Raw genomic sequence first — 144,179 nt, forward strand, 5'->3', positions numbered from 1 at the left:
GCGAGGTTTTACTATTACTTAAATAAAAATAATTTAAATAACCTTAAATAACCTAAATTAAAATAAATGCATGAAAAAATAAGAAATATTTTATTTATTTTCTCCTCTCAACTACCACTCACTCTGAGTTTAACTATTAATCAATTCTATTTATCTCCATCACACTAATAGTTAACTTTGTCAAAATAATATTATAATAATAATATAAAGATATGATAATATAATAATAATAATAATTAGTCTTAATAGATTTTTAGAAATATTAAAATATTAAAATATAGTAATATATTAATAATAATATAATATTGATTACAATATCATAATATAATAATATAATTATTTTTTAAGTGGAATAATAAACAAATGTGATATCTTTCGGCATACTTTACCTATATTTCTCTAAAGATAGGTATACTAGTTTATTTTTATTGAAAGTAGGTCATCAACACTAAAATATAAGGTTGATTATCTTGTAAAGGAAATATACGAAAATTTTGAAAAAAAAATTGAAAAAAAAAATGCACTAGAGAAAAGAGTTTATTTCAAGATGATATAATTATTTCTAATTCAGATAAATAATTAAGAAAAAAGGTGACACCAAATGGAAAGAATTATATTTTAGTACACACAACTTTTCAAAATTATTTGTTGGTGTAAATAATTATTCATCATGGATATTATTACACTTACTTAAGTTTACTTAGGATAATGCATTACATAGTAGTTTGGATATGAGACACTTGGGTGTTTGTGCCTCATTGGGATAGTGTGTGTAGGAGAAATTCCACCTCTTATGGTGTTGATCTTGTTATTACACTATCATATCCACTTATTGTGGAGTGATAATTCCACCTTCGGTGGGTGATCCACCTCATGTGGAATATTATATTATTTCTCCTACCTACCCACACCTATTTCCTACCTACCCTTGTTTCTCATTGAGCCACTTGTCATATTTGTGTGCTCATACATCCATATGGCCTTGCCTATATAAGCAGGCCTCTATTCATTGTATTGGTTAATCCAGTTGATCATTTTTATATTGATGAGAATACAGTTTGTTCTTGTCATTCTATTGTCTCTTTTATGCTTTTCATTGTGCCCTTGATCTTGGCAAAATCCAACATGGTATCAGAGCTATTGGGGCTTCGTTGATCAGTTTTTGGAGACATCGTGGAAGGCTTCTATTTTCGGATTTGGGGATCTTCATTTTTTGGAGGCATCATACAGCGATTTGGACATCACCGTTGAATCCGGGAGGCCATTTCCATAAATTTTGACTATAAAGTCGACCTATTTTGGTGAGGAAAAATTTTTTCCCCAATTTTGCTTATCGTACGGATTTTTCGAATATTCATTATATTTTTCAAAAAAAAAAAATTTCTTTATTCTGAAAATTGTTTCAAAAAAATCCAACATGGTATCAGAGCAAAAAATCAAAAAAAAAAATTGAAAAATTGAAAAATTCGAGCAAAAAATTGAAAAGCAAAAAAAAAAATCAAAAAAAAAATACATTTTGGGGGGTCCGCAGACCCCCCCCCGTGCAGCGTGTCCCTGTAGGTGCGCAGAAACCGTACCTGTGCCGCAGACGCCGTGCTCCGTGCCTGACAGCGCCCGTACACGCCGTCGACCGTGCCGTGCGCCGTCTGTCCCCTCCTCCCGGCAGTGCCCTCCGCCCGTTCTGCGACGCCGGCCGACTGTACCAGACACCTCCCGCAGCACGCGCTACCGCCCTCGGCCGCCGCTCCGACTCCTGCGCCACCGACCGCCTCCCGGCCTGCGGCGCCGCCTCCCGTCCCGGCTCTGCTGCAGCGCCTCCTCGGCGCCCCCTCCCGGCCTACGGCGCCGCCTCCCGTGCAGCTCCCGGCTCGTCCAGCTGCTCCGCCACCCTCCGCTCCGGCGTCACCAGCGGCGCCCCCAGCCCGCCTCCCGGGTCTTCCTTCGGCGCCGCTCCGAGCCCGCGTCCGCTCCGGCCTCGGCTTAATTCCTCTCGCCGCTCCCCTGCTCTGCGCAGCCACGCGGACACCAGTCCCGAAGACCGGAGGACCACGCCCGCCACGTGGCAGGCGGCCAGTGGCCCGTGGATAAACACATCCGGACACGCAGGCAACCGTACGCACAGTCAGCAGTACGGACGCACACATCAGCCTGCACAGTCATCATTTCCGTACAGTACGGACTGCACAGTCAGCAGGCCGAGTCATCCGTCCGTACAGTACGGACGCCCAGTCAGCCAGGCAGCGAAGTTTTCGTGACGGTCATACGGCCGTCAAATTTAACACAGTGTTTTGCTGACGTCAGCGCCACATCAGCATTTTTTGAAAATTTTTAAACCCCTCTCCATTGGGCTTTTCAGTTTTGCAGTCCAACTTTGGAAGGCCATATCTTGCTCATTTTTGCTCCTTTTTTGGTGCAATTTTTTTTGAAATGGGCTAAAATTTCGTGATCTTCGCAGTGGTGTGGTTATTTTCTGATTTTGATGCACAGGTTTTTCGGAATTTTCGGATTCTCTCAGCTGTACCTGTCCAATCCTCAATTCTGCAACTTCAAAGGCCTCGTTTGAGCTCATACGACCTCCTTTTCAGGTGCCGTTTTTTTTGAAAGTACTTATTTTTTCGTCTACTTTCAGAATCTATGATCAGATTTCAGAGATTTTGAGTGAAAATTGTACTTTCAGATATTGGTCTTATTTGGCCTATTAGGTACTTGTAAATTGCTTGGATCTTAGCTAGATCTCTTGCATTTTCAGTTGAGTCTCTTTTGGCCTTCTTGAGGCAGTTGTAAAATTGTAAATCAGAAGTCCACTTTGCCATTTTTTGCAAGTGGCCCATTGTATACGCACTACTTATAAAGTGCCAAAATCATCACATTTGGGGGGGTTCTTTGATTGAGTGAATTTGGGGGGGTGTCTTGTGTGATTGCGCCTCTTTTGTGCTCTTTCCATTCTTGTTGCAATGAGTCCTAATAAGTTTCCACCATTAACTCCACATAATTATGCATCATGGAAAATTAAAGTATGGAGTAAACTAATGGAAAAGGGTCTCACACACTACATAGATGGAACAATAACAGCACCACCTGATCCTAAGGCTGATCCAAATGCTCACTTAGAATGGCTCACTAAGAATTGCATGGCTCTTGGAACCTTACGCAAGTATGTATCAGATGACCTCATTTTCCACATTGAGAAGTGTAAAACAATCAAAGAGGCTTGGGATATGTTTCAGAAATTGTATGGACAAGTTGATGAAATCAGAGGCTACCAGATTGATAATGAGCTCACCAACTTAGATCCCAAGAATTTTGATACAATCCAAGATTATGTAACCAAAGCAAATGAGCTAAGAGCAAAGCTAAAGGATTGTGGAATAGACAAAAAGGATGCTCAATTGATATTCAACTTGTTGGACAAGCTTGCACCAGAGTATGCAGCATTTGTATCAAGCTTCCAAACTCATCGTTTGACAGTGGGGAGTTCTTATGTTATGCCTTCTTTTGAAGCTTTCACAGAAATGTTGATATTAGAACAATCCAAGTTGTTGAACATGGGGCTTCTCAAGTCCTCAAAGTCCAAGGCTTTGGTGGCAAATCAAGGAAATCAAGGAAGTCAAGGCAAAAATTCCAACAAGAAGAAGAAGCAATCTAGGTCTCAACCACAACAAGAAAAGGGACAATCATCCTCTCCATCACAAGGCAATCAACAATCCTCTTCCAAGAAGGGGACAACACCTAAGAAGGATAAACCAACTTGTGCATATTGCAAAAAGTATGGTCATGATGAGCATCGATGCCACGCAAAGCAAGTTGATGAGTTAACCAATCTTCTCAGGAAAAACAACATCAACTTGCCATCCGCCTACACAAAGAAGGATTCATCTTCTTCCTCCTCACAGTCAAAAGGAAAAGGGCAAGCATTTGTGGCTAAAACAGGTTCTTCACAGCAATGGATACTTGACTCGGGTGCCTCCTATCACATGGGTTCTACAAAGGAGCAGTTTTCTTCATTAGAGCCATCTAAGGTACCTCACATTTACATAGGTGATGATACACAAGTAGAGGTTGAAGGGAAAGGTTCAGTTGACATGGATGATGGAACATTTGAGAATGTTCTCTATGTTCCTAACTTGTCTACCAACCTTCTCTCCATCTACCAAATCACTCACTATGGGAATGGGAAAAAGGTTGAGTTTACACCAGATTCAGTTGTGGTAAAAGAACTTGATGATGATGCCTTGGTAGCAGTGGGACAAGTCAATGACAACTCAAGGCTTTACTCATTTTCCCACTTTGTGCCACGTTCACCTTCTAGGGCCTTGCTTACTCATTCAAATTCAGAAAGTAAGCTATGGCATGAGCGGTTTGGTCACCTCAACTACCGCTATCTACAGCAGCTCAGCACTAAAGACATGGTCACAGGTCTTCCTCGAATCAGCTTTTCAGAGGGTGTATGTTCAGGTTGTTCCATGGGCAAGCATCCCGAAGAGAAATTTGATAAAGAGAAAACTTGGAGAGCTTTGGAAGTTCTTCAACTTGTTCACAGTGATGTAGCAGGTCCATTTCCAGCACCTTCATTTAGTAAGGCCCGCTATGTTCTTACCTTCATTGATGACTACTCCCGCTTCACTTGGGTCTACTTTCTCATTCATAAGAGTGAAGTATTTGACAGATTTCAGGACTTCAAGGCTCGTGTGGAAAAGCAATCAGGGAAAGTGATCAAGATTCTTCGTACAGATAATGGCAGGGAATATGTGAACAAGAGACTTGAGGACTTTTGTACATTTGAGGGGATTGATCTTCAGCATTCTGTTGCATACACTCCACAGCAGAATGGGGTTGCAGAACGCAAGAATCGAACTCTCAAAGAAATGGCTAGCTGTATGATTCATGCACGTTCTCTTGATCCCGCCTTTTGGGCAGAGGCTATCAGTTGTGCCACACACATCCAGAATCGGGTTCCTCACAAAGCTTTACAAGGTATTACTCCTTTTGAAGCTTGGGTTGGTAGGAAACCGATTGTTAGACATTTCAGAGTCTTTGGGTGTCCAGCATGGGCTCGCATTCCGCCACAGAAACGCAAGGCATTGGAACCACAGAGTCGGCCTTGCATATTTGTTGGATATCCTGAGGGTGTTAAGGCATACAGATTGATGGATCCAGAGACACATGAGGTATTCATTGAGAGGAGTGTTCACTTTGAGGAAAGCTCTCCTAGCTTAGCCTCTCTACCTCCTCCACCTTCCTCCATTGTGGATGGAGATGTTAGTGATTCAGATGATGAGACTCCCTCAACTCCGACTCGCAGGGTTACACCTCCGCAGGGTCCATTTGTAGTTGAGGTGCCTCATTCTCCACCTCCACCTAGACCTCGTTGGGCTCGACAGACACTTGAGTCCGCGGGTTCTCTTGTTGGGGATCCTTTGGATACACGGAGAACACGATCACAACATCAGGATCATCCACATGCATTTATTGCTACCGCTTCCGATCCACAGACATTCAGGGAAGCATCAGGGGTTCCTGAGTGGGACCAAGCTATGGAGGAAGAGTATAGTTCCTTAATGAGGAACAACACATGGGATCTAGTACATCTCCCTAAGGGGAGAAAGATGGTTCGATGTAAGTGGATCTATCGGACCAAGTTTGCAGCGGATGGAAGTGTGGATAAGTATAAGGCTCAGCTTGTTGCCAAAGGTTTCTCGCAGGTTGCAGGTGTTGACTATACTGAGACCTTTGCACCCGTAGCTAAGATGAACTCCATTCGTTTGACACTTGCTATAGCTGCAGCTCATGGATGGGCTGTACATCAGATGGATGTGAAGAGTGCCTTTCTTCATGGTGATCTAGATGAGGAGATTTATATGGAGCAGCCACAGGGTTTCATCCAGGATACTTCTTTGGTTTGCAGATTGAGGAAATCTATCTATGGCCTTAAGCAGGCCCCCAGGGCTTGGTATGCCAAGATGGATTCCTTTCTACTCTCTGCAGGTTTCACCAGATGTCATTCCGATCCGAATGTCTACATTTTGCGACAGGACGACTCTCACTTGATACTTGTGCTCTATGTTGATGACTTGATCATTACAGGGAGTACTTCATCCATCATTAGCAGGGTCAAATCTGCTTTGCATGACAGATTTTCTATGACTGACTTGGGTCTTTTGCACTACTTTCTCGGGATTGAGATTTCACAGTCATCTTCCGGGATTACTCTATCGCAGCCCAAGTATGCTCTTGATCTACTTGCACGCTTTCATATGGCTGATTGTAAGCCTGCCCCGACTCCCTTTCTTTCAGGAGTCAAGCTTGAGGCTCAGTGTTCTTCTCCACTAGTTGATGCCACTTTGTATCGTCAGCTTGTGGGTAGTCTCATCTACTTGACTCATACACGCCCTGATATTTCATTTGCAGTTGGCATGGTTTCCCGCTTCATGCAGGAACCACATGAGCTTCATTGGAAAGCCGCCAAACGCATTCTACATTACATCCAGGGTACACATCACTATGGGATTCACTATGCAGCAGGCACAGGACTTCGCTTGGTTGGTTACACAGACTCCGATTGGGCTGGCGATCTAGTTGATCGTAAGTCTACTTCTGGTTACAGTTTTCACCTTGGTTCGGGCCCCATTTGTTGGCAGAGCAAGAAGCAACATGCTATTGCTCTCTCTTCGACTGAGGCTGAGTATCGAGGCGCTGTTAACGCAGCGACTGAGACCATTTGGCTCCAGCAGATTCTCACAGAGTTTGGATTCACTACTCCACGGCCGACAGTCCTACATTGCGACAATCAGAGTGCCATTGCCATCTCGAAGAACCCGGTCCAGCACCAGCGGACCAAACACATCGAGATTCATATGCACTATATCCGAGAGCTCATCCAGGAGCAGGTCATTGATTTGCAGTATTGTTCTACAGCAGAACAGGTTGCTGACATATTCACCAAACCTTTCACCGAGAGTAAGTTCCAGCAGTTGCGAGCTCTCTTGGGGGTGCGGGATGTGTCATTAGGGGGGGTCAGCTGACTTCTCCTTCCTCTCTTATGGGGGGGACTTTTTCCTCTTTGAGGTTTTGTCCTTCCTCCTTGAGATTCTTTTGTACATTCATCTCTCTTTTGGGGGGGAGTTTTTTTCCCACTGGGTTTTCTCCTTTTCTCCGGTTGTGAGAGATTGCATTGCATTGTTTTGCTTGCATTTGCATGTTGTACATGGGTACCTATCATGGCCTTGTAGCCGGGACCCATCTTGCTTAGTTCCATTGTAGACTTAAGTGCATTCCCCTAAGTTGCACTTAAGGGGGGGTGTTGGTGTAAATAATTATTCATCATGGATATTATTACACTTACTTAAGTTTACTTAGGATAATGCATTACATAGTAGTTTGGATATGAGACACTTGGGTGTTTGTGCCTCATTGGGATAGTGTGTGTAGGAGAAATTCCACCTCTTATGGTGTTGATCTTGTTATTACACTATCATATCCACTTATTGTGGAGTGATAATTCCACCTTCGGTGGGTGATCCACCTCATGTGGAATATTATATTATTTCTCCTACCTACCCACACCTATTTCCTACCTACCCTTGTTTCTCATTGAGCCACTTGTCATATTTGTGTGCTCATACATCCATATGGCCTTGCCTATATAAGCAGGCCTCTATTCATTGTATTGGTTAATCCAGTTGATCATTTTTATATTGATGAGAATACAGTTTGTTCTTGTCATTCTATTGTCTCTTTTATGCTTTTCATTGTGCCCTTGATCTTGGCAAAATCCAACATTATTAATATATATATATATATACATAAAAAATAGTTTAAAATATATTTTTCCACTAAAGCTTCAAGTTATCAATATACACAAAAAAATTGAAGAAAAAAAAGGTAAAATTTACTATATAAAGTGTGACGTCTCGTGTAACTTCAATTTCAGTTTTTTATCAGCAACTAAATTATAGTATTTACTTTATAAGAAAGTATATTCAAATATTTTTAAATTTTTATGAAAAATTACAAACATAAAATACACAAAAAAAATATACATTTTATTAGTTTACATCATTTCAAAATTCAAAACATATATTTCACTTTCTATTGATTCAATTCAAAATGTTGAATCAACATTGGTCATTTCCTTTATAAAAGTGTGACACAACTTTGTGCTTTTACCCTAAGGTCAACAATTTATGAGAGCCAGTTTAAATCCAATGATGAAGGCTAGGGGAGCCTTTCAAAACCGCATTAGTCCAGATTGTGAGTATATGATGATCTATTGTAATCTGGTGTTGTTGAAGGTGATGGGTGCCTGGATACACCCATGGAAACATCTGTAGGTTAAGGGAGCCTTGTAAAACCCTTGCATATGTGTTAGGGAATATTTTATGTCCAGTTTGTGGTTTAGCTATTGGTATGTTGATGTTCTTTTCTTTTAGTAGTGTTCTACTGTGGGTTCCAGATCCTGGTAAAATCTGAGGGTTTTGGGCCCCTTCAAAACCTACGGGGTTTCGGGTCCCCTCAAAACCTGTTGTACGGGGTTTCTAGTCCCCTCAAATCCTATTTACCTTTAATCAAAAACAATTTATAATGCCACATTTATCCCCCATATTAGCAAGGGTAAGTACTTACATTTATACCCAAAATAAATTACAGAGAAGTCAAAGATCCTTTCTTCAAAACATTCAAGGGATAGGGCAACTCCAAGCTTAGAAAGGTGGTAGCCCCCAATACTTAAGGTCCTATCAATCCACAACACCAATATAAAAGGTCAAACATGCCAAACACAAAGTAAAAATGTATTCAAAGCACAAAGTTAGAGAAAAATCGATCTATATCAAAAATATACATTAAGCATGCACATCAAATGCATAAGGCATACATGGAGCATACCCGACAAACAAGGTATGGCATCAAATACTAGTAAGATTTTTAGACTCTTACTAGGAACCATATCCAAAAAGGCATGACCTTTATGACTAGCAAGATCCTTGTTTGAAGATAGTGAGTCTCCTCTACAAGTTTTGTATCTTACCTTGAGGTAGTACATCTTAGCTTGCAAGTCCCTTATATCTTGCCCTAGGGTAGTGCACCTCAGCCTACAATTCCTTTAAGGAGCAGTGTGCTTCCTTGGTAGTGAGCCTAAAACAATATTGTACTCTTATTCATATATTGTGAGTTGACTCTCACCATGGTTTTTCCCTGTTTGGGTTTTCCAACATAAATTTGGTGTTCTCTTGTGCATGGCGTTCATTGTTTTATCTTTCATAGCTACTGATAAGATTAAGGTTAAGTTGGTATTGAACTGTGGTATAATGTTCAAGTTTTTTATCAAGAATGGTTCACCCCCCCCCCCTCCTCTTAGCCTTGGGTTGTGTTCAATAGGCTGATTAGGACAGGTATGAAGAATGCTCTACATTGGTGTTTATGTTGTTTCATCTTAGAGGACATGCTTATAGTATTTGTGCAATGTCTCAGTTCAGATTTCAACTGATGAAGTGTCCTGCAAGTGTGTTTGTCAATGTCTTATATCATGATTGTGCTTCCTGACATTTTGATAATGAAAAAATTTGTATCAGTTTGGTTTTGACAACTTGTCTTTGCTTAATATTATGAAAGATGTATCTAGAAGTGTTGATGGATGTTCTAGGAATGTCTCTATGTGGTCAACATGATATTGGTTGATCTCTTGGGTGCCACATTGTCTCTAGAGTTGGTTTTCAGGGTAATTTATAGTTACCTGGCTGATGGGAATTATTCTTTTGCTTACAGTATATCCTTGGGGGGTCTGCGCCAGCATTGGAGTTTGTGTTGAGTTATTTTTGGGTCCTAATATGGCTTGTGGGGATCTGCATTGAGATAATTCATTTGGATGATGTGGTTTGGGTCAATTCATTATGTGCTACACAATTTTATCTACACATTACTTTGTTGCTAACTTGGGAGCATGTGTGCCAATGTGTGTGATGTTTGGGACTACATTGAAAGATTTAAAGAGATGTTGTAGGTCCACTCTATCTCCTATATTGGACCACTTTCACCACAATTATGTTTTATAGCTAACTTGGTGGTATCATTCCTTGTCCCCTGTTCTAGAAAACCTAATTAATATTTTAAAATTATGTGGATGGTATATATAGAAGATAAAATTAGTTACAACGTGTGTGGTTTTGTGTGGATTAAGGAAGATGTGAATTTGAGGTAGTCGAAGTGTGTGGTAGAAGTTCTGGAATCAAATTGTCAAATGGTTGCTTGAGGCAATCAGTCAAGAGCGGCTACATTTGAGGGAGATTGTTGGATGTAGTGATGTTGAAGGCTTGTTCATTGTAACTCATAATTTCATGTATCTTTCTCAGAGATAGTGGGTCTCCTCAACGAGTCCTTTGTATTTTTCTCAAAGGTAGTGAACCTCATCCTACAAGTTCTTCTAGGAGAAATGAGCTTCCATGGGAAGTGAACCCTAAAAAAAAATATTGTAACACTTGTTCATATAGTGTGAGTTCACTCTCACTGTGATTTTTCCCTTCTTGGGTTTTCCATGTAAATCCAGTGTTCTCTTGTGCATGTGTGTTCATTGATTTGTCTTTCATTGTCGATGATTAGATTAAGGATTTTAATTGTGCTATAAAGTTGTATAAAGTTTTAAGTTTTATCCAAGACTGATTCACCCCACCCCCTCTCTCAATCTTGGGGTGTGACATTATCTTTTTTTTTTGTTTTAGTTGAGCTCAAACAATTTCACTTTAATCTTTAATGTGTGCTAGTGTTTATATGGTGAATATCGTTAAGCATTGATTTTTATTTTCGATGGGTCTCATTGCATCAATAGCGAACATGATCTTTTATTTGAATTTAGGTACGTTGAATTCTCTAAGGCTATATAAGTGTGGCATGGTCAATTCTATTTGGTCACAACTCGTTGATCAAGTTATTAGCTTGCAACTTTTCACCATTATCATTATCATGTGACTCTAGATCTTAATACGATGCAATGAGAGTTGTTGATCATGAAAATAAATTAACATGTTGGTGTAATATGTTAGTCGAGTCTTATGTGAGTGCATGTGTCTTCACATTATGGAAGGGTTTAACCAAATGCCTCCATATGTCCCATTAAGTATGCCAATATGGTCGGCCCTACATGCTCAAATCTTAATGCACATCAACAATTGAAGATGGCATGGTGAAACTATACTGGACCACAACCCATTAGGTAGGCCCTAAGCAAACAACTTCAATCCTTCTTGTCAACCTAACACTTTGATCTTAGGTTTGATCAACCTTTATCATTGATTCTAGCTATTATTTAGTGCAAACAATAAACTTAATCTCACCACCTTTTTTTTGGAAATTGACACTCATCTGGTGGTTTCTGGTAGTTTATGGTGGCTAATTATTGGTTTAGGGTTGTCATTGATGGCAACTCTTCATAGAGATTCGATCTGGTGGTCGTAATTCTTCTTATCCAGAAGCATGTGTTAACTGGTAGCTAGTTAACCAGTATTCCAAGGTGAATAGAGCATTTCTGGTCCAGAAGCTTTCTGGTGATTGTGGTGCATTGAATCATGTTTGGGATTATTGGGTCGACATAGAGACATCATTCTATTATTATTTTGGTGATCCGCATTTATTTTTGTGATCCGGTCAAGCCGACATGGTAAAGGACCTATTTTGTGATTGGCGGTATATAAGTTTGGTGTGGATGATCTTTTTAGTGTTTGATGTGATTGTATGTGAGCGAGTGTTGATCGATAATCCCTTGTAGTGTAGTTTCATGTGTGTATTCTTTATCTTATAGCTAACTAAGACCGTGAACAGGGCAGAGAAGGTGATCTAGTCAGTATATTTAGAACTCAAACAAAACTCATCAGGCATTGCAGATGCTATTTCAGAGTTCATTCACTATAATTCATCACTGTAACTAATTTGTACGGCAGTGAGCCTTCCCTGAGGGTTCTAGCCTTTTGGGTTATTATAAATGAGCAGTGAGCTCTAGGCAGTGTGCCTGAATGCCTATGCATTCTCATATTGTAATATTGTTTTGCTACTAACCATAGTGGAATAATATTGTGGGTTCAAATCCCATTGTGGTTTTTCCCATTTGGGTTCCACATAAAAATCTGGTGTTATGCTTTTGTGGTTGTTTGTTCTATGTTTCTGCATTTCAGTTTCATTTATTTGCTTTTGATGGTTCAAAGATAAGCTTGAAATTTTTTTAATCGGTAGATCACTAATTCACTCCCCCCCCCCTCTCAGTGATCCCTGGTTCCAACAATTGGTATCAAAGCCTAGTTCCTCTAAGGAATCTTAACCGCTTGAGGAAGGTCTAGGAGATTGATTCAATGGATTCCAATTTTCAGAGAGAACTCAGTGTGGCACTTGAGGATCTTGATGCAGCAAGAAATGAGATCTGTACCTTGAAGAAAAACCTAAATGTTGTTGTTGATTTCATTAATGACTTGAAGGATCAAGTCAGAACTTCAAGAGACAAGAGGAAGGAATTGATGGACAAGGTGAAGGAGAAAGAAGATCAGATCATGGAAAATCAAGATAAAGCTGATGAATGTAACAAGACTGAGAGAGAGAATGTTGCCTTGAAGAATGAGATGCAACCCATTGTGATGAGGTTGACTAAGGATATTGAGGACCGGAAGAAGAATGAAGAAAATTTGGCACAATCATTGAAGGAAAGAGCTAACGAATGCTTTAGGCTTACCTATGAGAATGATCGGTTGAAACTTGAGTTGACACAGTCAAGGAATAATGATCAAGAACTTAAAAGACAGATTGCTACCTTAAGAGATGAACTTGCTACTACTAATGACTACAAAAACAAATTCAAAGCTAGCTCAGTAAGGCTTGATGAGATGATGGAGAGTCAGAGACATGGAAAGGACATGTGAGGACTTGGATTTGAGAAAGCTGAAACCTCCAAATCTAGACAAGGAAATGTAAAACCTGATCAGAAGAAGAGCAAGAATCCTTCGATAAGACAACCTAATGCTCATTAATTCAATGGTAGATGCTTTACTTGCAATAAATTTGGTCATATGGCAAATCAATGTACAAGTAGGATGAATAATAGAATGGACAACATGAATAATGTCCCTACCTTTACCGGTCAGTGTTTCATATGCAATAATTTTTGTCACAAGTCAAATATGTGTAGAGAAGTAATGAATAACTTCCAAAAGAAGAGGTTCTATGCTTGTGGGATGTTTGGACACATCTCTAACTAGTGCAGGATGAGACCAAATCAGATGAACTTCAAACCTATGCAAAGAAATGTTGTTTCTCGTGCATGCAACAAAACTGGTCACATTGCAAACTACTGCAAAAGCAAGAACAATGCTCTAGTAGACAAGAACAAATCAGATGAGAAGGGAAAGGCAAAGGTAGAAGAGATCAGAGACAAACATGAGAAGATGTGGGTTAGAAAAGATGAATCCAAAGCAAAAAATGGGTCTACACATGAATCCGGTGCAAGATCTTCATCCGGTAACTAGGGATTTATGCCTTAGGGGGAACTTTTCATGCAGATTCTAAGAACACCCTCTTTAGTGATCTGCAATCAATTTCAGAAGGTTACAGATGGCTTAGATCAGATGTGCAGGTGTTATCCGAAAGTTTCAAAAAAGATTCGGTGCTCCGATAAGTGACTCTGTGAAAATCATGGTAACCAGTTGTTGCATTTATTGCAATTAAGAATTAGGTTTTTGAAGGATAAAAAGGCATTTGACAACTTCATTTGTCACAATGCGATCAAGAAAATAGTGCAGAGAAGAGAGCAAAGCTATTTGGCGATTTATACAGCGATTTCAACGACTCTAAAGTGAATTTCAGCATAGGTTGCAAATCAAGGTATTTATCTGTTCGGGCTTTCAGTTTCTACAAACCCTAAATTTGAAATGGCTTCAGCTTCTGGTATTTCTACCTCATTGGTCATGGAGATTAAGGACGGGGCCAGACCTGTATTCAAGAAACACCATTTCAAGTCTGTTGAAGACGATCCGGAAGGTGAATTTTCTTCGATACCCTACGACGTGCTTCACAATGAAGATATTAGGGCATACATACATTGTGAGCTCGAGGAGATTGGTAATGTGGACATGTTGGACCTGTATAAAAAACACTTGGCGAATAATTTGGGAAATCTCAAACCAAAGTACAAGGTTCTTCAGGACAAGGGTTTTTCACAGTTTGTTCTTTTTCCATTGTTCAACGAAGCAGAGTGGATCCGGTACATTCTTAGTCAAGTTCATGATGAGTTTATATGGCTTGATAGGCCTCACAAGATTACCAAACAAGTGATCCAAGTCGTGACATGCCTCAATGAAATCGGTGAAGTACCTAGCCTGAGGAAAGTGTCGAATGGCACTGTGATAGTGACTACTGGTTAAAAATTTGATAGCAAAGCAATGACCATAAACAACATTCTAGAGAATGATGTGAAATTTGCATCGATGGTGGTCGGTTATAAGGTTTACCAGTCAAGCAGGTACAACTCCATCTCTAGAACTGCCATATACTCTACATATCATATGCTAAAAGAAGACAAGAGGTATGACCTGTGCATAGTCCTCCTGAATGAGTTATTAAACAATTTGAAGAAAATTAAGCAAGATAAAAAGCACACTTTCAAATATGGAACTCTTCTTATTTGCTTGGCCTTATATTTCCTGAATGAGATACCCGGTGTGAAAGGAAAGGTCCAATGGGCCTATGATAGACCGGTGGTGATGCAGATTAAAGAGGGATCATGGGGTATAGGTGATGCCACAATGTGAATATCTTCTCTCTAGGGATACTTTAAATATTTCCAAGCTGCAATGAAAAGCAGAGAGAGAATCCCTAAGGAAATTGTGGAGAAGTATAAGAAAACCATTTGCTTCATGGTTGATAAGGATCAATGTCGAATGGAAACAGTGGATCCCAGAATAGTATGGATCATACCCATGGGGTATGAAGTTGACTATGTCACTCTTGAGGCACATGCTTAACACTTATTGAGTCAACTGGTGGACCCTAAGGAAGGGAGATTTGGGACATTCAAGCAAAAAGACCTTGAATTGCACAGACAATTCACTACACCTGATAGAAAAAGGAAAGTTACAAAGATGGCTGAGGAGGTGGTAGCTCAGATGGGATTCACCTGGGAGGAGCTGAAGAAAGCAAGGGAAATACATGCACATAAAGAGGCCAAAGAGGAAACCAAGAAGCCTAAGGTTGATCCGGTTCCCTCCAAGGTTAAATGAAAAGAAACCAAGTCTGCTCCTGCTCTGGTGGCACCATCTTCAGGACCTAGCACCCCATCTGGGAAAGGTGTATTGAAGCAAAAGGAGAAGCCCAAGAGGACTTACATTGTGTCTCTAGTAGCTTCTGAAACAGAGTTTGAGGAGGAAGCAGGAAAGGCGAAGAAGAAAGGTGAGTTTGTCAAAGTGGTGGGGAAATCGCATTCCGGTGGAGCCCAACAAAGCAAGAAGGCAAAATTTGATCTTGTCCCTACCAGAAGATCTCTGAGAGAAAGAAAGGTTAAAACTCAACATGAGTCCGGTAATAAACAAGGTAAATTTGCATCTGTTCCTTCATTATCTGCAGATCAGTTGATTGATGAGATAATTATAGATGGTAATCTGAAGAATATTGGAGTGTGTTATGTAAATTTGAATGAGGTTGATCCAAGAAACAGTTGTATTTTATTTGCACAATTTTAGCAAAACATTAATTGAGTTGGAGAAGAGCATTCCCAAGGATTTGTACAATCTTATTGATGCAAGGAGAATGACAGCAAGCAAAACATACAAAAAGATGAAAGAGAGAGAACTAATAAATGTGTGCACCTGTATCACTCATGAAGAAGCGAAGAGGCTTATTGAGGAAGCGAATAAGAAAGAATTTAGAAGCAAAAATAGAGTGAACCGATTAATGATCGGTCAAGTGGAAGAAGTAAGAAAGGAGACAGAGGACATATGGAGAAAAATAATTGTAAATGATCCCTTATACAAAGATGCATTTAAGTCCTCTCATCTAGAAGAAGAGTAAGGTGTTCTGGTGGTCAGAAGGATGAAACTCAGATTGAGGGACATTCGGAAGGTCAAGGTAACACATCACTTGATGTTGAGACTGGTGATAATCTTCCGGTGGTAGACAGCTCAACAACCCCTGGGATCCAAAAGGATGATACTGCACCAACTGGCAACACCGGTGCAAAAGATAAAGGGGATGAGGTAGAGAAGAAGGATGTTGAGTATGCAGAGGCAAAGGTTGCAGAGTCTAATAAAGGCAAAGGAGTAGCTGATCTGACAATTGTCACTCCTTCGATTACAGGGACCCCACCTCAAATCCCTATCAATCTTGATGGTCCACTGAACCTTGGACAGATGTCTCATGTAGAAAAGCTCATGCTCGCAGTTGTTGTGCAAGCCCAAGCTAGCCAGGATCTGGTAAAGTCGGAGTTTGAAGATAGGAATATAATTTTGATGTCAATAGATGTTTTGCAGAAGGTGGCTCCAAATGTACAGTTGGACTCCAATAATAGCCCCTCCGGTAAATTGTTTAGGATGTTAGGATGCAGACATTTCAGAAGATGATTGAGGATGATAGAGTAGGACTAAATAAGAGACTGCAGATTATTTCTAATGCATTATCAGAAGCCGATAAACTGTACAAGTCTTGTCTAATTTTGCCTAAATTCACTGTAGATATAGACAAGTAGGTGGGTGTTTGCTAGGGCAATCTTGCTAGTATTTCATAGTCCTTTGACCCAAATGTAGCTCTAACTAGCAGTGTTGAAGGGCAGATTATAACTTTAAATGATCGAATATCAAGCCTCCAAGCGGACAAGGACAAAATTTTGAGAAAAGTTGATGAACTCCGAAACCTGATTGCCCCCCGATTGGACACCATGTTGAGTAATAAGGTAGATTGTATGAAGGAAATGGCACGGCCTGTGCCATCTGATCTAAAGGAATTAGAAATTCATGCCACTATATTTAGTGCATTCATCACAGTTTTGGATAACTTGAAGAGTGGGTGGGATACTCACCTAGGATTTTTTAAGACTATTTATGCTGACATCTTCAAGTATTTGTAAAACTTTTTCATAAATATCTTTGTATATAAGTTTTGGACAACACCCCATCTTTGGCATTGTTGTCAAAGGGGGAGAGGAATGGTGAAAAATGTAAAGTATTGAAGAGTCAAATTCTTTGTCTAAGGGGGAGCCTTAGAAATTCTTTTGATCCTGTGAACAGTATTCAACACTTAGCCATTTTTCACGAGTGTTGTCATCAATGCCAAAGGGGGAGATTGTTGGCAATTGACACCCATCAAGTGGTTTTTGGTAGTTTCTAGTGGCTGATTATTGGTTTAGGGTTGTCATTGATAGCAACTCTTCATAGAGATTTGATCCGGTGGTCGTAATTCTTCTTATCTGGAAGCATGTGTTAACTAGTAGCTAGTTAATCGGTATTCTAGGGTGGACAGAGCATTTTTGGTCTGGAAGCTTTCCTGTGATTGCGGTGCATTGAATCGTGTTTGGGATGATTGGGACAACATAGAGACATCATTCTATTATTGTTTTGGCGATCCGCATTTATTTTTGTGATCCAGCCAAGCCGACATATGACTACACGTTACATTCGCAAGCAGATATGGTAAAAGACATATTTTGTGATTAGCGGTATATAAGTTTGGTGTGGATGATCTTTTGGGTGTTTGATGCGATTGTATGCGAGCAAGTGGTGATTGAGAATCCCTTGTAGCGCAGTTTCACATGTGCATTCTTGATCTAGTAGCTAACTGAGACTGTGAACAGGGCAGAACAGAGAAGGTGATCCAGTTAGTATATTTAGCACTCAACTAGAACTCATCCAGGCATTGTAGATGCTATTTCAGAGTTCATTCACTGTAATTCATCACTATAACTAATTTGTAAGGCAGTGAGCCTTCCCTAAGGGTTGTAGCCTTCTGGATTATTGTAATTGAGTAGTGAGCTCTAGGCAGTGTGCCTGAATGCTTGTGCATTCCCATATTGTAATATTGTTTTGCTACTGGCCATAGTGGAATAATATTGTAGGTTCAAAACCCACCGTGGTTTTTCCCATTTGGGTTTCCACGTAAAAATCCGGTGTTATGCTTTTGTGGTTGTTTGTTCTATGTTTTTACATTTCAGTTTCATTTGTTTGCTTCCGGTGGTTCAAAGATAAGCTTGAAAATTTGCTAACCGGCAGATCACTGATTCACCACCCCCCCCTTCTCAGTGATCCCTGATTCCAACACTTTTCATTTCATGATGCATTGTCTTGCTATGAGAAGAACATTCAAGAGTTGAACTTGCCACCTATCCACTTTGCATAGGTGAAAGCATATAAATGTAAAATAAAATATCATTGAAGTTTGTGTATACTATTTTTTGTCAACCTAGGTGTTGAAATAATTAATTTCATTATGTTTTGAAATTAAGAAAATGATAAAGACTCAAATTTGAGAGCCCATCACAATCAAATAGAAAATATATGATTTTTCTTGGTTAAATTGTACACAATGTTGGAAATCTGTTGTATACTTTTCATGTTTTATAATTACATGAGGAGGAAAACTTGGGTGCTTTTATGGGTTTTTTAATTTTCACCTATAGTTATAAAACAACATTGAAATTGTAAACCACTTTTGATGTGTCTATCAATATTTGCACAAACATAAGGGTTGATTACGAACTTTATTATTGTATTGTAAGTTTTTATGCAACAATGAAGAAGAAATCAAAAATTTGTAAACAAGTACGTCATATCTTTTTTGTAGTGCAAATAATTTCATTAATGGACACCATTAAACTAATTTCATTTACATAGCAATATAAAATGATACCCAAGACTAAGCAAATAATCTCATTAATGGACACCATTAAACTAATTTCATTTACATAGCAATATAAAATGATACCCAAGACTAAGCTAATGACCGCATGCAGTTTGTGCCTTGAATCTCTTACAGATATACGCCATCATGGTATGGATGTTCACAAATTTTCAGCTAAAATTTCAAATTTCTCAGCATCATCAGATCCACTAATCTGCCCAATTCTCAAACACCCAATCAGTCCGGAAGCAGCGATTAAATTTTCACAGTTTTTTTTTTAATTCATATTTCATAATTTAGAAACAAAAACAGTATAAATTTTTCAGCATGGATTATGGAAATTTAATATCTTTAATCAGTCTGGAGCAGCTCACTGCATCTTAGAGATCAAATAATCAATAATAATTTTACATTTCAATCATATCAAAATTTGTAAAGATTAAAAATAACAAATCAGAAATATAAATCTAGATTAACTTCAATCATTATATAATACAAAACAATTCCAACGTTCCAAAAAAATATGTAATGCTCCTTTCAATTTCACAAACCATCTTCATTTTTTGAAGATCCTCCATCTCTATGCCATTGATTATCTCATATTATATAGAGACAGAGAATCTTCAAAAGATAAAGACATCTGAAAAAAATAAAAAATCTGCATATCTCTTCACAAAACAATTTCACATCCCAGAAAATCTGTAAAGCTCTCTGTCAGTTTCACCATCTTTGTCTTTTGAAGATTCTCCGTCTTCAGACCATCGATTATCTCATATTATTTGAAGACAGAGAATCCTCAAAAGATAAAGATGATCTTCGTACATTTTGCATGGAGAATCCTCACAAAACTGAGAGAGAGTTAACTGATTATTATGAGTGAACTCCTGCTCCTCATAACTCTGCAGCGCCCCTGCTTATATAGAAGAAACGAAGCAGACCCACAAGATCTGTTCACACAGACAAAGAGGGTAGTAAACGACCACAATTATTTCATTATAATGAGAAGGAAGAAGAAGTTAGAGCGCATGAGTATTGTTGTTGCTACGGAAAATAGATAACAGTGTTTATCACGCGTAAACTACCTTTGCTGGGATAGAATTTAATTGAACTGCCCCACCGAATGACGACCATCCAATTTGAAGGATGAATACGGTCAATGGCGCCTGCGCTTTCTCATGTGACCACCGCTTCTTTGTCCGCAGGTCCCATCAAGGGTTTCAATTTGACGGTCGACTCGTAAAATGTATAGTTTATAGTTTATGAGGATATTCATATTAGTGTGGAAATAGTTTGAAAGTTGGCAGACGAGTTATTTGAGGAAACAAAGATTAGCAAGACTATTAAGTTTCTATCCTAAAAAGATATGGTACTAAAAAGAATAGAATTAATGTCTACAAGACCAAACAGTCTAACAAATCAAGAGCTCAAACATGATGTTGAGTGTCAAACATCCTCATAAGTTGTGCACTCCATAAAAGAAAGAAAGAAAGAAAGAAAGAAAGAAAGATTCTTTTATAGTCCTCCATGATGTTGAGCATTCTGTATATGGGTCTACATATGGCTTATAGCAATATGGGACAACCATGTACTCGTTGCGAGAGACACTTAACTGTGCTACAAATGAGACACACATACCTTACCCCCTTGGGATTTGAACTTGTGACCTCTCTTTCAAGAGCACAAGTTATCTTAGGGTGATGAAATGCCATTTTGATTTGTCCACATGACTGTCCGGAATTTTTCTAGCACCCAATTTTTTATCTCCTTGTTAAAGTTAAGACAATCTTGCCAATCGTTAGAGTTTGAAGATAATATAAGATTTCTATTCTTGATTCCTTACACTATTTGATCTCATTGGACAAATTGTGTATTTTCAAAAAAAACTCATTTTAGAGTATGATGTCTTCAAAGACGTGGGGACAAGTATATTAATATCTTGACAGTTGGTTCCTAATATAATTTATTCAACAAGACGTCTGTTGAAAAATTTGAAACACTTATCATCATTTTGCGTGAGAAAAAGATTGAATTGAAGAAATCGGTTTGCTCAAAACGGATTGTTTCATAGACTAAACTATGTTTTAGCTACGCGAAAAAATATGATCATACAATCATCAAATTGAAGTCCATATGACTATTAGACTCGAACCAAACTATTTAGTGGGCCCCAACAATAGGGAATTACTGGTTATGTCGGACACGGTTTGATAATGTCTGATAAATAGCGTTGCTTGTATCCTACGACACTTTTGGTTACGTGTATTTGTCGCCCCTTCGACTTTTGCAGCAACCGTATAGATTCATTCCAAAATGTCTGGAACAATTCTGTACCGTTCAAGCCAAGTGGTCCCATTAGAGATTTCGAAATAAAAAGAAATGCCCCCTCTAAAGTTAATTTCAGTACGGTACGTCGTTCGTCCTTTTAATATTAAAAATATTTTGTCACTAAAATTGCAAGCAAATCTGATTTGCTACTTCCGGTTTGGATGCTCTACGCTAAATTTGACTGTTGACCCTCTAGGGTTATCTCTTCTTTTCATTTTGACTAACCTAAATATATGGATTCAAAACTCTTATAATTTTATAGTAGAAGCCCTTCAATTAATTATTATAGATTATGGAAATATCACTTTTTTAAATGAAGATTTTTTTTTAAGTTATTTTATTTTAATAATTTATATTATGGTGATGATTAGTTTTTAGTCTATCTTGGTAGAAACATTTTAATTCAAGAAGATATTGACAAAGGATTATCTCTTCTTAATTGAAAATATAGATTCAAAACTTTAAATTTTATGTATAGGTTTATATTGGAAGTTCTACAATTAATTATTATAGATTGTGGAAATAAAATGAGGATTATTTTTTCAAAGTTGTCCTTTAATTAATAATGTATATTGTCGTGATGAGGAAGTTAGCATACTTGAATATCTTGATGTAATAATATATTGACAAGGGATATGCTCTTGTATTGAGCTTCATTTACATCTTCACAACTATTCATCCTTATTTATTTATATTTTATTCTTAATTACCCTAGCTCTTAGATTTCATCCTGTAGACACCTTAAATTGACCATTGTCATTTGGTCAATTTACCCTTATTTTATCTAATTCCAATTATCTATATCAATTAAATAATATCTCATTATTTAATTAATATTATACATTTTCCTCTAGTCTTCCTAAGTCCTAACCTAAGGTAAATAATTACCTTTGATTATTTACCCATCCTTAGTCTCCTTCTTCCTAATAAATCAAATTATAAAAAAATTAATGTATCCACTCACATGTCACATTTTTCAACTTTTATCACTTGCCTCCTAATCTTAATCCTAATCTTCACCTAACCCACTCCACTAACCATGTGCACACTCAAATTAATCTTTGAGTAATTGAAGTCAACTCCTCCCATCACATCGAGCACATGGGCCCCTTACAGAAGCACACGAGTCTTGCTTCCTCAAGCACCCAAAGGAATTTCTCTCCTCCATTCCTTTATTCCTCTCCTCCATACTCCACCTTTGATCTTCATCCTCCAATCTCAACCATCCATTCAATATCATCCAAAATCCTATATATCCATAACTTAGCCATCTTTTGCCCCTCTCACACCTTTTGCATTTGAGAGTCATTATGCTGCCAAGTTTTCAAGTGAGCACACATCCAATCGACTATAATAGGTGAATCTATTCAACAAGATGTTTAACATAGTTTGATTTTGTTAACTTATGTGCTTGCTTGACCTCTTTTTAGCCTAATCTTGATTAATGTATTGTTTTGTAATTTCGGGTTGTTTTAATTCTATTTTAATCCATTTAGGAATCACACTTCATGCATACACATCCCCCCTCAAAATCAAGATCACAAACAAATGAAAACGATTGCATAGAATGAGTGAGTACATAGGAGAGGAGTGGAGGTATATATAGGAGAAATGTCCTACCTACCACCCTACCTAACTTGTCACATGGGCAAGATGCCACATGGATAAGCCACCTAAGCATGATTACACATGACATATGATTTATCCAAATTAACTCAAAGGAGCATAGGATTGACCTCCAAAGTTAAATTCAATTTTCACTTTTCCTCCCCACTTCCACTAGTTGTTATGAACAATCCTAGCATACATTTCATGCAACATGTTACTATGGCATGGTATTTTAAAACATTCATTTATACATGTAAACACATGTGATGTTGGAATCAAAAGGAGACTAATACATACACTTAAATTCTAAAGGGGCAATTAAGTAATCGCATTTGTACCATCGTCACATAGGTCATTTGCATGTTTGTGAATGTTGCATTTGATTTTCCTTATCACCATTAATTTGACTTGGGATAACTCCTTCACCTACCAAGTACAAATGCTCCTCAATCATGTCTCTAAGCATTGCCTTGACAAATTTAGATACATTGACAATGAAAATGAGCACATCTTCTAATACACTTTCAATCAAACTAGTTCCATGGGGATAAGACCAATTCCACATTTCAAATCAAGTTGCTGATAATTAGGATAAAATTTATAGGGATCAAGCTTCATTTGCATCATTTTGTGGTAATTCAAACCTTGAGACATTCATCAAACCAAGGCAAATTTGTTTTGTAATAGAAAATTGATTCAAAAAAGTATTACTTGTACATTATTCATCCTCAAGCCAGCTACACCAAATACACTCATTTAAATTTCATAAATTTATTTTAATATTATACCCTATCTCTGTTATCTAGGTAAATTTGTACTTAATTTGTTACATTTATTTAATTAGCCTAGATAGTTAATTTGTCACATTAATTTAATTAGCCTAAATAGTTTATGTAAACACATATTTATTTCTTAAAAAAAATTGATCGTATCCATTTGTACACCACCTTAGGATTTAGCCTTGGGGTTTTACCTTCTAAGGTAGGATTTTAGATCTATTTTTTTATTCCTTTATCCTAGTTTAATATTTTACTAGGGTTTAATTTCATTTTCCTATTTGTGCTTCATGTAGCTATATTTTTCTCTTGAGCTCAATATTCATTTGGTTTCCTTACTTTTACACATGTTACCCAACCTTGATTTGACATCTAGGGTTTGATAATACCCAAATTTTACTAAGTATAAAAAAAAAGTTAAAATCATGTTACCAATGATTACAACCTTAACAATTTGTTAAAATTTGAGAAACAGATTACAACCCAAGATTGAATTGAAAGAGATAGATCAAATAAACTGTAAATGCAAAATAAAATGAACAACGTAACAGTGATACTAAGAGAAAACTGATGTGAAGTGCTCCAAGGCAAAATAGCATCAGATTACTATCTCCAACTATATGAAAATACAAGCAAGGTAGCATGTTTATATAGGCTCAAGCGAGGGGTGGAGGTGGCAATACTGGCCAATAAGGAGAGACCACATGACGGTCTAAACATAGTAAATGCACCTCCTCATAGCATGGTGATACCTCAATACCCACTTGTCTTTAGTAAACATGCTTTATTAACCTTGGCAAGCTTAATTAAAGTGTAAAAAAAACCTAGGAAAAAGGAAAATAATAAACCCAACTAGGAAAATAAAAAACCTACACTAACACCCCCCCTTAAGCGTAGCTTAGGTGGGTGAAAATATGGGTCCCAACAAATGAAGCCTGATGAGGTACCCATGTACATAGTATTCCCCCCCAACAAAGAAGAAGCCTCCCTAAACAAGAGAGAGAGAGAGAGAGAGAAGAAACTAAGAAATCCCCCCAAAAGAGGACATCTATCATACCCCAAGCAAAGCTAGCAAATGAATGAACTTTCTCTCAGTGAAGGGTTTGGTGAAGATGTTTGCAGTCTGGTCTGATGTCTGACAGTACTAAAGATCAAGAACCTGCTCATGAATTAGCTCTCAAATATAGTGCATGTGAATCTCAATGTGCTTGGTCCGCTAATGATGGACCGAATTGCAAGAAATCTGAATATCACTCTGGTTGTCACAAAAGATGATTTTAGGCTTTCGAAAAGAAATGACAAACTCAATGAGAATGTTATGAAGCCAAATGGCCTCAGTAGCAACATTAACTGCTCCTCGATACTCAACCTCTATAGATGAAAGAGCAATAGCAGATTGCTCTTGCTCGACCAAGAAACTGGACTATAACCAAGAGAGAAGAAATACCCTGAAGTAGACTTGTGATCCTGAGAATCACCTTCCCAATCTGAATTTGTATATCCCACCAAGTCAATATCCACGCCCGTTGCATAGTGAATCCCATAACTGTGAGTGCCATGTACATAGTGAAGAATTTTCTTACCTGCCTTGCAATGTATCTCATGTGGCTCCTGCATGAACCTGGAGACCAAGCCCACAGCATAGGAAATATCAAGCCTCATGTGAGTCAAATATATGAGGCTTCCAACCAACTGGTGGTACAAGGTAGCATCCACCAAGGGTGAAGAAGGAGTTGATGTAGGCTTACAATTAGCCATGCAAAATTTGGAGAGCATATCAAGAGTGTACTTAGGTTTTCAAATGAAGATACCAAAAGGTGAATGACTGATCTCAACCCCTAAGAAGTAGTGGAGTAAGCCTAAGTCAAACATCGAGAAACTATCATGAAGGGCATTTTTGATTGCCTTGATGCGGGATGAGTGACTCCCCATGATCAACAAGTCATAAACATAGAGAATAAGGAAAGTGAGAGTATCATCCTGCTACAAAATATAGACATTCAGACCAGAATGGCATTGAGTGAACCCAACTAATAGAAGGAAGGAGTCCATCTTGGCAAACCAGGCTCAAGGGGCATGTTTAAGGCCATAGAGAGACTTCTGAAGGTGACAAACAAGTGAAGGATCCTGGACAAATCCCTGTGGCTGCTCCATATATATCTCCTCTTGAAGGTCACCATGAAGAAAAGCACTCTTCGCATCCATCTCATGAACTTCCCAGCGATGGGATGGAGCAATAGCAAGAACAAGTTGGATGGAATTCATCTTGGCAACTGGCGTAAAAGTCTCAGGGTAGTCAATCCCAGGAACCTAGGAGAATACTTTGGTGACCAGGCGAGCCTTATGCTTATCAATCGATCCTTCTGTAGCAAATTGTGTTCGATAGATCCACTTGCACTGAACAAGTTTCCTTCCCTTAGGAAGAGGGACTAAATCCCAAGTATGGTTCCTCTCCAAGGAATTGAACTCCTCTTGCATAACAACATCCCACTCGAGGACACCTGAAGCTTCTCAAAAGGACTATGGATCTGAAGTTGTAGTAAAGAATAGATGTGGAGCATGCTCAAATTTTGACCTTGTTCTTCTTGCATCTGAAGGATCACCGACCCAATCACTTGCTGACTCCAATGTCTAACAAACCCAAAGAGGCCTAGTAGCTAGAGAATGAGGAGAATTGGAGGAGAATCATCACCCTCTAAATGATGACTAAGAGAGGAGGAAGATGAAACCTCATCAGCATCATCTGAAGTGGAGGAAGAAGACTCCTTAAAGGGATCGGGAGGATTAAAATCCTCCAAAGAACTATCATCATGAAGTTGCAATGTCTCCATAGGAATGAAGGATGGAGAAGTGGTAAAATAATAAATGGAAGTATCCTCCTCAAAACAAACACTCCTCTTAATGAAAAGCTCATGTGTGGTACGATGGAGAAGCCTGTAGCCTTTGACACCATCTGGATACCCAACAAATATGCAAGTCTTTCTCTGTGGATCCATAGCCTTGCATTTCTCTATTGGAATGTGGGCCCATGTAGGAGACCCAAACACTCAAAAGTGTTTGATAGTGGGTTTCTGACCAATCCAAGCTTGAAAAGGAGTTAGCCCCTTCACATCTCTACGAGGAACCCGATTCTGGATATAACATGCACAATTGATGGCCTCTGCCCAATACTGAGGTGCTAATGATCTGGAGTGAATCATACAATTAGCCATTTCTTTCAAGGACCGATTCTTATGTTCTGTAACTTTATTTTGTTGTGGAGTGTAGGGAACTATGTGTTGAAGATCAATGCCTTCTGAGATACAGAACTGCTCAAATCTCTGGTTGACATATTCCCCCCATTATCAATGCATAGAACTTTGATGGTTTTCCCTGATTGTTTCTCTGCAAAGGCTTTGAATTCCTGAAAAGAATCAAAGACCTCAAACTTTTGTTTGAGAAAATATGCAAAGGTGTACCGGGAAAAATCATCAATGAATGTCAAGACATATTTGGCCCTAGTGAAAGAAGGATGTGGAAATAGTCCTGCCAACTCACTGTGAACTAGCTGCAAAAGTTGTGTGGCCCTCCATGCTTTGCCTTTATCAAAATTTTCTTCAAGATGCTTGCCAAGAATGCATCCTTGGCAAATTCTATCAGAAAATCTATTAGAAGGCAACACTATAACCATGTCATTTTGATTGAGCTGCTGCAAGTAGAAGTAGTTCAAGTGGCTAGACCATTGATGCCATAAACGACTCACCTCATCTGAGTGAGTAAGCAATGCAAGTATAGGAGAATCAGGAACAAAGTGAGAAAAGTGATGCAGTCTAGACTGATGATCTGCCTTTCCCACTACAAGTGTAGACCCATTGTCCATCTCACAGATTATGACTATGTCTGGAGTGAACTCAACCCGCTTGCCAGAGCCAATGTGAGTGATCTGATAGACAAATAGGAGATTAGTTGAAAAAGATGGAACATAAAGGACATCCCAAAATGTTCCTTCGCCCATGTCAACAAACCCTCTCCCATGCACTTCAATAGGAGTGTCATCACCCAATAGAATAGATGGCATAGAACATGACTCCAAGGAGGAAAAACTATCTTTTGATGAATCCATGTGGTGCAAATCACCCAAGTCAATAATCCAGGAATTAGGTTGTGAAGCAACAACAACAAGGGCCTTGCCCTTTTCTTTCCCCTTACTAGTGTCCTTTAAAGATTCATGAGATAAACTTCATTTGACAGAATCAAGCACCTTGTTGTTGTTCTTTTCAAGAAGATGGGACAAGTGATCAATTTGCCACTTTAGACATTTATGTTCATTGTGATCATTTTTCTTATAATAGGAACACTTAGTTTTTTTATTCTCCTTCTTGGGCTTATCACCTTTTGAAGAACATGCATCATTAGCTATTTTTGGTGCAGTTGGTTTATGTTCTTGCTTCTTTCTCCTTGGTTCTTTTCTTTCTTTTCTTTCTTAGAAGGCCCTTTTTGATCTTTTGTGGCCTGATTTGTAGCCAAGCCATGAGATTTAGAGGGATTAATTGTGCCCATTTGAATCAGCTTATCTTATTATTTTGTGAGTTCATTTGAAAAATCATCAAGAGAAGGCATTTTATAGCTGGTTCCTAAGGCACTTTTCTGGGCATAGAATGTAGAAACAAAAACTGAATGGTTTGGATGAAATTTGAAAATAATGCTTAGAATCAATTGTGAATCTTTCTTATCTATCTGACATGCCTTCAATTTCAATATTACAACCTTTAGTTTTGTGAACAAGTCTTGAATTATATCAAAATTACATGGATTTAACCCTATTAGCTCATTCTCCAATTGGTGTCCCCTTAATTCATCTTGTTGACCAAACGACCCTCCAGAGTTGTCCATACATCATTTGGAGTTGTAGCTGATTCGACATGGAAAAGAAGATCAAGGGATATAGACATGCATAAAGTACCAGAAGCTTCATCATATTTTTTAAACCATTTTGGCTTTTCTACAAGCAGTGATGGTTCAGTTTCAAGACCCGTAGTTACTCTAAACAACCCCAACTTCTTAAGATAGATTGTCATTTTTTACTTCCACTCATAGTAGTTATAGGGTGTGAGTATTGGTACTGTTGTTTGATCCATTTAATGAAGAAAGTAAGATTGTTTATTGTGTGTAAAGAAAAGAGTAAAGATCAATGCAACACACTAGACACCCCCTTGTGAGATTTTGCCAAGATCAAGAGGCAATGGAAAGCACAAATAAGAGAGAACAAAATAGATGATAGAAATAAACTGTATTCTATCAAGATGAAAAATATGATTAACTGGATCATTAAGCATTCATTACATACAATGAATATGAGCCTTCTTATATAGGCAAGGCTATATGGATATGTGAGCACACAAACATGACATGTGGCTCAATAAGAAACAAGGGTAGGTAGGAAATAGGTGTGGGTAGGTAGGAGAAACAATATAATATTCCACATGAGGTGGATCATCCACTAAATGTGGAGTGTAACAACAAGATCACACCATAAAAGGTGGAAATTCTCCTACACACACTATCCCAATGTGGTACAAACACCCAAGTGTCTCATAACCAAACTACTATGAAATGCATTTCCTAAGTAAACTTAAGTAAGGTGTAATAATATCCAAGATGAATAATTATTTACACCAACACCCCCCCTTGAGTGCAACTTAGGGGAATGCACTTAAGTCTACAATGCAACTAAGTAATGCAAGATGGGTCTCGGCTACGAGGCCATGTTAGGTACCCATGTACAAATGCAAATGCAATGAAATCTCTCACAAAGTGGGGAAAGAGAGAAAAACCCAATGGGAAAAAACCCTCCCCCAAAAGAGAGATGAAAACTAGATACAAAGAACTCTCATAGAAGTATGTGAAGGACAAAACCCCATGTGAGGAAAAAGTCCCCCCCATATGAGAGAAGAAGAGGAGCTAGGAAACCCCCCCTTGATGTGGATTCTGCACCAATGATAGAAGCTCAAAGATGAATGAAGAAACTGCTCCATGAACATCGAACAACATTCCTCCCCTTAGGAAGAAACAAAACCAAAGGTGTATCCATGAAGTCTCCCCAACCATGAAAGGAAGATGTAGGAAAAATACTCATAATGAAAGGAATCTCTGAAAACTGATCAAGTGTCCGCATGTCGATGCTGAAGGTTACCCCCTCCAAAGGTGGTAAACTGTGCCACACTGCTGAAAAAGGCACTCCAAGATCTAGTGGAGATGAATGTAGAACAATATCCAAAGACTCATATGTCCCCTCAAAAGATAAAGAGACCTCCTCCAAGTGTTGTACAAAAGTATCCACAATCATGTCAACCTCTAAATATTGATCATGTAGAGAATGCACAAGAGGGTCAGAGTTATCCCTCACAACAATCAAAGAAGGATCATCTTCATCAAAGAGAAGATGAATGTCATGAATGGTGTCTCCCAAATCTGCAATGTAGGAGTCCACAAACAAACCTGCAATGTCTGTCAAGTAGGCATCCCAATCAACTGAAGCTGGAAGACATGAAATATCTTGTTGCATTGAATCATAAGAAGGCAAAACTATCGCACTAGCTACATCATCGAGTGCAATAGGTGTTGTGATATCAATAAAAGGAGATGAAATGCAAGGCTCAACGACGGGGTCACATGTGAGAATCCCCAAGTTCAAATGCCCAAAGTTCTCCTCAAAATCTGAATCATCAACATAGGAAGAATCAACCTCATCAATAGGACCAAAATCTGAAAAAGAGTACAACCGAGATGCATGATCAACCACCCCAATCGCAATGATAGCTCCACTCTCCAAGTCTCTAATGATAATTGAATCAGGTGTGAACTCCACAATTTTCCTAGTTGCCCCATGTGTGATTTGATAGATGGAAAGAAGATTATTTGTCAAGTGGGGTACACACAGCACATCATTGAAGGAGTTATCCCCAATGGCAATAGATCCTTTCCCAATCACATCCATGTATGTATGATTGCCCATCAAAATCTACGACATGTGGCAAGGCTCAAATATAGAAAACATAGACTACGAAGATGCCATATGATGAGAAGACCCTGAATCTAGAAGCCATATCCCTGAATCATGACATGTAGTAGCACAAAGAGCTTGTCCCTTTCCTTTATCTGTCCCAAAAGAATGATCCTTTCCTTTATCCTTGGAAGAAGAAGCTGATGTAGACATTCTAGATGGTAGGTTGATTCTATTCTTCTCAAGAAGATTCTTCAACTCATCAATATCCTTCTTATAACAATGATGTTCATCATGTCCTGACTTCTTGCAATATCCACAAAACAAATTGTCCTTATATGATTTCCTCTTAGGTGAGAATGCTGAATCACATTGTTGTGGAGAGGAAGATTGTGCTCCATCTTGTTGTGGTTTAGACTTAGGTTGCTTTTGATTCTTGCCTTTTCCTTGATTACTTTGATTCCCTTTGTTAGCCACCAAAGCTTGTGACTTTGAAGATTTGATAACCCCCATTGTGGTCAACTTAGATTGCTCAAGTATCAACATCTCTGTGAATGAATCAAATGAGGGAGAAGTGTATGAGGAACCTTGAGCTAACCTATGGGTGTGAAAGCTAGATACAAAGGTTGCATACTCTAAAGGAAGCTTGTCCAACGAATTGAGCATCCTTTTTGTCAATTCCACAATCCTTTAGCTTTTCTCTTAGCTCAGTTTCTTTTGTGACATAATCTTGGATTGTATCAAAATCTTTGGAATCCAAAGTTGTGAGTTCACTATCAAGCTTGTAGCCCTTAATCTCATCAACTTGACCATACAATTTCTTAAAAATATCCCAAGCCTCTTTAATTGTTGTACACTTATCAATGTGAAAAATGAGGTCATCTAATACATACTTTCTAAGAGTTCCAAGTGCCATAGCATTCTTAGTAAGCCATTCAATTTGAGCATTAGGATCAGCCTTATGATCAGGTGGTGTTGTAATAGTTTCATTTACATAATGAATGAGTCATTTTTCCATTAGTTTACTCCATGCCTTAATTTTCCATGATGCATAATTATAAGGAGTTAAAAGTGGAAATTTTAGAGAACCCATAGCACCAAAATGAAAAAACACAAGATAGAGAGAGGCACAATCACACAAGACAACCCCCCAAAATACTCAATCAAGAAATCCCCCCAAAATGGTGATTTTGGCACTTTATACTTAGTGCGTATACAATGGGCCACTTGCAAAAGAAGGCAAAGTGGACTTCTAATTTCAATTTACAACTTCTCAAAATGAGATCTAAGAGACTTCAACAAATACTGATAGTGATCTAAACTGAGATCCAAGCAAAATGCAAGTACCAAATATGCCAAAAATGGCCAAATACTGAAAGTACAATTTCTACTTAAAATCACTACAAACAAATGGCAGATTATGAAAGTAGATGAAAAAATATGCACTTTCAAAAAAAATGGCACCTGAAAAGGAGTCCATATGAGCCCAAACGAAGCCTCCAAAGTTGTAAAAATCAGGATTTCGCTATTTCTGAAAAACCTATATCCAAAAATCAGAACAATCCTGCACCATTGTACAGATCACGAAATTATACCCTAAAACAAAAAAAAATTCTCAAAAAAATGAGTCCGAATGAGTGAGATATCGTTGTTTGAAAATTGCCTACAAAATTATAATTTCTGGAAAATTTCCGCCGCAACATCAAACTTCAAATGCCTCTAGATTTGGCGTCCGAAGTCCGATTTGGATGAAACAAAAGGCAAAACTGACTTTCTTGGACCTCCTAAATCCAATGGTAACCTCATATTTGACCCATCAAGCTTCAATAATAACCTGCAATAGAAAACTCCAAAATACACAACCCAAAATAACATCGAATCTCTCTCAATTAGCAAACCAATGACACCCTAGTGGCTCTAATACCATGTGAGATTTTGCCAAGATCAAGAGGCAATGGAAAGCACAAATAAGAGAGAACAAAATAGATGATAGAAATAAACTGTATTCTATCAAGACGAAAAATATGATCAACTGGATCATTAAGCATTCATTACATACAATGAATATGAGTCTTCTTATATAGGCAAGGCTATATGGATATGTGAGCACACAAACATGACATGTGGCTCAATAAGAAACAAGGGTAGGTAGGAAATAGGTGTGGGTAGGTAGGAGAAACAATATAATATTCCACATGAGGTGGATCATCCACTAAATGTGGAGTGTAACAACAAGATCACACCATAAAAGGTGGAAATTCTCCTACACACACTATCCCAATGTGGCACAAACACCCAAGTGTCTCATACCCAAACTACTATGAAATGCATTTCCTAAGTAAACTTAAGTAAGGTGTAATAATATCCAAGATGAATAATTATTTACACCAACACCCCCCCCCCCCCCCTTTTCACTCAATCAAAAAGACCCCCCCAAAATTGGCACTTTATAATTTAGTGTGTTGAAAATTAAAAGTAGGACCATTAGATGGGAAATGAAAAAATATGCACTTTTGCAAAAAATGACACTCAATTCTGAGCTATCGATCAAAAGTTACAGCTAAAACTAATTCCCGTTAAATGGCCTATTTTTATATATCAACACTTTAAATAATTAAAAAATGCACTTTGCCAATCACAAAGATGGACTTCCAGCCACTCATTGGAATCAATGTTGAATATAGAATTCAATGATGTGATTTTTGAGGAAAAATTGGCCTCCTGTCAGCCTGCGTATCACTCTTTGTCTTCGACAAGTAAAAAAAGACAAATAAAACATCCAATATTCACGCCTAGACAAAAAAAATCCAGATTTTAGTCTTATATCAGAAAAAAAAAATCTTAACAGGTTGGTTGGCCCCTAAGGGTACGGGTTTGAATCTCGTCTCATCTGTAGGTATAGATCAAACGCATTCATTTGCAGAGTACATCTCAAAAAAATGGGGGTGGCCCTATAAATTCTATGGCCATAGTTGTTTAGTGGATGGCTCCCAAGAACGTTGACTATTAGGCTATCTATTATAGAAGATGTCAGAATAATGAAAAAAAGTGATTTAGATTAACCCCCCTGGGGACCTTCATAGATTTCTAGACTGAAGTGCTCTGCTGGGGTTTGAGGTTGTGTGTTCTGTCCTGTGTGTTTCAAACCACATTTACTGCGGGATTTTTGTGTTTATTATGGCTCCAACCAACTTTAGCCAAGCAATTGATGCTAGTTCTGGAGTTGTAGCAATGGACCCTCATAGCACCATCGAGCAAATGCCCTCGCAAGTTTGTTTCGAAAGTATTTCACGAGGTATGTCCTCGCCTGATGTTGTACTTTTTGTTTAGGATTTTGACAATGCCTGTGACTGGCTTGAAAAATGTAATTTGATAGGATATTTTGTGGGTAGGATCCCTCTTGAAAGCATGCTTCATGATTGGGTTGTCCAAAGCCTCACGAAAGTTTTTTTTTTGTTTCACTTTTCAAACCCTTCCCATGTAGAGGCCATTGTCTCCCATGGTCTGTGGACTGTTAGGTCATCCCTTCTGGTCTTCCAGCGTTGGTCTCGCTATTTTTCTGTCTTAGATGACAAAAAAATGTGAGTTCCAGTCTGGGTTGATTTCCCTAGTCTTCCTCTGCCTTGTTGGCCTTTCATGCAAACCATTGCTCAGTCTGTTGGCAAAGTTGTCTACCTCGAGCTAGACCATTTTTTTAATGCTCACCCTCAAAAGAGGGTTTGTGTTGAGGTTGACCTTTCTCGAGACCTGAAAGAAATAGTTGATATTCAAGTGGGTGGTAACACCTTCACCGAGAAGGTGCTTTATTTGAACCTTCCCAACACTTGTTATCGATGCTAGTTGGTGGATCACATGATCAGGGATTGTCCCTTAGCAACTCCGAAATTGAAACCCCTTGTTAAGGAGTCTGGCTCTTGTCCAGTGGAGGGAGCCAAGAAGGATGAATGGACCACTACGGTTCGTAAAGGAAAAAACCCTGCCATTTCAGCCCAAAAGACTCCCGTCGGTTCTAGTTCTCAATCGACAATAGATCCTCTTGTGCAGTCTTCATCCTCCCAGGCGGCTCTCACTTCGGTTTCAAACCCTGCTCAATAGGGGAATGCTTCTTCTGAGGGTGTTGCTCACCCTCCTTGGGTGTGCACTCCTCAGGCTATGATTGCGATTTCTACTCCGCACTCTCTACGTCATTCTCGCAGCCCTTCAGGGCGTGCTGAGATTGTAGATGGTGGTTCAGAAAAACGATGAGTCATCTCCAGTGGGGACCCAGATTTTTTGTGCAATAGTTTCTCCTCTCTTGGGGATGAGGAAGATATGTTGGGTTTTTCATGAATTACATCTCATGGAATGTTTGAGGCCTCATAGACCTCACCAGAAAGTATTTTGTTCAAGATGTTTGTCAACATATTGTAGGCCTGGATGTTCTTTGCCTCCAGGAATTTAAAATTGCAGGTTTCATGTTGAATGCTACATGTCATTTTATTTGGCTCGATAGCCTTGTTTTTTCTTCCCAACATGAAGCTATTCAAGGGGGAGTTGTCACTCTCCTTTCACCTAGGTGGTGCACTACAGTTATTTCTCATTGGGTTAATCCCATGCAGCGCATCGTCTGGGTATCGCCTTCAATTGATGATCATTTCATTGGGATCGTTAATGTTTATGCTCACAATGATTCAGTTGAAAGATCATACCTCTAGCAATGGATCATGGATAATCTTCCACCTGCCACTTAGGTCATGTGTGGGGATTTCAATATGGTTGAAGTGGTTTTTGATAAGGACAGTTTTTTTCCTTTCCACTAGACAGCTAGAGAGCGGGAAGCCTGGTACTATATGCGTAATAAACTGGGTATTTTTGATCCCAACACCAACCACCACCGTCCTAGTGGGGTTTGGCACACTTGGTCAAATTTCAAAGCTAGCTCTGACAGAATTCCTTAAAGGCTTGATCATTCTATGATATCTATGCAATCTTTTTTCTCTTTATCTTAAGATCATGAACCGCCTATCACTCCTCTTGTTGATGTGACATTGTCAGACGACTTCCCCATAAAGTTCAGCATTGAATGGTAGACAACTAGGCAGTGTCCTTCCAAAACTCAATTCTACCGCAACACGTCTCTTCTGCACCACCAGTCCACGATGGGCCACATTCAAAGAGTGTGGAATCTTGAGCCAAGGCCCCGTCATCATACCAGTTGGATTGAGTGGTGTCATGACGCCATTTCCCACTCTGTGAGGTTTCTGCACATTTATGGTAGGCAATTTGCCATCTACCACAGGCGATCATATGATGTGATCACCAAAGCTCTATGTGCTACCATAGAAGCTTTGGCTTTGAATCCCTTTGATTCTACCCTACAACTCCATTTAGCCCAGCTTTGCCATCAAAAGCAAGTTGCTGATAGTCACTCTGCCAGAGGAGCTTAGATCAAAGCCAAATTGGACTGGCTTAAGGTGGGTGATAGGGCTTCTAAGGAATTCTTCATGGCTCTACGTGCCCATCATACCTCTGTTGGGATTAAGAAAATAAAAGAGGGACAGGCTCTTCTCACCGAGCTGCCTAACATATTGCAAGCCTTTGTTAGTCATTATGAGAAGGTGTTCACAGCGTAGGGATATTCTCCGGCTAGAACCCATGCCTTACAAGATTGCTTCGTTGTTGTTCCCAAATGGCTCTCTGATTCGCAGCAAGCCTTTTGTGATCTCTTCCTGACCATTGATGATCTCAAAGAAACCACTTTTTCTATGGCAGATGACAAAGCCCCAGCCTGTGATGGATTCCCCTGTGAATTAGTATTCCAAAAAATATTGTAATCAATCTTTTAAACAGTTTAGCAGATAACCGGTGCAACAGATTCACTAATAAACCGGTTAAGATAAATGCAAACTATGTGAGCTTGAATTTCATCCTCAGAATGTTACCTGTAATAAGTTAGTTTCACAAAATACAATGGAAATACATACAGGAAATCCAAAATCCACCAATGAAACTACATGAAATACATATTAAAACAAAATATTATTTTACCTTCATGACTTATGTCTCATTGTGTCCTAACTCCACTACTGCTGGTTGCAGATGGTGTGCTCTCAGACAATGCACTGTTGGCTTCCAAGATGGCATATGAAGAATGGACTGATAACTTGTAGTTAACTGATAGTATGATATGTAAAGCTACATGATTATGCTAAAATGATAATACTATATGATTATATTGCTAAAATGATATTTGCTATTTGCATCAAAAACTCGCGGATGCATGAGATTGGCTTGAAGACTTTTTTTTTTGAAGACTAACTCTCCCAACTGAAGCTCTTGATTTTATAGACCTTAAGAGGATTAGATGATGTGGCTTAGATCAACGGTCTTGATCAGATCTGCAATTTTGAATGGCTATGAGCAAAGGTGAAGGTTGAGAGAAAGGGGGAAGGAGAAGACAAGTGTCACTCATCTCACCTTGGCTGGGTTGCTGACTGAGGGAATCTAGGGATGGTTGGAGGAAATTTAGGCATGGTAGGACAAGTGGACTCAAGTCCTTCCCAAGATGTAGGGGGTGTTGGAGAGAATATAGGAAATGGTTATGAAATGTGTGTACGTGCACAATTTCATTAATTTTGGAAGTTGGAGATAAGTCATGAATTAATATTTAAGAAATATTAATTTCCTTAGCCACATGCTTGATGAGTTGGCAAAGGGAAGATGAAGTGGAGATGGAGGGTGAGTTGGATAAAGGATTAAATAATTTAGGAAATCATTTAATATTTGAGACTATAGGATAGGAGAATAACTATTAAATATTGGATATTTAATTGCTTGGAGGAGATAATTAAATGTTAGATATTTAATTAACTTGGTTAGAGGAATAATTAAATATTAGATATTTAATTAATTAGAGGAATAAGATAATTAAATATTAGATATTTAATTAATTTGGAAGAATAGGATAATGAATTATATAAATTAATCTTTTCAAATTAACTATTTAATAGAAGAATAATTATTAAATAAATATAAAATATTTATTTAATTGCTCATAGCCAATTTTTATGTGTATACATTTTGCCCCTCTTTAAAATAATGTCGAGACAACATTGTTTCAAAGATTAAATCAAGTCTCGATAATGTGCCTGCTGGAAATTGAAAATCCTGATTGTGTGCCCTAGATACTGATTTTTGGATATTGATTTGATGATAATGCCCCCTCGAGAGATCGTTTGTGAATTAAAGACATGGATGATCTCTCGATAGAAGATGAATTTTATATGAAAGATAGATGAGTGAATAGATTGCAGATTGATAAGTTTGATTAGATTGATAAGATTGATTGGATTGAGATCAAGTCTGGTTTCAGGAAGGACACATCTCGTATAAGACAAAAGATGATCAAAATGTCTGGTTTCAGGAAAGATACATCCTATATAAGACATGATAGATGATAAAAACGTCTGGTTTCAGGAAAGATACATCTTGTATAAGACATGATAAATGATCAAAACATCTGGTTTCAGGAAAGATACATCTTGTATAAGACTTAATAGATGGTAGTTGAATGAATGATGAAGATATTAAAGTGAAGAATGATTCCATTGGATGATGATGCTGGTGAAGGTGTTGCAGGTGATCAAGGTGTTAGACCCACATGCTCGAGAGGCAGTCATAATTCTTAACTTGATTTTTATTGATGGGACTTGTACTTTTGATCTGATATCATTGTATACTTGGAATTTTATTGTTTTTATTATGATTCTATATGCAGACATGGACTTCATATGATGATGATCTCTATTGTGCATGTTCTATTTGATGATCTATATGCCTTGATTACATGGATGATGATGATTTTTATTGTGCATGTTATTTTATGTGATGATGATATGGATGCAATGATTATATGTTTTTGTTTTGCTTTTTGATTTTGATGATCTTGGATGCAAATGAAAATTATTACTATCTTAAATGATGCAAAATGCAATGATTGATATGGAAATGCAAATGAATGATTGATTTTGATTTTGATGATGATGTAATGATCTATATGAAATGTTTTTGTATTTTATATGTAATGTTTATTAATCTAAGTGCAAAGATGCAACTAAATGATCGTTAATGGAATGATAATGAAAACTATAATGATGATACACTGTATGATGAATAAAATGCACTTATTTGAATGCAATTAATGCAATGATAAAATGCAACTAAAATGAAATGGATAATGATTAAAATGAATGCACCTACAATGATTAAATGTAAATTGTTTTTGTTTGTCCAAGTATACTCAATCTTTATTTATGACCGTTGATCTATTAATGAAATGATATGCTTATAATGCAATGAACAAATGAATGCTTATAATGCAACGAATAATAAGCTAATGAAATGATTTAATTTATACTGCCATTCTTCATATGCTATCAGGTAGCAGTGCTTGATTTCATCATTGAGCTTTAAAATGTTGTAAGAAAAATACAAGCAACTTGACATAATGATTCAAGATGACCTAAGTATTCCTTACATGGATTTTGATATAGCAAGTTAATACAAGCAACCTAATATAATGGATCAAGTTGACCTGAGTATTGCTTGCAGAACAGACAAGGATTATCTCCTTCCATGCATGACTTGGAATGTCCTCCTTGATCTTTTGTCGATCATATCCTGAGACAAGTTCATACCGTAGTAAGAGATAAACCACATACAACAATCAAAGAAAATAATCATGCCCCATCATAGCTTCTCTAGTCATGGACATCCTTGAGTCGCATAGAGTACATTATTAGCAATAAAATCAAGATATAAACACTGAATCTTGTATGTCATTCACATGTTCTAATGGTCATTAACTGATATAATCATTTTAATCAATGATCTTGGATAATCTCGTATTAGTTGTTGATTGATTCTTCAGTTTCTGAGTTTCATGTTTCAGTTGTTGATGAAATGCCTTGATTTTTGTTTCTTTGTTGCTCGTTATTTGTTTCAAAATCCTAGGTGTTTTGGGATTTTCTAAATTTTTCAAATGTTTTTGGATTTCCAAAGATTCAAAAGATCGCCTTAGCAAAAGAAATTTGGATTTTGCCCCCAGCGGAAACAAAATTTATTATGGATGTATGAATTTGATCAAGATCCAAACCATAGAGGGATACAAATGCAGATTGATAGATGTTGATAAAATCTAAGACAGTGACTACAACAAGTATGTCGAAGATTGATAACTGTTGGTAGGCTGCATATTTCTTGCTAAATGGTTCAGAGAAAAGGATAAGCTAGGATATATGGAAGTGATAGATGCGATAGGATGAAGAGGATAGGTGCGTAAAGCAATCTCATGGATGGAGGAACTCACTTTTTAGATAGTCCCTGTTTACTAGGTTTTCACCATCTAAATTTATTGCATTTTTGTTGGATTTTATATGCTTTTTATTGATTTTTTCAGGACTTTATATGCTTTTTATTGATTTTTTCAGGACTTTATATTTCAAGCATAGAATTTCTTGAGATGGATAGAATTGATAGGTTCATCAAGCCAATCACCTTCTGGGGTAAATAATTTGTATGCTTTTGATCCATATGTTGCTATTATGACAAAAGGTCCTAGCTAATTTGGTTCAAATTTGCCCTTCTTTTCCCGATCTTGCTGATTTCTTGGATTTTCCCTTAGAACCATGTCTCCAATCTAGAAAATGTGTGGCTTGACTCTGTGGTTATAGCTTCTTGCCATTCTTTGTTGATATACTTTCAAATGATCTGTTGCATTTTGGCGACGTTCCTGAATCAGTTCTAGTTCCTAGAGTCGAGAGACTCTTTGTTCTTCTTCTGGTATAAGACCATGCAAGGATACTCATAGAGAAGGTATCTCTACTTCTATAGGTAATATAGCTTCTGACCCATAGACCAAACAATATGGAGTTGCCCCTGTTGGAGTGCGGACACTAGTTCAATATGCCCAAAGAGCAAGATTTAGTTGAATGTGTCTGTCTTTTCCAGCTTCATTGATTGTTTTCTTCAAGTTTTTTAAAATAGTTTTGTTTGATGCCTCAGCTTCACCATTACCTTGTGGATAATATGGAGTAGAGAACCTATGTTGGATATGAAATTTTTCACATAGCTCTTTTACATCTTGATTTTTGAATGGTCTTCCATTATCAGTGATAATGGTCATAGGAACTCCATAGCAATAGATTATATAATTTAGAATAAATGATGATATTTGTTTTCCTGCCACTGTTGTTAAAGGTACTACTTCAATCCACTTAGTAAAATATTCAGTAGCAACCAAAATAAACTTATGTCCATTAGAAGATGAGGGATTGATCTTTCCTACCAAATCCAGGCCCCACTATGAAAATGGTCATGATCATGTTATAGGATATAACTCTTGTGCTGGTGCATGAATTAGATTTCCATGAATTTGACATTGTTTACACTTTCTAGCATAGGTGAATGAATCTCTTTCCATAGTAGGCCAAAAGTAACCCATACGAATAAGTTTCTTAGCCAATGTTAATCCACTTGAGTGTGTATCGCAAATACCCGCATGAATGTCATTAAGAACTCTCTCAGATTCATCTTTTTCAAGACATCTCAATAATGTACCATCTAGACCAGACCTATATAGGATATCAGCAATAATGGTATAGCAAGAGGACTGATGGATAAAGTTTCTTTGTTGATTACGAGATAATTCCAAAGGAAGGATATGATCTTTCAAATATTGGTAGGTTTGACCGTATAGGGATTGACTGGTTCCTAATATATGGAAAATTCGATAGGTATGTTGGGATTGAATGGTAGGGGTTAAGATATCTTCCACAAGAAATTTGTAACGTTGTTGATTCTCTTTATTTTGCAAGAGAGATGCTATTGTAGCCATTGCATCTACTGCTTTATTCTCATTTTTGGGAATCTGGGTGAATGAGATTTCTTTAAAATGTCCTTTAAATTCCTCCACTAGCTGTTTGTATGGCATAAGCTTATCATTCTTTGTTTGATATTCATCATTTATTTGATAAATGACAAGTTGTGAATCACCATAGACGTGTATTTCTTTAACATTCCATTCAATGGCCATTTTGAGCCCTATAACCAATGCTTCATACTCTGCAATATTATTGGTGCATGGAAATCGCAGTCTATATGATTTCAGAATTGTATGTCCTTGAGGTATGATAAAAAAGATTCCTACACCTGATCCATATTGAGTATAAGAACCATCAAAGTATAATTCCCAAAATTTTGTACTTACTGTCAAGATGTCTGCATCAGGAAATTCGATGTGCAAAGGCATGTTATTTTGTAAAGGTGCATCAGCCAATTGATCAGCAATGACTTGTCCCTTGATGGCTTTTCAGTCAACATATTCTATGTCAAATTCACTCAGTATCATAACCCATTTGGCTAGTCTCCCCGTTAATGTTGACTTGCTCAACAAATATTTGAGAGGATCTATCTTTGCTATTAGTTTTACAGAATGAATCAACATATAATGTCGTAGCTTCTGAGTTGCAAATACAACTGCTAGACATATCTTTTCAATTGATGAATAGTTTAACTCATATCCAACAAGTGTTATGCTGATATAATAAACTGCTCTTTCTTTTCCTTCATCATCATGTTGAGCTAGGAGAGCGCCTAATGATACACTTGTTGCTGAGACATAGAGTAACAATGGTTTCCCTTTGGTTGGTGATATCAGTACTGGAGGACTCGTAAGATATTCTTTTATTTGTAAAAAAGATTCTTCACATTTTAGATCCCATTTGAATGGAACATTTTTATGTAGAAGATGGGTAAATGGAAGACATCTATCAGCCAATTGGGACACAAATCTTCGGATTGATTGCAACCTTCCTTGTAAAGATCGCAATTGACTTATGTTCTTAGGTGACTCCATCTCCATGATAGCTTTAACTTTCCTAGGATCAACATCAATGCCATGAGCTGATATAATGTACCCAAGGAGCTTTCCAGAGGTTACCCCGAATGCACATTTCTTTGGATTTAATCTCAATTGATATCTTTCCAGCCTGTCAAAAATCTTGCTTAGAATGTTCAAATGTTCTTTTCTTGTGTGAGATTTTGCGAGTATGTCATCGACATAATCTTCCATGAATGTATGCATCATGTCATGAAAAATTGTTGTCATAGCTCTTTGATATGTCGCTCCTGCATTCTTCAGCCCAAATGGCATAACATTCCAGCAGTATGTTCCCCATGCACAGGTGAAAGCTATCTTCTCTTGATCTTCAAGTGTGATTCTTATTTGATTACATCCTGAGAAGCCATCCATTAATGAAAACATCTCATGCCCTGCTGACAAGTCTACTATGATATCAATGTTTGGTAGCGGGAAATCATCTTTTGGACATGCTTTATTCAGATCTCTGAAATCTGTGTAGATTCTTATGCTCTTATCTGGTTTTTATACTGGTACAATACTTGAAATCCATTCTGGATAAGAAACTGGTCTTATGAATCCCACTTCCAATAGTTTCTTGAGCTCAATTTTTACAAGGAGAGCAATATGTGGGTGCATCTTTCTTAGCTTCTACTTAACAGGTTTTGATTTTAAATCCATATTAAGATGATGCATGATAAGATTTGGGTTAAGCCCTGGCATATCTGCATAAGACCAAGCAAAATTTATTTGTCGTTGCTTAAAGAATTCCATGTATTCTTTCCTCTCTTTTTCTGATAATGAGGCAGCAAAATGAAGTATTTTAGGATCCTTTGATGTATCAATGTTTACTTCTTCTGTTGGTTCTATTAGGATAGTAGATCTTTCTTGAAAATATGCAGGAAAAATGTCAAATTTTCCATCTTCTAATGCCTCAAGGAGGTTTTCATCATCAGATACACCCTTTATTTTCTCTTTTGATTGATCTAATGTTGCCATGAAATGGTTTTCAACAATAGGTCTCTTTCCTTGTTTTATTTCACTTTTGCGACTGAAAAGTTTGGCATTCTCCTGACTATGAAAAACATTACTTGATTTTGCAGTAGAAGATATCTTAGGTGGGATGGGTTCAATAGCGTTAAGGTACACAGCTAAGTCATGATCATTGGAAAAGACATTTAGTTTGGGGTTGTCTAAATTATCCCAATCAATTAGTTCAGGATGAAGAAGGGGTAAATCATAATCACTATCATCATTAGGTGTTTCAATATTCATGACATAATGATCATAATTTAGCATATCATAGTTTAGATATTTTTGAGGATTGTCTTTCTCAAGCGTTCCTGAATTAGTCTCAACAAGATTAATATTAGCATTTTTTAGTTCACACTCAAGTGGTTCTTCAATTGATGTTTGTCCCTTAAATAAATGGATTATATCAACACACACGTCTTTGGTACTGCAATTTTCTTCTTGATTGACTTCATTTGCATTTTGGAGTTGATAGACTTGTGTACATGATAAAGAGGATTCATTTAATAGATTTTGTCTCCTTTCAAACTCAGCTTCTTCTGGACTAATAGTTAATCCAACTTGACTATCTCTTATTTCTTCTATGGTTCTTGCATATCTGATCCTTGTTTGTGCTTCTTGTGGCATTGTGTCGCTATTTTTGTCATTTGCTCTTCTTTTTGCATACACCTCTTTTCTTTGAATTCTGAGTTTCTCTTGTCTTCTTTCTAATTTTATCTTTTGTTCTGCAATAGACAAGTCTTCTTTTGTGTTAGCTGCTTGATCTTCATTGTGTTCTTTGCTTGATGTAGTGGATAAGGTATCTGGACTCCATTCATATTCATTGGAATCTATTTCTGAATCCTCATCTAAGATTACTCCACTATACCATACTAGAATGTCATGTGGTGCAAAAAGTTCCTTGATTTCTGTCATTTCTATTTTTACTGCCTTTGGAATATCTTGTTTAGATTTTGCCTTTGTTTGTATTTTCAGAACTTGTTGACAAGATTTTTCTTCACCTTTGATAGTAGTCTCTTCTTCTTTCTTTTCATGATCTTCTTGCTTCTTTTGCTTATTGGCTATTTTTTTGGCCACTTGATGTAGCTTTTCTTGCCAATTGTCTCCTTTAGAAACCAATTTATTTCTCCATTTTTGTTGTTGAGTATTGTGTTGCTTTTGATTAGACTTCAGGTATCCCAAACCGGATTTATCTTCTATGGATTGTGAGTGTGGACAAATAGGTTCTGAAATACCTTGATGTTGCTTACCAATTGGTCCTTTTCCTTCATATCCCATCTTTTGCATGATTTCATATCCTTTGCCATATTGTTTTATGGGAATATTGACTTATGTTGTTGTTGCTATAGTTTTATCTTCATCTTTGTATAACCAACCAAGAATGTCTTTGTCTTCATTTTCCTCTTCAAGGGTTCTAGCACTAACAAAGGTTCCTTTAAACATATGTTTTGATTTGCTTGATGTCTGTGACTGAATATCTACAGGTTTTCCATATGACTTAGGGGAAAGTGGAAATTTATTCAAAGAATACTTTCCCATTCCTTCATCATTTAACTTGAGCTTTTCTTCAAGAGTTTCCCATAACTTTTCTTGAATTTCTTTAGTAGGATATACTAATTCTCTATTATGTGGAACTGTTGTATCTTGTGTTGGCTTCAAATTATTGCAATATTGACTAGAATCTGCAATTATAGTGATCTCTTTCCCTTCGTGAGGAAATTTCACACATTGATGATATGTAGAAGGAACTGCTTGTATCTTGTGAATCCAGGGTCTTCCCAGAAGAATGTTGTAGGAGAGATTCAAGTCTAAAACTTGACACAATGTATCCTTGACCATGGGTCCTATCTTTATTGGTAGCACAACAGTTCCTTTAGAAGAACGTTCTGCTTCATCGTAAGCCTTGATGGTTATTTTCTTTTTCGGGTCCACTGCATTCTCTGAATATCCCAAAGCTTTTATCAAACTTAATGCACAAATATTTAAGCCAGCTCCTCCATCTATGAGTACACATTTGACATGAGTTTTATTAATGGAGACTTCAACATACAAAGGAGCATTGTGAGGATGTTGTAAAGATGCGTCATTATTTTCAGAAAATGATAAGCAATGAGGGGCTATAAGATGTCCTACCATGTTTTGGAACTGATCTATATCCAAATCTTTTGAAACAGTTGTTTCCACTAAAGCTTTCTCCAAAATTTCCTTATGCATAGGTAAAATCTTGTGAAGTTCCAGAATTGATATTTGAGCGGCTATTCATTGTAATTGCTCTACTAAATTGTATTGTTGTGATGTGGATGTTGAGTCTTTTGCTATACCTAGAAAGGTAACCTTTGCTTTGCTTCTTGTGATAATGTTGATTGGTTCTGAAGATTGATTTTCGTTAACAATTATCACATTTACTACATCATCGTATGTATAGGTGTAATTTACTTTGGTTTTTCCTTTTTCATTTTCCAATTGGGATGATTCACCTTTATCATAGTTTGAAGCAGAGTTTTAAAAGCCAAGTGTGATTCATTCGTCTTATGGCTATCCATCATGATGGTTCCATTATCAATTAGATCTTGGATAATGTGTTTCAATCTTTGGCAATCATTTGTTAGGTGTCCTTTATTCTGATGATAATTGCAAAAATGATTGTCATTCCACCAATTTGGCTTGACTGGTGGTTCATAAATTCTTGCTTCGAGTAAAATAATCAATTTATTAGCAAGCAAAGTTTTTAGAGATGATTCTAAAGATTCTCCAATATTTGTGAATTTTCTCTGAGGATTAGAGAAAAAGGATTTGGCTTTATTGCTTTCTAGATTGTTGTTGCTTGGGATTTGACTTGATAGATTGAAAATTGGTTGTTGTTGTTTTGCAGTATTGTTATCATCATTTCCTTCATTGCTGACATTCCTATTCTTTGACCAGAACTTGGGTTTGTCATTGTTGTTGTTGTTGTTGTATGAATTATTGTAAAGTTTTAGTTCTCCTTTCTTTACCATCGCGTTCTCTATTTTCAGACCATTTTCGATCATTTTGGCAAAAGAGGGAGGACATTGCATCCTTAGTCGATAACTCATTTCACTGATAAAATTATCAATGAATATGTCCATTTTTTATTGATCAGGTACATCTCGGGGATACATATTAAACATGTGTTTCCATCATTGTAGAAAGATCATAAAGGATTCTCCATTCTTTTGTTTAACATTGCAAAGATCTAGCATTGTTATTTCATTCCTTATATTGTAGGAATATTGTGAAATAAACCTATTCACAAGTTCTTCAAAGGATTTGATTCCAGATGGCAATCTTGAAAACCACTCCATTGATTGTTCATTTAAACTCCTAGGAAAAAGATGCATAAGGTAAGTTTCCTCGTGAGCAAATTTCATGCTCATAGTACAAAACTCCCTAATGTGATCTTGAGGATCAGATTTTCCATCCTATTTGTCATATTTAGGGATCTCGCAATGTTGCGGAAATGGCATCATATTCAAATTTTTATCAAAAGGATATGGGCATATATCTTGTAACGAATATTTCTTGGAGCTTGTCCCATTTTGCATGTCTTGTATTTGCTGTTGTAGAGCTTGTATTTGTTGAGTAAGGTTTGATAAGGGATTATCTGCAGTCTCTCCTTGTTTCGTCATGAGTCTTTTTGTCACTACACTCTTTTCTTTTATCATCCCTTTTTTTCCTTATTTCTTCGTTGTTGATATCTTGGTTATTTTGCCCATCTGTGTTTTGGGTGTTACTTGTCTCCGCGTCTTGTTTTAAGCTTTCTATGTTAAAGTCTTGTGGTAGTTTAGCTCCAAATTTTGCCAACATCAAGAGATATTTTTCTTTTTGTTTTGCCAACAATTTTTCCATTAGCCTATCAAATTTGAAATCTTGTTCAAGTTCTCTAATGGTGCTATTGATTGCTTCATCGTCAACAGTGATAAATCCAAAAGTGGTATCTTCTTCCTCCATTTGTTGTTATTTTCTAAGTTGTTTGTGTTGGGCTCTAGTCCAAACTGGCATGTGATTATTTCAAAGTTGTCAAAAGTTCCCAAGGATAAGGTCAATAGGTGATTATTGGTTTAAGAAGATATGCTTTATTGATCTTACCACTATTGTTTGTTCATTGGGATAAAGCGTCTCTTTGTTGAAAAGCACATCTTTGTAGAGTTTCACCGTCAAATTTTGTACCGCAGCCACGTAAGTAGTGACGAAAACAGTGTAGGAATGTCCTATGTTTCAGCAAGATCTTGCAATTGATATACAAGAATCTTATTCTCTTCTGAGTAGCTTTGTAACTGGGATTTCTTTTCTTAAGGTGATACTTAAAAGTCATATAAGCATTTGATAGTTTACAAGTTTGATTGATTCCAATGTTGGTGCAATTTTGGTTTTGGATGTAACCTAAGTTCAAAATAGGAAAGATATATCCAAGATTAGGAACTTAGCATAGATTGATCAAGCTTTGTGATAGAGGATTTGATTATCCTGATGAGAGGCTTGACAAGGATGTTGATTTTTTTCACTTAAGATGTTTGAATCAATAGCTTGTTGAATGTTGATGTTTATAGAACCTTTTGGGAATAACCTATAGGATTAGCAACCTAGTTGTTTGGGCTATTTTGAAAATACATGATGGTTTAGAGACAAACCTACTTCAAGAATTATTTTGATGTTTTGATACTTCGATTTTGAGTTGGTGTTTCAAGTGTTGGAATGCTTTTTGTTTTATCCTTTTGATCACACTTTTCAGAAATTTGTTGATTTTTTATCTCTTGTAGATGATAATTTTCTTCAATTTTTGACCATTTGGAACATGTTACAGACATAGAAGACACAATTTTTAATATATGAAAAGCACAAGCAAGTACAAATCCCTATGGCATGCTAAGACAATAGTTGTTGAATCTCACATGGAGTTTCCCCCGAGGATACGCTATTCAAAGCGGATATTTAGATGTTTGACCCCACTGGCTCCACCCTCGGCACTCACTTCTTTGGGGCAGCCAAGCACCAGTTTACATGAAATCTCCTCATGGCAAACTTTATATCTCTACTAGGAACCGTATGTGTGTGAGCCGCTTTAGAGGTCCGACCTCCTGCGCCAACAACTAGAAGGTTTTTGGCAACTAGTACAAATAGTTTTTAGTAAAGGCTTTCGGTCATGTGGCCATACATGTGGCACTTTCAGTTCTGTAAATACAGAAGGTTCCTAGCCTATAGAGGTTACGCTCCATAGGGTTTATGGAGAAACATAGTGTCGATATGAACTTATTAGCACATGTTGTATGAACTTTCATCACAAACACTATTTATTTATAGTGGATTGGAAGGACTCGGTATTAGCCCATTTCCACCTTAGGTCATTCCCCTCTCACTGGCCCCCTCAAGGCAGCTCGGGAAGGCAGGCCCTCTAAAGGATTTAATTGCTTGAAAGTAAAGAAAGCGTAAAAGAGTGGGTTTGGCTTTTTGATCACCCAATTAAGGGGAGAGCATATACCTACCACTTTTGAGACACAGAATACAAGTGTTCTTTTTAACTTTCCATAGCAATGTGATCTATCCTCTACTTGGAGATGTTGCTCCAACAAGCATGGTGTTTATTTTATCCCTTCATAGCAAATGATTTTCTAATCTAGGAATTGGAAATCCTGGTCAACAAAATGAAAATCGTTGCAAAAAGTAACTTTCTTCATAAGAATAGACAAGTTGATTGTTCTTTTTAACTTGCAAAATATAAGATTGATTGTGTTTTTTACCTTTGCAAGAAAATAAAAGATTGTTGTTCTTTTTAGAGCCCAAAATTTGAGGTGTGAATCCTAACTTTGCAAGAAAGTAAATGTTTGATTTGTTGTTCTTTATACCTTGCAAATGTGATTATTTTTAGAGCCCAAAAAACAAGTGAGGTACTTTTTAGAACACCAAATTTGAAAAATGAAGTTCTTTTTACCCAAAAGGAAATATGAATTCTGTTTAACCAACTTTGAAAAAGCTAGAAAACAAATCACTAAATCCTAATTTAACTCCTCCAAATCTGCAAGAAACTATTAGAAACCTGCAAAAAAAAAAGTAGTGAAAATCCAAAACCTTTAGGTATATATCAAAAGCGCTAACCTGTGTTACAAAAGGCTAACCTGCGTTACAAAAGTGCTACCCTATGATGCAAAAGCGCTAACCTATGATGCAAAAGCATTGATTTTCAGACAAAAGCGCTAACCTACATGACATATGTGCTAACCAATGATGCAAAAGTGCTAACCTATGATGCAAAAGCGCTGTCAAAATTCACACGTGCATGAATCTGCATTACAAATAATGTTAATTTTATTTTTGCGATATTTTTAAAGATATATGCAAGGTCCAACTACGGTGGGCACCAAAATGTGTGAGCTTGAATTTCATCCTCGGAATGTTATTTGTAATAAGTTAGTTTCACAAAATACAATGGAAATACATACAGGAAATCCAAAATCCACCAATGAAACTACATGAAATACATATTAAAATAAAATATTATTTTACCTTCATGACTTATGTCTCATTGTGTCCAAGCTCCACTGTTGTTGGTTGTAGATGGTGTGCTCTCAGACAATGCACTGTTGGCTTCCAAGATGGCATATGAAGAATGGACTGATAACTTGTAGTTAACTGATAGTATGATATGCAAAGCTACATGATTATGCTAAAATGATAATACTATATGATTATATTGCTAAAATGATATTTTCTATTTGCTTCAAAAACTCGCGGATGCATAAGATTGGCTTGAAGACTATTTTTTTTGAAGACTAACTCTCTCAACTGAAGATCTTGATTTTATAGACCTTGAGAGGATTAGATGATGTGGCTTAGATCAACAGTCTTGATTAGATCTGCAATTTTGAATGGCTATGAGCAAAGGTGAAGGTTGAGAGAAAGGGGGAAGGAGAAGACAAGTGTCACTCATCTCACCTTGACTGGGTTGCTGACTGAGGGAATCTAGGGATGGTTGGAGGAAATTTAGGCATGGTAGGACAAGTGGACTCAAGTCCTTCCCAAGATGTAGGGGGTGTTGGAGAGAATATAGGAAATGGTTATGAAATGTGTGTACGTACACAATTTCATTAATTTTGGAAGTTGGAGATAAATCATGAATTAATATTTAAGAAATATTAATTTCCTTAGCCACATGCTTGATGAGTTGGCAAAGGGAAGATGAAGTGGAGATGGAGGGTGAGTTGGATAAAGGATTAAATAATTTAGGAAATCATTTAATATTTGAGACTATAGGATAGGAGAATGACTATTAAATATTGGACATTTAATTGCTTGGAGGAGATAATTAAATGTTAGATATTTAATTAACTTGGTTAGAGGAATAATTAAATATTAGATATTTAATTAATTAGAGGAATAAGATAATTAAATATTAGATATTTAATTAATTTAGAAGAATAGGATAATGAATTAATTAATAGAAAGACATAAAATGAATTAAATAAATTAATCTTTTCAAATTAACTATATAATAGAAGAATAATTATTAAATAAATATAAAATATTTATTTAATTGTTCATAGCCAATTTTTATGTGTATACACAAACTAAATAGAAAACAAAGCATTCACCCACAAGAGCACAATCACCATAACACGAGATATTTGACTTGGAAACCCAAATGGGAAAAACCACGGTGAGTAGAAACTCACAAGTAACTATCTGCAGAATAGTAACCAGACCGGTTAAGGTCATACAATGTTCTTCACCAGAACAGGTCTTGTTAGGAATCTAGATCTCTGTTAGGAGATAAGTCCTATTAAAGACTACCTTGTTAAAGGATTTCAGATCCACAGTTGTGAACCACCTTGTTAGAGGATTTACAAAGGCTTAGCTGGGCCTACCCGGTTAAGGGTTTCAAACTTGTCAAAGATATTAGTAATCAACAAGTGAATGATCTATACAATAGCATAGTATGCTTAATTAGATCCTTGACAGCTCATTGTTAATGCATTTCAGCATTACTTCAGTCTTCAATATCTCCACACTCTATCTCTTCACACAGACCTAATCTTTTCTGCAATGATCACACATAACCTTTTATATTCTATCTCTCATACTCTATCTCATCCATGCAAACCCTAGACATGATGTCCTTATAAAGGAATTTGATTTCATGTCTGTCCAATAGAATTAGACTACAAGTTCCTAGGTACAGTGCATCTAGACGCATTTGGTAACATGGCACAAAATCACCGCCAAAGTGTCAGTGGATGATAACTCATCACACATTACAGTAATACCGGTTGGTAACTCATCACAGATATATACCGATTAATACAATATACCAATTACCGGTTGACAAAAATGAAGACTAGAAAATCGTAGTGTTTCGATCAAAAGTTAACTACCGCTTGGGTCCTTCGTACCACTTGAGATCCTTGAACTGCTTGAGGTCTTCATACTGCTTGGGATCTTCAATCAATCTGTGACCGGTAAACCATCTTCTGCAAAATACCGATAGTCTAAAGACTATACATTCTATAATACATAATACCTCTTGGAACAATTACCAGTTGTGCATAACTCATACATCAAGAAAGTGTGTGTCCATCGATGACAATCAAAACATCATCAAAATTCCAATAATCTCCCCCTTTGGCATTGATGGTAATGATAACTCAATGATGAACAATGAGTACCAAACCGGTACTGAGAGGGGGGGTGAATAAGTACAGACACAAAAACTTTTTCAGAACCGGTTTGACTACAAACAGTGCACTTGACAGACAAACACTAATACAGGTCTAAACCAAATTACTACCAGTTAAACATAATGAGAATGTGAAAGACATGAACCAAGAACACTTAACTTACATACAATCTACTCCCTCATTTCCACTTCATCCTTATGCATAAACAGATAATCTATCATCAGAGATACAATAATTTACTAGAACAACATGATTCACCACTAAACAGGAAATAACAAAACATCACATGAAAGAGGCATCACACATGACACACATATTTTTCACATGGAAACCCAACTAGGAAAAACCACGGTGGGGATGAATACCCACAAGCTATTTTTGAACTCTTTAGAAGTCCGCTCTGTTAAGAGCCTGGTTCAGTTAAAGTGTAGCGTCCTAAAATTGCGACACTTGCAATTTCGACTGCATTTGGGTCTTCACGACGGCGGCGCAATGTTGAACCTGAATGGAGACCCTGAAACCTACTTACAACACCAAAAACTGCATTTTTCTGCACCCTGGCCTGATCCCTCCTTGCACCCTACTGTCACGGGAGGTGGGACCATGGCGCCCGGCGCCCTGGTCCTTCAGGACTAGGGCACCCAGCGCCCTGGTGCCCCAGGACCATGGCGCCCAGTGCCCTGGTCCCTGGCCCTATTTTGGGCCCGGTCTCTTTTGGGCATCGGGTCTTTAAGTTTGCAAATTGGAAAATAATGTTTCCTAGTCGGCCTAAGGTCGAGAAAATCAGTCTATCAGCCCTAATTGACAAGTATATAAACTACATTTCCTCTCCCATTTGAGGAGGTCGAAAAGAGGAAGGACATATGTGAGCAAGACGCGGAAGCGATATTCGAACATTCAAGCATTCAAGCATTCAAGCATTCCTTCAAGCAATTGAGCATTCTAAGTCTCCATTCAAGGCTAAGTGTTGCATTCAAGACAAGGATTCAACCATTAAAGAGGAGATCACTTACAACATACAACATACTACATACATTACACCTTCGTATGTAAGAATACAAACATTCTTACAACAAGGTATCAGTACTTGTTTACATTACAAACATTTACATTTACAGCATTCTCATTTCTTGGTTAATTCCAAAACCAGGGTTTGACCTAAAGGCAAACCCCTCATCCCTAACCCCCCAATCATCCTCTCTTTTCTGTGTGTAGGTTGCAGGTACGCGGCTGTAATTGAAGATCTGGAATCCTTGTACAGAGACGAACAGATCCCCCTTTGTTTCGCGGATTTTTCGAAGGACCATGTGCACGTCGGGCGCCATTGTCCCGTCAACTTTCGCTCAAATTTGCAGAACAACACCATCTTGACATTTTACTACTAATTCCAGGTCCGCAGCTTCATCCCATATCCCTATCTCTGTTTATAAGCGAATCTTTCCTACTTTACATGCATTCCTAGTTCAATCTTTCTATCTACATTCTTTACAAAAGAGGGTATCCTTGATGTCTTAACCCTTGAAACTCATATAGAATCCAATCTTGCATTGCGTGGGATTGGATCTTGTGGGTTTCAACCCCTCTTTTGAATGTAAAGTCTCTCCTAAGTGAAAACCATCAACCCTAGTGACTCTCCCTTCTCTCTCCTCGGAGTTGGGGAGGGGAGAACAACTAGGGTTTGATTTTTCCGCTTTACATTTTGGTGAACCTGACGTGAAAATCCTCATTCTGATTATTCATGGTTAGATCTAAAAAATTTGCTTCCCTAATTACATTTCCATGTTTGATCTTTTGCAAATTTTAGAGGCTAATTGCATAAAAACCCTAAAATTTTCTTTTAAGTAATTAAACTTGTGAAATGTTTAATTGTTAATGCTTGTTTCAGATCTACCCTTCTATTGCAAATTGTCAATTCATATTTGTGCTTTAATTCTGAAAATTAAGTGGTTAAAAGTCAAAACCCTAATTTTTAAGACTTTCTTGATTCAACCTTTGACTGATAATTTCACTGATCAAAACACCTCCAAATCGGCTGTAACTTTGGATTCCGCAACAAAATCACAATATCTTTCATCCCTGAAAATTTGGAAAAAAGTTGCGAGGACCGTGTGCACCTCGAGTGCCATCATCCCCGACATTTTTTCTGAAATTTCGGGAGCTAGATCTTACTGTGTTTTTCTGCTAAAATCCAGAATTTTGGCTGATTTTATCAATTCTAACACTTTCAAAATTAAAGTCAAAGTTGGTCTAGCGATTGCTTGGATTGAGGCTTCTAATCATTCAAAAATTGTTGAAATTGAAATTCCTATCAAAATTATGTTTCTTACAGTCCTAAATCTGAAAAGTGTGTTGGCATTCATTCGAAATTTCAGTGTTTTATTCAAATTTTTGTAGTTTGTGACTTTTGAAATTAAGTGTTTAATTGCAACAACTTTGATTTCCACTTTCAAATTCAAATTTTGCATGAAATCGAGTCAACTTTTAAATTTCGAAGCCTGCATTGCTTTCAGTATTCCTTCTAAAATCATAAAATTCAAAATTTCAGTTTCCCCCTCTTTTTTAAAATTCAAATTTTACATTTTTCAACAATCTTGGTAGGGTTCAATTTTGAGATTGCAAGTTTGGCCTATCTACAGATCATAAAATCACTCAATTTTTTCAGGTTAGCTTTAAAATCATCATAACTTTCATCCCTGAAAATTTCAAAAAAAGTTGCGAGGACCGTGTGCACTCTGTTCGCCACGGTCCCGGACATTTTTTTTGAAATTTTGGGAGATTGTCCTGATTGCATTTAACAGCTCAAATCTAGGAGATTGGCTAATTTTATTGAAATTTGCTACCTCTAAAATTCAAACTCTTCTCTCTTTCTTTAGTGCATGAGTTTTACAACAATAAGCCCTACTTACACTATTCCCGTTAGACGAAGCCTTAGAATTAAGTCTTTCCAAGGTTTAATTACTGAGGAGATGGAACCTAATTTGAATGGCCTTTTTAACGAGGACATGGGTAATTCCTCTAATCCTCTTAATGATGAAGAAGCTCTCCATGAGGTTTCTGTAGAGCAACTTTCAAAATTGGATAACCAATTTGATGATTTTCGACAATGGATGTCTCAAGAATATCCTGATAGTGAAGCTCTTTCACTAATTGAGGGTCTAAAACATATGGTTCAAAGTGATAAGAATGGAATTGATATTTTGCATGGCATTGCACACATTGTGGATTTGAATGTGATGCCTATGAAGAGTTGTGCCGAAACTTTAGGTTATACACAACCTCCTACTCAAGTTAATCATTCTATTCCTTTGACAACTCCTATTGCTAGTGTAGCGTCGTAAATTGTACACACTTGCTAGGGTGGTACAACTTCACACCTAGTTTAGCACCCGCCTTAGTGCATTTTACATTCTGCATTGCATTTCTCCTTAAGCACTTAATTAATCAAATTAATTAGGTCTAAGGTCCTATTTCATCATTCTCTACATCATAAAATTGGGCCATTTTCACTAAAGCGCACCCTTCGCATTTTATTCTTCCAATACACCACTTAATCAAAAACCCTAATTAAGTCCTATTTCAAACTTGGGGGCTTGGTTTCGGGGTCAAAACATCTCGAAATCACCTGTAACTTCAGGATTCTCTCTAAAATCATCATATCCGACGGCCCTGAAAATTTGGTGAAAAGTTGTTGGGACCGTGGCGCCCGGAGTGCAACATGGTCCCGGACATTTTTCCCGAAATTTTAGGAGCGCGATCCAATCATAAAATAAAGCTTAACCCCAAGAAATTGGCGGGATATTCAATCTCTAGGTCGGCCAAAATACGAATTTATGACCTAGGGTTTCATACATAAGAGCTCTCTTTCTTCATTTGAAGAGATCCGATTTTTGTTTCCAGGAACTTCATATGCAGTGAAAGGCAGATCTTTTAAGACTTCAACATCTTACAACATCTTTCTATCAAGCATCTATCAAATTCATTCATCCACTTAGGGCTTGGAAGACATTGAAGAACAATAGGAGATTACCGACTGAAGATTGGCTTGTACTCCTCCCTTGAGGGTTGGGTATGATTTCATGTTGTTTTCATGTCTTTACATAAGCTTCAATACATCATTTATTCATGCTTTAGATCACTTTGCATCTTGATTTAGAACATTTACGTTATCATCTACAAGCAATTAGGGTTTACTTTCTAGGTTGCTCTAGTTTGCTTTCTTGCATTTTAGGACCTTGCACACACACTAGGTCTGCACACACAATACATTTTACAAAACAACTTGGCTATTCGTGGAGGTGAAAATCACCGAAGCGGGGGTTTGACTAAGGCAAAACCCTATATAGCCGCCCATACACCCCTTTTCAGATATCATTGTAGGTTTCGGGATTTGGACGACGCCGCGAGATACAGATCCGGAGAAAGAAGGTCGAGACAGCACTCTGTATCAAATTGCAGAGCAGAAGACTGGGACAGGAGCGCTGGGCACCCTGGTCCTGCCAGGATAGGGGCGCTGGGTGCCCTGGTCCTGCCAGGACAGGGGCGCTGGGCGCCCTGGTCCGTGGGACAGAGGCGCTGGGCGCCCTGGTCCTCCGGACAGACAGCTTCCCGACAGTGTTTCAGAGTGCAGAACAGCAGTTTCCGGTGCAGTTTTCAGGACAGTGGCGCCCGCGCCCCCGTCCCGAACATTTTCAGTCTGATTTTGACTCCGGGTACACATCTGCATTCTTATTTCATCCTTGTATTTACAGTTGTTCATTGTTTAATCTCAATTCTACAATCTTGTTATTAGTTCATACTTGCATTTTGGGATTAGGGTTTGAACTTGCATTACTTGATCTTACAATTTCAACAAGGGAATAGAAATCCTAATAGATATCCCGTGGCTCTCTCTTTCACAAAAAGAAGTAGCCAATTGTACAATATCTCTAGGCTCTTTCGTATTCCGTAATCTGTGTCAAAGGGTAGGATTAGGGCATGATTAACCTAGTCTCGCTTTTTTTCCCCTACACAGCTAGTATACCTACTTTTACATCAAACATAATGACTACTTCAATACAAGACATTCCTCCTATGATCACAAGTCATGGGGGTAATCCCTCTTCTTCAATCAACCCTCTTCCTTCATTCAATCCGACTTCTTCATTCATTCCTTCAATGAGTGTTCCTATTATATCTCCACAAATGAACATGACACAAGGGGGCAATTCATTTAACCCTTCCATTCCTCCTTGTAGTGTTCCTCCTTTCCAATCATCTCCTATGACTAACTATCATAGTGTCCCACCACCCTACTCTCTACCTTCTTTCAATAACATAACACCTCCATCACAATCTAACACGTCTAATATGAACTCTTCGACTGAAGCAACCATTAACAATCTTGCACAAAATGTCTCTTCTTTACAGCAACAAATTGCCTCTATGAATCAATCTAAGTTTAGTGTGCCCACATTTGATGTTGCGAGCCCACTTTCTCTTGACATTGTTCGAGCTATCCCCCCTAAACATGTTGAAATTCTGCATTTGGAGCTTTATAATGGTAAGGGTGATCCTCTAACACATGTTAAGACCTTTCAAACAATATGTACTGATTTTGCTTATGACCAAAGGTTGCTTGCAAAACTGTTTACTAGAACATTAAGAGATAAAGCCCTACAATGGTATTGCTCGTTGCCTTCTTATTCTATTACTTCTTTCAAACAACTTGCAAATGCTTTTATTCAACAATTTCAAAACAATATAAGTCCTAAAGTTACTTTGATTGATTTAATGCATTGTAAACAAGGTGTTAAAGAAAAAGTGACTGATTTCATTGGTAGATATAAGCATTTGTATGCTCAAATTTCTTTTCCAGTGCCTGACAATGATATTCAAAGAACCTTTATTTCTAATTTACAAAAAGATATTAGAGAAAAACTTATGTTTTCTGAGTTTACTTCTGTATGTGGGAAAAATGGATTAATAAAACTTAATATGTGAAAATATTACTAATACTAGTCCACACACACACACAGGACTTCTTGATGCAAGCTATGGAGTAACGATGCGTTACTCAGCTTCCCAAGGAGGGTCCCATGGTTCTCTATCTCACAATGTCCCTCAAACCAATGTTTTGCTCTCAGATTACTGAGCAAAATGGTTTAGGGATGGCAAATATGAGAACGAGAGAGATTTTTAACTGATCTTAGTATGAGATGTGTTATAAGCTATGTGTGATAGTAAAATGCAATAAACTAAATGATAAGATGACAAGGTTAGTATGAATACTATCCTAGCATATTATATTTAATCTATGATTGAACTAAAATGATAAATAAACTACTTTAGCATGCATGTTCATGATTAATTTATGATCTAAAAGAGAGGCTAAATGATGAGCATATATAAAATGAAAGCTTGAAACAATTTGAGCATAAGTGTGATGCTTCAAATTTGAAAGATGATTGTTAAGAATGGAGGAATGAGAGCTCTATTTATAGCAGAAACAGGGCAATGGATGGTTAGGATTGAAAGGTTTAATCAAGGGCCAAGTTTGAAAGTTGGGGATCCTTGTGCACAATTTGCACCAATGAAATAGTGACAAATGTCCACACCAGATTGGGTTGAAAGAAGAGGTTGGAGGCATTAAAGGCCTGAGGAGACCTCATGGTTATCTAAATGCTAAGGGTCAAGTCTAAGTTGGGTTTACCCACTGAATTAGGATCTAATCCAAGGATAAACCTTTGTGCAAATGATTAAGAGATAATCATGGTCAAAAGCATTAATAACCTGATGAGACCCTTGGGTTGGATAGAGGTTGAGTCAAAACAAATGTTTTAACCATGTGGGAGGGTTTGAAATAACCATTAATGGTTATTGGAGACTTTGTGGATTAAGTGGTTGAAGGTTGGAAGCCTTCAATGGTTTTCAAAGACTTTAGGGTTTTAGTGGTTGAAGGTTGAAAACCTTCAATGGTTATCCAAGACTTTGGGCCATTTGAGAAGTGACCTCCCTTTGCTTAGGGATGTGACAAAGTTTAGAGGAGGGTTAGGTTAATTAGAATCGATTAGAAGATTCTAGAAGGGGTTAGGAAGGGGTTTGGGATTTTGCAAGTGGATGAGGGGATAATAGGATTTAATTGAATAATTTGATTTTCATTCAATTTGGTTGTAATTTGGAGAAATTAAATAAATATGATTTATTCAATTTAGGATAACTATTTAATTAAATTTGAATTTAATTAAAAGTGGCTAGGGGGATTTAATTGAATAAAATGATTTATTCATTAAATGGTATAGTGAATTTAATCAAGTGATTTACTTAATTAAATAGAAGAATGAGAATAATTTAATTAAACTGGATTTAATTAAATAGAAAAATGAACATAAAATATTCATTTAGGAATGTGGTCATTTTTATACGTCTACAACTTCTTTCCAACAGTTGTGCGCAACTCTTCACAATTATCAACTGACTGTGAGTCAAATGGAACAAGCAAATCCTATGGCTCTGAGTGATAAGGGTGATAGTAGTCAACAACCATTTGGGAAGTTTAAACCAAACAGAGAGTCCATTAAATTTAATGAAAACATCATCAACAACAATGTGAATGCGGCATCAGGTGTGCCTCCTATTTCTAAGTTTTTCAAGAAAGAAAGAAAGTTTACTCCTTTGAATGAATCATTGCATAGTATTATGAATAAGTTATTGGAACAAAATGTGCTTACTCTTCCTCCTATAAAGCAGATAGATCCTACAAAGATTAATTCACCCTATTTTGATAACAAATCTTTTTGTCAATTTCATCGTCATCCTGGGCATGATACTGAAAAATGTTTTTCTTTAAAAGGTAAAATTCAAGATTTGATTGATAATAATACTATCTCTATTTCTGGTGTGAATGATAAAGGCAATACATCTGTAGCTCCTCCTAACCAAAATCTTCAGATTTTTACTGATCCATTACCTTCTCGTACCTCTAATGCGATTGATACTAATGATTCCTCTGTCTCACCTAATGATCTTGTGTCTATGACTCCGAATGTGATTAACTTTGTAGAGCAGCAGAAAATCCCTAAAGAACCTTCCATCACCTTTGATTCTAGTGAAACTATCAAGGCACCTGATGGTCCTTTATATATAGTTGCAAAAGTCAAGAATACACCTTGCCGTGGAGTGCTTATTGATCCTTCTTGTATGGTTAATATCATTACTGAAGAATTTCTTTTTACTTTGCAATTGAATCAAGTGATCTATGATGAAACAAATGTGGTTGTGAAACTATTTGATGCATTTTCTTCTCCTGCAATTGGTTCTATTACATTACCTATTGAGGTCCATAACAAATCCCTTGATGTGGACTTTGCTATTATTCCATCGTCCGAACAATTTCATGTGAAGCTAAGCTATCCTTGGCTGTCTTCCATGAAAGCTATTGCTTCTCCTATTCACAAGTGTTTGAAATTTCCCCATAATGGTGAAGTTGTTACTGTCAATCATAGTCTCTTTAAACCAGCTGAAAGAACTTCTAGCATTCCTATTGATTACTTTTGGCCTAAACAATTCCAATCTCTTCCTCCGCGAAGTGATCATCTTTTCAAATCTTATCAAAAGTGGAAAAAAGATATGATCCTATCTCTAAGTGAACCTAGAACACCCAAACTTGACATTCCTATCATTCTTGAGAAGGAAGTTCTTCCTTTGAAAGATAAAACTAATGTCTTTCCTCAAGAAGATTCCCAACCCATCCCTATGAATGTGAGTATGCCTATATCTAATAAACTTCCTAAAAGTAGACCTATACCTCCTCGTCATGATGGACTTGGTCTCCTTCCTAAATCAAATATTCCTCCCTTATATGGAGCAGTTCCTCCTCCTTCCTCTTATGGAAGAAGAGACCTTCCTCTTCTCCTATTATTCAACCTAAGAGACCATAACCTAAACACCCAAGTGATAAGGATGAGAACATTCCTCCTCCTCAATCTTCTCAACTCCCTACTAAGACTAGACGAAATCATTCTGCACGTGAACGCCGATGAAAGCGTCGTCTTAGAGCTCAGGCAGTTGCTTCTCAAACTTTGCAATCCCCAAAAACACCTTCAGCCAATATTATTCCATTTTCTCCTCAGCCGACGATTGAGCTGAAATCTCCTAAACATAAGATGCATGATGGTCTTGATCCTGTGCGAGTTAAAGATCCTATTTTTATAAATCTTGATGATGATATAGATGAAAATGTTATTCATAATGAAAATGTTACTCCTGTTCATTCTGATAGTGAATATGAATATGTTGATGTTGATAACCATTTATCTAACGAATTTTCTAAAGCACTTATCCTAGATCCTAGACAAGAACACCGTGGCTTGGGATATGAACATAGCCCTTGTTTGGATCTTGTGATAGCTCCATCTGTTGTGTTGGATGTTCCTCCTCTAGCGTGTTTCCTACCTTCCCGAAATATTGATCAGCAAGATCAGGGGGTAGATGACGTGCTAGACTAGTTCATTAGCATAGCAGACTCTCTCCTCCTCTCTTGATCTCTTTTGTTACTTCTTCTATGTGTTATTCCCATTCTTCTATTTGTTGTCCTTAGTGTTGTCTACTTGAGGACGATGCAAAACATTGAGATCTCTTTTGGTCTCTCTCATGTTCACTCAAAAGACACATGTGTTCCCTTCTTCTAGGTGACCTTCCTTGATTGGGGAATGAAGAACAATTATGCATACATACATATGATATACATGAATTATCATATAACATACTGACCCCGAGGAAAGCGAAGTCACCTTGTGCTTTGTGTTTTGTGTCTATTATCCTTGGGCTTATCTCACACTTGGGGCTAAATCCTTGTGATAACGTGCTCCTTTCTCATTTCTTATATGTATCACTACCTTAAAGCAATCACCCCTGGTGAGGGGTGTGCGATCGCTTTGACGTAGGGGGGCATACATCCTGTTCATATCTTTTCAAGATACATGAAAATTTCTTGACAAATTTAGCTTTGCCTTGAAAATTTTTGATATCTTTCTGCATGACTCATAGTGAGGGAACCTTACTACTGACAGTCATGGTTCTCCCTCGTGATCTTCCCTTTTACTTTGTCAATTGAAGTCGTAAGATCCTAAGTCCACTGGGGGCTTGGTGTATCTTGCCTCCTTGACGTGGTGAAAGTTTTTCAATGTTGTTTCCTTGTACTTTACCAGAAGTATGAGCGTACGCTTATACTCCCGCTAAAGTGGGGGCTAAATGTAGCATCCTAAAATTGCGACACTTGCAATTTCGACTGCATTTGGGTCTTCACGATGGCGGCGCAACGTTGAACCTAAATGGAGACCCCGAAACCTGCTTACAACACCAAAAACTACATTTTTCTGCACCCTGGCCTGATCCCTCCTTGCACCCTGCTGTCCCAGGAGGTGGGACCATGGTGCCCAGCGCCCTGGTCCCTGGCCCTATTTTGGGCCCGGTCTCTTTTGGGCATCGGGTCTTTAAGTTTGCAAATTGGAAAATAATGTTTCCTGGTCGGCCTAAGGTCGGGAAAATCAGTCTATCAGCCCTAATTGACAAGTATATAAACTACATTTCCTCTCCCATTTGAGGAGGTCGAAAAGAGGAAGGACATATGTGAGCAAGACGCGGAAGCGATATTCGAACATTCAAGCATTCAAGCATTCCTTCAAGCAATTGAGCATTCTAAGTCTCCATTCAAGGCTAAGTGTTGCATTCAAGACAAGGATTCAACCATTGAAGAGGAGATCACTTACAACATACAACATACTACATACATTACACCTTCGCATGTAAGAATACAAACATTCTTACAACAAGGTATCAGTACTTGTTTACATTACAAACATTTACATTTACAGCATTCTCATTTCTTGGTTAATTCCAAAACCGGGGTTTGACCTAAAGGCAAACCCCTCATCCCTAACCCCCCAATCATCCTCTCTTTTTTGTGTGTAGGTTGCAGGTACGCGACTGTAATTGATGATCTGGAATCCTTGTGCAGAGACCAACAAATCCCCCTTCGTTTCGCGGATTTTTCGGAGGACCGTGTGCATGTCGGGTGCCATCGTCCCGTCAACTTTCGCTCAAATTTGCAGAACAGCACCATCTCAACATTTTACTGCTAATTCCAGGTCCATAGCTTCATCCCATATCCCTATCTCTTTTTATAAGCGAATCTTTCCTACTTTACATGCATTCCTAGTTCAATCTTTCTATCTACATTCTTTACAAAAGAGGGTATCCTTGATGTCACAACCCTTGAAACTCATATAGAATCCAATCTTGCATTGCGTGGGATTGGATCTTGTGGGTTTCAACCCCTCTTTTGAATGTAAAGTCTCTCCTAAGTGAAAACCATCAACCCTAGTAACTCTCCCTTCTCTCTCCTTGGAGTTGGGGAGGGGAGAACAACTAGGGTTCGATTTTTCCGCTTTACATAAAGATTGTTACAATAGGTTATGTTAGGAACCAATCCTATTAGAGATCACCCGATTAAGGGATGGCTTGAATACCTAATTAAGGGTTAAACCATGTTAAAGGTTACCTTGTTAGAGGATTTTATGAACTCAATGGCTTTGAGTCACCCTGTTAAAGGATTTACAACAAGCTGGTTAAAGATACCCTATTAAGGGATTTTCCAACTGTTGAAGTGATTAGAGATCAACAGGTATTACAATGATCTGGTAATAGCACTCAACGCCAATGCAGATCCATTTTAGTTCCTTCCTTCTACACACACACTTTGCAAGTATCAATTCTCTTATTTGGTCTGGCAAGAATCATGTATCTTTGCACTTAGATACACACACAACATTTGCCAACAACTTCAACATGAAACACAACATCGACCTTATAGGAAATAGACAGGTCGGTAGCATAAACCCTAAACCCTAAACATTTAGGTTGAGCAAATCAATTGGTTCAATCTTGACCATTGAACACTTTGCATTTGAATACAACGGTCTTGAACAGATCTCAAGACATTCCCCATTGTTCGTTCTTCACCGCTTCTTGGAGGCCATAACCCATCAAACGATCTTCATTGTTTGCAGGGAGTTCACACATTCCCGAGGTAGATAGGATCAATCCCCTTCATGCAAGATCCTTCATGCACATGAGGTTGTCGTGGCAACATGATTTGATCTCCATTACAATGCTAACTCATCACACAATGCCATCGGTTGAATCACATAGGCTCAAAACACTTCAACCGAAAACCCTGAGGTTGGGACTACCAACCGGTAGTCATACCATATTAAACCTTGATAGAAAACATTCCATATACCGGTTCATTTGGACAAACGTACCGCTTCACCTTTTGCACATATACCGGTTCACAACATTATACCAGTTCACTTTACTAGTTGCTTAACTTCAATAAACCAATTCACTCTTCAACATATTACCGGTTCACTCTTCAACATATTACCGGTTCTCTCTTCAGTATATTGACATCAATGACAACACAATATCATCATGTCAACATACTCTGCACATATGCCAACAATCTCCCCCTTTGGCATTGATGGCAATATACAAAGATATCTCTCTTTCTGCATCACATCTTCTCCTTAATACTGTAGATATCTTCTCCGCTTCACATCTTCTCCCCCTTTGACAACAATGTCAAAGTAGAGACATGAGCTTCCCTATTCCACTATGCTATTCCCTCTGAGGAGTAGCATCCTTCAACACATCAATCCTGAAAAGATATAGCAAAGTAAGATTTGACTGGTGTGGAGCACAAACTTTTAGTTTACCTCTTGAAGGGCCAACACCCCTAATTCACCTCTCAGATAGGTAGAAGTAGCCTTGGGTAGAGGCTTGGTGAATATGTCTGCTAACTGCTCCTTACTGGAAACATGTTCCAATACCACCTCTTTGTTCTGAACCTTTTCCCTCAAGAAATGATACTTGAGTTCAAAGTGCTTGGTTCTAGAATGTAAAACCAGATTCTTGGAGATGTTAATTGCACTTGTATTGTCACAAAATATACTTACTGGTTCAGATACAGGAACTTTGAATCCATTCAATACATGCTTCATCCAAATAGTTTGGGTGCAATTCATAAAAGATGCAACATACTCTGCTTCTGTTGTAGACTGAGAGATGCAACTCTGCTTTTTACTCATCCATGAGACCAGTCTACCACCGAGAAAGAATGCACCACCGGTTGTGCTCTTCTGTTCATCCACATTACCAGCCCAATCAGTATCTGTGAACACTTTCAAGTAGAAATCATCATTGTATGGATACCATAATCCATAGTCAATAGTTCCCTTTAGATATCTAAGAATCTGTTTGACTTCTACCAAGTGGGATTCTCTTGGGCTTTTCTGAAACTGAGCGGTAATACCCACTGCATGTGCAATGCCTGGTCTGCTATGCACTACATAATGCAACTTATCAATCATTGATCGGTATTCCTTCTCATTTACCAATGTTGAGTCATCCTCTTTTGATAGTTTATAACCGGTCACCATTGGTGTACCTTGTTGTCTTCCATGCCAAAGGTCTTCAACACCTCTTTGACATACTTGGAGTGAGTAATAAAGATTCCATATTTCATTTGTTGAATCTGCAGTCCAATGAAGAGCTTAATCTCCCCTATGAGTGACATCTCCAATTCTTTCCTCATCTCATCTGTAAAGTCATGAATCATCTTTTCATCTCCACCAAAGATTATGTCATCAACAAATACTTTACAGATCAGAATCTAATCTCCTTCTGATTTCAAGTAGATATTGCTATCTTCACTTGTTCTTTCAAATCCAATCTTCACAAGATGGGAGTGCAAGTGTTCATACCATGTTCTAGGTACCTGCTTCAGTCCATACAAGGCTTTATGTAGCCTACACACCATGTCACTGTCTTCTGATAGGGAAAACCCATTTGGTTGTTCTATATACACCTCCTCTTCAAGTATTCCATTTAGAAATGCAGATTTTACATCCATTTGGTATACCTTGAATCTTTTAAAAGCTGCATATGCAAGAAGCATACGAACTCCTTCCAATCTTGCTACTGGAGAAAAGGTTTCTCCATAGTCTTCTCCTTCTTTTTGTGCATATCCTTTACATACTAGTCTGGCTTTGTTCCTTACCACTGTGCCATCCTCATTCAGTTTATTTCTGAAGACCCATTTGGTTCCAATGACATTTTTATACTCCATTCTGGATACCAAAGACCATGTACCATTCTTTTCTATCTGATCAAGTTCCTCTTCCATTGCCTTGATCCAGTCTTCATCTTTATGTGCCTCTTTGAATGATTTAGGCTCAAATTCAAAGATCATACATGAGTTTTCTCTGACCTTTCTTCTTGTAAGAATTCCTGCATCTTTGTCTCCTATGATCTGCTTTGGATCATGATTGAGTTTTACATACCTAGGTATATTCTTAACAGATTCCTCTTGCTTTTCTTCTTCATCCTCATCTTCATCGCCATCAGCATCCACCAGTGTAGGAGCATAATTACTAGTACTGCGTTGATTTGCAACCGGTTCCTAGAAGGTTACTACCAGTTCATCTCCTACATGCTCTCTGCCAGTTTCCTCAGGTTTCTCAAAGTTTTCATCAACCCTAACATTGATGCTTTCAACAATTCTCTGAGTCTTATTGTTGAAACATTTGAGAGCTTTACTCTTGGTGGAATATCCTAAGAATATTCCCTCATCATATTTTGCATCGAATTTGCTCTGATGTTCACTCATCTTGTTATAGCATTTGCTACCAAACACTCTGAAGTAGCTTACTACTGGTGTCTTACTGGTCTTGTACTCATAAGGAGTCGTATCCTTTTCTTTCTTGATGAGTACCCGGTTCATTGTGTAGACTGTAGTGCTCACTGCTTCTCTCCAAAAGGTGTGAGCAACCTTTCCTTGGATCAACATGGTTCTAGCTGCTTCAACCATAGTCTGGTTGTTTCTTTTTGCTAGGTCATTCTATTATTGAGTCCAGGAGGCAGACAGTTGCCTCTTGATGCCATTCTCTTTAAAATATTTGTTGAATTCACTAGAAGTGAATTCCCCTCCTTGATCAGTTCTAAGGCATTTGATTCTTCTACCACTTTCCTTTTCTACCAGTTCTCTGAAAGCTTTGAACTTTCCAAAGGCTTTAGACTTGTCCTTCAAGAATGTGACCCACATCATTCTTGAGCAACCATCTGTAAGAATCATAAAATACCTATCTCCCTGCACACTCCTAGTTTTCATAGGACCACACAAATCAGTATGCACAAGATCAAGTAAATTGTCTGCAGTGAAAGATTTACCTTTGAAATTTGAGGAAGACATTTTCCCCAGTTGACACTCTCTGCACAAAGGATTTTCCGGTTTGCTCAGCACAGGCAATCTTCTAATTGCCTTGATCTTACTGGCCTTCACAATGTTATCAAAGTTTACATGGCAAAGTCTCCTATGCCATATCTAGTTGTCCTCAAACTTAGCCATAAGACATGTACTGACATTAGCATTTAGCTGAAATAGGTTACCTTTGGTCTGCATACCGATAGCCATCAGTTCACCAGTCTTTCCTTTGATTTTGCACACTCCATTTTTGAATTCCAGAGTGAGTCCATTATTATTTAGTTGAGCAACACTCAAAAGGTTGTGCCTTAGACCTTCTACCCAATACACATTGTTAGCACTGCTTCTTCCATTCAGAGAGATGGACCCTCTACCTTTTACCATACATGGTGCATCATTACCAAAATGAACCACACCACCATCATACTCTTCCAGAGATAGAAACTTACTCCGGTCACCAGTCATATGGTGAGAATAGCCACTGTCAATAATCCACTCATTGGAATTATCAAAGAGGGAGACAAGAGCCTTCTTGTCTAACACATCTTCCTTGACTGCTACAAACACAATACCTTCATTTTCTTCATCTTCTGATTCATCATCAATGACACCTTCATCAACTACTACAAAACAATTTCTCTGGTTTCTTCCTTTGAACTTCTTGAATTTTTTTGGTTTGTCCTTGCTATCACCATTAGGACAGTTTACAGCAATGTGTCCTATCTGGTTACAAGAAAAGCATTTCAAAAGGAGCTTACCTCTGTATTTATTGGTTCCCTTAGGAAGTCTCTTGGCAAGAAGAGCTTCAAATTCCATCAGGATCTCCTCATCATCCATTTCTCTGCTCTGTCTTGGTTCACCACTGGTACTAGCTTCTTTGCCTTTTCTGGATGGTGCAGCAGATGCTCTGAAGGCTAATTTAGTCTTTTGAATACTGCCATCATAATTATTTAGCTCATAAGTTGTTAGCTTTGCAATGATGGAGTCTAGGGATACCTTTTTCTTGTCTACAGACCTCAACTCCTGAATAGCTGCAACCCTTATTGCATAGACCGATAATAAGGATCTCAAAACTTTGCTAACAACAGTGGAATCTTCCATTTTACCACCTGCACTCTTGATATCTCCAACAATAGTTTTGATTCTTATTCCATATTGTTGAATGGTCTCTCCTTCAACCATCTGCATGTCTTCAAACTTTCCCCTAAGGCTTTCTTCCTTAGCTTGTTTCACATGCTCATCGCGGCCATAGATATTCTCAAGGGCGTCCCATACTTCTTTGGGATTCTCTTTGTCCTGGACATCAATAAACTCAATGTCAGATAAACTACTAATTAGGGCTTCCATGACTTGCCCATTCTCATGAATCTCTCTCTTTTGGTCATCGGTGAGAGTACCGGTAGGGATAACATAAGCATTCTCAACATAGCTCCAATGTTGAGCACCCATGCTTCTGATGTATATCTTCATTCCGTCCTTCCATATTTTAAAGTTATCTCTGTTGAACTTTGGACCTTCCCTCTTCATCATTACAATAGGATCTTTCCCTCAAGTGGTTAAGCTTACAACACAGAGGACTTGGAGGATGCTCTGATACCAATTGATAATTCAATGATGAACAGTGAGTACCAAACTGATACTGAGAGGGGGGATGAATTAGTACAGACACAAAAACTTTTCTAGAATCGGTTTAATTGCAAACAGTGCACTTGATAGACAAACACTAATACCAGTCTAAACCATATTACTATCGGTTAAACATAATGAGACTGTGAAAGACATAAACTAGGAACACTTAGCTTTCATACAATCTACTCCCTCATTTCCACTTCATCCTTATGCATAAACAGATAATCTATCATCAGAGATACAATAATTTACTAGAACAACATGATTCACCACTAAATAGGAAATAACAAAACATCACATGAAAGAGGAATCACACATGACACACATATTTTTCACGTGGAAACCCAACTGGGAAAAACCACGGTGGGGATGAATACCCACAAGCTGTTTTTGAACTCTTTAGAAGTCTGCTCTGTTAGGAGCCTGGTCCGGTTAAAGACTATTACAATAGGTTCTGTTAGGAACCGATCCTGTTAGGGATCACCCGGTTAAAGGATGGCTAGAATACCCGGTTAAGGGTTAAACCCTGTTAAAGGTTACCTTGTTAGAGGCTTTTATGAACTCAATGGCTTTGAGTCACCCTGTTAAAGGGTTTACAGCAAGCTGGTTAAAACTACCATGTTAAGAGATTTTCCAACTTTTGAAGTGATTAGAGATCAACAAGTATTACAATGATCCGGTAATAGTACTCAATGCCAATGCAGATTCGTTTTAGTTCCTTCCTTCTACACACACACTTTGTGGGTATCAATTCTCTTATTTGGTTTGGCAAGAATCACATATCTCTGCACTTAGATACACACACAACATTTGCCAACAACTTCAACATGAAACACAACATCAACCTTATAGGAAATAGACAGGTCGGTAGCATAAACCCTAAACCCTAAACATTTAGGTTGAGCAAATCAATTGGTTCAATCCTGACCATTGAACACTTTGCATTTGAATACAACGATCTTGAACAGATCTCAAGACATTCCCCATTGTTCATTGTTCACCGCTTCTTGGAGGCGATAACCCATCAAATGATCTTCACTGTTTGCAGGGACTTCACACATTCCCGAGGTAGATAGGATCAATCCCCTTCATGCAAGATCCTTCATGCACACGAGGCTATCATGGCAATATGATCTGATCTCCATTACAATGCTAACTCATCACACAATGCCATCGGTTGAATCACAAAGGCTCAAAACACTTCAATCGAAAACCCTGAGGCTGGGACTACCAACCGGTAGTCATACCATATTAAACCTTGATAGAAAACATTCCATATATCGGTTCATTTGGACAAACATACCACTTCACCTTTTGCACATATACCAGTTCACTTTACTAGTTGCTTAACTTCAATAAACTGGTTCACTCTTCGAAATATTACCGGTTCACTCTTCAGCATATTACCGGTTCTCTCTTCAGTATATTGACATCAATGACAACACAATATCATCATGTCAACATACTCTACACATATGCCAATAGGTAACACTTAGGAAAATTTTGTCATCTAAGTGTTTTTTTTTTTAAAATGCCATAATCAAAATTACTCCCCCTAAGCATATACACTGCCCCTTTTTCCAAAATTACAAGTGCATAAACATTCATCAAAATTTTAATGTATGTACACTACTCCCCCTTTGCCAATAATGACAAAGTAATGCAAAATAACCCCTTTTTCTTTATATAAAAAAAATAGAGTAGATGTTCATGACAATAAGGAATGAAATTTCTCAAAAAAAAAATTAAGTTCTGCACAAAAGTTTTCATGTCCAATGTCCATGACTCAAGTAATGAGGTAGCCACCTCACTTTCAATCTTCATCTGGAATGCTAGTTCTTCCATTGCATCAATGGTACTCAGCTCTTGAGTAACTGTGATGGCTTCCAAGTTGAGAAAACATCTCTGAAGAACCTCCAGTTTTGGCAATAGGAGCAGTTGAAGCTCCTTCAAATCTTGAGTCCACTTGTTGATTTCTAAGTCCATCTTGGTCGTCTGATGCTGATAATGATGCACAGTTTTTCCATAGGCACTAAATAAATCATAGGACATTTTGAAATTGTTGATGTATGCATGTAACTCCGATTGGAGTTGAGCTTTCTGTTTGAGCACATCTTCACAAAACAGATGGGGTTGGCAGATTTTACTTAGAAGTAATTTACCTTCACCCATAGAAACACTAATATAATTTTGTTGTTTCAGTAGTTGTGTCCCGAGTTCATTCATTTTCTTGACTAAGGCAATATTAAGTGCCTTTTCTTGGTTCTTACTTGCAGTTGCTTGAGCAATGTCTTCCAAGCATTGTACCTGGTCCTCCACTATGGTACAAAGAAGTTTGAGCTTGGATAGAGAGGAGTAGGTACTAGGGAGGTTAGTACCGAGAATCTGACTAGTAAGGGTGTCAACAGCAATTTGTGTGACATCCTGTTCTTTCTTCCTCCATAATTCTTCCAATCTCTCTTGTGCAAGTTTAATGTCTTGATGTAGCTCAGACTCATATGTTGATTGAGTCAGACATGCAAGAGTTAGATAAATAGGACTAGTGGAATCAACCTACTTGGTTTGATCACCGGTTGCCTTAGGATTCTGCCCTCCTTCTTTAGTCTTGATCTTCACTTGTTTTCTCTTCTCTTCTTCCTTCTCCTCTTCCACTCTTTTCTTTTCTTCTTCTTTCTTCTTCTCCTCTTCTTGTTTCTTCTCCATTTCTTCCTTCTTCTTATCCTCTTCCTGCTTTTTCTTCTCTTCCTCCTTCTTCCTTTCTTCTTCCTTCCTCTTCTCTTCTTCTTTTCTCTTATCTTCTTCTCTCTTCTTCTCTTCTCTTCTTCTCTCTTCTTCTCTTCTTCTTTTCTCTTATCTTCTTCTTTCTTTTTCTTTTCCACTTGTTCTTTCTCTGCTTTCTCTTTGTCCTATTTCTCTTTCTCAGCTTTTCTTTGTCCTATTTCTCTTTCTCAGTTAGTTATTTGTCCTATTTCTCTTTCTCTTTGTCAGGAGTGACATCCTCATTATCTAATGCATCAACATCAATTGTGTCAATTTGTTTTGTCACTCTTTCACCTTGACTGTCAAATACCTCATCTAGTTTGTCTGAGGATAGGTCTGGTGCTTGGTCAGCCTGCCTAGCAGCTTCAGATACTTGGTGCATATAGATAGAAGATTTCACATGTATGTGTGTATCCTTTTCTACTTCAGAAGTTTTACCTTCTAGTAACCCGAGTCTCCTCCTTCTCATAAAGAAGATGTCTTTGTTCTTATCCATAATTTCAAATAACTCAAAATTAGAAGCATCAGGAAAGTACTGTGCAAAAATTCTCTCCCTGATCTCTTGTTCTCTTTCAATGGCAATGCACCATTTATTATCCAAAGAATTGTACAAAGAATTTAGAGTTACAGATTTAATCTCAGAAGGTGACCGATCATTAACACATAAATATTTAATGACCTCCTGTTCTACCTCCTCTTTCTCACTATCATTAAAGTCATCAAACTATTCTTTTAAATCATCAAGCACTTTCCTCCTAATATTCTTTATTGTCCTTTGACAATGTGTCATTGGTTTATAAGAGGTAATATCAATATTTACTGGTGCAGACGTTGTTGGTACATTACTAGTAGACTTCACCTTTTTGCTAGATTGCCTTGTCTTCTTTGTTTGAATCTTTGGTTCAGTGTCCTCTGACTCCGGTGAGTGAGTCTTGGATTTCCACTTCCTCTCGAATACTTTTGTCGGAATGCTCTCGAGTTTCTTTTTGGCTGGTGATCGCTTGGTCACTTTCGAACTAGCAGATGTAACCAGTGCAAATACCGATGGCACTGCTTTGCCCTTTTTCTAATTTGGTTCCTCAATCAATGTAACCCTCTCCAAGTATGTACTAGTTCTTTTCTTCTTTGCATCTAGTGGTGAGGCAAGTAGGGTAGAGGCATACCCGATCAACATGTCATTCACCACTTCATACCCTATAGGGCCAACTACTTCCTTTCTCAGTTCCACCACTTCCATTATGCAGTCATCTATCCTTACTATGAAGCAGATGTCATCTTCATACTTCTTCACAATATCATCAGATATCCTCATTCTTTGGCTCATCTTTCATTTGAATTCATCAAAATACTTGTTTAGAACCTCAGGATATGTAGTTCCCACTACTTGTAGCCTCTCCTTAATCTGTCTGGAGACCAGTAGGTCAGTAGACCATTGAACATCACCTACTCTAGGGAAATAACCTTGAAAATAAAAGAATAAACTGACGAGAAGTTGTCCAAACTTGAACCTCAGAGATTTATCCTGTTTGATGGATTTCAAATTCACCAACAATTGCTTCTGTAAATAGGTACATAGGTCATATTTGGTGTCTTCCTTGATCATCCTGTAAGCGGCATTCACTGCAGCAGCAGGGACAAAGCTCATTCTATTAGCATAAAATATCCTGTAACCAATCACCATGCAGGCATATTTTACCAAATCATCAAAAATGGTGTTGACAGTCATTGCCCGTTGGTCACTCACAAAACCAGTGAGCTATGTCATTTGAGTTTTGGTGACCTTCTATAGAACTGGTACTTCACCAACATTGCAGAATCCGGTGACAGCATGAATCACTTCCGGTGTGATGTCATGGGTCCGCTCAAGATACATCTTGTCACCATGCACTTTGCTGAGGATAATGCAAATATGTTCTTCTGTAAATTCTTCTAGAAAGTATACCGCATTGTGCAGATTCATCTTCTCGAGGATGTTATACTCTAGTTTAATCTTCTTGTCATCTCCACATAACAGACTTAGTTGGGAATGAATTACTAGGGATCCTAGGTCTTCCAACTTACAGTTTATATACCCTGAAACATCTCCCTTGACAATGACTCTGGTAGGAATTTGAGATAGGGAATTGTATCTCATTTTCTTTTGAAGAAAATCAGGTGTATCTTCAGGTGCACTAGAACTAGAATGCAATGCAGAAGCCATAACCAAATGATAAGAAAGACTTTCAGAAAATACCTTCACAATCTAAAATTTAGGTTTTCCAATATCGCGCACAATACACCACTTCGGTTGCTAGTTCACCACTTTGTGTTCTTCATTGATCATTTGAAGATGATTGCAAGAATTCACACAAGATTTCTTCAACTGCTAAACAAATCTCTCTGGTTGCTCTGCTCTTGAAAATATTTCTTTCAAAAATAGATAAGTGAAAGTGACAACGAAAACCCTTTTAAACAAACTCTCACCTACCATAATAAATGCATCACTGCTAGGGCACAAACCCTAATTTTGCCTTTTACCACTTCAAATCTTCTGCCGACTGACAGGTAACATATACCGGTTAAGGTCTTTACTGATATAAACTGGGGGCTCGAAATATTTCACCGATATGTTCCCCCTAAGCTTTTCTGAAGCTTAGTTTGTCGGTTCAGAGACTTCCACACTAGGTGCATAAGCAAGTTCATTTTGTGACTCTTCTTCTGATTTATTTTTCCAAGTTTTATTCATTTTTGTTTGAATGGTTTCAACATCAATCTTCCCTTCTGGAGTCATCGGTATATCACCCGATAGGTTATTTTTCAGTCTGCAAGTTCTGGCAGTGTGTCCCGGTTTGTTGCAATGACAGCATACCATTCGAGGTGTTCTCCATGGTCCATTATTCATAATTCCATTCTTCCTTCTACATGTTGCAACAGTGTGACCACTACCACAATAGTTCAAACAAGTTTCTCTCCAACTAGTTGTCACTTGATAACCACCTGACCGATGGTCATAGGTATTGTACCGGTTGGGATTCTGGTTCACAGATAGTTCTGAGATAACTCCTTAAGTCCTTGGAGGATATCCCCTAGTGTTGTGCAAAACTGACTTGCATTCAAATGCTCTATACCCAAACTTGTTGCATGCATAACAGTTTCCATTGAATCTATTGAATCTAGGCATATTGTTTTGAAAATAAGGAAAAATTTTGTAGGCCTCGCTTCTACACACATTGGCAGTATGGCCTTCTTTGAGACAATTAAAGCAAATAGGTTTAAATTTTTGCTTACCTTTATCCTTGGATGTCGGTTGCTTCTTTGATGCTTTAGCTTTTGTTCCAGAGGTCTCACCTTCCTCATACCCAGAGAAACCAAGTCCAGTGGTATTCTTTACTGGCTTTGTCGATTCCAACTTTTGTTCTAGCTTAGCAGTACTCTGATTGAATTTGGCAAGTATTTCCTTTGACTCGATAAGTTCCTTGGAAATAGCAGCATTGGATTCCATCAAGGTTGCATTCTCTGAAATAGCCATGTTTAGTTCACCTTGCATTTCTTCTTTTTCCACTTTACTCTCCTGGAGATGAGCGGTAAGGGTACTGATTTCTTGCTTCAGCTTGGAGATCTCATGATCTTTGTCTTTTACCAAATCTTTAGCTTTCCTTCTGTTCTCAAACTCTTGACACATTCTGATAGTCAGTCCTTCAAACTCGTTTCTCAGATTGGCTTTAGATTCATTCAGTTTTTCAACTTCTTCAACTAGGGCATCCATGTTTGCTTCATCTAAAGAGCTATTTTCAGTAAGTTCCATCAGTTTTTCAATATGCTCTCTTCTTTTGGCCAAAGAGGCTTTATACTTGACTTTGAGTTCATCATAGGCTCTCTCAGTCTGAGTGAGATGATGAATAAGTTTCCGCACACTGTATTCCCCCATATCTCCTTCCAAGTGGTTAGACTTATAGAAAGGTTGGCTCTGATACCAATTGATGAATACTAACAGGGGGGATGAATTAGTATACCAAAAAATACTATAATCAATCTTTTAAATAGTTTAGCAGATAACTGGTGCAACAGATTCACTAATAAACCGGTTCAGATAAATCCAAACCAAATAGAAAACAAAGTATTCACCCACAAGACCACAATCACCATAACACAAGATATTTGATGTGGAAACCCAAATCGAAAAAACAACTGTGAGCAGAAACTCACAAGTAACTATCTGTAGAATAGTAACCAAACCGGTTAAAGTCATACAATGTTCTTCACCAGAACAGATCCTGTTAGGAATCTAGATCTTTGTTAGGAGATAAGTCTTGTTAAAGACTGCCTTGTTAAAGGATTTCATATCCACATTTGTGAACCACCTTGTTAGAGGATTTAGAAAGGCTTTGTTGGGCCTGCCCAGTTAAGGGTTTCAGACTTGTCGAAGATATTAGTAATCAATAAGTGAATGATCTAGACAATAGAACAATATGCTTAATTAGATCCTTGACAGCTCGTTGTTAATGCATTTCAGCATTACTTCAGTCTTCAATGTCTCCACACTTTATCTCTTCACATAGACCTAATCTTTTCTGTAATGATTACACATAACCTTTTCTATTCTATCTCTCGAACTCTATCTCATCCATGCAAACCCTAGACATGATGTCCTTATAAAGGAATCTAATTTCATGTCGGTCTAATAGAATTAGACTACAAGTTCCTAGGTACAGTGCATCTAGACATAGTTGGTAACATGACACAAAATCACCGCCAAAGTGTCGGTGGATGATAACTCATCACACATTATAGTAATACCAGTTGGTAACTCATCACATATATATATATATATATATATATATATATCGGTTAATACAATATACCGATTACTGATTGACAAAAATGAAGACTGGAAAATCATAGTGTTCCAATTAAAAGTTAACTACCGCTTGGGTCCTTCGTACCAGTTGAGATCCTCGAACCGCTTGAGGTCTTCATACCGCTTGGGATCTTCAGTCAATCTATGACCAATAAACCATCTTCTGCAAAATACCAATAGTGTAAAGACTATATATTCAATAATACATAATACCGGTTGGAACAATTACCGGTTGAGCATAGCTCATACATCAAGAAAGTGTGTGTCCATCAATGACAATCAAAACATCATCAAAATGCCAACAAATTATACAAAGCTCTTCGGCCTTGTGTTGGCCCTGACCTTCATAAGGTCTATCTAAAAGCTTTTCATTCCCACTCCTTGGGAAAAATGATTAATCAGGGAAACATCAAGTTTATCCCTAAGGCTGGGGATCCAAAGGATATTCTCCTTCCGCTTATTGTCCGCCCCAAACAGACTGGATTTATTAAATCCAGGTTCATTCTAGACAATATTATTGTTGTTTGGGAAGGAATGGATTGGGCTAGATGCTCTCAACTGTAGGCAATCTTTCTTAAGATTGACTTCGCTAAAGCGTATGATCATATTGAGTGACCCTTTATCTTGGCTTTGGTCCCCAGTTCATCTAGTCTGTTCAGATGTTATTCGAAGATGCCTCGGCTTGCATCACTATTAATGGTCGACAGTCTGAGGCTTTTGGACTTTTTAGATCCATTTGCTAGGGGTTCCCTCTGGCTCCTGCTTTATATGTTCTTGCAACAGAAGGTTTTGGTTACTTACTTGCTAATGCTATCACTGTTGGGCATGTCCGTGGTATCTCCCTGCCTGAGTGACCTTCCCAACTTGTCAATGGCCACTTTGTAAATGATTCCTTTCTCACTCTCATTGAGGATGAAGATAATGTGCAGTCCTCTCTTCAGTGTCTTAGCACTTTTTGCTTGGCTTCTGGTTCGACCATTCAGTGGCACAAGACGCAATGTTACATACAATCCTTTCTTCCTACTCTACCTTGGATCCTTCAGTATGACTGGAAATGGCTTCAGCATGGTGAAATATTTCACTTTCTGGGCATTCCTTTTGCCTTCCAAGCTTCACCTTCTGATCTTTGGTAGGCGGTCTTAGCTAGAATCGAGAAAAATCTTGCCTACTAGATCACCAAGCCTCTCTCTTTGGCTGGTAAATTCCAAGTTTGTTTCAAAGTGTTGGCCGCCACCCATGTTTACTATTCTTCATGTTGGGCTCCTTCAAAATCCCCCTACATGAAGTTGGAAAGACTTTTGCGGGCCTTTGGGTCTGACCAACATGGTTTTCACATGGTTGCTTGGGATTACTGTTGTCTCCCCAAGGAATCCAGAGGACTCGGCCTTATTTCTACCTAGAACCAAGGGCTAGCCTTATGTGCTAAATGGGTTATCAGAGCCTTATTTGGCGACGAGGCCTAGAAAATGCTTCTCCGAAATTGCATTTCTTCAAGCTTTCCTTCCAAAAGGCCATCCTGGAAGGGGATTTTCTTGCAAACCTTGCTCATCATGAAAGACCCTGTTCAGATACAAGGTAATGTTGTGGTCAAAAGTATCTGGCGTGCTTGGGAAGATATCAAGCCTTGGTTGCGATGGGTTGACGATGGCTTTCAGGATGACTTATCCATGAATCAGAACAACCTTTTGTGGTCCCCTCTTTTTCAGGTGCAAGGGTTACCTTTCGCCAAAATTTAGGGTGTTAGTGCTCTGCGCTTTCACAAGCGCGACATTCGTACCCCTAAGGATCTTTTTTCCAAATCCACTATGAGCCTCTGGTCTTGGGAGGACCTCTAGGTCTAGTTTCTCCTATCTTGGTGAAATCGACAGACTTGTGACCTTCTAGTCTCTACCCTTCCCTCAAATTTACTTCATAAGCTCGGTATTTGGTCTGTTAGTGATGGGATGGGGTTTGGGATAGACTAGCCTAGTCTATGCTCCTGGATCCTTCCTTGGGATCACCTGGTGTTCTCTCCACACCCTAGGGTCTCTAGGACTTCCCTTTTGCTTGATGAATCCCCTGACCTTGCCCAATCCACCCACCAATGAGTTGCTATGTTGCTCCTATGGTCTCACCTACTCCTGAGACTCAAAACCCCTTACTATGGCTAATAAGGGCTAACGCTTGTTCCACACTTTCCAAGGTCTTAGAAAGGTTAAATCAGGTCTTAAACCATGTTTTACATCCCTCCATGTGCCCCCAAGAAGTTTCTACCTTCATCCTTTCTACTGATTTCACTGTTTTGTATTTTTGCTTACAAAATAGGGCTACAAGGATAAGGACCAATTAGGCCTCCTAACCGGTCTTCTAGGGCTCCCTCTCATAAATGATGCATAAAAAACCCTAACTCCCGAAATGGACTACCATTCAATTGGTAAGGGCTCAAGGATTTTCTAGGTTTTGGGCCTCCAAGTGGCCGTACAAAGCCTAGGGAGAATTTTGGGGTTTTTTAAGGGTTTTGTGAGGGTTTTGTGGTCTGCCTGGGTCACAGTGAAGGTTTTGTGTGTTATCCACCTTGTTTGGATTGGTGGAGGCTCCTCCTTCACACCAATGATGATTCTAACACTCCTCTACACCTCCTCCAAAGGATGTACTCTCCTCTATCCAACCTTGCTCTCCAAGACCTCTACAATCTAACCTCTCCTAACTGGGCACTATCCAGTCTCGCCTAGGAGTGGGTCTTTGCTTGGCCTTCCTACATTTTCAAGGGCCCTAATTGTTTTGTAGTATCTTACAAGGTCTACACTCTCATTCCCCATGGTTTCATGGTGGTTCCACAATAGGGAATGGAGTTATGCAGCCATTTACACAATCCTATCCAAAACTAGACAATAAGAAGACAGTTTACAAACTATTTACAAACACACTCACTCTGCAAGTAAAAACCTAAACTAATTGCTTGAAATGAAAGTATTTACACCATGACAAACATTCCACATAGATTTGTATGTTTCTCAATCCATTAACTTGCTTGTTTTCTTCATTCAAACTGACTGGTAACAGTTTTACAATCTCAGTCTGATCTTTTTGCTAGGGTCGTACAAAGTCTGACATCCAACCCATGAATTTAGGGTTTGCAAGTACTTATACTACTTTTGCCTTGGTCTATGTGCCAAAATTAGGGCTCTCCACACTAACCTAAAGAACTTGACATCATGGTGGAAAAGTTGCTTGACAACTTTTAAAAGTTGTCATGCAACTTTTAAAAGTTGTCATGCAACTTTTAAAAGTTGTCATGCAACTTTTGCAACTTTTGAGCAACTTTCCCAGTGTTGCTTTTTATGACTCCTAGACCCACATTGGGCCAACCTATGGACACCACCATGTTATAAAGGACCTCTAAACACTTCAAGGACACACATACCCTCCATTTTCAAGAAAATCACAATCTTGACTCATGACCCCTAAGATCTCCACTAGGACCCTACCTAGGACTTATGAGCACATGGCCCATTATTTTATATACAATGGCTTCATAAGAAGCATAACATCAACAAAAAAAAGAAAGAGAAAGAGTTTGGAATGGTGTTCCTACACCAGTTAGACCTTGGTGGAAAGACTGGAAGTGGTATCCTTGGACTCTTTTTACCAACTACAAACCCAAAATGGGTTATCTCTGGTTGGTTCCTCACTTACCTATGGTTCATGCTCTCAATCAGCAGTGGCACTTACAATCTTCTCAGATTGCCTAGAGATTTAGGTTTTTGGTTGTCTGATCTACCATTACCAAACCTAAGATTGCACACTTTGCTTGGTGTGTTCTCTTTCAAGGTCTGCCTTTGGGTTCCAGACTCAAGCATTTGGGAGTGCCTGATCCTCGATGCCCTTTTTGTGGTCACCCAGAAACTTTTATGTACATCTTTTGGTTTTGTAGAAGAGCTCAACAGTATTGGAGTTGGATTTGTGACTTTTTTTGGCCTTTTCAGCCTAAACCATTTTCATGGCACATGGCTCTTCTGGGTGATTCGCCTAGAATCCCCTATAAGTTCTCCTAGATATGGCATGCTTTCAAAACGGAGATCATTTTCACTCTTTGGAAGGATAGAAATGTTGTTATTTTTTCTCACAACTACTTGGATATTAATGTTTCGCTTTATGCTAAAGCTTGCATTTACAACAATGTATTAATGCAGATTCAGGTACAAGATGACAAGGTGGCCCTTGAGGTGGCCCACCTTCAAGAGCTCCTTCAACACTGGGGCAATACCCCTTGTGCGATTGTCTGAGTACCATCGGACTCTGTCTTTGCCAACCATACTCCACCCCGTGGCCACCGCCGTGGTCACGGCTCCTCTGCTCGCCATTCTCAAACCTCGCGGTCCCAACCTCCCTGCTGCCCCTCGGGCAGGAGAGATGATGCTTGGCGTCGCTGTTTGGCTTCCTCACCACGGCATGGCCCTGGCTCGACGTAGCCCTCTGATGGTCCTATGGCCTTTACTCCTCCTGCTACTATTGATTCTGGGTGGCCCTCTGCCACCACCTCCAAGTTAACCTACTTGGCTTTGGTGATCTCGCCTCCCAGGCAGGACGAAGGAGAAATTGAAAGAGATCCTGAAGATGGGTGGTCTGTACCAGACCCGACTCCTGGCCCCGCTAATGTATGGGGCAAAAAAGATGACCCTGATCCTCCACCCTCAACTGCCTCTGCTTTGGCTGCTTGAGGAATTTTTTTGATGCATAGCTTGTTGTTTTTTTGTTTCCAGCTGTTGGCCGAGTGACTCTCGCAGGGTGATCTCATATCCCCTTTTTTTGTGAATATGTACTCCAATATTTCTAATTAATAGAGAAGGCCTATTCATCAAAAAATGGTCAATAATATTGACAAAAAGAGCCCTGGGTCATCGTAAGGATATGAGGCAACCATTTGAGAATGCAAACAACAAGAATACACCAAAAAATTGATGAAAAAAATATGCTATGAAGATAAAAACGCCCCTCCAAAAAATATTTTTTTGTCTGAGCCTCTAGTGTCCAAATATGGGCAATCTTTATATGAAAATGGTGGTTTTTGGGCCTTTTAGACACAATGGAAAGGTCTATTTGGCCTCAAAATGTCTCATTTGAAAGTTGTCTTCTAGATCTGAGCTTCAAAACCCTTGTATCGTGGCTGCAACAAATGATCTCCGATTTTGGTTTAACGAAAATCAAACTTGAATTTCTTGAGCCTCTTGGATGCAATGGAACAAAAAGAAATCTTCCCAGAATCCTCCAGAATGCTACAATCACCCAAATCAAGAGAAAGACAAACATGCAATAACAAAAGTTATCGGATCTTCATAAACCCTTGTTGTTCTCTAGATCGTATGCAATGCAAGAGAAAAAATGACATTTTTACAAGATCACTACAAAGATCTAATCTTCCAAAACAGGCTTTTATACCATGTTAAAATCTGATCTAAACGGATTACAACCCAAGATCGAATTGAAAGAGATAGATCAAATAAACTGTAAATGCAAAATAAAATAAACAGCATAACATTAATACTAAGAGAAAACTGATGTGAAGTGATCCAAGGTAAAATAGCATCAGATTAATATCTCCAACTATATGAAAATACAAGCAAGGTAGCATGTTTATATAGGCTCAAGCGAGGGGTGGAGGTGGCAATACCGACCAATGAGGAGAGACCACCATGATAGTCTAAACATAGTAAATGCACCCCCTCATAGCATGGTGACACATTAATACCCACTTGTCTTAGGCTGACATGTTTTATTAACCTAAGCAAGCTTAATTAAAGTGTAGGAAAAACCTAGGAAAAAGGAAAATAATAAACCCAACTAGGAAAATAAAAACCTACACTAACACAATGAAGTAACACATGTTCTCACTAGTGTTGTCATTGCACATGGTGTTGTACTACACACAAGTACCTATATATATATGAAAGACATGTGTAGATACACATAAGACAAATTTATCACCTCAATTCACAAAGGGTGGCACACATTCTAATGCAAAAGACTCACACACATAAGCGAACAACTTCAAGAAAGATTAACTCAACACAAGGGTATGTTACTATGTATAGGGATAGTGATATACATCACACTAAACCCTAAGGTAACAATATAGGTGGAGATAGGGTATCACCTAAACCCAATGCTAGGAATTTGTGCCTATCACAATGCTCCAAAATTAGTAAAGGTAAGTAAATAAAAATTGAAATAAAGAGAAAAGGGATTTGTAAGATTAATCAATGCAACCTAAAAATCCAAAATCCTTTTATAACATTTGGAACATGAATAGTCCTAGCTATTGTCCTTGAGGAAGAGGTAGGAGTTAGGATTTTGTTCCTTTGTTGTAAAAGATTGGGAGAGTGAAGTGTGTGTGATTAAACTAGGTTAACAATGGTGAAATGACTAAATTTGATAGAATGTAACATATAAAAATTCAAACATTAAACCAAATCTAATATGGAGACATGAAAAGGAACTTGATACTAAAATCTAGAGTTGAATGTGCTACAAATAAACACTAGGCACCCGTGTTTGAAGGTAGTGGAGGTTTGGGAGACATAAAAAAATGGAATCAAGAATCTCTACAGACTCTTGAAAATCTGGGTCAAATTAGCAAGAAAAGGGTGTTAGGAATCCTAGCCTAAGGGTTTTCATTCATTTGAAGTTTCGCAATGTCTATCACTATCTTCTCTACTTGTGTGTAATCTTCCCACTATTGGATCTTCACTTGCACACACAAAAAATAGGGAAAAATGGTTGTGTCATATAGGGGCTTGTGTAAGTCAAACCCCATGTTAGTGTACCCACTTTCACAATGGAAATAATGAGAAAGTGTGTGTCCTCACAAGGATAGAGGCTAAACAAATTAAAAATGCTAAAATGTTAAGATCTTACCTTAGGTATGCAACTCTCTCAAGGAATCTAACACAAGGATCAACATGATTCCCAAAAAGTCCTACAACATGTTAATGTATGCTTATAACATAAAATAACATACTTGATCATAAACTATTGTAGTGGAGTTGAATGCTTGAGGCAAGAGGTACTCTCTCCTACTCTGAACTCACAAAACTCACAAGAACATGATTGTAACAAAATAAAAACAATCTTATTCATCCATCAGATAGATTCAAACACTAACACTAATTTCTTCCATTACTATTTAAGAATCTTACAAATTTCATTTAACAGAATTAAATCTACAATACAAAAAAATAATTCATTCTCTTTTAATTAAGAGACTTTTCACCGCCCAAGAATTCTTTGTTCACAATTTTAAATCTACATTTTCTTCTCCAAACACTACCCACCCTCTCTCTATCTTTCCATTCACAAACTTCTCCTTCCACCTTACACAATTTCCCAAATTTTGGTTTGTGTTTAAAAAAAATTGAATTTGAACCTTTACACCTTAGACTCCACACTACTTCCTTTATTTCTTGCACACATACTCCTCCTCTATGCATTCTTCTCAAACTTTTTTTTCTTTATCTACAAATTCTAACTAATGCCTCATTTGTGCATTTTTTCATTACTTCTTTGTGACCTCTCTTGCCACATTGGTACTTCCCCTCAACTACGACATCATTTCCTTTTGTTATGCACCCCAAAACTCCTCTCTTTTGCTACATGATTTTTTCTCTCCTCACCTCCACACACCCCTTTGTTATCTCTTTCCTCTTGGTCACAACTCACCATGGTTTTCTTAGTCGATACCTCCTCCTCGTATCACTTTCTCTGCAGTTATTTGTCGATTCATATTTCTATTACCTTTTCACATTCTCTGGCTTCATCCTGAATTTTTTACTCGACCTTCACTCAATAGGAAGCTCTTCTTTGTCATTTTAGCTTATATCATTGGGCATATTTTAACTCATAAGTTGCTCTATCTTCACTAAATAGGAAGCATTTTATCTTCCCACAATGCCTCCACATCTTTCATTCATTGCATGACAAAGAGAAAATTGAATGGGTTTCATACATCTACCAACATTGCATTTGTGCTACAATTTCAAAGGTGTTTTCAATGCTTCATACCTTGCTTCAAGACTCCCATTACAAGCCATGAGGTGTTGGAAAATGTTGTGGAATTTGGCTTTACACCTACCAATTTATTTGCTTAAAAGTGCCTGAAGCCTTTTTGACAAATCCAATGTGTGCATATCCTCCAATCATTGTAGTCTACAAGACAACATTTCTTTGAGGTATTATGCCAAATAGTTCACATGCCCTACTTATGCTTCCACATTTCGCGGGCATGTTTACAAGGGAAGTTACAATTACAACATCTTACAAAATTCGTGTATCTCGTATGATTTGATAGATGTCCATGATTTGTTCTAATAGGCGATGATGATGCTAATCTGCAATAAATAAAAAATTGATATTTAAGAGGAGACATCACCCTCTTAAACTCAGTTTGTGGACTCTATAGATAACAAACAATAGGGAGATGTCCAAAAAACCCAAGGCAAACTAAAACAAAATTGAGAAAGAAAACTAACAAATGTCTTTAGTGTTGCCAATTGCTAGTTCACTTATGCGCCCATGCACCAAACATGCCAAGTAGGAAAATAATTTGTGAGTACAACTCACAATGGAATTAGGTAATAGGATTACCCTTTTAGATTGTAAACAAACTGCAATGAACTCTATGTCTATTTTAGGTACATATAATCACTTATTTTTCCTTCTCTTCTATTATCTTTCCAGAATAAATCATTCTCCTCTCGCAACTCTGCTCACTACTCTTCTCTCCTCTTGTGGATTTGCATCCACCATGTACTATCCTCCTCCACCAAAGACTCTTCTCTCCTCTTAGGATGCAAGAGCATCTAGAAACTTTAAAAATGTAACCTTTGGATTTTTATGAGCAAGTTCATGAAGAGGTCCATTTTGGTTTTCTAGCATGGATGCCCACTCAATGGGATCCTGGGATCCTTTTGAGTATGTAATAAGGTCTAGAGGAGTTTCCCTCCAAAAGATTGTTTCTAGGAGGTCAAAAGTTAGTAATGTCATTTAAGGAGGTTGCAAATATTGTAAAAGGGAAAATATATTATTATAATGAACCTCTTAAACCACCCAAGTGGGGTTGTAAGTGAGTTACCAACTGTAAAGTGGAAAAATCGAACCCTAGTTGTTCTCCCCTCCCCAACTCCAAAGAGAGAGAAGGGAGAGTCACTAGGGTTGATGGTTTTCACTTAGGGGAGACTTTGCATTCAAAAGAGGGGTTGAAACCTACAAGATCCAATCCCACGCAATGCAAGATTGGATTCTATATGAGTTTCAAGGGTTAAGAGATCAAGGATACCCTCTTTTGTAAAGAAATGTAGATAGAAAGATTGAACTAGGAATGCATGTAAAGTAGGAAAGATTCACTTATAAACAGAGATAGGGATATGGGATGAAGCTACGGACCTACAATTAGCAGTAAAATGTAGAGACAGTGTTGTTCTGCAAATTTGAGCAAAAGTTGACGGGATGATGGCGCCCGGCGTGCACACGGTCTTCCGAAAAATCCGCGAAACGAAGGGGGATCTGTTCATCTCTACACAAGGATTCCAAATCTTCAATTATAGCCGCGTACCTACAACCTACACACAGAAAAGAGAGGATGATTGGGGGATTAGGGATGAGGGGTTTGCCTTTAGGTCAAACCCCGGTTTTGGAATTAACCAAGAAATGAGAATGCTGTAAATGTAAATGTTTGTAATGTAAACAAGTACTGATACCTTGTTGTAAGAATGTTTGTATTCTTACATGCGAAGGTGTAATGTATGTAGTATGTTGTATGTTGTGTGAGATCTCCTCTTCAATGGTTGAATCCTTGCCTTGAATGCAACACTTAGCCTTGAATGGAGACTTAGAATACTCAATTGCTTGAAGGAATGCTTGAATGCTTGAATGCTTGAATGTTTGAATATCGTTTCCGCGTCTTGCTCTTGCTTATTTCCTTCCTCCCTTTCTAGGAGAGGAAAAGTATTTTATATACTTGTCAATTAGGGTTGATAGACTGATTTTCCCGACCTTAGGCCGACCAAGAAACAATATTTTCCAATTTGCAAACTTAAAGACCCGAAGCCCCATAAGAGACCGGGCTCAAAATAGGGCCAGGGACCAGGGCGCTGCGCGCCCTAGTCCTGAAGGACCAGAGCGCTAGGTGCCATGGTCCCACCTCCAGGGACAGCAGGGTGCAAGGAGGATCAGGCCAGGGTGTTGAAAAATGCAGTTTTTGGTGTCATAAGCAAGTTTCGGAGTCTCCATTCAGGTTCCATGTTGCATCGCCATCGTGAAGACCCAAATGCAGTCGAAATTGCAAGTGTCACAATTTTAGGATGCTACATTTAGCCCCCACTTTAGCGGGAGTATAAGCGTACACTCATACTTCCGGTAAAGTACAAGGAAACAACATTGAAAAACTTTCACCATGTCAAGGAGGCAAGATACACCAAGCCCCCAATGGACTAAGGATCTTATGACTTCGATTGACAAAGTAAAAGGGAAGATCACAAGGGAGAACCATGACTATCAGTAGTAAGGTTCCCTCACTATGAGTCATGCCAGAAAGATATCAAAATTTTTCAAGGCAAAGCTAAATTTGTCAAGAAATTTTCAAGTATCTTGAAAAGATATGAACGGGATGTATGCCCCCCTACGTTAAAGCGATCGCACATGCCTCACCGAGGGTGATTGCTTTAAGGTAGTGATACATATAAGAAATGAGAAAGGAGCACGTTATCGCAAGGATTTAGCCCCCAAGTGTGAGATAAGCCCAAGGATAATAGACACAAAACACAAAGCACAAGGTGACTTCGCTTTCCTCGGGATCAGTATGATGTATGATAATTCATGTATATCATATGTATGTATGCATAATTGTTCTTCATTCCCCAATCAAGGAAGGTCACCTAGAAGAAGGGAACACATGTGTCTTTTGAGTCAACATAAGAGAGACCAAAAGAGATCTCAATGTTTTGCATCGTCCTCAAGTAGACAACACTAAGGACAACGAATAGAAGAATGAGAATAACACATAGAAGAAGTAACAAAAGAGAGGAGGAGAGAGTCTTCTATGCTAATGAACTAGTCTAGCACGTCATCTACCCCCCGATCTTGCTGATCAATATTTCGGGAAGGTAGGAAACACGCTAGAGGAGGAACATCCAACACAGCAGATGGAGCTATCACAAGATCCAAACAAGGGCTATGTTCATGTTTCGAGCCACGTTGTTCTTGTCTAGGAGCTAGGATAAGTGCTTTAGAAAATTCGTTAGATAGATGGTTATCAACATATTCATATTCACTATCAGAATGAACAGGAGTAACATTTTCATCATGAATAACATTTTCATCTATATCATCATCAAGATTTATAAAAATAGGATCTTTAACTCGCATAGGATCAAGACCATCATGCATCTTATGTTTAGGAGATTTCGGCTCAATTGTCCGCTGAGGAGAAAATGGAATAATGTTGGCTGAAGGTGTTTTTGGGGATTGCAAAGTTTGAGAAGCAGCTGCCTGAGCTCTAAGATGATGCTTTCGTCGGCGTTCACGTGCAGAACGATTTCGTCTAGTCTTAGTAGGAAGTTGCGAAGATTGAGGAGGAGGAATGTTCTCATCCTGATCACTTGGGTGTTTAGGTTGTGGTCTCTTAGGTTGAATAATAGGAGAAGAGGAAGGTCTCTTCTCTCCATAAGAGGAAGGAGGAGGAACTGCTCCATATAAGGGAGGAATACTTGGTTTAGGAAGGAGACCAAGTCCATCATGACGAGGAGGTATAGGTCTACTTTTAGGAAGTTTATTAGTCATAGGCATAGTCACATCCATAGGGATGGGTTGGGAATCTTCTTGAGGAAAGACATTAGTTTTATCTTTCAAAGGAAGAACTTCCTTCTCAAGAACGATAGGAATATCAAGTTTGGGTGTTCTAGGTTCACTTAGAGATAGGATCATATCTTTTTTCCACTTTTGATAAGATTTGAAAAGATGATCACTTCGCGGAGGAAGGGATTGGAATTGTTTAGGCCAAAAGTAATCAATAGGAACGCTAGAAGTTCTTTCAGCTGGTTTAAAGAGACTATGATTGACAGTAACAACTTCACCATTATGGGGAAATTTCAAACACTTGTGAATAGGAGAAACAATAGCTTTCATGGAAGATAGCCAAGGATAGCCTAGCTTCACACGAAATTGTTCGGATGATGGAATAATAGCAAAGTCCACATCAAGGGATTTGTTATGGACCTCAATAGGTAATGTAATAGAACCAATTGCAGGAGAAGAAAATGTATCAAATAATTTCACAACCACATTTGTTTCATCATAGCTCACTTGATTCAATTGCAAAGTAAAAAGAAATTCTTCAGTAATGATATTAACCATACAAGAAGAATCAATAAGCACTCCACGGCAAGGTGTATTCTTGACTTTTGCAACTATATATAAAGGACCATTAGGTGCCCTGATAGTTTCACTAGAATCAAAGGTGATGGAAGGTTGTTTAGGGATTTTCTGCTGCTCTACAAAGTTAATCACATTTGGAGTCATGGACACAAGATCATCAGGTGAGACAGAGGAATCAGTAGTATCAATCACATTAGAGGTATGAGAAGGCAATGGATCAGTAAAAATCTGAATATTTTGGTTAGGAGGAGCTACAGATGTGTTGCCTTTATCATTCACACCAGAAACAGACATAGTATTATTATCAATCAAATCTTGAATTTTACCCTTTAAAGAAAAACATTTTTCAGTATCATGCCCAGGATGACGATGAAATTGACAAAAAGATTTGTTATCAAAATAGGGTGAGTTAATCTTTGCAGGATCTATTTGCCTTATAGGAGGAAGAGTAAGCACATTTTGTTCCAATAACTTATTCATAATACTATGCAATGATTCATTCAAAGGAGTAAACTTTCTTTCTTTCTTGAAAAACTTAGAAATAGGAGGCACACCTGATGCCACATTCACATTGTTGTTGATGATGTTTTCATTGAATTTAATGGACTCTCTGTTCGGTTTAAACTTCCCAAATGGTTGTTGACTACTATCACCCTTATCACTTGGAGCCATAGGATTTGCTTGTTCCATTTGACTCACAGTCAGTTGATAATTGTGAAGAGTTACGCACAACTGTTGGAAAGAAGTAAACTCAGAAAATAGAAGTTTTTCTCTAATATCTTTTTGTAAATTAGAAATAAAGATTCTTTGAATATCATTGTTAGGCACTGGAAAAGAGATTTGAGCATACAAATGCTTATATCTACCAATGAAATCAGTCACTTTTTTTTTAACACCTTGTTTACAATGCATTAAATCAACCAAAGTAACCTTAGGACTTATATTGTTTTGAAATTGTTGAATAAAAGCATTTGCAAGTTGTTTGAAAGAAGTAATAGAATAGGAAGGCAACGAGCAATACCATTGTAGGGCTTTATCTCTTAATGTTCTAGTAAACAGTTTTGCAAGCAAGCTTTGGTCATAAGCAAAATCAGTACATATTGTTTGAAAGGTCTTAACATGTGTTAGAGGATCACCCTTACTATTATAAAGCTCCAAATGCGGAATTTCAACATGTTTAGGGGGGATAGCTAGAACAATGTCAAGAGAAAGTGGGCTCGCAACATCAAATGTGGGCACACTAAACTTAGATTGATTCATAGAGGCAATTTGTTGCTGTAAAGAAGAGACAGTTTGTGCAAGATTGTTAATGGTCGCTTCAGTCGAAGAGTTCATATTAGACGTGTTAGATTGTGATGGAGGTGTTATGTTATTGAAAGAAGGTAGAGAGTAAGGTGGTGGGACACTATGATAGTTAGTCATAGGAGATGATTGGAAAGGAGGAACACTACAAGGAGGAATGGAAGGGTTAAATGAATTTCCCCCTTGTGTCATGTTCATTTGTGGAGATACAATAGGAACACTCATTGAAGGAATGAATGAAGAAGTCGGATTGAATGAAGGAAGAGGGTTGATTGAAAAAGAAGGATTGCCCCCATGACTAGTGATCATAGGAGGAATGTCTTGTATTGAAGTAGTCATTATGTTTGATGTAAAAGTAGGTATACTAGCAATAGGAGTTGTCAAAGGATTAGAATGATTAACTTGAGTAGGAGGTTGTGTATAACCCAAAGTTTCAGCACAACTCTTCATAGGCATCACATTCGAATCCACAATGTGTGCAATACCACGCAAAATATCAATTCCATTCTTATCACTTTGAACCATACGTTTTAGACCCTCAATTAATGAAAGAGCTTGACTGTCGGGGTATTCTTGAGACATCCATTGTTGAAAATCATCAAATTGGTTATCCAATTTTGAAAGTTGTTCTACAGAAACCTCATGGAGAGCTTCTTCATCATTAAGAGGATTAGAGGAATTACCCATGTCCTCGTTAAAAAGGCCATTCAAATTAGGTTCCATCTCCTCAGTAATTAAACCTTGGAAGGACTTAATTCTAAGGCTTCGTCTAACGGGAATAGTGTAAGTAGGGCTTATTGTTGTAAAACTCATGCACTAAAGAGAGAGAGAAGATTTTGAATTTTAGAGGTAGCAAATTTCAATAAAATCAGCCAATCTCCTAGATTTAAGCTGTTAAATGCAATCAGGACAACCTCCCGAAATTTCGGAAAAAATGTCCGGGACCGTGGCGAACGGAGTGCACACGGTCCTCGCAACTTTTTTCAAAATTTTCAGGGATGAAAGTTATGATGATTTTAAAGCTAATCTGAAAAAATTGAGTGATTTTATGATCTGTAGATAGGCCAAATTAAAGTTGCAATCTCAAAATTGAACCCTACCAAGGTTGTTGAAAAATGTAAAATTTGAATTTTGAAAAAGAGGGGGAAACTGAAATTTTGAATTTTATGATTTTAGAAGGAATACTGAAAGCAATGCAAGTGTTGAAATTTAAAAATTGACTCGATTTCATGCAAAATTCAAATTTGAAAGTGGAAATCAAGGTTGTTGCAATTAAACACTTAATTTCAAAAGTCACAAACTGCAAAAATTTGAATAAAACACTGAAATTTCGAATGAATGCCAACACACTTTTCAGATTTAGGACAGTAAGAAACACAATTTTGATATGAATTTTAATTTCAACAATTTTTGAATGATTAGAAGCCTCAATCCAAGCAATCACTAGACCAACTTTGACTTTAATTTTGAAAGTGTTAGAATTGATAAAATCTGCCAAAATTCTGAATTTTAGCAGAAAAATACAGTAAGATCTAGCTCCCGAAATTTCGGAAAAAATGTCGGGGACGATGGCGCTCGGGGTGCACACGGTCCTCGCAACTTTTTTCCAAATTTTCAGGGATGAAAGATATTGTGATTTTATTGCAGAATCCAAAGTTACAGCCGATTTGGAGGTGTTTTGATCAGTGAAATTATCAGTCAAAGGTTGAATCAAGAAGGTTTTAAAAATTAGGGTTTTGACACTTAACCACTTAATTTTCAGAATTAAAGCACAAATATGAATTGACAATTTGCAATAGAAGGGTAGATCTGAAACAAGCATTAACAATTAAACATTCCACAAGTTTAATTACTAAAAAGAAAATTTTAGGGTTTTTATGCAATTAGCCTCTAAAATTTGCAAAAGATCAAACATGGAAATGTAATTAGGGAAGCAAATTTTTCAGATCTAACCATGAATAATCAGAATGAGGATGTTCACGTCGGGTTCACCAAAATGTAAAGCGGAAAAATCGAACCCTAGTTGTTCTCCCCTCCCCAACTCCAAAGAGAGAGAAGGGAGAGTCACTAGGGTTGATGGTTTTCACTTAGGGGAGGCTTTACATTCAAAAGAGGGGTTGAAACCCACAAGATCCAATCCCACGCAATGCAAGATTGGATTCTATATGAGTTTCAAGGGTTAAGAGATCAAGGATACCCTCTTTTGTAAAGAAATGTAGATAGAAAGATTGAACTAGGAATGCATGTAAAGTAGGAAAGATTCGCTTATAAACAGAGATAGGGATATGGGATGAAGCTGCGGACTTGGAATTAGTAGTAAAATGTCGAGACGGTGCTGTTCTGCAAATTTGAGTGAAAGTTGATGGGACGATGGCGCCCGGCGTGCACACGGTCCTCCGAAAAATCCGTGAAACGAAGGGGGATCTGTTTGTCTCTGCACAAGGATTCCAGTTCTTCAATTACAGCCGTGTACCTGCAACCTACACACAGAAAAGAGAGGATGATTGGGGGATTAGGGATGAGGGGTTTGCCTTTAGGTCAAACCCCGATTTTGGAATTAACCAAGAAATGAGAATGCTGTAAATGTAAATGTTTGTAATGTAAACAAGTACTGATACCTTGTTGTAAGAATGTTTGTATTCTTACATGCGAAGGTGTAATGTATGTAGTATGTTGTATGTTGTGTGTGATCTCCTCTTCAATGGTTGAATCCTTGCCTTGAATGCAACACTTAGCCTTGAATGGAGACTTAGAATACTCAATTGCTTGAAGGAATGCTTGAATGCTTGAATGCTTGAATGTTTGAATATCGTTTCCGCGTCTTGCTCTTGCTTATTTCCTTCCTCCTTTTCTAGGAGAGGAAAATTAGTTTATATACTTTTCAATTAGGATTGATAGACTGATTTTCCCGACCTTAGGCCGACCAGGAAACAATATTTTCCAATTTGCAAACTTAAAGACCCGAAGCCCCATAAGAGACCGGGCCCAAAATAGGGCCAGGGACCAGGGCGCTGGGCACCATGGTCCTAGGGGACCAGGGTGCTGGGCACCCTAGTCTTGAAGGACCAGGGTGCTGGGCGCCATGGTCCCACCTCCAGGGACAGCAGGGTGCAAGGAGGATCAGGCTAGGGTGCTGAAAAATGCACTTTTTGGTGTCATAAGCAAGTTTCAGGGTCTCCATTCAGGTTCCGTGTTGCATCACCATCGTGAAGACCCAAATGAAATAGAAATTGCAAGTGTCACAATTTTAGGATGCTACACCAACTTAAGTTAGGTTTGAAGTCTTGGAAAAAGGCATATTTTGCACTTTTGTTATAAAAAAATGACATTATGTTTTTAGGTTTTTGGATGCAAAAAGAGACTAATATTTGAATTGTAATTGTTCTTGGTGTGCATTGACATGGAATGAATGAGAAACTGCATCCAAGAAACTGTAGAGGAGCTTTGATGAAAATTATTTGTTTCTTGATAATTTTCCATTTATAACAATATGAGTTTTTCTTTGTACAGTCTTGTATGTAAGCTGGAATTCCTAAAAATGGTTGTAAAAGTTGCTACTATGCCTTAATAATCAAATGCAATTGATTTGGAGTGTTTTTGTTTTGTTTTGTTCAAGTTATGGGAAAAATATCATTGGTTGCCTTGTCATAGAGCTAGGGTTTCCAACGAGCTTGAAAAAATCATACACCATTAAAAATTTATGAAAATTGGTATAATCCTTCCTTAGAATTCTTCCCAGATGTCTATGAAAGGAAAAGTCTTTATTTAATCACTTGTGCAAGATATGCAGGTCTAAGCATGTGTTTAGAAAGAAAGATTATCATAAAACCTAGTGAGATGAGGGTTTCATGAGAAAATTTGAATATTTTTTAGTTGTCACAGGAAGTGAGGGTTTAAAGAGGCCCTGTGGACTATGTTGAGGGTTAAGAAGCTTGAGAAGGTATAATACTGAGTGAATGTTCAATTGGGCCTTCCTAGGGTACTAAACCTAAAGTAAAAGTTTGTAAGAAATCTTGCAAAGGTAGGGTTGTAAGGTTTGAATCCTATTAGATTTTCAATTTCTTGTTTATCATATGCATCATTTTTTCCTTTGTGGGATCCATCGCACCACTACTTGACCTCCTCCACCAAACAATCCCTTTTCTCTCCTCTTTTGTGGTTTTTGACCCAAATAAATTGACCACCTCCACTAAGTCTCACTAGCAGTATCCTTTATTGCTTCCACATCAAACATACCATATCTCCATACAAATTTTTAGTTGGACATCTCTTTGTATCTACTAGCTTATGCAAATCAATTTCTTCATTATGCAATCTTAAAAAATCAAAATTTATCTGTAATAATGCAACGTCTTCTTCATCACCTCCCACTTCAACTTCTTCAAGTAGCTCTACTACATATTCTTTCTCATTTTGTTCACTTGAAGTGGTCTATGTTGCAAGAAAAGCTCCATCTTCATCAGGTTCTTCATAAACCTTTGTTGCAACCTCTACCTTCTGAACTTCTTCCTCTTCCACTACCTTAACATGTGAGGTACTTTCACCTCCAAAATGTTCTTTTCTTTCATTCACCAATTGATGGCCTATCATAACCAAATTTCTCCTTTCTTCTCCCTTCATCTCTCACCTCGTTTCTTTTCTTCTTTTCACTTGTGTGGGCTGCTACAACATTTTTCTCCTTCTGACTACAACTACCCTTTTTCAATATATTGTTTGACATCCCATAACTCTCTTCCCAACATCATTCCAATAGAGAAATCATCACAAATCTCCTCATGACCCACTTCATCTTCCTCTTCTCTCTCCTCATCTATTGCAATACTTTACTTGCATTCAATTTACTATGTGGCTTCAAGCTCTCAATCATTCAGGACTTTGTACACCTAAAACTATCCTCTTGAACTCTCCACAACTGCTTCACACTTTCAACTCCCTTATCATGGTTTGTCTCTCTCAGCTCTAAATTTTTCAAGAATCCTACAACAATTCTCTTGAACCTTTATAAAACTCTACCACTTCAAACTTCACCCTCAGGTCTTGATGTAGACTCTACTGTTGGAAAAATGGTCAGGGCTCCCCTCAATCCCTCAAGATTTGTGACAAGGGACTAACCACCTTGCGTCTGATCCATATCTCTACAGTTTGTATCGGTCATTGATATATCAGTCTCTTGATGCAATGACAAACTAGGCCAACAAATGGTATTAGAACGTTGGGTCATGGGTTCAAATCCCCTTGGGTAATGCTAAGGGGGAGATTGTTGGAAAAATGGTCAACGCTCCCCTCAAGATTTATGACAATGGACTAATTGCCTCCTATGCGATCCCTATCTCTATAGTTCGTATCAAACATTGATAGATCGGTCTTTTGATGCAATGGAAAACTGGACCAACATCTACATGCTTAAGACCTCTATCTCTGATACCAATTGATGCAAGTTCCTACTCTAAACTCACAAGCATGGGATTATAACAAAATGAAAATAGTCTTATTCATTCATGAAATAGATTCAAACACTAATACTGATTTATTTCATTACTAAACACTATTATAAATATTATTACAAATGCTCAAGGTTTCCAATATAGAAATCTCTTAGAAATTCTAGTCCATCATAGTTACTCTTCTCCTAGTGACTCTCTGCCAACGTCTCATGGCATGGCCTCACTGAGCTTAGTTTATTCTCTAGTGTAATTTGATTCTTGCATTAATGGTATTAATATTGATGGTGATATCCCTTAATTGGATAATGTTGTTCCTATAACCCAATAAAATGTTGATTGTTAGTCGTTCATGCCACATTTCTTATCAACCTACCCCCATTTTCCTTCTCTCATTTGGGCTTCCTTAGGTGAGCCATCTCCTCTCCCTCCAGCCAATGTATTCAATTTGTCACCTCTTGCCAACCCTCTCTCCTTGGATCTCCATGTCTCCTCCCATCCAATTTGTTCTCCTCCTTTACCTCTCACTAGGGCGAGACCCTTTTCTATGTTAGTCTCCACTTCTTCATATCTTGTTCCCCAATCTTTTACTAACTCACTCCAAATCCATGATGAGGAAAGTAATCTCATGGTCAACTTGTCTAATGTGGACATTGATCCCCTTGTTGTCAACTAATTAAAAAGAGGTTTCAATTTTGCATTGTCCCCCTGTTTCATCCCTTATGTGGATTTCCTCATAGATATCAAGAATATCATTTGTTCTCTTTGACCAAATTTAGCCAAGGAAGTGAGGCGGGATTGTGTTATCGACTTAAGGCATGCCAAACCTCCTAGGTGTAATTTCCCTAAATAAAAACATCTCTCTAAATAAATTACTACGCAACAATAATATTATTCTTTCCAAAGCTGAAAAATCCATGCCACAAGCAAGACTATATCTCAAAAATGCTCTCAGATTCTCATAGCTATAAAACCTTATCTCACAACCCATGTGCCAAAATTATGAGAAGAGACAAAGTTGTTGTGTCTTTCTCATATTTTGATGAAGATACCAAAAAGTGTCTAGTTCCTAACAAAGAAGTCACCACCCGCATATATGGTGTTCCTAAAACTCAAAAAAATGATTTTCCTTTGAGACCCATTGTCAACACAATAGGTTCCTCGACCTATCCTCTAGGTTCCTTCCTGGCCAATTTATTGACCCCCTAGTAGGTAATTCAAACTATTTTATCAATAATTGTAACCACTTTGTCTATTTTGTCAAGGACAAAACGTTAGAGAGCAATGACGCCTTGGTGAGTTTCGATGTTGTGTCTCTCTTTACCAAGGTTCCTATTTTGGACTCTATTGAGATATTAAGGCACAAATCCAACAATGAGGTGGGCACCTTGGCTGAATTATGCTTAAGATCCACATTTTTCTCTTTCCATTGTGTTATTTATGAACAAGTTGATGGTGTGTCCATGGGTTCTCCTATATCTCTAATCTTTTCCAACCTTTACATGGAGCATTTTGAGGAATTAGCTTTGCACATCTTTCCTCTTAAGGAAACGATATGTAGATGATACCAACATTTATTAGCCTCATGGCCTTAAAAAGATAGAAGATTTCCATTCTCACCTCATTAGATTAGCCCCTTGCATCTCTTTCATCAAGGAAATATAATCTAATAACCAACTTGTAGTGTCATAAATTTTCACTCATATAGTTTACACCTCATGTTTGTGCCCCTACTTTAGCATGTCCTATCCTCATCCCCTCTCTAGGTCCATTTGTGCCTATTTTCCAGCTTTGAGGCTATAAACAACCTTTTGTGGGTCCTACCATGGGATATCCACCTCATTTTATCTTTGTTTGGGCCCTGATTGTGGAGGGACTAGGGAATGGAGTGCCTTGGTCTAGACCATGGCGCCCCAAAACACCATAGTCCCTCTTGATCTAGCCCTAATTTAAAATGGGGTAGGTGCTCTATCTCCTCGATAATATTTGATCCTCGTGGCTCTACATGACCATTAGAGGTCATCCTAATTGATAATTTACCTATAAAACCCTATATAAAGACATTATATCAATTCATTTAAGATCTAAGTCTCCATCTACAAGCAATCTATTACTCCTACATCTATGAAGTATTCATAATTAGGCATTTTAGAGATCTTCAAGGCTGCATATTCCTCATTCAACCATTGTGGAGCAAAGTCATGTCAATTTTCATGCAAACATGTGTGTGTGATTAGGGTTTTGTCATGTTCATGCCATTTCATACAACACATGTGATTTCATTCAAAGAGAAAAGAATCATCAACAACAATTGCAAATCTAAGGTATATATTCAGTATTTATTTTAGTATTTGCATTATTTCATTCAAGATCAATTCCTAAATCAGTGTTTGACTTAGGCAAACCCCTATTCTCAACAATTTCCCCTTTCTTTCTATATATAGGAAACAAGTACAAAGTTGCTTTCGAGAGGATCAACAGGATTCATGGAGACAAATGGGTTCACCTTTTGACAATGAGAAATTCAAAGGACCATTGCAAATTGATGTGCCCTAGTCCCAACAAATCAGGCCAAACTTTTGGAAATAAATCTGCAACATCTTATTTTTCCCAAATCCAAGTTGGTGGCTCTATACAACATTTGTAGCGCACTATCTCTGCTAATTTACACCAGAAATTCCTTGTTTTATCCTAATTTCAACATTTCACAAATACACTCTTTAATATAGAAAGAGGAGCAAACAAACTAGGTGAACCTAATCATAATTTTAAACTTTTTCCCATTAGTATTAAGCCTAGATCTATTAGGTCCATCCCTCTTTCAATGTGATGGTCTCTCAAGTAAAATTAGTGGTTTTGTTACCTTGATTGGTGAGACCCTACCTTACACCATTACATTTTGGTGAACCCGACGTATTTCATGCTTAATTCTAATTTCTTCTCTCAGATCTGATTTTGTATACATTTTAAAATTCAAATTTTCACTCATAGATCTTATTTACAATTAAATTACATAAATTTAGAGGTTAATTTCATAAAAACCCCCCTAATTTATTTTATTAAATTTGACTTGTGAGCTGCACAATTTTTCAATTATGTTTTAAACTCTAATTGTTATGATATGTTATGTTCAAATTTAGATGCATTCAATCATTGTTTATGTACTTGCATTAGTAAAAAAATCCTAAAAAATTGCACATTGGTATTTCTTTTTATCATGCGTTTTGCATATGTTATCATTTGAAAAACCAAATTGTTGTCATTCTATTTTCATTTAGTTAGTTTCATGATGTATTTATTTCATAGATGATAATGGATTAGCCTCCCTTATTTCACTCTAACCCTCTCCTAAGGATATTCCTACCCATGAGGACATTTTGGTACAAAAAGAGACCATTAACACTTATTTCAAAACTCTCCCTCCTAAGGATGAAGTTTTGAAGAATGATGTTGATATTTCTCCTAAAATGTGCCTCTCCCATGAGAGTATCTTAAAGGAAGAGGATGATATCATGAAAACATTCCTTAATGTTACCTTACCTTCCATACATGGTACCTCTCCTAGAGAAAAATAATTGTTGATGGACATTGAATTATCCTCTCCCAAATTTGGTCCTATCAACGAGGGCACATTGGTGCAAAAAGAGGTTATGAACACTTTTTTCAAAACTCTTACTTCTAATGTTGAAGCCTTGAAGAATGATCTTCACTTTTCTCCTAAAATGTACCTCCCCCATGAAGATCATTTGGTGCAAGTGGATGATATTTTCACTACCTTTCCTAGCGATACCATACCCTCTTATCATTTCAATGAATTTTCCACTAGAGATGAAGCATTCATGAGTTATGTTTGTCCTTCTCCTAAATCTTGTCTTACCCATAAATATAACTTGGAGCAAAGGATGAAATCATTACTGATTTCCTTGATCTATCTTTGGAGAACAAACAACCTAATCAAGTCAATAGCATTCATGATTCTAGTTATGAGAGGCCTAAGCCCAAGAAACCACCCAATATCCTTAAAGTTGAAAAATACATATTTGAAAGAGGTGATATGGAAAGGAAACTAGAACAAAAATATAGTTCTTAAATACATCACACATTTTAATGCTTGTGCCAACAAGAAAGATCCCAATGTTCTTTTCACTCCCCTTCCTTCCCCCCCTCATCCTAAGAAACATGTTGATAGGGAACCTAATCTTGTTGAGAAACTCCATGATATCTTAGCTAAGATTTCCTTTTGGGATTTTATTCAAACTTCACCTTCACATAATAAGTTGATCCAAGAAGCCTTACAAAGGGTGGTTTTGTTGACATATTGGCATAATTGTTGATGATATTGATGAACTGGTATAAGGACTATTGGTGATGATATAGTTGAGGTATTGTTTGATGACTTGATGATCAGTTTGTGTTGTCATTGATGGAAACTATGGTTACATTATTTTATCATGTTATCTAAGTCGTCTATGATTGACCAGAAAGATATGGAATGGATTTGACAGTTAACTGGCAAATAGGACTTTAACTGGCTTTAGTAATTGGATCTTGATACTGATGAGGAATTTGGTGTTATGGTTTGGAATATGTGTTGGTAACATTGTAATGAGGTTATGACCGAAACTACATCATGTTTTAGCTACCAGAAGTCATGTTTGTGATTGACTGATGTATTTTATGTAGGGTTTAAGAACTAGTATTCAAATCTTATAACCAATAATGATTTTGAGTTCGGCGGTGTATTACATTATGTTTATAAGATGGTGATGACATGGTTGAATCCATGTGAAGTGATAAGATGTTGTTTTGGCACGATCAAAGAGAAAATTTCTTGGGAATGAGCGAAGTGCTTAGTAGAATGAGCTAAGGGTATGAAAGTTTATCAGATCGAAGTGCAGTGATCATTCAACGACTGTAATTGATTTTTAATTGATTGTAATGATCCATATGATGATCTGTAATGAGTTGTAAAGATCTGTGATGATATATGATGTAAAAATTAGTATGAGGTTAGGGTTTTGTAACTAACTAAGTTGTAAAGTCTATTTAGGGTATGTTTGTGATGATTTACTATGTCGATGATCAAAAGAAGAGTGTGTGTCCAAACCAGTGTCAGTGTCTGCAAGAGAGAATAATGTTGGAGCAAGAAAGGATCTATACAAGAAAGCAGAGAGTGCTATTTTCAGATCATACATCTGTTGTTCCCTAACAATTGTAGCAGACTCAAAACCCCTTAACTGGGTAGGTCCTAACAAGCCTGATTGTATAAATCCCTTCACCGGGTGACTCATTAGCTTGGGTTCTAAATCCTTTCACAAGGTTACTCCTAATAGAGTAAAAATCCTAACAAGGTTGAGGTAAATCCCTTAATCAAGGGACTCCTAATAGGGTTTGCTACTAATCGGGCATATTTGTAAGCTCCTAATTGGGCTAGGCTCCTAACAGGGTGCATTCCAAAAGAGTGCAAAAATCTTGTGGGTACTAACTCCCATCGTGGTTTTTCCCATTTGGGTTTCCACGTAAAAATCTTGGTGTTCATGTGTTGATTGATTTCTTATGTGTTAAGTTTATATCTTTCTATTGCATGCATGTTGATGAACACTTAGAAGAACAATTTGATGAATCAGATTAGCAGTATGATTTCATTTATTACCGGTACTGTTTATGAGTTGTTTTGAAAGAATTTTTTGGTGGTTGTTAAAGTTTTAAAGTTTATTGTTATTACCGATTCACCCCCCCCTCTCAGTAATAACCAGTTCCTCACAAATAACATTTGCTATCAGAGCATTGGTCCTCTGTGTGTAGAAGCTTAACCGTTTAAGGAAAATATCTGGAGAAAAATGATGAAGAATGAGGATCTGAAGTTTACTAAGGACAAGTACACAATATAGAAAGATAAAATGAAGATTTATATCAAAGGTATGGGTTCTCAGTTTTGGAAATATGTTACTACTAAATGTGTACCCCCTACCGATCCTCTAACTCCAAATCAGCTTAAGGAGCAACATGAAAACAATCAAGCACTAGAAGCTATTGTAAGTACATTGTCTGATATTGAATACATTGATGTACATGGATTAGAAACTCCATTTGAAGTTTGGGAGAAATTAGAACTAATCTATGGTGGTGACAAACATGTTCAAAAAGCTAAGGAAGAGAGTCTTAGAGGTAAATTTGATTATATGATAATCGTAGAAGGTGAAAATATAGCTCGGTATGGACAAAGGATTAAAGAGGTCGACAGTATTAAAAGTGTTGGAGGAAAGATTGAAGATGACACTGTTGTAAGTAAGATGTTAAGAACTCTTTTACCTTCCTATGCTATAAGAGATTCTGCTATTCAATAGTTAAGGTCAGTAAGTAGTGATAAAGTCATTGTTGATTCTCTTAGTGGTAAACTAACTGCATTTGAATTAAATAGTTTTGATAACAGTATTTCTAAGGCATCTGAATCAACTTTTAAAGCATCTGTAACCGGTACACCTGTGATAAAAGGGAAAGATGTATGTCATAGTTATGATTGCAGATCTAGTGATGGCGGTAGCAGAGAAGATAATGATGATGAAGATCATCTGATGGAGTTTGAAGCTCTTTTGGGTAAGAGACTTCCAAGAGGCACTGGTAAATATAAAGGTAAAATACCTCTTAAGTGTTTCTCTTGCAATAAGATTGGACATATTGCTACAAATTTCCCTAATAGTGATAGTAATAAGAAGTTTAGGAAATATAAAGGAAAATGGAAGAAACAATGCTATGTTGCAGTTGATGAAGGCGTGATAGATGAGGAATCTAAAGATGATGACAATGAGGAGATTGTCTTTGTTGCTGTGAAGGAAGATTTGACTGATGAAAAGGATTTCGTATCTCAGTTTGACTCTAGTGATGAGTGGATAATAGATAGTGGTTGTTCACATCACATGAACAATGATAAGAACAAATTCATATCCTTTGAAGAGTTTGATGGCGGTGTGGTAAGATTTGGTAATAACTCACCCTGCATGGTAAAAGGTAAAGGATCTGTTTCACTGAATGGTAAGAGTAATGCAGATGATGTTTATTTAGTTGAAGGCTTAAAACATAACTTATTGAGTGTTGGACAACTAAATGATAAAGGATATCACCTTGAGTTTAAAAAAGGAGTGTGCAGGATCATGGGATGCACTAGAGATTTGATTGCTACTGGTAAACAGACTAGATGTAATCTTTTTCATCTGAATGCTAATGTGAATAGTTGTTTGGTGGATAAAATTGAAGATAGTTGGTTGTGGCACAAAAGGTTTTGTCATGTCAACTTTGATAATTTGATAAAGGTCAGTAAATCAAGTAAGGTGAGAGGTATGCCCCAACTTGTTAAACCGGATAATGTGTTATGCAAAGATTTTCAGATGGGTAAGATAACTTTGACATCTTTTAAGAGTAATTTTTTTTCTTCAGAGCATATTTTTGATTTAGTGCATACTGATCTATGTGGTCCTATGAGGACTAGAAGTTTTTATGGTGATAAGTATTTTATGATTTTCACTGATGATTTTTCAAGGATGATATGGGTAACTTTCTTGAAGGACAAATTAGAGGAATTCAACAAATTCAAGATCTTTAAATCCCTAGTTGAAAAGGAAACCGACAAGAATCTGAAGTGCTTAAGATCTGACTAGGGTGGAGAATTTACTTTTGATGAGTTTACTATGTATTGTGAAGAACATGGAATAAAGAGACAGATGTCAGCACCTAGGACTCCATAGCTGAATGACATTGCAGAGAGAAGAAACAAAATAATAGTGGAAGCTGCTCGAACAATGTTGATACAAGGAGATGTTCCAAAAATATTTTGGAGAGAAGTAGTTAGCACTGTTGTTTATACTTTGAATCGGGTTCTTGTGAAGAAACGTAATGATAAAATACCTTATGAACTTTGGCATGGTAAGATTCCTAATGTTGGCTACTTTAAAAAAATTGGTAGTAGATGTTTTATTAAGAGAGATGATTTTGCTGGAAAGTTTGATGCGAAGAGTGATGAAGGGATATTTCTTGGATACTCTACCAAGAGTAAAGTATTCAAATATTATAATAAAAGGACAAAGAAAATAGTTGAGAGTGTGAATGTTAAAATTGATGAATTTTCGGACAAACCTGATGATTCCAGCAGATCTGAGCCTACTGATGATAAGGAAAAACTTGTGTATAATGAACCGAAAGTGCAGAAGGAAGATGAGCAAAACAATGCAGAAATAGGAGCTCAATTGGTAAGCAATGAAGAAGAGGATGAACATGAAGTAGAAAGAATTGCACCAGAAATGGTAATCCCAAGATATGTAAGGATAAATCATTTAGAAGACTAGATTATAGGTGACAAGAATGCTGGTGTGAAGACAAGAAGAAAATTCAGAGAGAATTCCTATTTGATTTCAACTATTGAGATGAAGACTGTTAGAGAATTTTTGAAAGATGAAGACCGGTTGAATGTGATGAATGAAGAACTTGACCAGATTGAGAAGAACAATACATGGTCTCTTATTCCTAGACCAAAAGACAAAAATGTTATTGGGACAAAATGGGTATTCAGAAACAAACTTAATGAGGATGGTGAAGTTGTTAGAAATAAGGTGAGGTTGGTTTGAAAAGGGTATGCACAAGAAGTAGGTGAAGACTATGGTGAAACCTTTGCACCGGTGGCAAGACTTGAAGGTGTTATATTTTTTCTTGCCTTTGTTGCTTTTAAAGGAATTAAGGTATATCAGATGGATGTTAAATCGGATTTTCTGAATGGTCTCTTGGAAGAAGAAGTATATATAGAATAATCAGATGGTTTTGCATTGAGTAAAGATGAAAATATGGTTTGCAAACTACACAAGGCAATATATGGATTAAAGCAAGCTCCCGGAGCATGGTTTGAAAGATTGCATGTACATCTAATCAAGATAGGATTTTGGAGAACGAATGAAGACACTAACATATATTTGAAGACTGATGGAGACAAAATGTTGTTGAAGTTTTTGTTGATGGTATAATATTTGGTGGAAATGATTACATGTGTATGTATTTTGTAGATGAAATGAAGAAATAATTTGAGATGTCTCTTATTAGTGAGATAAAATTCTTTATTGGTATACAAATTCAACAATTGGAGAATGGAATATTTATCTGTCAAACTAAGTATGTAAAAGAAGTCTTGAAAACTTTTGGATGTAAGATTGTAAACCGGTTGGTACTCCGATGGTGACAGGTTGTAAATTGTCAAAACAAGATGATTCACCGTATGTGGATGAGAAAGAATACAGGTTTATGATCAGAAAGTTGCATTATGTTGTTCATAGTAGACCAGATATTGCACATGTTGTTGGATTGGTTGCAAGATTTTAGAAAGATCCTAAGGAGACACACATGGTAGCGGTAAAAAGAATATTTAGGTATTTGAAAGGAACAGTTGATTATGGTTTGTGGTATCCTTACAATAATTTTTCTTTAAAAGTTTTCACAGATGCAGATTGGGCTGGAAATGTTGATGACCGAAAAAGCACAACCGATGGAGCTTTCATTTTAGGAGAAAGATTGGTGTCCTAGATAAGAAAGAAATAGTCTTGTATTTCACAATCTACAGCTGAAGCAGAATATGTGGCAGCATCAATGAATCGTACTCAGGCTATATGATGAGGCATATTTTGGAAGGTTTTAAGGAAGACATGTTTGAATCAGTGACTATTCATTGTGATAACACTAGTGCTATTAATATTTCAAAAAATCTTGTGTTACATGCAAAAACAAAGCACATTGAGTTGAAGTATCACTTTCTAAGGGAAAGAGTACATGAGAAGAAAGTAAAAATGGATTATGTGTCTAACAAAGAGCAGTTAGCAGATATATTCACTAAACCTTTGCCTAAGACAACCTTTGAATATCTTAGAGGTAGATTAGGGGTTGTACCCCTACACAAGATCAACTAAGATGCTGGTGATGCATCAATCCGATGAATTCATTGAATATCTTTTAGTTTTGGATTGATTTGAAGTGGGATACTCCTCAGGGGGAGCAGCTATGATGAGATAAATAGAGATGGCAGCGGCAGAGATGAAGACAACAGAGGTATTTGCACCTTTGGCATTGTTGTCAAAGGGGGAGAAGAATTAGTTGAAGATCAGTCATGAGAAGAAGAACTAGATAAGCAAGAGAAGAAATACAAAGGAGATGAGAGAAAGTACAAAACAAATCAGTTGAATTCAGCATGATGATATTTTTTAGTGTTTCCATCAATGCCAAAGGGGGAGAATGTTGGCATATTGGCATAACTATTGATGATATTGATGAACCGGTATAAGGACTGTTGGTAATGATATAGTTGAGGTATTTTTTTATTACTTGATGATCAGTTTGTGTTATCATTGATGTCAAATATGGTTACATTATTTTATCATGTTATTTAAGTCATCTATGATTGACCGGAAAGCTATGGAATGGATTTGACAGTTAACTGGCAAATAGGACTTTAACCGGTAAATGTGAAATTGTGTTATGCTTTAGTAATTGGATCTTGAGATTGATGAGTAATTTGGTGTTGTGGTTTGGAATATGTGTTGGTAACATTGTAATGAGGTTATGACTAGAACCACATCATGTTTTGGCTACCAGAAGTCATGTTTGTGATTGACTGATGTATTTTCTGTAGGGTTTTAGTAGGGTTTAAGAACCGATATTCAAATCTTATAATCGGTAGTGATTGTGAGTTTGGTGGTGTATTACATTATGTTTGTAAGATGGTGATGATGTGGTTGAATCTGCGTGAAATGATAAGATATTGTTTTGGCACGATCAAAGAGTGAATTTCTTGGGAATGAGTGAAGTGCTTAGTAGAATGAGCTAAGGGTTTGAAAGTGAATCAGATTGAAGTGCGGTGATCATTCAACGACTGTAATTAATTTTCAATTGATTGTAATGATCCATATGATGACTTGTAATGAGTTGTAAATATCTATGATGATCTATGATGTAAAACTTAGTATGAGGTTAGGGTTTTGTAACCAACTAAGATGTAAAGTCTATTTAGGGTAAGTCTATGATGATTTAATATGTTGGTGATCAAAAGAAGAGTGTGTGGCTGAACCAGTGTGAGTGTCTCCAAGAGAGAACCAGATTGGAGCAAGAAAGGTTCTATACAAGCAAGCAGAGAGTGTTATTTTCAGATCATACATCTATTGTTCACTAATAGTTGCAGTAGACTCAAAATCCCTTAACCGAGTAGGTCCTAATAGGCCTGATTGTATAAATCCCTTCACCGAGTGACTCATTAGCTTGGGTTCTAAATCCTTTCACAAGGTTACTCCTAACAGAGTAAAGTTCCTAACGGGGCTGAGGTAATTCCCTTAACCGGGGGACTCTTAACAGGGTCTACTCCTAATCAGGCATATTTGTAAGCTCATAACCGAGCTAGACTCCTAACAGGGCACATTCCGAAAGAGTGCAAAAATCTTGTGGGTACTAACTCCCACTGTGGTTTTCCCCATTTGGGTTTCCACATGAAAATCCTGGTGTTCATGTGTTGATTGATTTCTTATGTGTTAAGTTGATATCTTTCTATTGCATGCATGTTGCTTAGAAGAACAGTTTGACGAATCAGATCAGCAATATGATTTCATTTATTACTGATACTATTTATGAGTTGTTTTGAAAGAAGTTTTTGGTGGTTGTTAAAGTTTTAAAGTTTATTGTTATTACTGATTCACCCCCCCTCTCAAGAATAATCTGTTCCTCACAAATAACAGGTTCCTCATCCTTCTTCTAAATCAAATGATATTAAATTATCATAGGATGAATTTCCTTCTATAGAGGTTAAAAATAGAGATGATCCCCTTATGATTACTCCTTTCATTTATGAATAAGAGATAAGAGGTATTTTAATTGATAATGGGTCAACACTTAATATTTATTGTATTGACTTATTAGATAAGATAAATTGGGATTATTTTCCTATTCAACCTGATCCTCTTTATGTGTGTGGCTTTGATAATGTTCCTAGAGAGTCACTTGGTATAGTCATATTATCTATAAAATTAGGACATGTGACTTTACCTACTCCTATTCATATCATGCCCAACCATCTTAATAATAACCTTCTTCTAGATAGACTATGGATTCATGCTATGAAAGCAGTTCCTTCTATCCTTCATCGTATAATAAAATTCATATATATCAATGAACTTCACACCACAAAGGTTGATCCTAATCCTTATAATCTCATTCATGATGAAGTGGGATGCATCCCCTTTAATATTATTATTCCTTCAACAACACCATCTCCTATCAATGATGCTTCTCTAGAAAGGAATTGGGATACAATAGACTTTACACCCTCCTTCAATGGGTATAAGATCCCTCAATCTAAGAATGAAGCCTTGAAAGATAATTTTGTGTCTTTTATCCAAGCTTCTTCTAAACCAATTCCTACCTCACCTTCCAACACACATCTTGATAATGATGGGGGCTCTTTAGATTTCGATACTAAGAATGAACCCTCTCCTCTAGACATTTCAACATCTACACATGGATACAATATTGGACATGGTTTAGGATGTGTGCAACAAAGTTTTTATAATCATAAGAAATCTACATCACACTTTTCCAAAGAAGGTCTAGGTTTCCAACCTCTTCCTTTGTCAACATCCCCTCCTCCATTATCTAGTGAATCCATGTCTTCTCATTTGATATAGCATTATGTTGGTTAACATATTGGTCTTGTCTTAATTTTATGTTGATTGGCTCATGTTGCCCCTATTTGTTGAAAGACAAATTGAACCAACAATTGAGTAAATTTATGAATAATTTACCCTTTACATAAGGGTGCAGCTTCTCGTATGATATTCAATGAATTTTATTTAAAATTCTAAGTTCACTTTTAACCAGAAAGCGAGTAAAGGCATTCACATTCATAAGTCAACACCACACAAATGCTATAAAGATAAAAATTATGTATGCAAACTCGCAAGTTTACAACTAAAAATTTCCTCTTGACACAGAACTAATTGAGTCTCTCTCATGTCTCACAGGACAAGGGGGATCTAAACATCCATACAAAATCAACAAAAGACCTACTTATTAAATTCCTTCACAAACCTATGAAAGTGGAATAACCAAAGAAGCAACAAATACTGCATAAATGAATATATCTCAACAGAGATTTTCTATTCACATTCAAACACATAGATTTGAAAGCTACAAAGCAAGTATCATTCTATTCATTGATAAAATGTCTTCCTTAAAAATTCAACATATTTAATAAGAAAATTAAGTCTGCTAATCTATATCATCGCCAAAATTTCTCGAACCTTATCAAAGTCAAGCAAATCAGTTTATATAGCCACAACCTGGCTAATAGTTCATACGGGAAACATGAAAAACAAACCATTTCCCTCGCCACAAATTCAGAGAAACCAATTTTTAAATGGGAAAATAAAACTGTTTTCGCAACTAACAACTGAAAAGAGACATCCTAGCATAGAACATTCCTAAGCAGTTTTGATAACTTCTTTATTCTTCCAATCGGTGTAGGCAACAACAAAGTGTTGAATGATTGTGCTATGTAGGAGCCCCATGTGTGTTATTCTTTGCTTCCATATTTCCTTCTCATAGCGTATTTGCGCTACCTTTTTTCTGAATGCTCTCCTAGGTTCTAAATGCACAAGAAAAGAAGTGATTTGGTTTTAGACATGAAGCTCAAGTCATTTTAAATCAAGCCCTTGGCTTCTTTGATGTGGTTGATTTTCTCTTCTAACGACCTTGTTATGACCTCAACTGTTTCTAGAGTTTTACCATCATCCTTTGAAAAAATTCAAACCAACGCAACGAAGCACATTGTGCATGGAAGATATCAAGTCTGCAAGTTGACTCACCAATTTGGCAGACTCTTCATACGCCTGTCTCACCAACGCATTTCTCCATTCTACATTTCATTGACACACATACAAAACATTATCATCCAGGGCAGGAACTGGCTTCTCTGACGATAACTTCATAACATCGTATTTATGTACTTCTCTCATTTGAGCTTCCCTTTTCACCCCCTCAACTTCTTCATTCTTCCATATGACAATTTCATTCTCCAATTCATTTGTCACCATGTTTGCATCATCATGAACCTTACTCAGATCCACAAAATATTTCCCTCTTGCTTTCTGAATTTCGCCTAGCCAATCCATAACAACATCTATCATTATTTTGCATTTTTGAATTTTCTTGATTATTTTCTAATTGAGAGGGGACTTAGGATCAAAGGATGTAGGAGTCTAAGAAATGGGCTACAGATTAGGACTATCGATGGCCTCAATGTATTCTTCCATGCTCCTCATTATCTCTTTCATTTCAAACTTATCCTTTTCATCTTTCTAGGATCTTTTCAACATCTTCTTGGTTGAAACTTCCAAATGCAATGCATCTGTTTCGCGAGTTCCTACCCCTAAGTTTAATTTTTCCATTGTGAAATCCTTACTCGTTGGATCAGCCATAGTTTCATCTATTTTTGGGCAGGCAATCTCCACAGTCCAATTACATGTATCTTCATCAAAAACAGTATTTGATAGTCTTTAACCTTTTAGCTTTGGAAACCTTTCCCAAACACTTACTGACCATATCCTCGATGGGGATAGATACTAGAACAATGTTCCTTTTCTAACTATTTAATGTGTTCTCCAATCATGTTGGTCTTGCGGTGATGAGAGATTTATATGAACCAATCTCTGCCTCCTTTTAATCTCTCACTACTAAAGTAGCGTTCACATTCGGGACTTCATCTACTTGTTGGCTACTACTCTCATCATCTAAAACCTGTACTCCCACATTTGGATTTGAAATAGAGACATCCATCTTAGGTATGGTCTCAAGGTTAATTACTATATCAATAGGGGAAGATTTTCTTCTACTCTTAGTTCTAGAATGAGTGATTCTACCTATTGGTAAATCTTCTTTGCTCTGTACCTTTTCTATTACCCGCTCACCCTTCTCCTTTTTTTTGGAAGGACCTGCATAAGATGGAACAAGGGGATTAGAAACTAGGGATTTAGCGGGAGAGTTTGAACCTTTTCTTAAACTTCTTCTTAGTTTTCATTCTCTAAGCCACTTTTTGGTCCTTCGAATAACCAAGAACATTCTGGTTTGAATATGTTCTTCCTTGTTCTTTCCCCAATCTATTTATGGAATTGCCCCCTTCTTCCTATCATCAAAAAACTAGGAATCAAGCAAATCACTTTCATCATCAACAATATTTGTAGTATTCATCTTCAGACCATAATTCCTAATCTATCGTACTGAAATCCTTAAGTGAGCTCTTCTTCAAACCTCATATTCATCCATGCAATCCGCCCATAAATCTTCTAGGTTTGGTATGTTGAAAATATTTCCTGAGTATAAGGTTGTCCACTGCAAACCCCTTAGCATCAAAATCAATTATGGGAGTATACAACTAAAAATTGAGCTTCTTGATCTCCAACTCTAAATTCAGGGCATCCGAGACACTATTACAAGTGAAATAAGTTAACTCAATGGGAAAAGAAATTCCTGTCTAGTTCTTTGCCCTATATTTCTTGTCAATATGAGCAATTTGCATGCATACTTGAATTAAAACTTGCTTGTTAAAGACATATCTTGGAAACTTATATGGTTCACCTTCAAAACCACCAACCCTCAAATAAGTGAATCTGGAGAACTAAATATAGAAGCTCCCATATATGCTTACAAACTGCATGCCTTCCTCGATACTGCATGCCTTCCTCGATCAATCTTTTATGGATATTCCCTTTCAACTCAAATACCGGTCTCCCAAGTAAAACATCATGGAGCATGTGATAATTCTTAGTGGTGTTGTTATGTTACAAATGCGGGTGATAATCATATATCCTCATATCATTTCACCAATTTTCATGGCATAATCCAACCCTTTGGCAAGTGCAAGTTAAACAATATATGAGGTAGGATGACATAGATAATTTTTTTTTACCAAAACAACTTAAACCCTCATGCATCCTTTCAACAATTAACTCTACCCAATCTATGTATCTCCCATCATCTAAAATAACTTGAACAAAGAAGTACATCCAATCTTCCCAAAAGAAGGCCATCTGATTCCCTCTAATCCTATGAAGAAAAATGACAATATCTCATACCTCTCTATTCAAATGTTCTTTGGTTAATGGTCTAGGTAAATGAGAGCCACCCTTCTGAAGCTTCAATAACCAGTTCCGAGCAATAACACTTTGATATATTGTCTTCTTTTCGGAAAACAATTCCTGCGACTTAGACACTATACAGTCCTCATACCATTCTTTCTCAAGAATATTCATGACTATAGCAATGGTTTCCCAATTCACTTTCAGCAGAACTTCACCATTTGCGGTTTGGATGCTCCTCTGAACAGGGTCATAGTGGTTCATACATTCTTGGACTAATTCTAAGCAGAGAACAACTGGTGGAAAAGTTGTCGCTTCTATTAACCCACTATCAATTATTTTCTATATGAGACAAGAATTTGCAAAATATCACACTCTCATGAAATTCCTTTAAATCTACTAACGGGAGGAAAGTATCACCTAAATCTGGGTGTGAACAAACTAGCCCTGAGTTTTGGTCAATTTTAGGCAATGTTGGCCTCATCTTAGGTTTCTACATAGGACTCAGAGGTAAATAAGAAACTTTGCAAGAAAACAAATTAACAAAGCTCCTAAATACATGGAATGACGAGGATGAGGTAAAAAGAACAAAACTCACCTTGAAAGAGGATTCTGGATTGCAAAAATAGAGGTCAACTCACATGCATAGCGTCCAACACTTTCTTAATTGTGAAATGGGCAACTATGGGAAATGATTTAAAAAAAAAAAAAAAAACTCATGCAAGGGCGAAATAATTGCTCACACGATTCATTCAGGATTAATTGACTACTTATCTATGTCTTCTTACTCGGAAAAGACCCTCCTAACATCTCATCATTATTTGGCTTATTCCTTCCTCTTTATGATTACCATGCAATGTAGTATGGCTCACAACTTATTATCTAGGGTTCTTTTTAAATTTGGAATATTCTTTTTTTGAAACACCCGCCAACATGATGCTTTCCTTTTCTGCTTGAAGTTGCATTCATCCAATGTTGAAATTTGAACAATGAACCCCTTCAATAGTGGTTCATGGGTTCAATTTCAACAAAACCAAAATAATCTACTAATGGACCAACATAAGAATATACAACAAACGTTGCTAAAGACAAGACTTCAGACCGAATATCGCTGCCACACATATTGAACCTTGAACCTTGAACTTTCAACAACAGTGGTTCAAAGGTTCAAGTTCAAAGATGCACCTGATAAAACATTAATAAAGACATCACCACGGAGTGACGAGACCACTTGAACCTGAACTTTGTACCTCAAACAAGTTCAAAGAAAATATGACCCAGCATATAACTAAACTTTACACAAGGCTTTGCTTTAAAGAACACTGCCAAGAATCATTCAACTTAACAATCGAGAATTAAGGGAGAGTAACACATTAAAACACGATAATGTTTTGTCTAACCTCCTTCATGCTAATTTAATTTCTCTTCTTAGGCCTAAACGAAGAAGGAAATGTAGACACCATCTTGAAAATTCTTTTTGTGAGTATCATCAAATCCATGGCCATTCTACTAATGAATGTGAAGCTTTGCAAACTAAAATACAACAATATATTGATTTAGGTATCATCAAAGTAAAATGTGATAATGAATGGCATATTTCTCATCATCATTTCCAATAACATTCAAGTTCCTATTACATTTCTCCTCACTATGTGACATTGTTAGCTTACCTATAGGGGGGTCATTGTCATTCATGGTGGTACAATTTCATGTGCAATCATACTTAGTGAGCAACATAGTAGTCTATTTATTCTTGTCTCTATGCTTGGGGAGAAAGAATAATTTTCTTTCTCTTTCCTCTATCTAAGGATTCACTTTTTCCTTTATGAGTTGCATTTTTCATAACACGATGTATAGGAGGAAGGTGGGCATTCATGTTATCCTTCCCTTTTTTTGGTAGAACATGTTATGTTTGTTAAAGAAACTCCTCTTGGAGGTAGATGTATTTTGATCAAAGATCTCTTCTCCTCCAATGATCCCCTTTACACTTGTTTCAAGATATCTCTTTTTCAATTATCTTATCCTTTCTTGAAGAGTGTTGCCTCTTTAGCTTGGATTTATGACCATTGTTTTCTAAAAGGATATCTCCTTGGTTTTGAAGGTGGGTATCCATGTTTCTATATTCCTTAAGACATCAACATAGGGCTATGTTGACATCATAAGGGTGGGGGGCATACATATCATCCTCTTTTTACTAAGATGTACTATATTTTTGCATGTCTTAAACAAGGTGTTCATTCTCGAAACCAAAGAAAATAAACTCTTAGACGTGATGCTTCATGCCTGAAACTAGATGCAACATATATATATTCCTTACATGGGGTTATACACTCTTGAAACCAAATAAAAAAAACTCTTATATGAGATGTTCCTAACACCATACACACATTTGCATTTTCATCTCATATTTTACACAAGTTGTTGCATGCTCAAAACCAAAGAAAACAAAATCTTATATGGGATGCTTAACACTTGAAGCCAACCAATTTCATACACAACAAGATGAGTGGAACTATAAAAACATAGCTAGACTATTCTTACTCTCCTCCCCAACATGGATCACCTAGAAAAACACAACTAGAATGTGTATCCATGTCTTCTCTCACTCTTTCTCTCATGGATCACCTAAAAAAAAAACTAGAATGTGTATCCACATCTTCTCTTACTCTTCCTCTAATGAATCACCAAGAAAAACACAACTAGAGTGTGATATCCATGATCCTCTCTTTTCTTCTCATCATGAGCTCATATCTTTGCTATTTGTAGTTCATGATTTGATGTGTGCTCTTACTCTTTTTATGTGATCACTGGTGTTCTTGAGATGACATTTTAAATAATGATATTAGTGGTTGAGATATTTTGATTATTGAGGTCTCTCTAGTTAGTTGACTTGAGGTCTTGTTTTTAGTGCTAACCCCTGTGTTGTGTGTCCTGCATAAGATTGTGTGAGTTAAGATCCTAAGATTGGGGGCTTAATTCCTCAAAATTAGTGGCGTCTTATCTCCTTGTGATCTCCCTCCTAATTGCTCATCTTTTTTCATTTTTCATCTACTTTATCTTGAGTATTTGCATAAGCTCATACTCTCGGTAAAGTGGGGCCTAAATGTAGCATTGTAAATTGTCACCAATACAAATTACACCTCATGTTTGTGCCCCTACTTTGGTGTGTCCTATCCTCATTCCCTCTCTAGGTTTGTTTGTGCCTTTTTTTCCATCTTTGAGGCCATGAACAACCTTTTGTGGGTCCTACTATGGGATATCCACCTCATTTTATATTTTTTGGGGCCTTGATTGTGGAGGGACTAGGGCTTGGAGTGCCCTAGTCTAGACCATGGCGCCCCAAAATGCCATGGTCCCTCTTAATCTAGAACCAATTTAAAATGGGGTAGGTGTTATATCTCCATGGGAAGATTTGATCCTTATGATTCTGCATGACTGTTGGAGGTTGGCCTAATCAATAATTTACCTAGAAAACCCTATATAAAGACATTATATCAATTCATTTAAGATCTAAGTTTCCATCTACAAGCAATATATTACTCTTGCATCTGTGAAGTTGTAATATCCCATGAGAAATATTTTATATCAGATTTAGCATTCTTTAAAACACTTTTCGACTTTGACAAAATCTGAAACTACACCCCAAACCATCAAAAAATTTGCTTATGAACTCACCCCGGAAATGGGTAAAAAAACATGAAACTCAATATAATTTCACATAATCATATTTGCAGAAGTAATAGACATTTATATTCATAAATTTATTTGTGCAACAAATAACTTATGAAACAAACATTATAAAACTGAGATCCAAAATGTAGCTTTGGTAGGCACTGTCAAACAACTTAGCCAACAAGAAATTTCACCCAACTTATAAACTATTTACCAAATGATAATATATCAGTCTTGGACATGAATTAAAGAGATGAACAACCATTATGTTGTTATAAAACATGACCAAAATCTTAAATACAATATTATTATAAAACCTAACAAACTACTCACCAAAACCCTTACAAAGTATATAGAAACTCAACCCAAGTTGCAAGGGAAACCCTTCAAACTTCACACCAAGGTTTATTATAATGAAATAACAACAAATACATATAAATATAATAATCACCCATTTTCATCCATCTAACTTCAATTTGGGAGTGCCCTTTACATACAAGTCTAGCTTTATTTCTCACAACTTTACCATTTTCATCCATCTCATTTCTAAACACCCATTTTGCCCCTATTACACTTTTATCTTCAGGTCTAGGGACTAATTCTCAAGTTTCATTCTTTTCAATCTACCCAAGCTCCTCTTCCATAGCTTTAATCCAAAACTCATCATTACTTGCCTCAACATAGTTTGTAGGTTCTATTACTGAAAATAAACATAAATAAATCGATCCACCTGATTTTGTAGCCCTTCTCCTTGTTTGTATACCTGCTTCTTTGTCTGCAATAATTTTTTCTTGTGGATGGTACTTTGTTAATGTTTTTGATGGAGTTTTTGATCTCATCTTTTCTGCTATAGGAACTGGTTTGCTTGTTGTTTCCAATGACTTGCTTGTTGTCCCTTCTTCTTCTTTAGGTGCTTCAATTTCTTCTTTAGATTCTGATTCAAAATCTTCTTTTTAACTTCTTCAATATTACTTTTATCAACCTGCATTTCTTGATCACCCTACACCTTCTCATCAAATTTAATATGAGTACTTTCAATAATTTTTTCTTTCTTTTTGTTAAAACACCTATATGCCTTACTATGTGAGGAATATCCTAAAAATATACCCTCGTCACTATGCGATTCAAAACTTACCAATTGTTCATCATGTCTCTTAATAAAACATTTGCTACCAAAAATTATAAAATGCTTAACAGATGCAGACTTACCAAACCATAACTCATACATAGTATACTTGGTTTTGACCCTCAATAGAGTCTTGTTCAATGTGTATAGTATTGTATGAACAACTTCCAATACATATAAGGTAACTTGGTAGGTCATCTAACATTGCTCTTTCCATCTCCTTTATTGTCCTAGTCTTCCTCTCTACCACCCCATTTTGTTGAGGTGTTTTCGCAGCAGTATATGGTCTTGTGATCCCATGTTGTTCATAGCAATCCTCAAATTCTCTTGAGGTATATTGTAATGCCCACCAAAATACCCTAGAGAAAATAACTAATCTAACCAGCAAATAGAGATAATTTTTAAAAAAAAACATCTACTAATGCAACATAGTAAACTATCATTTCTCCATTTCATAGATCAACATAGCATGATTGCATAAAACATCATGAATATAACCATAACCTCTTACAACACAAGCAGAAATAGCATTATAACAACCATCATCTCAATGTGCACCTATAACCAATCATTCATTCATCTATAAATTCATTCCCTAGGGTAATTTAACGTCATTACTTACTAGCAATAACACATAACACATTGATATCATAAAAACATCAATATTTGTTATAACAATTACATTACTAAATCTCCTATCATGAGAATTAGGGATTCACAGTCTCTTATCCTATCATATTCCCATTTTTTCATATTCCTGATTGTTTACAAATATTTTGCTCTTACAAGCATCAACTTTAGACCTACATGACACTAATATTTGTTCATATCGAGCAACCACAACCATGACACTAATACTAGCTCATTTTGAGCAACCACACTAGAATCAACCTATGGAAGACCAAGAGTCACAAATTATAATCCACTCATTAGAAACCACCATTAGCTTATTTCAAGAAACCACACTAGAATCAACCTATGGAAACCAAGAGTCACATATTGGAATCCACTTATTAGAAACCACCTAGAAGCCAATTGTGGAAGACTAAGAGTCACAACTTTACATTCCATATTAGATGTCCCTTTGGGATTTGAACCTTGATCTTCACAATGAGAACTCAATGCTTTAACCAATAGAACACAACCCCTTGGACTATCATATTCCCATTGACTCTCTAAGTTCTTTTTAAAACACCAATTCCAAGTGTTCCCAGTTTCCCATTTCTTCACTAACCATCTAACTAAATATGAATCCAAATAACACTATAAACATATAAGCAAATCTAATTCTTTTCCTTTTATAATTTTACTATACATCCTATCAAGATAACATATACACAATCATTGACAAGTCTATACAAAAGTGCTACTTACTTTCCAATGAGATTACTTATAACAAGATTATCTAAAAGTGTCATATCTACAATAAGGACACACATAGCTCAACATTTAAAATATTACTCCATATAGATTTATATCTCTTTTCTACTCGATGAACATTATTACAACATGTATCATACAATGAATACACCAATCTACTACATTACAAGATCATGACCTCTACTACCTCATCATCGCATCTTATCACATAAGAATACATGGTACAAGTGCATAATCTCTTTTACATTTTCAATGTCATCATGGTTTAATATACTATATCTATACATAGAAATTAGCTCCACATAAAGAAGAATCATAGAGTTTATACAGACCTACAACTACTCATTCTTTTTCATACTCCAAGGATAACTAAAATTAAGGATTAATATCTTTCAAATCAAGGCATACATGATCATCATCATATCCACTACTATCCACAGGATATTACAAGGTAATCCAATCATATCACTCAATCATTTAATTCCTTTCTAATATAGAATTACATACACATTGAATATCCATTTACCATATATCTTACCTAATACATCTCATTCTAAAATCAACCAACTACATGTCCTAATACCTATGCTCACAAGATATTAATTGCATAGCTTTCTTTACTATTACATCTTTCTCAAGATACAAAACACATGATATTTGTATATGTATATGGTGAAAATGGATAACAATAATAACAATATTGAAAGGCTAAATGAATTCAACCACAAAACCCTAGCCTAACAACAACAAGGATCCACCATAACATATGAAGATTACTTAAGACAATGCAAATCAAATGAAATCATAAAGATTATACCATCACATGTCCAATAGGGTTTGAATCTCCATTCTTCCTATCTCTATTGATCTTGCTTGATATATTTGCTCTCAGATTTTATGTGCACAAGAGCTCAACAAAGAATGGAATGTGGTTGCAAGCAGGATCGTAGTGCAGTCAATTGCATAAAAGATGATTAGCATGAATGATTAGGGTTTGATAATGAAGGAAGCATCTCCTTATATAGAAGACACCATATGAAATGGAGGGATAAGATTGAGAGGTGTAAAAGGAGGTCGGCTATGATTAGAGGGTAGGTAAAAGAAATAATAAAATAATGAAAGGGGTAGGTAGTGTATGAATTAAGAGATGAATGACATGTGTCATGGGTAGAAAAGGCTAATGAATTAATTAAATAAATAAAGATTTATTTAATTAATAGAAGAAGTAGGATAATTAAATAAATAAGAATATTTATTTAATTTAGGAAAAGGATAGTTTAAATAAATAAATGTATTTATTTAAATGAGAAATAAGGCTAGAAGAGGATAAATGAATTAATTAAATAAATAAAGATTTATTTAATTAATAGAAGAATTAGGCTTAGATAATTAAATAAATAAAATATTTATTTAATTAGACTGGACAATTTTAGGTGTCTACATTTTGCCCCTCTTTGAGACAATGCGGCTTGTCACGTTGTTTCAAAGAAGATAAGATGAACTGATACAGAGTTGCCCCAAGATGGGAATGATATGCCCCCTCGAGAGATTGGATGAAAATGTCTGAAAATATTGTAGACAATCTCTCGATAAGAAAGAAAGGCTAGAATGGACTGACCGGATAAAGTGACAAAGTCACGGGATAACGAAGACTGACTCAGGAAATGAAGGCGAGGGCTAGGGTAGGTTATAAGATAGACCACGGGGGAAAATATATCATTGTCATCTACACATTCACAAGAGCATATTGCAGAGCGAAAATAGAGCAGGAGCAGTCAGCAGCGATGGCTTTCACTCATAGATTCGACCGCGTTCGTCGATTTCAGAGGCCAACAGAGGCAGGAGAGACAGTAAGTACCACCAAACCTCCTCGTACTTTGACGCATTTAATTTTTTCATTAATGCATGTCGAATAGGGTAATAAATGCGCTTAGACTAAGGTCCAAAAAGTGTCAAAAAATGTCTAGGCGCGTCTGCGTTGGTGCCAGGCGCGTCTGTGTTTGCTAGGCGCATCTGTGTTTGTGCCAGGTGCGTCTATGTCTGGACCCGCGTCTGCATCAATTACGGCTGCGTCTGTGCTGGACAGGCATGTTTGTGCCAAAAAGGCACATCTGTGTCGCCCAGGCGCGTCTGTGTAGAGCATAGGCACGTCTATGTTAAGAAGGCGCGTCTGTGTTTTTCAAGCGCGTCTATGCAGTCTTTAAGCGCGTTTATGTCAAAAAAGCACGTTTGTGTTAAGTTTTGATCTTCTAGGTCAAATCGGCAGTTTTGTGATGAACATATGCTGTCGATTGGATAAGCTGCTGAGAGGATACACTCAAGCAGGTCCTCTAGGAAGACTAAGATAGATCAAGGCACTTTGTGATGAACAGTGAGTACCAAGATAGAGTACTTTGTGATGAATAGGGAGTACTAAGATATGAGCAGCACTTTGTGATGAACAGGGAGTGCAAATGTGAGTAACACTTTGTGATGAATAGGGAGTGTCACACACGTAGTACTTTGTGATGAACAGGGAGTACCACTAGGATAAATAGCAACACTTTGTGATGAACAGTGAGTGTCACTAGGGTAGATAGCGATATGCATTTAGATAGCGAGTAGCATTTTGTGATAAACAGTGAATGCCACTATAACTGACATGATTGAGTTGTTCGACTGCAGGAGTATTTGCCGATGCTAGAGTCACGGGAGAGATTCCCATCGACGCAGAGGTTGCGACCTGAGTTGTCACTCGAGGACAGAGCTGCCATCGAGGAGATGGGTTTGAGACATGTGCTGTATGTGCCTGAGTTTCGGGCAAACATGGGTTTGCTGACTGCGTTGGCTGAGAGATGGCACTCTGAGACGTGCACATTCCATTTGCCGATGGGTGAGATGATAGTCACCCTGGAGGATGTCTACAGGATATTGAGGATACCGATCGATGGGGAGCTGATCCCATATGGTCGAGATGGAGACAGAGAGGCCTTGAGATGGGTATTCCAGGACCCTGGACTGGAGATGAGGGCAGGACACGTCGCATGGGACACCATGACAGCCACCGTGTTAGCATTGTCGACAGTGATCAGAGGGGCTATCAATGGGTTCCTGTGTCCGGACAGGGCGACACGAGGTTTGGCTATGGGCTGGGGAGGAGCACTAGAGACACTGGTGACGCAACACACCAGATATGCCTGGGGACCATGTGTGCTGCCCCATTTATATTATGAGCTTCATCAGTTTGTTTATCACAGATCAGTGGGACTGGGCTGTGGAGTTACATTGCTGCAGGTATGGGCCTACGAGCATCTGCCAGTTACCCGACCGATACACTTCAGGGGTAGAGGTCATGGACGTAGCTTTGTACATTTGTATGATATGATCACATCACAGCCGCGGATTGGCAAGTTGGAGCACTGGCGGCGAGTGTTGGACGACATTGATGTGGTCATATGGAGACCATATCTGGGCTGTGAGGAGTGGGAGGATGATGCAGTTGAGCTGCCCTACACCTTCCGGAGCATATACCTGATTGGGCGGACTCCCTATGTGTTAGAGAGACAGCTGGTGGATAGGGTTGGCCAACAGTTTGGCCGGATTCAGAGGATGCCCCGAGGATCAGGCATGTATGCCCGCACAGTTAGAGATCAGGCGTAGTTTGGGCCGTTGCTGTCATATGATCAGGCAGTGACTCAGCTTGTAGAGATGATGCCCCTACCTTGGGACATGTGGCCAGAGATCGAGGACGCCAGGATGGATGCTGAGTATACAGCTTATTGGGCAGAGCATCCATTCCCACGATTGATAGATCTAGGAGAGGCACTGGAGGGAGATGGTGGCGGTGACGAGGATGATGGTGGAGGTGATGGGGGCAGAGGCCGACGGAGGAGGAGGGCAGTAGTTGGAGAGAGATGAGTTGCACCTCGGAGGGAGGGTGGAGAGGAGAGGCAGGTTCGGGTGGTGAGGGGTCGTAGTGGATTGCCTTTACAGGTGCCAGCAGCACAGGGTCCCAGGCAGGTACAGATACAAGGGCAGGGATAGGGACAAGTACCAGTACAGGCACAGAGGCAGGCACAGGGGCAGGCACCAGCAGAGGGGGAGCCACAGGCAGAGGCAGAGGGGGCTGACCCAGTGGAGGCTGAGCTGCTAGATCTGAGGGAGATCTGCCAGGGCCAGGCAGATGAGATCCAGGAGCTAGAGAGGGAGAGAGATCAGCTCAGCACGAGGCTCAGAGATACTAAGCGGGAGTGAGATCAGGCTATCCAACGCTACATAGAGGCTGAGACAGCACTGAGGGCAGGGAGACAGGCGGCTGAGGATATAGGGGCAGGATACGCTTATGTCCTGCGTGCAGGAGAGGAGATAGCCTATTGGAGGGACCTCTACTATGGTGCAGTGCCAGCAGATCAGTGGGCGAGGAGCTTCCATAGGCCGTCGCATACAGCGACAGCTACGGGAGGGAGTCGGAAGAGACAGGCATCGAGTGGTGGGGTTATGGGTCCTCCACCACCACCAGATAGAGGAGATAGGCGGGATGATCCTGGGGCAGGTCCTTCAGGGGCTCAGATTCCATCGAGGCCAGGTGGCTCCGAGGGAGGGAGTTCATCATAGCCGTAGAGGGCTCCCTTTGTATCAGTATTGTACCATTTTTGTATTGTAGACACCTGCGGGTGCTTTTTGTAGCCATATGATTTTGACATCATTGTATCATGACACTTATGATTTTGATATATATATAGGAGATGATTCATCTTTGCGGCAGCTACATGCATGTGTACCTATGTGATGAGATGTTCTTATGTGATGTATGTTTTATGCTATGGATGCAAATATTTATATGATGCCATGCAATATTTTTGTTCTTTTATGTTTGAAAATGTTATGCAAAATGTAAATGTATGTAATGCAGATGAATATGATAATGCAAATGTCTATTTACATGATGAGAATGTAAATTGTGCTAACATGTGTTGTATGTAGGATGTGATGCATTTGTAATATCTATATGTATGTATGAAATGCTTATATGTGGTAATGCAGGTGCAACTACATGACATGCAAATGTTTTTGGTGTGTCATTATACTTAGTCATGTGATAGCAGGCTACACGGACTCGAGAAGGATGATGGAAGTCAATCAAGAAAGGGGGATGGAAGACAAAAGATATGAAAGTGAAAGAGCTTCTTGTACGTTATCATCATTGAGCTTTATTATGGCAAAATAGGTTATGACAATCGAGGCATATGTTCGACCCAGAAAGTCATTGTACCCGTTTGCATGGAGATAAGACAGTCACAAACAAGGAATGCCCCAGTTCACACTAGACTCATAGTGTCCTCATATCCTTGGACAATTCATAGCATTACTAAGAGACAATCCACAGATAGCAAAAGAAAATAGGTGACGATACCCCATCCTCGCCTTTCTAGTCAAAGACATCCTGGAGATAGAATCTCTAGTCAGAGACATCCCGGAAAAGCTAAAAGACATGTCACCAAAAGATAAAATCAAAAGAAAACCCAGACTCAACACCAACCTCCATTGTAGTCCTCAAGTTTAGTGTCTCTTGTCACATGTATAAGTCTTATTTGATTGTGGTCACAATGTTTACTTTCACAGAAAGAATAGATAGCACTGAACCATAATGTTGTCTGAGTCTGTTGAAAGATTTGATTTGTTGAAGCCCATTGTTGCTGTTGTGTCTCATCTGAAACGGATTGAATCCATGAAACTGATACTTTATTGCGAAGAAGATGGAACTTTATTGCGGATTGTGCGTGGATAGACCGAAGGAAGCTGGAAGAAACTGTACTCCTCGAAACAGGTGATGTTCTCAGTTCCACACCCATTACTAGACGTAGGATTTGCCTTAGCCACATATAGGATCTGATTTATTATGGATGGAAAGGGATGAAAAGGGAGGTTTATTATGAATGGCTAACCAATCTTGGGTAGATCAATAACAAGCCATGATGGGAATGTGTAAGTTTATTATGAACGAATTGGTCGTGAGTATGTGCAAAGTGAAAGGATGAAAGTGAATCCTGAAGGAGGGAGGAGCAATGTCTCTATGCATGGCGCTGGTGACCCAGTTTTCACCATGGTACTTGCCTAGGGCACCACCAAAGTGGTTTTCACCATTGGACGAAATTATTTCTCTTTACTTTTTTCGATTTTTCAATATTTTTTGTGTCACAAGGCGCCTGTTTGCCAGGTTTTCACCAAGTAATGATTTTTTTTGTTTTATAAATTTTTTTGTATTTTTGAACTAGGATATTCCAAAGAGCTATGTGTAGAACCTACAAAGGTGCATGCTATTGATAGGATCCTCCAAAGGTTCACCTTTTGTAGTTGAAAGCTGATATGCACCAGATCCATATGCTGCTGTAATAATGTAGGGACCAAGCCAATTTGGTTCGAACTTGCCCTTCTTCTCTCTGTCTTGTTGATTTTTAGGATTTTCTCTGAGGACCAAGTCACCTACCTCAAATGTGCAAGGCTTGACCTTGTGATTGTAGCTATGACTCATTCGTTGTTGGTAAGCCTTGAGATGATTAAAAGCAGTTTGTCTTTGTTCATCCAGTAGTTCCAGCTCTTGTAAGCGAGAGACCCTATAGTCTTCGTCACTGATGATGTTTTGCAAAGAGACCTGTAAAGAAGGTAGCTCAACCTCAATAGGCAAGATAGCTTCAGTGCCATAAACAAGTGAATAGGTTGTAGCTCCTGTAGGTGTGCGGTAGGCCCAAAGTGCAGGATTAAGTTGGATATGCCAATTACGACCAGCATCGTCGACTGTCTTCTTTAGGATTTTAAGGATTGTTTTGTTAGACGCCTCAGCTTGGCCATTACCTTGGGGGTAATATGGTGTGGAGAAATGATGGGAAATATGGAAGCGGTCATAAAGTTCACGAACATCCTAATTTTTGAAGGGACGCCCGTTATCAGTGATAATGGAAACAGGAATATGGTATCGGCAAACGATATAGTTAAGGATGAATGTAGCAATCTGTTTTCTAGTAACTTGTGTGAGAGGCACGACTTCAATCCATTTTGTAAAATACTCTATGGCCATGATAATGAATTTATGAACATTGGAAGAAAGAGGGTGAATCTTGCCTATGAGATCGAGTCCCCACTGACAAAAGGGCCAAGGAGACGCAAGTGGTTGAAGTTCTTGTGCTGGCGCATGTATGAGGTCTCCATGAATTTTGTATTGCTTGCATTTCTTGACAAAATGATATGAGTCTTTCTCCATATTGGGCTAGTAATATCCAGTCCTGATGAGTTTCTTGGCCAAGGTAGGACCACTAGCATGTGGACCACATATCCCTTCATGCACTTCCTATAATGCAATCTGAGCTTCATCGTTTTCTAAACATCTAAGAAGAGTGCCATCTAGACCTTGTCAGTATAGGGTATCAGCTAAAATGACATAGCGAGAGGATTGGCGAATGAAAGTGCGATGTTGGTTATTTGATAGATCAGGAGGTAAAGTATTGTCATGTAGGTATGTGAAAATGGAGATATATAATTGGGATTCAGGACCGACAACGCATATCGTCTCAATAGGCATGATCTCATATGAAGGGATCAAAAGGTTATCCACCAAGAACTCATAGCGGGTCTCGTTTGGAGGTAGATCAATTAGTGAAGCAATTGTAGCCATGGCATCTGCGGCACGATTCTGCTCTCTTGGTATTTGCTCAAAATCTATCTTTATGAAGTGTTGTTTCGGGTCATCCACCATTTGTTTATAAGGCATTAACTTTTCATCTTTTGTTTGGTAATCATCAGTTGCTTGATGGATGACAAGTTGGGAGTCCCCAAAAACATGAAGCTCCTGGATCTTCCATTGAACTGCAATTCGTAATCCTGTTGTTAATGCCTCATATTCCGCTATATTGTTAGTGCAAGGAAATGATAAGCGGTATGATTTTGGTATAGAATCTTCTTGAGGAGTTATAAAGAGTATTCCAGCTCCTGCCCCATGCTGTGTGTATGAGCCGTCGAAGTATAGTTGCCATGGCTTTGCATGTGACATTGTCAAAATGGATTCATCTGGAAATTCTGAACTTAGAGGAACATCATCTATCATGGGAGCATCTGCCAATTGATCTGTGATGGCTTGTCCTTTTATTAATTTTCTGTCCACATACTCGATGTTGAATTCACTCAGGATCATTACCCATTTGGCCAGTCACCCAGTAAGTGTTGCTTTATTGAGAAGGTATTTCAATGGGTCTATCCTTGCAACTAACTTAGTCTTACGAGTGAGCATGTAATGTCGTAATTTCTGCGAAGCAAAGACCACGGTGAGACATGCACGCTCAATTGGTGTGTAATTTAGTTCGTATCCCACCAATGTGCGACTGATATAGTATACTGCTTTTTCCTTGCCCTCAGCAATTTGTTGTGCTAAGAGTGCCCCCAGTGTCATTGGAGTGGCTGATATGTATAGTAACAGAGGCTAATCTGGAACTGGTGGCATCAAAACTGGCGGATTCAGAAGATAATCTTTGAGTGTTTGGAAAGTCTATTGACAGTTATCATCCCATTTGAATTTGATGTTTTTATGTAGCAGGTGCTGAAAAGGATTACACTTATCTGCCAGTTGGGCTATGAATCTTCGGATAGACTGGAGTCTGCCTTGTAAGGACCGAAGTTGACTGATATTTCTTGGAGGTTGCATTTCCAAGATGGCCTTAACTTTTGCTGGATCAGCTTCAATTCCTCTTTTAGATACAATGAATCCTAGGAGCTTCCCGGAGGTTACTCCAAAGACACATTTCTTGGGGTTTAATCTTACTTTGTATTTTTCCAACCGATCAAAGACGACTGAAAGTATGTCCAAATGTGTATTTCTATCTATTGATTTGCCCAAGAGGTCGTCAACATAATCTTCCATGGTTACGTGCATGAGATCATGAAAGATAGTAGTCATGGCTCTTTGATATGTAGCACCTGCATTCTTTAGCTCGAAAGGCATGACATTCCAACAAAAGTTCCCCACGGACAAGTAAATGATGTTTTGTGTTGATCCTCGGGTGCGATCCTTATTTGATTATAACCAGAGAATCCATCCATCAATGATAACATTTCATGACCTGTTGTGAGATCAACAATCAAGTCAATATTTGACAATGGGAAGTCATCTTTTGGGCAAGCTTTGTTGATGTCTCTGAAATCTGTGCATATTCTAATGCTGCGATCTGGTTTTCTAATAGGTACCAAGTTGGAGATCCATTCAGGATAATCAATTGGGCATATGAATCTGACATCGAGTAATTTCTCAAGTTCTACTTTGACTGGTAATGCCACTTGTGGATGCATTTTTCTTAATTTCTGTTTCACTGGTTTTGCCCTCGGTTTGATTGTCAGATGATGCATTACTAAATCCGGATCTAATCCAGGCATATCAGCGTATGACCAGGCAAAGTTAATTTGTCGTTCTTTGAAGAAACTTATGAATTTTGACCTTTCGGACTCTGTCAATGATTGAGCTAGGAATATGTTGTGTGGAACCTCTTTTGTACCAATGTTTGTTTTGATAGTCTCCTCTACCAACATGGATGACTTTTCCTCATATGATGCTGGGAGAATGTCGACCCCTCCATCTTCGGGTGCCTCAGAGAGGTTTTCACCCTCAGATACATCCTTTCTTTTTACTTTTTTGGGGTCAGACAGCGCCATAGTGTGGTTTTCACCATAAGACCCTTGATTTGTTCTTATTTTCACATTTTTGCGACTGGAAGGTCCGACACCCTCACCAAAATATGCCACACTATTGAGTTCTATAGTGTATCCCACTTTATGGTCTCCAGGGGGAAGATCATCTCGTATGCCTAGATAGTCAATAAAAGCTTCATCGTTTTGGAATGTATCAAACTATGCAGGTCCTTCCTGATCCCAGTCAATGAGCTAGTGGTGAACAAGAGGAAGGTCATTAATGTCTTCGAAGTTAGCGGGGCTAAGAGTGAAGATGTGGTTATATTCAGGTATGTCAAGGTAATTATCGAGGTCATCAATGGCACTCTCCTCATTAGTCTCAATCGCGAGCGAATCCAAATTATCATCACTAGTAGCGCATTTTGGGACAGGTGTTCTCATCCTATGTGATTTCAACCTAAAACCTTGAGACAAGGACCATGTGGAATCCTCATGGGTTGTTTCTTGACCAACTCTGAACTTGTTATAAAATTCCTCTTCTTCTGTGGGTTCTTCTGGCTCTCTAAATATCTCGATGAGCTCGTAGTCACTAGAAAACTTGTTTGAGCCCCATTCCCATTCGTTAGAATCTGTGGAATAGCGATCCTCTTGTTGCATTTTGACAGCTTTGATTTGTAAAGCTTCTTCTGTCCTTTGGGTGTGGACCTTGGGAGTTAAGAAACCAAGTCCTTTCAAGCGTTCCTTTTTGAAGGTCAATTCAGGTTGTAAAGGTTCCATGATGCCTTCCTTTCGTAATCCCAAAGGGCTTTTTCCATCATACCCGAATTTTTGTAGAATTTTGAAGCCTTTACCATATTTCTCACATGGTAGATTGATGCGGTCTTGTGTTTCCTCTTCATTGTCTCTGAAAAACATTTGGTATAAATCTTCCTCTTCTAGTTCACCCCATCTTTGAAAGGTAGTAGGGTCCCATTTGAGCATCATGATGGAGATTTGTTTGTTAGGATGTGGTCTTCCATATTCTTTTGGGGAACTCATGACTTGTCATAAGTACATGGTTTGATTGAAAGTATATTCCCCCTTGCCTTTGTCCTGAAACTTGCCTTTAAGCTCACCTTGTTTTGATGTCGAAGGTTTTAATGACTCAGGATCAATGTATGCCGACGAAGGAACAACCTCACGATTACTGGGAATGATGGTCTCCATCTTTGATTTCAGGTTATTGTAGTATATGAATGGATTAGGATCACCGTTAACTGTGACTTCCACTCCATTATGAGGAAACTTAATGCATTGGTGATATGTGGATGGGACTGTCCTCATTTCATGAATCCAAGGACGTCCTAGCAATATGTTATAAGTGAGATTTAAATCCAGGACTTGGCAAACCACATCCTTTGTAACTGGCCCAACTCTAAGAGGTAAGGTGACTATGCCCTTGGATGAATGCTCTTCGTCATCATATGCTTTAATGGTGATCTTGTTTGTAGAATTCACAGCTTTATCAGAATATCCCAATTGTGTAATAGTGCTTAATGTGCAAATGTTTAGACCTGCTCCTCCATCTATCAGGACTCTTTTTATTCGATGTTTGTTTATGAAGGCTTCAATGTGTAATGGTGCATTATGTGGCTGACTTACGGATGCGTCATCGGCTTCTGTGAAAGTAAGGGAGTGTGGAATGGAAAGGTATCCCACCATGGCTTGAAACTGGTCCACGTTTAGATCAGTAGGAACAACAGTATCTCTCAAGATTTTGTCAAGAATAGCTTTATGTGCGGGAGATATGCCAAAATTTATATGGTGAAAATGGATAACAATAATAACAATATTGAAAGGCTAAATGAATTCAACCACAAAACCCTAGCCTAACAACAACAAGGATCCACCATAATATATGAAAATTACCTAAGACAATGCAAATCAAATGAAATCATAAAGATTATACCATCACATGTCCAATAGGGTTTGAATCTCCATTCTTCCTATCTCCATTGATCTTGCTTGATATATTTGCTCTCAGATTTTATGTGCACAAGAACTCAACAAAGAACGGAATGTGGTTGCAAGTAGGATCGTAGTGTAGTCAATTGCATAAAAGATGATTAGCATGAATGATTAGGGTTTGAAAATGAAGGAAGCATCTCCTTATATAGAAGACACCATATGAAATGGAGGGATAAGATTGAGAGGTGTAAAAGGAGGTCGGCTATGATTAGAGGGTAGGTAAAAGAAATAATAAAATAATGAAAGGGGTAGGTAGTGTATGAATTAAGAGATGAATGACATGTGTCATGGGTAGAAAAGGCTAATGAATTAATTAAATAAATAAAGATTTATTTAATTAATAGAAGAAGTAGGATAATTAAATAAATAAGAATATTTATTTAATTTAGGAAAAGGATAGTTTAAATAAATAAATGTATTTATTTAAATGAGAAATAAGGCTAGAAGAGGATAAATGAATTAATTAAATAAATAAAGATTTATTTAATTAATAGAAGAATTAGGCTTAGATAATTAAATAAATAAAATATTTATTTAATTAGACTGGACAATTTTAGGTGTCTACAGTATACACCTAAAAATGGTCTGAAGATAATTAATTAAATAAGAAATTATTTAATTAATCCCCCTTCCCAATTTAATTGAATTCATTAGCAATTTGATTAAATTCCCCCATTCACTTGCTTATTAATAAATCTAAGGATTTATTTAATAGGTTCATCTCAATAGTCCCATTTGATTAATTAATCTTAATTAATTAATCCTCCCCCCATTAAATTTATTTCTTATAATCCTCTAATTAATTAAAATAAGTCAATTTATGAGTTGTTGAAAGTTAATTAGCCTTTTCCTATTATTTGAATTTTTAAATTCAAATAACCCACATGCCTCCTAACTTATAACCACCTAACCTAACCATCCCCTAACCTAACCCATTCCACCTAATCTTGGGTTTAACTAACCCTATCCTATCTTGCACATCCTAACCTCCTTATCCTAACCTCCTATGGGGTAGATATTCTCCCCTTAAGACACATGGCACTTATGCCACATGTCTCCTCCTTTGGACACTTGCCCTCTTATGAGCAAGGATCCTTGACACTTGTCACCATAGAGATAACATGTGTCCCTCCCTCCAACCTCTTCTCCAATCTCCTCCAATCTTTTCGTTGATTCCTGCCACCTCACCCCTGTCCTTGGAAAGCCTATAAATATCCCCCATTTTGGAGCACAAAGGATCCCATCTCTCATATCATTTTAAGCATTGTTATTATGAGCATTTGCATCTTAGATCTAGCTTAATTTGATCATATTCTATCTTAATTGCATCATCATCTAGCTTGCACATCATATCATTATAAATCCTTCATGTAGGAGTAGTCATGTCACTAGGATTGCTTATCTATATCTGAGAGAAAATCCACACTTGCATCTCTTAGGAGGTGATAGGTCGCTTTGTCATGGTTTATCTTTTGTTTGATTTCAATTCACTAACCATGCTTGTAATGATCTATTGATTGTTTGTGTTGCAGCTACAGGTACCCTACTTCACACACACAACAATATCAATTCCAATTACATGAAATATGCTCCAAAGATCCATCCACATGATGAGATAGTATAAATCCATATCCAAACACGCAAGCATCCAACAAAGAAAATCCCAATGGACGAAGGCATCAAACCACCCAACCATGTGGAACCAAATAGGAACCACCCCCTATGCTAGGAGATGACATGAGGTTCCAGCTCACACTTAGGACCTAGGTTGACATCTAATAATTAGGGGACTCAACATGACATCCACAAGATAACAACCATAACAATGAATCACATCACAAGGCTAATCATAAATCAATAAACTCCCAGAGGCATAATCAACAAATCAAGGCATAAGGATAATGGACACATGTAGGGAAGAGTGTCGTCACATGCTAACTGTGTAGGGGAAAAAGTGAAACTAAGTAAACAAGTCCTAATCCCACTGTCATGAACACACTGTGGAATATGAAAGAGCCTAGGGAGGTAACACACTTTGGCTACTTCTTGTGAGGAAGAGAGAGCCAAGGATTACCTCTTAGGTTTTTTATTCCTTTTATACAAATGAGAGGAAGAAGTGATGCAAAAGTGTAGATTTGAACGATTTAACTTAGAATACAAGTATGCATAAACAACCCTAATATGGAAATGCAGAACTGAGAATAACTAATATGCTATTGAAAAGTAAATATTAAGAGGCAAATTCAGAGGTGCACTTGTGTCATAAATTTGAGCAAAAATGTGTGGGACCAAGGTGCTATGCCACTGTCTTGATTCTGTAGGCCTGAAGTTGTACCTATCAAGCTGGGATCCAAAGACTAAAACTTTTTGCTCTATCAAATCTTGTCGAAAGCAAGGAGGACCAGGGCACCACACCCCTATCCCAGAGGTTTATGATGAATTATACCCTCCGAAATAGTCTTTGTGCACTCTGTTGGTCCTGAAACTTGCAGCGATGCTTGGATCCGAATCTGCACCAGTAGCTAAAAAGTAGGGTTTCGGGTGGCTATGTAGGGTTTTACCTTAGTCAAACCCCCTTTTTGGTGATTTCCACCTCAATGAATAGCCGATTTGTAAAGTAAAATAGTGTGTGCAAGATCCTAGGATGAGAGAAAACAATCTAGAGCAACCCTAAAGAGTAAACCCTAATTGCTTGTAATTAACAAAATAAGTTCTCTAAATAAATGATGCAAAGTGATCTAGAGCATGAATTTAAACCAAATTGATGTAAATAAGCTCATACAAAGACATGGAAACAACATGAAACCATACCAAACCCTAAGGGAGAGGTACAATTCAATCTTCAGTCGGTGATCTCCAATTGCTTTCCTACATCTTCAAAATTCCCCAAATGATGAAAGAATGTTTGGTGTACACTTGAATGTTGTTGAAGACTCTAAAGATTTTCTCTTTCGTTGCATAGAAGACTCCTTGTAATCGCTCCAAAAGTTTTTTCCTAGATTCAATCCCTTAGGCCTTCAAATGAAGAAAGAGAGCTCTTATGTATGAAACCCTAGATCTTAATTTCATCTTTAGGCTGACCTAGGATTTGAATTTACCACCAATATTTTGGGGTGAATCATTATAATATCATAGAATTATGCCCCTGAAATTTTGGAAAAAATGTCAGGGACCGTGTGCAAAGTGCACATGGTCCGACCAACTTTTCACCAAATTTTCAGGGCCATTAGATGTGATGATATTAGAGCAAATCCCGAAGTTACAACTAATTTCAAGATGATTTGATATGCAAAATCGAGCTTTTAAGGTTGAAATAGGACATAATTAGGGTTTGTGATTTAATGATTAATTGGAGGAATAAAATGAAAAGGGGCACGCTTAGGGTAAAGGGCCCAACTTTATAACATGTGAAGAGGTGAAATATGAATTTAGATTTAATTAAATTAATTAATTAAATACTTAAAGGAGATGAGAAATGCAAGATGTAAAACACTCTAAGACGGGTGTTGAACCAAGCGTAGAATTGTACCACCCTAGCAAGGGTGTACAATTTATGATGCTAGATTAGCCTCATGTGGAACCCATCTCCACCTTGGAGCCAAACAAGTAAGGTCAGTACACCACACTAATGGTCTTCTCAATCATAGATTCCAAAACCATCTCCCTGTAATCCGTCATCCCAAAATCATCTCCCTAGGACCATCCCAAAATTATCTCCTTGGGACTCGCCATTGGGGCACACAACTCAGATTAATTATCTTGATTAAGTGAATCCTAATTACCTAGCCCACTAATCAATTTATTAAGGTTATCACTTGCAATTACAAAGGAAAACTCTCCATGTGGTACCATAGGTCTAAACCCTCTCCTAGAGATCTATTGCTTATGACCTTGGTCCTACACATATAAGATCTTACTCTCCCAACTGTGGACCATAACCTTAGAGTGAAATATACAACAAAATAACATTACAATAATATCATGAAGGCTCACAAATGACATAAACATAGTCACAACATCATTGAGAACATATTCAACATAATAGGATACATATGACCATATACAAAGCAAGAGCCTTCACCAAAACAATGAAAAAATTGAACCAAAGAATAAACATGATTCAAGGGATAAACCAAAACATATTCCAATCCTTAATAGTGAGGCAAAAAATTCCCACCGATGCTCTTATAATCATTCCTCAACAGTGAGGCATTCTTTTCCCCGCTAGAGGAAATCATCATATGCATAATAACCTCAACGGTAAGGCACAATTCCTCTTACCAGATCATAAGACCAAAATGAATAGATAAAAATGAAATCATGAACATATCTAAGGAACTCATTACAATCACAAAATGCCTTTGGTAAATACACAAAATCTGGAAAAGAGACCAACTTGGGCAAAACTACCAATATTGGCAACTCTGAACAAAATAGCGCAACAAAAACCCAAACTAGCATTCCTAGGAGACATTTTAGCTCTCCTATGCCATATTTTGGAATTTTTGGGTCTTCTTTTGGTGTTTTGGGGCCAAACATTAGCATTTTTCAGTCCAGAATGCAAAAATAATTAAAAACAGACAAAATGTGAAATAGAACTTGCCTAGTTTTGCATAAGGACACTCAAATGATCAAAAGACACTTTCATAAGGTGCGAAAGGATGAAATATCATTAGGAAAACACATAAATAAAATATTATGATCATATAAAGAGAGAATGATACCAAATCACCATCGCAACTACACTCAGATGTGCACAAAACTTCACCAAACTTACACCAAACTTTAGGGAGATGAAATAAAGCAAAGATAGGTACAAAATAACATTAAAAAGATAGTCCAAATCCAATACAACAATCAAACCATCTCCAAGACAACTAAGATAAGATTACAACTCACGAATCTCAGGGAACAACTCTCGGCATAGTCTCAAACACTCAAATCTTGCTGATACACACACAAAATCATAAGGGGATACAAATGAGACATAATAAAATCCAAATATCATTCCAAAAGCTCCTTAGACTTAAACAAAATCACAGAAAAGGGAGAACAAGGATTCATTAAGGGAAATTGCAGAATATGCATTCCCAACAACATACACCATCTCTAAATGCAATACTTCAAATTCCTTTTTCAATCATCTTTAAATTTATCCCCAAAATCAAATCGAAAACTCAAATATCAAATCCTTTTCCCAGAACAATCTTTCAACAATCACAATGTAGACAATCTTTTCGAAATAAAAATTGTAGAGAGAACAAAGCTCCAACCTGGAAATCGCAATCCAAGGCAAGAACAACTGACGAAGAGCAATCCAAAATCCAACAACTCCAATCCAAAATGCAATCAAATCTCCCAACAATCCAATCCAAAAATTTCAAAGCTTCAAACCAAAAATTGCAAAGATGCTAACCCTGACAACGCACATGAAAAACCATTAAATACAAAATTAAACTCAAAACTATAAAAATTCATCAGCCAATCAAAAAATTCCAATAAACTATATATTATACCTACCATGCGTGAAAATGAGGTAAGTATTATTTAACAATATTATTTACTTACCCCACTCAAAATCAACCAATAGAAATAAGGGGTAGGTAAACTTTATAATATAGCCAACTATGCAAATAATAATAATAATAATATAATAGTATATACATAAATGGGATAATAACAAATCAAATCCCAATAATTAAATAAATAAATAAAAGATTAATAAATAGAAACTCATAGTTAAATATAAAATCAAATAAACAATAAAGCATAAACAATAAATAATAAATCAATTAAATAATAAATAAATAATCATTAAACAATAAATGAATAATAAAATAATCAATTAAGCAATAAATCAAATAAACTAATAAATTAATCTCAATTGAATAATTATTAAATCTCAACAATAATTAAATATCAAATAATCAATTAAGCACTAAATAAACCAAATAAATAAATAAATAGCCAATAAACAATAAATCAATAAATTAAATATATCAAGCTCAGTCGACATTAATCAAGTCAATAGAAATAAATATTAATTAACCAACTAAATAATAATCAAATAATCAAACCATCAAATATATCAACTATAGTATAATACTATACTAATCAAATATTAATTACATATAAATCACATACTCACAACACCTCAAACAACCCAACATAGGGTCGAACATCAACACAAGACTCTAACCACCAACTTGCACCACAAACACAACTAACAAGGTAGACAACTTAAGCCTAAAGTATGAGAGGAAAACACATGCCATCTCTGACAACCTGTCATTGGGATAAGACACACTCAAACCTATGAGACCAGGTGCAGTCGATGTCTATTACCTGCAATCCTCCATCCACCACTACACACAATGCAACATATATACAACACATATACATCACAAATGATCAGGCAAGTGATAGAGAATCACAACATCATATCGTGCTTGCAATGAGTGGTATGACATCGTCTCTAATCATAAAGACACTAGAAGACAATCACAAACATCTTAGCATCAATTCAGACATCATAATCATAGAGTAGGATTAATTTAATCATAATATCATCAAAATCTCGTAATCAATACGATCCATCATGAATAATGAACACATAAATCATCGAATATAGATCCATCTTCATATCCAACTCAATCATGAAATAGGGTTAGTACATAGCATGATACCAATGAATCATCATAAAGTAGACTAAGCTAGATCAATATAATCCTCTGATGTTCAGAAAGACAAGATGAATCAGGGAGGGGCACTACATATACTCTCCACCCTTATCTGACCTCAAGCACTTTATCTTCAAATCTGATTCTTTCTCCACCATTTTTATAAACACCTTAAACTTGTCAAAAGCTTCAGATTTATGTCTCAATAATGTTACCCAAGTCATTTTGGTATAATCATCTATAAAGCACATAAAATACTTTTCTCCATTGATTGACCTTGTTCTAGTAGGACCACATAAATCAATGTGAACAAGTTGTAAAGGTCTAGTAAATGAATGTTCTTTTGAGGCAAAACTTATCTTTGTTTGTTTTCCATGTTGACATCCCTCACAAACAATATTTACTAGTTTATGAATGAGTGGCATACCTCTCACATTGTGATGCTTTCTCACCTTGACTAGATTGTCAAAATTCAAGCGCCCAAGTCTTTTGTGCCATAATGTAGTGCCCCGCTGGGAAACCCCAAAGGGATAAAGCTTAAATGCACAATGGAGTGCAATTTTTTTTCTTGTATAATAAGACACAACATAAAGATACATTGGAGTTATCAATAGCTTAGATAACACAGCGGAAGACTAAACAAAACCTAAGGAGTTTCCCAATGTGATTACGCAACTTAACACCTAACTCAACTCGCGACATTTGATCCAATTAAGCAGGTTATCTTAATTACATGTTATTACTTAAAACATGGATATAAATTGTTTAGTAAATTAACATTATAGATAATAGGAAGCATTCATCTCTTATGGTTGAAGATGAGTCTAAGATGAGGAAATTTACCCAAGTTAAAACATAGATAACATGTGAATTCATCCATTAAGGTTAAAATATAGATATCTAGATGAGTTCATCCAATTTAGTTAAAATATAGCTAATATGATGATGTTCATTTATTAAGGTTAAAATGTAAATAACCTAATGAGTTCATCCATTATAGTTAAAATATGCTAATAAGATGAATTTCATTTATTCAAGTTAAAATGTAAATAACATATTGAAGTTCATCCATTAGGGTTAAAATATAGATAACTTAATGAAGTTCATCCATTAGAGTTCAATTAGGTAACACGATGAGATCTTCCATTACAGTTAAAATATAGCTAATATGATGAAATTCATTTATTAAGATTAAAATGTAAATAACTAAATGAGTTCATCCATTTTAGTTATAATATAGCTAATAAGATGAAGTTCATTGATTAAGGTTAAAATGTAGGTAGTCAAATGAAGTTCATCCATTAGAATTACAACTTAGGTAATATGACGAGTTCATCCAACAATGGTTATCCAATCATTTCGTTCAAACTTTTCCTTAACCATATACCATGCATTTAATTTCATTACATGCTTTAATTTATTCATAACCTAGCGAGTTCTTTCTATGCATACTTAATTGCATTATCAATAACTGAAATGATTACATTTTATTATTCAAATCTACATCCTTTCATGATCCAATTTATTGCATTTAAGAGACGACTGCATACATGCATTATGATAAATCTCATCCAATCCACTTATACATTCTATCAAAGTGCCATCCATACATGCTAGCACTAACCATGAAACATAAGAACAAAAGCATCACATAACACCAAAATGATCTCGGAGTTCACCCCTAGAGGGCTACATCTCTCAGTCTGCTCAACTGCAAGACCCCTCTGATAATTAAATAAGTTAAGGATACATAAGTTTCACATTATTTACAATCGTGCCATCAAGGCGTACATAACCAATATACAAAATGACCACATCGGTCAATAAATACATAGATGATCCCTACATAGAAATGGATCCAGCTGAACATATTAAAAGCAAATACAAAGGTCCATTGCCCTGACAATACCCTAACTAGAGACCTGACCAACTATGGTCCAACACGAATCACTCTCGACACCCGCATAAAGGACAAGACCAGTGATAACACCATCACAAGACAACAACAAACGATAGGGTTCAAACAAAACATATCACGGCCTTGTCATTACTTTAAACAAAAGCGAAAACTAAAATTAACTTGCATAGGCAATAATAGGGCAAGGGCAATCTTCTTTACTATTGGTTTAAACAATGAAAATCGATCAAGTTTTCTAAATGATCAAAGTTTTCAAAATTACATTAACAGAAAAATCACCATTACAAGATGAATACAATACCACAATTGCAATAATGCCATTTGTCTAATTCTCATTACGGAGGAAAAAGATAATTAACCCATTTATTTTGCTAAGTGAAAATATCATCAACTTAACAATTTTCCAATCGATGCATTATTACATTTTCTGATAATTCCAATAGCATATCATTTAAGTTTTCAAAATATCCAATGATAAACGTTTCTCTTTTTTTATATTACTCATGTAAATTTTCAGATAGCCTATTATCATTTACTTTCTCAAATAATATATTCCTGGATATTATATTATTTAAAATTTCCAATTAATAAACATATTTTATTTCCAAAATTTCCAATAAAAGTAATTATTCTATCTATACCCAAAAGGGGACTTCATACTACACAGATTCCAAAATTAATTATTATTTAATATATATTTATTAATCTTCATTAGTAAAAATATATATTAATAATAATTAAAAATAATATTTAAAAAAAATAACTATAAAAACAAACTTTACAAAAGATAAGTTTTATTTTTTTATTATTTTATTTGTTTATATTTTTTTTTTTAAAGAAAAAAAAACAAAACTTAAAATTTAATATACTTTTTTTTGTTTTAAAAAAAAGTTTATTTTGCCACGTAGTGGCCTCCACACCGTGGTTACCACGGGTTGTGCTTACCACAGCCATGGCCTCCACGATGTGGAGCCACAGAACGTGGACTCCACGATCTGTGATTTCCACAGCGTGGAATTCCACAGGGCCGTGGGTAGAGCGAAAGCTCCCCACACCCAAAATCAATTTTAAATAATTTTTATTCTTATTAAAAGCTTCCAAAATTAAGATAAAAACAAACCCCCATTTCTGCAGTCTCAGACTCAGAATTCTCTGAGAATAAATTTTGATTTATAGTTTATCTTGAGATTTTATATCAAATCAAAAACCCCATAAAAGTAAAACAATATTAAACTAAAACCCCCAATTCCTTTCATTCACAGACTCTGTAATATTTTCTAGAATTTCTAAAGACACTATTTTGAAAATTTTTCCAGAAAATATTGTTTTTCCAAAACACATACTTGCTGAAAAAAAAAACTAAACCCAACAAGCAAATCTTGAGTATAATGGAGATCATTTCCCAAACAATGAATCCACCAAATTCCCACACTTGAAAACTAAAATACATAGATTCAAAACCTAAACCCCATTTCAATCAAGAAATTTCTTCAAATGAAAACAACTAGAAACTTTATTTTCATTTTTCTTTCAACAAAGGAAACAAAATAAGAATCCTACCTCTCTTCACATTCCTGGCAAGATCCGATGTAGAGCCCAACCTACAACTCAAGAAAAACCTCCCTTTCCTCCAAAATCCCCAATTTTCTCCATCCAAAAATATTTTTTCCCCAAAAATTCAACAACCCTAAAAATATTTTCCAACCTAGGTTAAATGGAATAAAATTTGACCTAATCTCTTAATTTCGACTTTAAACACTTTTTAAATAAAAGAAATGAAAAATCATTCTTTTCAACTATTCAAATAATCTAACTTGCTTTTCTAATTAAAATTAAAATGCTTCTCTCTTATTTAATTTTAAATTTTCTCAATATTAACAAAGCTAGCATTTATATTTCACAATTTTGATGAGGGTGAAATATTTTAATTAATTTAAATTCTCAAAATCAATCTTTCACACTCTATATATATATATATATATATTAAACTTGCTTTTCTAATAAAAATTGTTTTTCTTAAATAATTAAAATTAACCTTTCTATTCCAAAAAGCTAAAAGGGATTAAGTTATTTTTATTTCGAATAACTTTAAATCTTCCCTTTTTAAAATGCATAAACTAAATAAATTCACGTAAATTAACCATTAAATTAAACTTGCTACAACATAAATAGAGCGATCTTTTTAATTAATGATTAATCACATAAATGAAACCTATTTATTTTAAATTCCTCAATTACTAATGCGTAAATGAACACATTAAATCGAATTAAATACTTAAACTTGCTACAAACATAAATAGAGCGATCTTTTTAATTAATAATTAATCACATAAAAGAAACCTATTTATTTTAAATTCCTCAATTACTAATGTGTAAATGAACACCTTAAATCGAATTAAATACTTAGGACAAAATATTCAATTTTTACCACATGTAAGGCACGCAAACCAAGAAAGACAACTAAATACACGACTCTCAAACCCAAATAAATAAAAAAACTGACGAACCACAGGTGACACTCACTTGAGCATGACTAGGCTAGAAATGAGGGTTTTACGACCACCTAACCCAAATTCTAAGGGCGAAACAAGTATACTCAACCTTGCGAATCTTGATGAAGACGAACCTCACACCTAGGTGGTACTATTCCTGCAATCTCCTGCAACCATGAGTCACACAAGCACACACACACACACACACACACACACACACACACACACACACACACACACACACACACACACACACACACACACACACACACATATATATAATGAAAGTGTTAGCTCGAGATTAATAACAAGAATCAAGAGAACAATTAAACTTACATAAGAATCGATGCGAAAGCACATTAACAGGTACGCACAGTAATCACAATATTTGACTACAACATTACATCACGGTAAATCAATCATTCAAGAATGCCACATAAAAAGTCAACCAAGGTCAAACCAGTTTTACAAAGCTGACTAGGGTAGGGGCACTACATCCTCCCCCCCTAGGCTCTGACTTACTCTTGGAAGTCATAAGGCTAAGCGAAAATCATGCAACGCGTATTAGCCCTGAAACTCATTTAACAATTATTAATTTGCACGTATGAATCCTTCCATAAATAAATGAAACATTATTGCTAAATCCTTTATGAATGTCATTATCCATTGGCAAGCTACATCTAAAACCATACACCTCTAAAAATATTCTAAGGATTATCCACAATCATAGCAGAAAAACAAGAATTTTCTTCCTTTCATTACACCAAATTAAAGAATTAAAAGAGGTAAACAACAATTACCATACGCATTCTACCAAGCAAGACAAGAAAACATTCTATCATGATCAATTTCTTTTACCAATTCATCCTTTTTTTACAAAACTTTATCGCATAGAACTAGCTTCAAATATCAATTTCTACAACCAAGTTAACTTCCAATACATAAGAGCAACGTAAATAACTCAATTGTTCACACTTTCTAGGCATATAAGAACTTTCCAAATGACTATGTCCCATAACAAGTAACAAGTTAACACCATTTAATCCATGATTACACATAATAACCATCCACATAACTGGAATGCACAACACAAAAGGCCACATGTGAGCATGTCTAATGCTCGGTCATAGATAACATGCACGATCAACATCTCTATGCCTGATCTCAGAACAAATAACATGATCATAAATATCCAACATCTCACTCAAGGGCTTGATGGTGCTAGGGCAAACCATAGCGGTGCTACCTTCCATGCAAGACCCTCGTGAACATCCCTTGTTGCGTAAGGTGTTTAGCCTCCAAGAGATAGTCACCACTCATAGGTAGGTAGTGGATCCTAGCTATCTCACAGCCTCACATACCCCCATCCTCACGGTTCCCTACGTCTACTTCCTTGTATACACTCAACCAAGACCATCTCCTACGTTCTTGGAGAGGAATTCACATTTCAACACAAGACCAACATACGAAAACAACAAGGATAAATAAGTTTAGCCATCAAAGTACAAAAGAATAAAGATAATAATTGTCAATTCCAATAGTAAGGCAAGAAAATAATTCTGGAATTGCAACATCAAATCAAGTAAGCAAAAGATCACAAGATCGTGGCTAAACCTTCAAAGTCAAAATAAAATGAATAGCTGGACCACAAGGAAATAAATAAATAAAACTAAAGAATTATCATAAGTGCACATAACATCACTATGTGACTAGCATCTAGCCACCAACGAGGAAGGAAGGAACAATCATCTAGCTATCGCAGTAGCTCATCATGTGGTGTGGCCTAGTCACACATCCACATGGCATGGCAATGTGCACCTCAACATCACTTTGCATCATGTTGTCACACGGCATGGCTCTACCCTAAACCTGTCGGTAAGCTACATGGCAATGTCTACTACATCCCACATCGTGTCTCAGCACGGCATGGCAATACTCCAAGCGGAAAGGGCATGCAATGGATGTATCCTGCATGGCAGTGTACCTCACGAAAAAGGGCATGCGCAGGTCACACCCCGCATAGCGACATACCTCTCAAGATACTCGGCGTAAGCCAAAGGTATACATGGCTAAGGTCTACCCACAAGTCTACCAATGCTAGGTCAATTGGCAGCTCATGTGAAAAATAACATACCTTTCATGAAGACAAGGCAAAAGATCCTCCAATAAAACCCATCATTCTGCTCAAGAACTGACATCAATATGCTCAAATAAAAGGTAGGAATAGGCTGGCACACATGAACCTTATGAATCGGTTCATCATAAGGGAAAGTATTGAGTACACCTATAATACAGTTTCATTATATAACTATATTTTTCCTCAAAATAGAGAAGGTAAAGTCGCTTCGCGTCGACATCACTCGTACGTCATTCCATACTATTCAAGGAATGGTGACTTCTAATACTACCCCTTCACATACTAACTTATCAACAACCCTTGGGTTGGCTCTCAGTAAGGAAACAAATAAGCAACATCACATAAACAGTATGGTTTCCCATACTCATGAGTAAACATATCCTCCATGGTTGATTACATCACCATCCCATGGGTACACATAGCAAGCACGGGTTTCTTACAATTACACAAGGAATAGCACCATTAATGGTTTAGTCACATTTACAGGGGGGTAATTTCCAGTACGCTATCATATACTCAAGGAAGGTTTTAACTATGCTTTCCACATGAATAACTGAATCAAGTTTATTCTAAATACAAGTACTGAAATTCTTAACAATTCAAAATTACATAAGGAAATGACATCATTACTATATCTTTCTCAAATTCCACTAAGAAATCGAATTCACATTACTAACTATGCAAATTTCTTTCTGAAGCTTAAGACTTTCATCTTTCCATAAGCAGCCCAAAAGCAAACATACAATTACATATGCATTATAAAAATTCTTTTTAAATCAATGCATTCTTAGTAGCATTTCTAAAAATCTTATCATTTAGGCTAAGAGAAGGAAACGAGAGTTTGATAATCAAACTATTTCCTACAAGGACACAAGATCAACAAGATCACACTACAAGCTAAAATTTCTTACTATAAGTCTATCATTTTAATTGCACGGTTTTCATTTTGCTATTGTTTAGGAGGATGCCAACAACCTAACATGACATTTCCAATTATTATGGTTGCAACAGAATGTTCTAGTTTTCCAAACAACAGAGATCAAAACAGGTAATCTTATCGATAATGCAAGACCTTTTGAGAACACTCACTACTTGTCACAAACCCTATTTTTCCATAATTATTTAATTAGGAAAATAATGTTTATTT

General features: G+C 37.3%; 1 protein-coding gene across 1 annotated transcript in view; it reads right to left on the reverse strand.

The window, feature by feature from the left end:
• Window positions 1–2,144, reverse strand: part of LOC131875733 (glycine-rich cell wall structural protein-like) — a 14,835-nt gene extending 12,691 nt beyond the window's left edge. The window contains exon 1 of the mRNA XM_059220372.1: window positions 1,578–2,144. Coding sequence (XP_059076355.1) covers window positions 1,578–2,144 — 567 coding nt within the window. The remainder of the gene's footprint in view (window positions 1–1,577) is intronic.
• Window positions 2,145–144,179: the final 142,035 nt, after the last annotated feature.

This window comes from Cryptomeria japonica, chromosome 5 (genome assembly GCF_030272615.1).
Source record: "Cryptomeria japonica chromosome 5, Sugi_1.0, whole genome shotgun sequence".
NCBI lineage: Eukaryota > Viridiplantae > Streptophyta > Pinopsida > Cupressales > Cupressaceae > Cryptomeria > Cryptomeria japonica.